Source organism: Rhineura floridana, chromosome 1 (genome assembly GCF_030035675.1).
Source record: "Rhineura floridana isolate rRhiFlo1 chromosome 1, rRhiFlo1.hap2, whole genome shotgun sequence".
NCBI classification, from domain to species: Eukaryota; Metazoa; Chordata; class Lepidosauria; order Squamata; family Rhineuridae; genus Rhineura; species Rhineura floridana.
In genome coordinates this window covers 260289583-260433761 of record NC_084480.1, presented here as the reverse complement: position 1 = coordinate 260433761, position 144179 = coordinate 260289583, and the positions used below count along the sequence as shown (strand labels likewise).

General features: G+C 40.8%; 3 protein-coding genes across 18 annotated transcripts; 2 read left to right on the top strand and 1 right to left on the bottom strand.

The window, feature by feature from the left end:
• The first annotated feature begins 30095 nt into the window (after positions 1–30095).
• LOC133371654 (epidermal retinol dehydrogenase 2-like) lies at positions 30096–61771 on the top strand. 5 transcript variants are annotated; one of them, XM_061599270.1, is made up of 7 exons: positions 30096–30393; positions 33129–33557; positions 36222–36353; positions 51421–51520; positions 57962–58106; positions 58457–58532; positions 61254–61771. In XM_061599270.1, the coding sequence occupies exons 2-7, from the start codon at positions 33237–33239 to the stop codon at positions 61317–61319; spliced, it is 840 nt and encodes a 279-aa protein (XP_061455254.1). In that variant the 5' UTR covers positions 30096–30393; positions 33129–33236; the 3' UTR covers positions 61320–61771. The 5 variants fall into 5 exon arrangements, with proteins under 5 accessions (XP_061455254.1, XP_061455264.1, XP_061455237.1 ...); XM_061599253.1 differs by having other exon boundaries at positions 30101–30361; positions 58457–58582; XM_061599244.1 differs by having other exon boundaries at positions 30101–30393; positions 58457–58582.
• Positions 61772–81105: 19334 nt separating this feature from the next.
• Positions 81106–94086, bottom strand: CHCHD7 (coiled-coil-helix-coiled-coil-helix domain containing 7). Of its 4 annotated transcripts, none has more exons than XM_061599231.1 (4): positions 93985–94086; positions 88866–88955; positions 85502–85600; positions 81106–84210 (listed from the first exon to the last, which is right to left on the bottom strand). In XM_061599231.1, the coding sequence occupies exons 2-4, from the start codon at positions 88917–88919 to the stop codon at positions 84106–84108; spliced, it is 258 nt and encodes an 85-aa protein (XP_061455215.1). In that variant the 5' UTR covers positions 88920–88955; positions 93985–94086; the 3' UTR covers positions 81106–84105. The 4 variants fall into 4 exon arrangements, with proteins under 4 accessions (XP_061455215.1, XP_061455206.1, XP_061455196.1 ...); XM_061599222.1 differs by lacking the exon at positions 93985–94086 and adding an exon at positions 93694–93971; XM_061599212.1 differs by lacking the exon at positions 93985–94086 and adding an exon at positions 93708–93971.
• Positions 93964–143947, top strand: PLAG1 (PLAG1 zinc finger). 9 transcript variants are annotated; one of them, XM_061599126.1, is made up of 5 exons: positions 93981–94543; positions 108494–108568; positions 132060–132163; positions 136869–137227; positions 137746–143947. In XM_061599126.1, the coding sequence occupies exons 4-5, from the start codon at positions 136986–136988 to the stop codon at positions 139007–139009; spliced, it is 1506 nt and encodes a 501-aa protein (XP_061455110.1). In that variant the 5' UTR covers positions 93981–94543; positions 108494–108568; positions 132060–132163; positions 136869–136985; the 3' UTR covers positions 139010–143947. The 9 variants fall into 9 exon arrangements, 8 of the variants coding, with proteins under 8 accessions (XP_061455110.1, XP_061455104.1, XP_061455103.1 ...); XM_061599120.1 differs by having other exon boundaries at positions 108494–108603; XM_061599146.1 differs by lacking the exons at positions 93981–94543; positions 108494–108568 and adding exons at positions 130198–130325; positions 131144–131217.
• Positions 143948–144179: the final 232 nt, after the last annotated feature.

The window sequence follows — 144179 nt, the reverse complement described above, 5'->3', positions numbered from 1 at the left end:
ACCAGTCCAGGGTTTGCACGGCCTTTCCTGATTCAGATAAATAGAGCTGGGTATCATAAGCATACTTTTGACACCTCACCCCAAATCTCCTCATGACCTCTCCCAAAGACTTCATATAGTTGAACAGCATCAGGGAGAAGATGGTACCCTGCAGCACCTCATGGCACAATTGCCAGGGGCCAAAATATAATCACCCAATGCTGTTCTCTGAAAATGACCCTGGAAGTAGGATAGGAACCACTGTAAAACAGTGCCACCGATACCCATCTCAGTAAGTCAGTTCAGAAGGATACCATGGTCAATAATATCAAAGACCTCCAACAGATCTAGCAAGACTAACAGGGTTGCATTCCCCCTTCTCCTGATAACGGACATCCATCAGGGCAACCAAGGCTGATTCAGTCCCATAACCAGACCTGAACCCAGACTGGAATGAGTCAAGATAATCTGTTTCATCCAAGAGTACTTGCAGTTGCTGCACCACAATCACCTTCCCTAAAAAGGAGTTGATAGTTGTCACAAACCAATGGGTTCAGGGTGGGCTTTTTCAGGAGTGGTCCACTCTGTCAACCCCCCCCCCAGCAAGCTTTAATAGGCAAAGAAGAGCAAGGATTGAGAGGACACATTGCTGGCTGCATCACTGCAAGCACCTTGTCCATGTCATCAGGCCACATCAACTTAAACCAATCCCAAGAAGTTGTAGCAGATGTTGCACCAGACACTTCACTAGGGACTTCAGTAGATGTAGAGCGGGCATCAAAATTGCTATGGAGGTGAGCAACTTTACCCTCAAAGTGTCTTGGAAACAATTCATAGTGGGCCTCTGAAGGGTCTAAAACGCCATTTCCTGGAGTTGATGTCAACAGACCCCTAACAATACGGAAAAGCTCCACTGGGCAGCTACTGGAGGATGTGATGGTGGCAGAAAAGTGAGCGCTGTTGTGATGTTTTACTGGTGCCCAATCAGCCTCACAGCACATCTTTTGCTACTTGCGCCCTAGTGGTCTTCTAGCCAGTTTCATTGCCCTTAGTTCACTGATTTACCTAGATGCAACTGGGCTCCACAATGCTGGAGAGGGCTGTGATGTTCCTATATTAATGTATATATGGTAAGTGTTGGTTGTTTAGAAGATACATGGTAAGTGGAGTGAAAGAGGAGGGGGAGTGAATGGGCGGTAGAATGCTAGATGATTGGCTGAGTGTTTAAAATGGGTGAACGTATAAAAGGAAGAGAGAGTGGAATCTGGAGGGTGGGGGTGGATGAGGTGAAACTGAGTGGGTTGCTTGGTGGGGTTTAGAGAGTTGTTTGCCAGGAGAGAGTGAAGAAGGAGGGGGGTGGAGTTTGGATTAGTATTGAGTAAAACCATATGCTTATGTGCCTTAAGAAGAAATCTTGTTAATCTTGTTAGCTTTGTTATCTTTAATAAATTATCTTTAATTTGGTTTACCAAAGGCCTGATCCTTGGCTGGGGTTTCACAGACCAGAAGGGAGGGTAAGGTAATGACCAAGGCTGAAGGGAAACTGTAACAAATGGTGGCAGCGGTGAAGAGAATAACAATACCAGTATTCAGAGTCTCTGGGAATACTAGTATGAGGACGTGACTGGTGGTTGCCTAGCAGGGGGATCTGTTGAGATCTGTGCTAGAGCGGGGAGAGAAACCATAAAAAGGACAGTCCGGACTGGTGGAGTCCCTGGTGGTGCCTAGTGACAGGCAGTAGCCACGCGCAGGTAGGAACCTGACAGGGAGAGCCAGGGAAGGGCGTCACAAGGGCACTCAGGAGCAACTGTGTTAAGAGCTCAATGCTCAAGTACTCACTCCCAGGGCAGGTTTTCTCCAGTCCCCCAGTACTGCAGCTATTCCCCTTGGTCTTAGACTATTGGTCTATTTCTTTGTCTTTATTTTGTTTATAGCAACAACTTATTATGAGGAGAGAGAGAGCAGGGGTTGTATACACCCTCTTAATGTGCAGGGTATTTTATTATGACAATAATAACCATCAAGTGAGGTAAGTCATTACTGTTCTATTCCTATTCTGAGTCTGAGACAGAAGCATCTACCCCAACAGCTTTAAAAAGGAAATGTTCTGAAGTGTTCTGGAAAAAAATTAGCTTTAGGTGACATTAATGTTAGCAGCAGAATACTAAACTTTTTTTAAAAAAAATAAGATATGCTCAACAGAATCATGTATATAATACAAAACATCTTGGACACCCTTGAATTTATAATCTTGGTAATCTATTACTACTTTGAAGCCTTCATTTTCATGTTCTTTTGTGTTCGTAAAAATGCTGCTGGGGAAATAGTGCTTATCACAGGATCAGCCAATGGAATTGAAAGAACGCTTGGCTTAAAGTTTGCCCGTCTTGATGGCATTTTCGTTCCTTGGAACATTGACGAAGAAGGTAATGCAGAGGCAGCTGAGCTTGCCAAAAGAAATTGAGCTCTAGCCGTTTATACCTGCAAGTGTGACTGTGGCAAAAGGGAAGAAATTTACACAGTCAGATCAGATTTTTAAAAAAAGAATATATGGATCTTCATTTATGAATAAAAAAATTACATAGAATTGTGATTTCTTTAACCAAGAATATATTTAGCAAACTGTGATCTTAACTGATGGCTTAAATATCAAGCAAATAAATAGAGTGCATTGTTAAAATTACCTAAAGATACCTTGCATGGGGACAAGGAGGAGGCAAGAAATACACACACAATAAATTTACAAGTAAGAATGCTGTGATTAAATGTATTTTAGGCTGTCATCATAGTCCTGTTTAATCAGAAGTACATTCAGTTGAAATCAGTGAAACCAGCTTTCAAGTAATGCACATAGCATCGAGGAGAAAACTCTACTGGATTATATATGTAGTCAATTCAGGTGTACAGAAAGAGAGAGAAAACTTTTCACAGTGCAGGAAATTTGATAGAAATTGGCTTGGACAAAAGTTGTCATCTAATTCTGCTTCAATAGTTTTTGGAATGAACTGTACATGGATACATTTTATTGGGCTAATGAAAAACTGTTTAAGACCATAATTGCAAACTGATTACACAGACATAATCCTCACCATACACCTCTGATGACTTTATGCTATTGACTATGTGTTTGTTTGATAATCATTTATTTTGAGTAAGAATGTAAGATCCCACAAGATCTACGGCACGCCTCTTCCCTAAATGTATTCCGTAAAGCCATAAAGACCTGGCTCTTTCAACAGGCCTTTGGGATTTCCGGGGAGGGTTAACTGTTGTGACTGAAATGCCTCTAGCCCTGTATTGATATTGTTCTTGCTGCTGTATTGTTTTTGCATTGCATTATTGTATTTATTGTATTCTGTTTTAATTGTTACATGTATGTCGCCTAGAGTGGCCAACGGCCAGATAGGCGACACATAAATTAAATTTTATTTTTTATTATTATTATTTGTATTTACTACTGAAAATGCACAAATATAAACTATAAAAAATAATTGACTTCCATATAAAAGATGTCTATATCATCTGACTGAAGTTGTAGTCTAAAGGTGAAACTACACTGTACATCAGCAAACATAGATTCCCAAACTTCAGCTTGTAAAGGCAAAATGACTGTGTGAGTACAGGAAACATTTTTGATGAAAAATTGCAGACAGGAACAATAGCCATGACTGTTTTTTCTATACCACAATTTCTGGTCTTGTAAGAGAACAATGGCCTGTGGTGGTGAAAAACCAGTGTTATTGTTAGGGTTGTCAGGTGTCCGGTTTTCACCTGGAGACCCTGGATTTTTGGGGTGCTCTCTGGGTCTGTGGGTGAGTCACCTTAAACTCCGGACTCTCTACTTTCATTAATAGAAGAATTTAGTTTCTATGTGGTCTGGTTCCTGAGATATACACCAAAACGTTAGCAGCCTTCCCTCAACCCCAGTTAAATAAGCTTGTAGCTGGCTGCTCTAATCCCACCATTTCAGGTTTGTAGCCAGTAAGTGATGTCAGGGTTGTGATTGACAAGGCAGTATCAAGCCCTTTGCAAGTCAGAAAACTTTTTTCCCCCTGCTTTTCTGAAAATCTCATCAATTGAGTAAGATATACCCTTTCAGCCTTTTGTGTGCAGGAGTCAAACAAGTTTAAATTTTCCTGGACTGTTGAAGATGGCACTGTTTTGAAAACCTTCCCAGTATGAAGCTTTAATCCAATACTTGATTTTCTAGGAGTAAAACTGCAAAGCTAATCCCACACACCCAGAGTAAACCCCATTGAATTCAATAGGACTCACTTTTGAGTAGACATAGTTAAGATTGTGCTTTTGAGTTAACATAGCAAAGAATTGTGTTTGTGTTATAAATCTTTCTCTCCCCCTCCAATCCAATTTTTAAAGCAATTAGCCAGGGCTTGCTTAGGTATCATTACTTTTATTATGTGGGAAACTAATACTGATTTTATTTTTTTGTGGGGGGGAAATGTTCTGCAATGACCAACTAGTTTTGACACTAAACTATTATATGGGTTGTATGTATTTTTACAACTCCACTGTGTGCGTGTCTATGGAGTCTTTCCAACAACCCTGTGAGGTAGGGATGCTGACTAGAAACCAAGGCAGGTCACAAGAAGAAATAAATCCCTTTAAAATCCAATAACCATAAAAACAAGTATAAACAGTGGCAAAACAGCTTAAAGTGGCATGATTCTGCATTTTAAGTTGGGTGAGTGAAGTTCCTTATCACTTGAGGTTGCAGTTGTGTACACACTTCCCTATTTGAGAAAGCCACATTGAATACATTGGGAATCGCTTCTGAGTAAATAAACATAGGATTGCACTATAAATTATACAGCCATGAGAGCGGCTTTTTCGAATTCAACAATGTTAAATTGAAAATACTCCCCCATGCCATTCTGATTCTTCCCATAAGCTCATTTCAAAACAAAACCTTACAAAACGTATAGTCCTGAACTCAGAAATGCTTGCTTAACAACCATCTAAATTTTCATAGCAATACACAAAACAGTCAGAGAGAATCGAGAGTTCAGAGTGTAAAGTTCAAAGTTCAAAGAGAGAGAAAAACCAGACCCCTTTTGGACTTTTTTCTGTCAGAGTTCTCATAATTTGCTGAAATTAATTAAAAATCAGCCATGTTCACAGAGTATCTGTAATCCTATTACTGACTTTGCCCCATGCTCTGACCTTCATCTTCTGCAGTTTAAAAGTTAAAAAAATGCCTGGCTGATTTTTAATTAATTTAAGAAATTTAGCATTGAAGAGAATGATAAACCGGAGCATGCTCAGTAAGAACCAACTGTTCTAAAAGCCAGACTCCCAGCTGTTTGGCATGCCTAATCAGGGGGCCACACACATACCAAGCCTTGATTTCACTTTAGACAGTCATGAATTCCACCAAAGAATCTTGAGAAGTGTAGTTTGTGAAGAGTGCTGAGAGGGGTCTCTTTTTCGCTTGACAGAGCTCCAGTGGCCAGAGTGGTTTAACAGTCCGCTGCTCTGATTGAAGCTCTGTGAGGGGAATACGGCATCTCCTAGCAACTCTCAGTACCCTTCGCTAAGTCTTTGGGAGATTCTTTGGGAGCAGCCGTGCCTGTCTAAAGTGAAACAAAGGTCTGGTGTGGATGTGGCCAGTGACAGCTTTGGTTTACATTTGGGTGGGAGACTACATGTGCCTGCTGTAGAATAAAAAGGTGAGGAAATGCTGAAAAAGAATGATACTGTTCACAACATTTTCTTTTTGGAAAGGGGCTTCACGTCTGCCCAGTACCCACCCACCCAATATCTTCCCCTTCCCCTTCCTTCCTTTCTCTCCCCTCCCTGCCCTCCTCCTTCGTGCCCCTCCCCCAGGTCACTTTCACCTATCCTAAGTGTGATTGTACAGGAGTAAATTCCACTGAACTCAAAAAGCATGCAAATGATCAAACCTGCCCTCTCCTCCTCCTATCCTCTCACTCTTGCCCTTTCCCTCCCCCTTCCTTTGCCCCTCCCTCCCATTCCCCTATCCCAATACTCTCCTCTTCCCTCCCCTCCCCCATGGTCAGTTTTACCTATCTTAAGCATGATTGCATGGGAGTAAATCCCATTAAATTCAATAAACATGCAAATGATCAGACCTGCCTTTCCCCTCCTTCCCCTCCTCTCCCTTCCTCCCCCTGCCCACTCCCTCCCTCCATCCCTCCCTCTGTCCCTCCCTCCCTCTTCTCCTCCTCCTCCCCCATTCATGATCAGTTGGACATGTCCTAAGCATGCAGGGGAGTAAATTTCACTGAACTCAATAAGCATACAAATGATCAATCCATTCTCAGCAAACTTGCACAGGATCCCATTTCTTACCTCCCAGTTTAAAAAGCAGAGAAATTCACTAATAGGCAAAAAACCTTGCGGTTTAAGAATATACTTATAGCCAACATATATTTCTATCCAACTTTAAAAAGCAGGGAAATTGGGCAGATGTAGTTTGATAGAAATATCTGTTGGCTATAGATATGCTCTTAAACCACAAGGTTTTTTGCCTATTAGTGAATATTTTTATAGGTTGTATAAATAATAAACATCTGTGACAATCATGCTTATATAAATATTTCTTCATACTAGGGCTCAATAAGTATCTGATTGCACATTATGGTTATACATGATTATTTCCTCTACATTTTAAATGTGCCCTTCTTCCTTAGGGTGGTCATGGTTCTCCTCTGTTGTTTTCACCCTGAGGGGCAGATTAGGCTGAAAGATGGTGAGTAGCACATGGTCACCCACTACAAATTTTAGCTCATTTCCATTTTAAAAAATTAATTAAAACGATTTATATGCAGGCAAAGTTTATTAAGTAGATCCACACAATACATTTAAAGCACATCCAGCTTGCACTTAGAATACATGACTCCCCCTAAAGAATCCTGGGAAATATAGTTTCCCCCTCACAATTATAGTTCCCACCACCCTTAACAAACGACAGTTCCCATGGTTCTGTGGTGGGATTCATGTGTTTCAAATGTGTGTTCAATGTGCTTCAAATTGGGTTTCTGTGCAGCATTGTTCTTCCTTCATGCTCTATGGGTGCTTAGGAGGTGACAAGGGAGGAGGTGGATAGCGAGACAGGGTGGAGAAAACAATTGTTTAAAAATTGACAGGAGTGGAAGGAGAAAAGAGCTGGAGGCAATATATATATACAAAAAATATGTGTGTTGGGGTATCATTGCTGGGGGTGGGGTGAGGGGATGTGAGATTCTGTTATGCCATTCTGTTAATCTTATGGATAAAAATATATATACTACTACCCTCTGTGTGTGTGTGTGTGCTTATTTTTAATGTTGTTTTAAGCTACTTAGATATGCAGCAGACAAGGCCAGCACCTTGTAGGCATTTTTTTAAAGTAACTAAAATGTAATTGTAGCAATTACTTCTGCGTAAAAGTAAAGTAATCAGTTACTTCAGAGCAATTGTAATTGTAACACTAATTACTACTTTTGGGGGGCCATGCAACTGTAATTTATTACTTTTTTAAAGTAATTTTCCAAGCTCTGAAGCTCATGATCACAACTTATCCCTGCCTCGGTTGCCCTCTGCCAGAGTTTCCCTCTCCACGACCACAGCATCTCCGTGCTTCAATTTCTCTCCCAAGACCACAATGTGTTCTTTTCCCCTCAGCTTCCAAAGCCACAACAAGATCTCAATATCTCTCCCCCCACCACCAGCTGACCGCCTTCTCTCCCACTCACAGCTTCCCACTAAAAAGAAATCAATCTGTGTCCTTCTCTTCCTCCAACTTATATTTCTTTCATCTGCCAGAAAAAGCTCTCCTCAGTGCCAGGGAAAAAGAGGAAGAAAATAGGGGGGGGGAACCCATCATGGCACATCCCTTCCTCGTCTTGCGATGACCCATTCTGGTTCTGAGCTAGATGCCTGAAACAGCCAGCTTCCAAGTCTCAGCTCAGTCCATATGCCTCTTTCGCCCCCTTGTGGCTAAGTCTGTCACAGTGTGACAGACCAGTATAAATATAGACCAAAGATATAATAATAACCAATGTTTGCTGATGTAATGTGTGTGCCACCTTTTAACTATAATCTCAAAAGTGAAGTATGAATGAGACGTATGGTCTGTGGAAATCAGTGCTTCAATCGCATACCAGAAATTTAGGTTTGTAGAATTACATTGGATTAAAGTGCTCTGTTACTCTGGTGCAACAAATCTACTTTAAGAACACATGGACTTTTTGTGGTTAGGAAAGTGATAGGAAAATGCACTAAGAAGTGTGGGATAAACATCTGATTAATGGGAAGGCATATAACCACTGCACAAGCAAAGCAGGATGAATGCTCATTGTCATACAATAATCTCCCTGCAAACAAATAAGAATGAATGCTTAATAAAGATTGGTCATAATCTAACCCCAATGTAAACTTTGTGCAAGCAAAACAAGGTGAAAGCTCAATAAACAGACCTTCTGGAGGAGTCTGAAGACTGCCGCTTAAAATGGCTGAAATTCAAGCATGCTTGACCTGTACACTGACTGCGTATATCTTCACTCTTTCCTGTCTCAATGCAATACAGTACATAGTCAGGAACTTTTCACAATTCACTTTGCCAAAGATAGTCTGGATTAAAGTAATTACTATCACATATTACAGTTATGATTCATAAACAAAATTCTGCAGGTTCTTTTCTCTTTTTTTAACCTGTTCTACTACTGTGGAAATTTTTTCCATCTTCCTGTAGTCACACTTGTAAGTATAAATGCCTAGAGCACCATTTCTTCTGGTAAGCTCAGTTGTCTCTGTGTTACCTTCTTTGGCCACATTCACACCAGACATTTATTCCACTATTATTCCACTTTAAATACTCATGGCTTCCCCCAAAGAATCCTGGGAAGTGTGATTTGTGAAGAGGGCTGAGAGTTGTTAGGAGGCTCCTATTTTCCTCAGAGAGCTACAATTCCCTGAGTGGTTTAACAGTCAATCCCTCTTCCCAGGGGACTCTGAGAATTGTAGCTCTGTGAGGAGATTAGAAGTCTCCTAACAACTCTCAGCACCCTCCACAAACTACACTTCCCAGGATTCTTTGGAGGAAGTCATGACTGTTTTAAAGTGGAATAATAGTGGAATAAATGTACAGTGTGAATGCAGCCTTCGTCAGTGCCCCAGAGAAAGAGAATGGCACCAAGATGGGCAAACTTTAAAGCATAACCACTGTGTTTACGTTGAGGGCAGACACTTCTCTCTCAGCTTCAGAATGGGAATAGTAGTGGCATCTCATGCTGTGCTAGATTTAGGGATGAACAAGCTAATCTTTCAAAGCCTTTTTCTTATTAGGAGCGCACGCACAACTCCTCTTTGTCTTTCTCCTTCCACCGGCAACCGTCAGTGGAAATAAAAGGAATGAATTAAGGAATTAATTTCATACACTTATCTTAGCAATGCGCATGATCAACATTCTTTTGACTTGTAAAAAGAAACTTTTTAAAAAATGTGCTATAGAAAATGTATTGCTTCCCAACTGCCTTACTGAAACAGATTTTCTTTCCCATTTACATAAATGGGGGCAAAAATAAATATACCAGCATGGTACATAACTGTTTGGCTGATTAGACCAAACCACCAAAGTTGAAAGGATGCTAATTGGTATTTGGAATCCAAGAAGTAGGGTGGGGGAGGCAATTGCCTTGATATTTCCGTATCAGAAATAGCCCTGAAGGCAATTTGGCATTAAAAAAAACCTGATTTCATTAAAAACAGCAAAGCATACTGCAGCTGCAAGGATGATACATCTCTGAACACCTTTACCACTCGAAACAAGCCAACAATTTTTAGTAGCCATCCTGCTATGAGAGTAAACCACAAATTCACCTGAGCAAAGTATCAGTGAATGGTAGGTTATTCAGTTTAATTTACATGCAATATGATCTTGTGTAAATTGACAAACTGAACATTTGGCCCGCCAGCAGCCCTTCGTAAGGGCCTAAGCAGCCAGTTATTAGTTATGCTTCTGGTAATTCTATTTTTAACAATGATTTCTATCTGTTTTCCTGGAACAGAAGTTAAGCTAACTGACCTGTAATTTCCAGGATCCCCCCTGATCCCTTTTTTAAAATTAGGTGTTACATTGGCCACTTTCTGATCTGAGGGACAAATCTTTATGAACTCTTGAGTCGATGCCATCCAGACCCAGTGATCTGTTACTTTTTAAGGCCAAAAATTGACAGAAAAAAACCCCTGGATCTTCCTTAGTTCCTGTTGGCTTTCCCTCCACAATCAGTTTAAAAACTGCTCTGCCTCCATTTTGATTTTAAGTGCCAGCCATCTGGTTCTATCCCGGTTCAAGTGGAGCCTATCACTTTGTTCAGGCCTAGCTTGTTCCAAAATGTTCCAGAGCACAACAAATCCAACCCCCCTCCTCCCAACACCACCATCTCATCCACAGATTGAGACTACACAGCCATACCTCTCTAGCTGGTCCTGTGTGGAACCAGTATTATTTCAAAAAAATCTACCACAATGTTCCTGGCTTTCAGCATCCTACCTAACAACCTAATTTTTGCTTCCATGACTTCACAAATGTATCTCTTCATGTCATTGGTGCCAGCATGCATCACAGCTACTGGCTCCTCCCCAGTACTATCTACCAAGCAACTTCTACAACCTTTTTTTCAGGCAGGGTATTTACCCTGTTGGAGTCCAGAAGATTGGAAACTTTAGGGGGCCATAACAAGGATCTTTGGGGAACTCTGGTTTGACATGAAAGAGTTAGTAAAACTCACCCCCTTAAGGAGGGAGGAGATTTGTACATGGAGTGGATGCAGGCACGATAGTAGGAGTGTAAGGTGACCCTCAGTATTACAATCCCTATAGCCACCACTACTGAAACCAAATACATAAGTACTTGGACTTATAGGCATAAGAACCAACAGACTAGATTCTATTGGTATCCTTCTGCTTCGAAGATCCCCCCCCCGAATATTTCAACAATCCTGCAGGCTGCATGCCATCCTGGGAGTGGGACACAGATATCACATTCCTGAAGGCCTCGTCCATCACCCTCTCTGCCTCTCTCAACTTCTCCAGGTCAATTACCTTGGCCTCAAAGGAATGAAACTGTTCCCTGAGAACCAGGAGTTCATTTCACAGAGCACAAACCTATGACTTCTGTCCAGCAAGCAACTAGTTTGTACATGCAACATTCTGTACAATACACTGGAAAGTCTCCACACCCTTCCTGACATTCTATCTGCATATTGTTTACTGAGGTATTTGTGACAGCTTGTGTGTTACACCCTCTTGTAATGTTCCTTTATGATGACCTAATTTAAGTCTCTTCGATCAAAACAAATTCATCACTATTCAGATTTTTTTTTCTCTGTAGCCACCATAAGAACTTACCCATTTTCTGGCTTTGTCTACTTTCACTCACACTTCCATGTATTCCATGTTCTCTCACAGTTTACCATTTAAGAGCTATACTTTTCTTGGGGATGTGGAAAACCGGTTTGGCATTTGGTTTCAGCTTTATTTGACACTGAGCTGGTACACTGCCTAGACTTGTAAACACACATCTTTTCCCCTTCCACTTGTTCCATTCTTAAGGCAACATATTCTGGGTTCGCTAGTCTTTAACAAGTGCAATAGCAGACATGCACAATATGCCAGAACTGCTTTTGCAGGAGTTTTCACTATGTTAAATTCTAAAGGGTGTGCTGTTTCATTGTATTCCAACTACAACTGCCAGCTATACCTGTTAAGGATGATATATCAGTAGTTTCCAGGTCTACCTCCTCTGCTAACATTCTGTAATACAGTTATGCTGGCATGCAATTGAATTCAGCTCCAGATACCATGAAGTATATCATTTTCTCATCTCTGCCTATTTGTATACCTTTTTGTTCCTTGTCTGGCCTCAGTACTGATGCCAGAAATGGATTACTTCCAGATGGTCACTCTTTTCAGGTGGAATTCAGTTACAAATGTGCAAATTCAGCCTGCACAATTATAGTTAAATGGGAGGTCTTGCACAACAAACCTGATTCCCAAAAAGATTGGTATAAAATACCTATTTCATCATATCAGAAAATGCACTGGTACCTGTGGGATAACACTTGCTTTGATGTGGCATCATCCAACTTTCCTGCAAACATATCAGGATGAATGCTCAACACATAAGTAGCCTGGAAACACCCACAGTGACCTTGTGCTGCCTCTTGATTGTGGAGAGTTCCTGCTCTCCTGTATTACTTTTCTCTGACTTTTATTATCTGCAGCACATTCTTGCACAAAATAGTTTATCCTTTTGCAGTTCTGACAGATATTTCCGTACTCTGGGCATTAATCTGCTATGCTTTTATAACAGGCTTAGCCAGCTGCAAAGCTTCCCCTTGAACTTCCTGACACAAGCGAAGCTGCCGAATATGGCATGAAACACCAAAATAGAGCATCCGTGCAGCAATTATATCTCCCCCTTTCTTAAAAAAGTTAAGCATAAGTTATTTGTGGTGTGACTCTGTGCCAGCACCATACTTTCACTTTGGCAGTTTTAATGTTCAGGTTGGGATTGCTATGGTAAGCCTCCATTTGGTTCCACAAAAAGGGTCTCAATAGAAGGTATGTGGGAGTGGCTATGTCACAAGGAAGCAACATCAATTCAGCATATTGCTATGGTGCCATGGTGCATCAAAGGCAGTAGTTAAAAGAAAAAACCCAGAACATTTATGGTACGAAAAGTTTCATATTTGCTGGAAGCTATGGGCCACACACTACTTATGCTGTGTGACCATTCCTAAAGTTTTGAGGGCACAAAGTAACTTGAATATGAGAGTGCATGTGACCACCTCAATACTGTAAAGAGAACAAATCGTCCGGAAACCACTATAAAAAGGATGTCTGGAAGGGCCCACTCTGATTGTGTTATCCCACACTTTCCGTTTTCCACAGTATGTTTCCTGTCACTTTCCCTTCTTGCAAAAAGTCCAGTCTTTGGGGGAAGCAGGTTTGTTGCGCAAGACCTCCAAGTCAACTTTAATTGTGCAACCTGCATTTGCTAGCATGTCACCGAAACTCACCTGAAAATAGTGACAGTCTGGGTGGCCCCAAGAGAGCTTTACAATTTGTTTAACTACTGAAATTGTATATTTGCTTGCCTGTAAAGGCTGCTGTTTCCTCAGATAGCTCAAACGTCCTTGATCAATAATGTAGAGATGACCCACTAATCTTAACTATGAAGAATTAACTATGAAGAGGTTCTGCTTGCCCCACATCCCTGAGTGGTGAGCTACTCAAAGGGTGAAGCAAATAAAATGTTTGGTTCCAACAAGAATCCCACTAAATATGCATCCTGCTCCAAAAGAAATCTTACAACTCATCAAATGGAACAGTCATTCTGCTCAGCCTTGCAGGACCAACTAGCGTAGGTGTTCTGCAGTTAAACTCTCTGGTGCATTTCTGGGCCATTTTAAGGAAACCATGGGGTATATCCAACAAAGTTCTGCTCAGAGTAGACCCAGTGACATTAACGGGCCTAAGTTAGTCATGTTCATTCATTTCAGCAGGACTAATCTGAGGAAGACTAATGTTCATAACAACCAAATGACATCTGCTCTAATGAGAAGTACCCATGTGCCACAACCATCACCTTGTTTTGAGACGTGGATGAAGAAGTGAAATTGTTAAGCAGCACTGCTTTAACATCCACAAATAAAAATAAAACTATTAATTTGTTTGATGTCCTAGACATTTACCATAAGTTCTAACCATTTCTTGTTGCCTGAGTGAGTGTGTGTGTATGTGCATGTACATGTGTGCATGCGCCAAAGATCTCAAATTGCCCAAAGGTTACAACAGGGGTAGGGAAACCTCTGGCCCTCAGGCCAAACTTCACTCACCAGAGGTTCACATTTGGCCCGCAAGGCCATTTCCCCCAAACCACAGCCACCTGTCCCACACCTTACTTACATCAGATGTGGCATCAGATGTGGGAGAAGTAGGGGCGTGGCTGCCAGTTGAGAGCCTTAGAGTGTGCATTGGCAATAGGAAAGCAGGCCACCCACTGATGACAGGTGGGCAACCCTACTCACCTGTCAAATTCGGCCTATGAGGCTGCATCTGATAATGATCTGGCCTGCAGAGCCAAAAAAAGTTCCCTATCCTGGGTTACAGCGTGGTATCATCCAGTTTTGGCATCCGCACATAAAAAAATATGAAAACTGCCTCAACAGGAGAAATGAGAAGCAGGGCTCATCTCATGCCATGCTGAAAGACCACCTCAATCAGGCACCTACCCTTGAACTGTTTCTATGGCAGCTGGTCATCATAAGAACTACTGTTTGTGCCTGAGTTTGCTTTTCTCCTCTTCTTTCTTTGTTCCATTTCCCTTGTGCTTTGTGTTTTTTAGATTGTCAGCTAGCTTTAATTTATTGCATATAAGCCACTCTAGGAGTGGGGTACAAATGCTCTAAATAAATAATAATTTTTTAAAAAAGGTTGGCACACCAAAATTCCAAGTTGACCTGAAGTACAGCATTTGGAACCCAGGCTCCTTTTAGGAGGAGGGTCGGGATATTAGTTAATATTGTAAAACTGTTTGTACATTGACATAGGAGCTTTCCCATGACAAACATATTTCATAGTAATATGAGTCTATCTGGATATTTTATAAAAGATTCATAGCAAAGAGTCTTGTAACTCCTTAAAAAAACACAAATTTATCGAGGCATATGCTTTCATGGACTAGAACCCTCTTCATCAGATACATTGTGTTATTTGAAGTTTAGTTTATTTATATGCTGCTTTTCCACAGTGAGCTGTGCCCAAAGCAGCTTACATCAACCACCCATTCATTATCCAAATGCAGAATAAGAGGGGCTGAGGGAGAAGCCAGTTTCCAAAACAGAGCAATAAATTCAAATAGGACAAAATCAATAATTCAATGAACATAGAATCAATTCAATATTACAAGGAAATAATGTAGACTTAATACATAAATACAGAGCAAAATGAAAGTTAACAAGCAATAAATAATTTATATAAACTAAACTGGAAAATGTATATATACATGGCTATGTTGAGGGCAGGGGGGACTGTAAGGAATGAGATTAGAGAGGAATGAAATGCAAAAAGTATAGACTTTGATAATTATGTTAAACATTAAATGCTTGTACGACTGTTACATATAATCTACAAACTAAGGATAACTCCCCATGCATCTCATGAAGTGAACTCTATAGACCACAAAAGCTTATGCCATCATAAATTTGTTTATCTTCATGGTGCTGCAAGATAATATCTCTGCTCTGAAATCTGCACTGGTTGTTGATCTGCTCCAGGCCAAGTTGAAGGTGTGCATTCCATGTTACAAGTTGTTCTGCTCTTATAAGAAATTGATCCTTTAATGTGGCACCGCCTATGCTTATTGACATTAGGCAGGGGCCTTAATGGTACTCTTTTCAACACCTGCTATAAATGTTTTTTGTTTAGGCAAGCCTACCCAGGCATGTAGAAGCTATTATGCTTTTTATCTGTTTTTAATTCATTGTTGGTTTTATTATTTTGAATACCTGTTTTTAACGGGTTTTGCTAATAATTTTATTGTTTTAATTCCTTCTGTAAACAGCTTTGAGGGTGTTTTTTTACATAAAGCAGTATATAAATGTTGTAAGTAAAATACATAAATTTCAGAGTCACTGTGGTCCTTGGGTCTCTTTAGGAACAAAGGAATCCACCTTATTCCAACTCAGGCCATTTGGTACCATTTAGCTCAGTACTGATGACATGAACTAGCATTGACTCTGCAGGATTCCAGGCAATAGTCTTTTCCATATATTGGATTTTGGACCTTCGCATGCAAAGCATGTGCCCTACCACTGAGCGAAAACCCTTCCCCTGTTTAAAAATTATCTTTGAAAATTGCTCTTTTCAATTTATTAATGAATGCACAATGTACCTAGGGCAAATCCACACCATGCATTTAAAGCACGTTCAACATACATTTGAAGCACATGAATCCCACCACAGAATCATGGGAACTGTAGTTTGTTAAGGGTGGTGGGAACTACAATTGTAAGGGGGAAGCTACACTTCCCAGGATTCTTTGGGGGAAGTTATGCACTTTAAATGCAAGTTGGATGTGCTATAAATGTATTGTGTGGACACTGCATAAACTTTGCCTGCATATACATCACTTTAATTATTTTTTTTTAATGGAAATCAGCTATGAGGTTCACTTGGTGACCATGAGTTACTCACCATCTCTCAGCCTAATCTGCCCCTCAGGGTGAAGACAACAGAGGGGGACCATGACCACTCCAAGCAAGAACGGCACACTTAAAATGTAGAGGAAAAAATAATGTACAACCATAGTGTGAAATCAAATACATATTGAGACATAGTATGAAGAAATATTTATATAAGCATGCATGTCAAAGATGTTAATTATTTATACAAACTGTAAAAATATTTATAGTGAAATTCTATGCTTTACTCAGAAGCAAGTCCCAAAGTATTCAAACAGGGAAGCGTGTACAAAACTGCAACTGCAAATAATAAGGAACTTTACTCACCCAACCCAAAATTCAGAATCATGCTACTGTAAGCTGTTTTGCAACTGTTTTATATTTGTTTTATGGTTATTGGATTTTTGTTGTTGCTATATGCCTTCAAGTCAATTACGACTTCTGACGACCCTATGAATAAGCAACCTCCAATAGCATCTGTTATAAACCACCCTGTTTAGATCTTATAGGTTCAGGTCTGTGGCTTCCTTTATGGAATCAATCCATCTCTTGTTTGGTCTTCCTCTTTTTCTACTCCCTTCTTAAATGGATTTATTTCTTGTAAGCTGCCTTGGTTTCCAACTGTACCTGACAAGGTTGTTGGAAAGATTCCATATACACACATACTGGAGATGTAAAAATACATACACCCTATATATAATAGTTTATTGTCAAAACCAGTTGGCCATTGCACTTTTTTTTAAAAAAAAAAAATCAGTATTAGTTTCCTACCAAATAAAAGCATTGACCTTTGGGTGAAGGGTAGGTAATAAATTCTAATAATAATAATTCTAAGTACGCCCTGCCAAGTTGTGTAAAAAGAAAAAGGACTGGAGGGGAGAGAAAGATTTACAACACAATCCTTTGCTATGTTCACTCGAAAGTCCCATTGATTTACAGCACAATCCTGACCATGTCTACTCAAAAGTAAGCCCTACTAAATTCAATGGGGTTTACTCCTAGGTACTTAGGATTAACATTGCAGCTTTACTCCCAGAAAAGTGGGTAATGGATTAAAATTTCATATTGGGAAGGTTTTCATAACGGGCTGTGAATTAGACAAATAAACTGCCCTCTTCAACAGCCCAATAAAATTTAAAGTTGTTTGACTCCTTATAATTAGAAAAGTATAACATATTAAACATTCACTCAACTTCTGATGTGCAGACAAACAGGGAAAGGAAACTGTTTTCAAGATTTGCAATGGGTTCTAGCTCTTGCCTGGAGGTTAGCAAATCTCTTGTCAATCACAACCCTGATTTCACTTATTGACTAAAAACCTCAAAGGGCAGGGATTAGAGCAGTTGGCTTCTAACAGAAGTTGTGGGGGAAGCTGACATTTTGGTGTATATCTTGTGAACCAGACCACCTAGAAACTTAATTTTTTTTAAAATGAAAGCTAAGAGTCTGGAGATTAAGGTGACTCACCCGAAGACCCAGAGAAGTGTTGAGCCCCAACTCCCCCAGGAGGAGCAGGGAGAGGAGTCAGAGGTGGATGAGGTTTTAGAGGGCATTGAGGGAGGGGGTGAAGTTGACAACCCACCAGTTCCCACAGACAGTCCTCCCGTCAACACAGAGCTCGCTCTACCTATAAGCGCCTCAACAGAGCCATTGGTGGATGACCACACGCGTGCGCCAACTCCACCCCCCCAGGACTCCCTGCCTGGCACTTCAAACACTTCTCTGCCAGTGAGTTTCCTGCCTCTTGAAGTCAAGCCAGCACCTAGTGAGCCTGCACTGTCAGATGAGCAGGCAGAGCCTCACCCCCCTCACCCTGCACAAGACACCACGAGAAGCGGGTCGGTCAGAAGGTGGAATTTTGAAGGAGTCAGAGATTACGGGTGAAGTCCTTTCCTATTTAAGGTGGCACCCCGCTGATTGGGGTGCTGAGTCAGCTTATTCCACATGCTGCAGAGCATGCTTAGGTAGTCTAGTTAGGGTCAGTAGTGAGTCAGCATAGAGAGGTCTATGAAGTGCACTGCTTTTCATGTAACCGTTACTCTAATAAAACAAGAATTAATTCCAGTCTCCATCTCATCTCTTGGACTCTGAGGAGCACAAGAAGACCCCCAAAAACGGGAGTCTCCAGGCGAACACTGGAGACCTGGCAACCCTCTTCTAAAGCAATGGTGGTGTGTTTTGTTCTTATTCAGAACTACTGTTTCATACATATACACACTAAGGCAAATAAAATCAACTAATTGATCAATTAAAACTCACAAAATAGTTAACATTTATTAATCTGAATAATAAAAATAGTGGTGGTTCACATCTTAAAGTCAGAGAAAATGGTGAATTTTTGTACTACTACATGTTGAAATTTACTGGATGTGTGTGTGTGTTAGTCTACAATATTCATCCAAAACAGACTTTGCTGTCTCCTTTATTGATTGATTGATTGATTGTATTTATATACCGCCCCATAGCCGAAGCTCTCTGGGTGGGTTACAGTACCTAAAAATATTAAAAACACATATACAAACTTAAAACACATATTTTAAAAACAATTTAAAACACAATTCAAACATTTAAAACAATTTAAAAACACATGCTAAAATGCCTGGGAGAAAAGGAAAGTCTTGACCTGGCGCCGAAAAGATAAGAGTGATGGCACCAGGTACACCTCGTCAGGAAGATAATTCCATAATTTGGGGGCCACCACTGACAAGGCCCTCTCCCTTGTTGCCACCCTCCGAGCTTCCCTCGGAGTAGGCACCCGGAGAAGGGCCTTAGATGTTGAGCGTAGTGTACGGGTTGGTTCATATCAGGAGAGGCATACCATCAGGTATTGTGGTCCCAAGCCATGTAAGGCTTTATAGGTTAAAACCAGCACCTTGAATCGAGCTCGGAAACATACAGGCAGCCAATGCAAGTGAGCCAGAATCGGGTTTATATGTTCCGACCATCTGGTCCCTGTTACCAATCTGGCTGCTGCATTTTGCACAAGCTGCAGTTTCTGAACCGTCTTCAAAAGCAGCCCCACGTAGAGTGCATTGCAGTAATCTAACTTGGAGGTTACTGTCAGCTCTACACTGCATCAGCAGTGCCAGGGGGGGCTGGAAATTCCTGGGTCTTTGGCAGGGAAGGAAAGTCCTTAGCCAGCAGTCGGGTTGTAAATCTGCCAGGCCTATCCGAAGCGTACTTGCCGAGTCAGAAGTCCAGAAGCGAGGTCAGTGGAGGCCCAGGATCAATTGCCAAGGAGGTCAGTCAAAGAGATGCTGCAGGGAAACTAGGTCTACACAAAGCCACGCCTGACGTTGCAGTCAGCAACAAGCTGCAGCCAAGGTGTGCCTTATAAAGAGCAGGATGGACAGCAGGTGTGAGCCCTCAGCGTTTGGGCCTTAAGGAGACAGGCCTGCCTCTCTTCTGCCTGACCTTCTGCTGTCTACGTTCTGCAGGTGAGGGGGGAGTATCCTGTTCACTGTCTGTGTCTGGCTGCAGGGCCTCTGCTGTCCCTGGGGTGCTCTGCAGCTGAGGGGCAGAAGGAGCTGGATTCTCAGGAGGCTCCTCCGTGTCTCCTGCTGCTCCTGGGTCCGCTGCTGTTACTCCCGAGTCGTCCTCATCTGAGGAGTCCTCTGACGGGGCCATAACAGTTACCAGAGCATGGACAACTGAAGCCAGGTTATCCCTGTCCAGATAGGGGCGCAGCTGGGCCACCAACCGAAGTTGGTAGAAGGCACTCCATGCCACCAAGGCTACCTGAGCCTCAAGTGACAGAGATGGTTCTAGGAGAACCCCCAAGCTACAAACCTGCTCCTTCAGGGGGAGTGCAACCCCATCCAGGACAGGTTGGACATCCACCATCTGGTCAGAAGAACCACCCACTAACAGCATCTCAGTCTTGTCTGGATTGAGCCTCAGTTTATTTGCACTGTCCCATTTTAATGCCTCTTGCCAAATTCTCTTTTTCTAGAGCTGTGACTCTAGCTAAGCTGGCATGCCCCATCCTTCTATGCCAGATATGCAAGCATTCAGAATTACAGGTTTCCTTGACCACATTTGCATGTATAGTTTCAATATATTCTAAGTGTAAAAGACCACCTCTCAATTTTGCAGTGCAACATATTTCTCCTTCATCTAGAACATCGCAAAATTCTCCACTCATATAATGTTCACCTCCTAATTTCATTATTTTTGTAGCACTTATTAAATTATCTTTAAAATCTGGAACATAAAGACAGTTCCTGAGTTCAAGCTCCCTTTGACTATCTGGCGTTTTGCACAGCAATTCAACTGTACCAATTCCTTCACAAAAGAATATTTGTCCAGACGCTGTAAGTATCTTTTGCTTGTGACTTTTAAAACTTTTAAATGGGTTTTTATCAATTACAAGATGTGAGGTGGATCCTGAATCAATTAAAAATCTGCATTTGCAATCATCCTTCGCTTCATGAGACACATAGTAACTTGAAGCCTTTGTTTTTGGCTTAAAGTCAGTTTGCCTAGGGGCATCCCTTACTTCGGCTTGCCTCTGTTTAAAGTCAGGCCTCACTGTTGTCTGCCACCTATAGCATTCATAGAATCATAGTCATAGAATCATAGAGTTGGAAGGGGCCTTGTAGGCCATCGAGTCCAACCCCCTGCTCATAGCAGGAAATCCACAGCTAGAGCATCTCCCGCAGACAGCCGTCCAGCCTCTGCTTGAAGACATCCAGCGAAGGGGATCCCACCACCTCCCTAGGCAGTCGGTTCCATTGCTGAACTGCCCTTACTGTCAGGAAGTTCCTTCTAATATCCAGTCTGAATCTACGCTCCTGCAACTTAAAACCATTAGACCTAGTCCTACCCTCTGGGGCAGCAGAGAACAAATCTGTACCCTCCTCTATGTGACAGCCCTTCAGGTACTTAAAGAGTGCAATCATATCACCCCTCAGCCTTCTCTTCACCAGACTGAACATGCCAAGTTCCTTCAACCTTTCCTCATAAGACTTGTTCTCCATACCGGCTATCATCCTCGTCGCCCTCTTCTGAACCCGCTCTAACTTGTCTATATCTTTCTTAAAATGAGGTGCCCAGAACTGAACGCAGTATTCCAGATGAGGCCTGACTAATGCAGAATATAGTGGGACTATTACTTCCCTCGACCTGGAAACTATAGCCCTGTTTATGCAGCCCAAAACCGTGCTTGCCTTTTTTGCCGCAGCATCACACTGCTGGGTCATGTTCAACCTGCGATCCACTACAATTCCAAGGTCCTTCTCACACGCACTACTGCTAAGCCAGGTATTTCCCATCCTGTACCCATGCATTTTGTTTTTGTGGCCTAAGTGCAGAATCTTGCATTTGTCTTTATTGAATTTCATTTTATTAATTTCAGCCCAATTTTCTAGTCTATCCAGGTCCCTTTGGATTTTATTCCTGTCTTCCATTGTGTTAGCTATCCCTCCCAGTTTCGTATCATCCGCAAACTTAATAAAGATTCCCTCCACCCCATCATCTAAGTCACTGATAAAAATGTTGAAGAGTATCGGCCCCAGGACAGAACCCTGTGGCACTCCACTCGAAACCTCCTTCCAGTCCGAAGCAGAGCCACCGACAACCACTCTTTGAGTACGGTCTTCCAACCATTTGTGAATCCACCTGACAGTATTTCCATCTAGTCCGCATTTGACCAGTTTGCTAATCAAAAGGTCGTGGGGGACTTTGTCAAACGCTTTGCTGAAATCTAGATAGATGACATCTACAGCATTTCCACCATCTACTAAGCTAGTGACCCGATCAAAAAAAGAGATGAGATTAGTTTGACAGGATTTTTTCTTGACAAACCCATGCTGGCTCCTTCTAATCACAGCATTGTCATCTAGATAGTTGCCAATGGACTCTTTTATTATCCGTTCTAATATCTTTCCCGGTATTGAAGTCAGACTGACCGGCCTGTAATTCCCCGGATCTTCTTTTTTACCCTTTTTAAAGAGCGGGGCGACGTTTGCCCGTCTCCAATCCTCCGGCACCTCTCCCGTTCTCCAGGATTTCTCAAAGATGATGGCAAGAGGTTCTGAGAGTCACTTTGAAGATGTTTTGGAGAGCCGCATTTAAAACAGAACTTTCGTCTGTGTTTGTCTGTGCCCTTTTGTGGATTCCGGCGATGACTCATCCCTTTGTCCCTTCCATCTCTGCCTCTAGCACAGTTTGCTTCTTGAGACATACCTTTTTCTTCCTGTCTTCACAGGCAGCAGAGTTAGCTTGTTCTGAGAAAAGAAGGCACATAGTTCAATTTTTTTGTATTATTGTTTGTTAACCACAAATGTAGCCCCTGCCTCCTGCAAGAACATAAGGGCAGCATTTATGGGGTCATCCATTTTTATCCTTGCCACAACTCTTGGTTGTGCTGACAAATAGTGACTGGGGGGAGATATATTTCACTGCCCTATTTCCTAGAAAAGCAAAGAATGAAATGACTTCCCTATAAGGAAGGTTGAAGCATTTGAAGCTTTTTAGTTTAGACAACAAGCGAGCAAGAGGTGACATAATAGAAGTGTATACATTTTGCATGGCATAGAGAGAGTAGATAGAGACGTTTTTATCTCTCTCATAACACTAGAACTCGTGGACATCCAATGTAGCTAAAAGCTGGAAAATTCAGGACAGATAAAAGAAAGTACTTCTTCACTCAGTGCATAGTGAAGCTATGGAACTTACTCCCAGAGCAGGCAGTGATGGCCATCATCTTGGAGGGCTTTAAAAGAGGCTTACACAAATTCATGGAGAATAAGGCTACTAGTAGTCAAATAGCTCCTTCAGTTCTAAAGATAGATGAGAATTCTCAGGCACTTTAATTGTCATTTGTGAAACTTTGCTTCCTTCAGTTAATCTGTATTACCACTATTCACAAGCTAAGCTTTTTCTCCTTTAAATATCACTTTACAATATCTATTTATTTAGAATATTTTAGCCTGTTCTTTATTGTAATTATCCCAGGGCATAAAATATCCATACATCCATAAAAACATAAAAACTCACTAAAATTCTACTGCCAATAAATGCGAGCAAGAAGTACATAAACAAAACCACAACCTGCATATGTGCTGTAAGTTATTATATAGCCACAAGAGTGGCTGTATACAATAGCCAGCATGGATTTTTCACATTCTGCAATGTTAAATTGAATATACACTCCATGCCATTTTGCTGCTTCCCATAAGCTCATTTCAAAACAAAACCTTACAATAATAACCTTCTAAATTTTCATGGCAATACACAAAACAGTAAGAGAGAATTGAGAGTTCAAAGTGTAAAACGAGGGGAAAAACAGACCCCTTTTGGACTTTTTTCTGGCAGAGTTCTCATAATTGGTTGAAATTAATTAAAAATCAGCCATATTCACAGAGTAACTGTAATCCTATTACTAACCTTGCCCCATACTCTGACCTTCATCTTCTGCAGTTTAAAAGTTAAAAAAATGCCTGGCCAATTTTTAATTAATTTAAGAAATGTAGCATTGGAATGAATGATAAGCCGGAGCATGTTCAGTGAGAACCAACTGTCAGTGTTCTTAAAGCCAGACTTACAGCTGCTTAGCTTGCCTAATAAGGTGGTCACACCTGCCTTCCCCTCCTCCTCCCTCCTATCCCCTCCATCTTGCCCCACGCCTCCCCCTCCCCTCCCCTCTCCCCTTCCTTCCTCCCTTCTCCCCCCTTCTCTCTTCCCCCATGGTCAGTTTCACTTATCCTAAGCATTATACACAGGAGTAAATCCCACTGAACTCAATAAGCATGCAAATGATCAAACCTACCCTTCCCTCCTATCCCCTCCCTCCTGCCCCCTCCTGCCCCCTCCTGCCCCTTCACCCCATCCCTTTCCAATCCCTTCCCCTCTCCCCTCCCTTCCTCCTTCCCTCCCCTCTTCTCCTCCTCCCCCATGGCCAGTTTCAGCTATCCTAAGCATGATTGCAGGGGAGTAAATCCCTTTGAACTCAATAAGCATGCAAATGATCAGACCTGCATTTCTCCTCCCCCTCTCCCCTCTCCTCTCCTCCTCCAGTTTTTACCCTTCAGATGTATTTGCAACCATGACAAATATTGCATACCTATAGCCACCAGATATTTGAATCTAACTTTAAAAAGCAGGGAAATTGGGCAGCTATAGTGAATGCACCAGAGGAGCAGGAGACCTGACCTCCTCTCTTAGATATTGGACTGCCCTACAAATTTGTCAAAATGCAAACACAAGTTGGGTTGGTCTTTCACAGTCCAATTCCTGTGTCGCTTGGAAGAATTTGTTAACATGTGCCTCTGAGGAAATGGTGAGTGATGGCAACACCTGCAATCTGCCCAAATAACAGAAACAAGAAATGTGCTGTGCTGATCTTGTTTTAGCAGGGAGGAAGCAACAATATTAAGACAGATGATATAGTACACATAGTCACTTTAAATATGTTTGATTAGTTTACAATTTTAGTGAAGCATTTTCTTTTGCTTCTGTTTCTGTGAATATGTGAAGTACAACAATACTTTGCAACACTAAAAAAAGCTCCAAAAACAATTGTGGAATAATGGCACTGACTGTTCTGCAGAATAGTTTCCAATGGACATGAGGACTGTCTGTTTGCACAAAGATAAAACAGTGGGAGGGGAAATATATTCTAGCAAAATTCCAGGTATGCTCTTTGTTTTCAATTAACCATGTCTACCCTTCATTAAGTGGAGTGGTTTAAATATAGCAGGCTGAACATGTGCATCCTGGGCAGGCCAAGTTTATTTTTTCCCCAACAGTTAGATTCATTGCTTAAGTAGCAACATGTTGTAATCAGTCTGATTTTACGTCAAACTGCAGTTTCAGATTCAACGTTAATGCACGCAAAATAGAAATAGAACATAACCTCCAGTTTGAAACACAGAGGCTGTCTTCACCTTCATATGACATTTAACAGTAAAAAGGCTTTGAAATTAATAAAAATAAATTTGACACAGATTTCTGGGATGAATAATGAGAGAAATACAGTTTTCTAGGTTAGATTCTCTGTAGAAACAGTAGTAACACAGGGAAGAAGCAAAGTAAGAAGAACCCCAACAAACATACATGATTCCCCATCTTTGGAGATGGCAGGTGTTGCCACCACTCACCATATGCTCAGAGGCATGTTACCAAATTCTTCCAAGCTACACAGGAAATGGATTGGACTGTGAAAGTCCAACCCAAATTGTGTTTTCATTTTTACAAATTTGTAGGGCAGTACAATGTCTCAGAAAGGAGGTCAAGTCTCCTGCTCCCCTGGTACATTCAGCTAGCTGCCCAATTTCCCTGCTTTTTAAGTTTGATAGAAATATATGTTGGCTATAGATACGTTCTTAAACCACAAGGGTTTGTTTTGCCTATTCGTGAATTATTTCAAAGACAGGGTTGCACCCTGACCCTGCCACCCAGCAGCTACACCCACTTGCAGAAGAATGAGAAGTGTCTTCTTTTTGGTGGCACCTCACCTGTTGAATTCCTTCCACTTGAGGTTGGGAACAGTGCTGTTGCTTTCTGGATTTTGGTGCCACTAAAAACACACCTCTTCACTACCCAGCTCTTTGGGGATAACAGATGTAGCAAAGCCAACAGTAAAGCATGTCATTGGTTTGCGGTATTTATTGTTATATGGGCATTTTATTGTTTTCATATCATTGCTGTAAGCTGTCCTAGGATTTTAATTAATGAAAAACAAAAATAAATGACTAAATAAATACATACATACATATTGGTGTTCTGGGCTAATAATGAGTAAATGAAAGACGAAAACTGAAAATGATAATATGAGAGAACAGAATGTTCCTACAATTATAGGGTTAGATTTATTATATCCTTCCCTGAGACTGAACAGATAATCAGAGCAGATGTTGTCCCAAGGAGGAGGCAAAGCAGAAAAAAACAGATTCAATAAAACAACTAAAACTGGAACACATTCAGTCATGGATATCATAATTTGTTACAAATGCTATCTCAGTATTACTTTTTTTAAAAACACGTTATTCAGTGAAACATGTATCAAAACTCATTTATAATGTTAGCTTTAGGATGACTGCTGTAATATTTGGGGGGGGGGCAATTATTTTCCTGTTTCGTAATTTCTTATTACAACTGCAGCAATAACTAAGCGAAAGCATTTTGGATATAAACTGGCCTCTAGTCTCTTCCACTGGGGTACAGCAGTATAATCATGTGCTGAGAGAAAACACAAAGAATTTGTCAAAATGTTTTTTTTTAAAGTTTCCTGTTATTAAAGGCAGCTTTCCCTAACCTGGTGTCCACCAGATGTTTTGGACTACCACTTCCATCAGTCCCAGTCACCACAACTATGCTGGCTGAGGCTGATGGGAGCTGCAATCAGAGGCTGAATCCTGATAAGACAGAAGTGCAGTGGATGGGTGGTTCCCATGCCCAGGAATTTGGTGTACGACCTGTTCTGGAAGAGTTTGTCCTCTCCTTAAAGGAAAAGGTTTGTATCCTGGCAGTCCCTCCTGGATCCCAATTTGTCACTAAAGTCCCAAGTGGCTTCTGTGGCTAGGAGTGCTTATGCCCAGCTGAAACTGAGTTGCCACCTATGGCTGTTCCTGGACCAGGATAGCCTAGTGTCAGTTGTTCATGCTCTGGTGATTTCTTGTCTGGACTACTATAATGCCCTGTATATGGGGCAGTCCTTGAAGATGGTCTGGAGGCTGCAGCTAGTGTAGAATGTGGCTGCTAGGCTGGTAAGTGGGGCAGCCCAATGGGACCATGTGTCACCAGTCCTAAAAGCATTACAATAGTTGTGAGGAGGTGAGAGCCCTGCCTGATCAGCCACTACAAGGGGTCGAGGGTGACCCAGGAGTCCAGCTGCAGAGCACCCAGATGGAGGTGGCTAAAGAGATCCAGAAAGTGGATGGGCAGCTGGAGAGAGTGGGCTGTAAGGAGTTGCAGTCAGTAGTGGAGGAAGAAGAAGTTTTGATTGTCCAGGAGCCTGCCAGGGGGGGAAACAGCAGAGAGCTGGAAGTGAAGCCCCAAGATTTGAAGAAGGACAGGCTGGAAAAAGAAGAGGAAGATGCCTTCGAAGAAAGTAAAATAGAGGCTGGAGAAGAGATGCTGCTGATAGATTTCTCTGCTCCCTGTGTGCCAGCTGTGGAAGAGAAAGTGCAGGAGGAAGAAAAAGCTTCAGACAAAGGTGAACTAGAGGCTGGAGAGGAGCTGCCAGCGCCTGGAGAAATGGCTGTGAAAGAAAAGGTGCAGCAGGAGAAACCTGAGAAGGGAGTTCAAGTCCAAGAGAAGCTCCCAGCGCCTGGAGAGATGGGTGAGATAAAATCCCCAAGTGACTTTGTCCCTTGGGTGCCCCATAATGGTCTTGTGGGGTGGGATGCAGCTCTTATGATGGGTGCAGTCCTTGGGCGAATTCCAGCAGTGAGAGGCACCCAGTACCCAGTGAGTTTGGAGGGTAAGAGACACTGGGAGGGTTTCCTGCCTCTGTTTGGGCCCATGTTTCATACTGGAGATTGTGAGGGAGGACAGAGAAGATTTCTTTCTGCCAGCCTGGGTGGACTAGGCCAGCTAATCTTTAAGAAGATCCCCCCGGATAAAGACTTGTGGCAGAACTTTGATTTGGCGTTTGGGGCAGGAGACCAAGTGGACTGGCTTGAAGACTTTTCCCAGAGCAGAGAGTGGCAAGAACATGGCTACAGCCTGCCATGTGCTGGGGAGGAAACAAATCTGTTACTGGAAAGGAGTCCCAACCCCCTGCAGGCAGCAGCAGGGATCAGCTTGGACTGGGAATGCCATGAAGCCCCAAGACAAAGGGCCATGTTGGCAACCGCATGGCTTCGGGATGGGGGTTGTGCTTATGGGACTGTGTAATGCTGTTGATTTGTGCCTTTCTGCATGCTGGTGGGGATATGAGCTGTTTAATGGGGTTTTTTTAGGAATCATGCTGATAGGGTTTTTTTGTGTGTAATAAGATTTTAATGTTTAGGATTTGTTATTCTGTGTCTTGGATTGTGGGTGTATGTACAACTGTTTGGGAGAGCAAGGAGTAAATGTACATGTGGTTGAGGGCATGCTTAAACATGTCAGGAACTCAGGCAACTGCCCAGTTATGAGGACTGGGTAAGCTGTTGGATGTAGAACTGTGACTGGGAGCTCCAAGAAAGAAGAGGAAGCCCAAAGAGAGAGTAATTAATGGGAAAAGGTGCTGTAAGGGAATGGACTGTTTTTGTACTTGTATGGAAATGAGACTGTAATATGACTATGCTTTTAATGACGTATATTGCAATGTCTTGCTAACCAGCATCTGTTATTTCTTTGTAGGAAAAGTTGTTATTCTGTTGTTTTTTTTGCAGGTCTGGGACAGACCTCTTTCAGAGAAGGGTGTAGTGTTATCAGCATGGGGGGGGGGCTGGAATGGATGATTTCTGTGGGTCACCTTTCCAGCCTCTGATTTGGAATCCTATGCCTGGGAGGCTGGCTCTGCTAGCCAGATGAATCTCCTTTGTTAATCAAATAGAGTGGCCAGGTAGTTAATGGGCCTGTTAATTGCCCCGGCAACTGGTGAAAGGGGCTGGGAAGATCCTTTTGTCATTTTAAACTCTACTGGAGGAGAGCCCCCCACTCCTGGGCGGGGAGAAGTGTGTTTGGAGTTGGCAGTGTGTGTTCTAGGGAACTAGGGCTGCAGGCATGCGGAGAGGCTGGCTCCCTGCATCGTGGCAATAGGATGCCCCTGCACCTAGATGGAAAAGCTGGATATTAGACTGCTGATGCCTTGAACCCCTCCACTCTAAGCTCAGGTTGGAATGTGTGTACATAAATAAACCATATTTCATAAAGACACCGCAGTCTCCGCTGACCTTCTTCCCAAAGGAAACCAAACCCTGGATGGGCGCAGGGACCCCCTGAAATCTCACCGCTCGGAGATTGGGGGAGGCGCGCAACAATATGCTTGAGCTGAGAAAATGAACGCTCAGGCGTGCAATTTGTGACCATTAATGTTAAAAATATACGCAAGGCAATGTCTACATTTGGAAACGCACACTCCATTTTGTCTTCTAAAATTATTTTATATTATAAATTATTATTTATATTATTATTATTTTATAAAGTTCAGCATGACTGAATCTAGTTTTTGTTCCACTGAACTTATGGCGCACATATGAGTGAAACTGCTGAAGCTCAGCAGAGAGATTAGTGTCCAAGTCCTCTGGGTAAGCATCAATTAGCTTTTGAGAACACTGAGTACCTTTCAGTTTCAGTAGATGAAGTGACATTATTTGGCACATCACTTTGAAAAGAAAATCTGTTCGCTATTTCTTTGTGCATCTCTCCTCATCTGAGTTTCTAGTTTGTCAACAATTGTGTAAAAGGTGGTGAGAGTTAAGGGCATGATAGCTTGGGGGAAAAACTCTGTGGTGCCCCCCTTCCCTTGGTGCCCTAAGCACGTGCTTATTTTGCTTAACAGTTAATCCAGTGCTGACCTCGGCAACAGCTGAACATAGGTGGGTTCGGTGGGACACCGCGTATCCTATCCTGTTAAAGACAGGGGCAGAAGGAGAGCCCTACTGGATCAGTCCTAAGACACATCTAGTCTGGCATTTTCTTCCCACGATGGCCAGCCAGATGCCTCCGGGAAGCTCACATGCGCCTATGCCGCCCCCCTTCTCTCCCGTTCCCCGGCAAAAAGCAGTCAACCTAAGCTTGCCTTCGCCGGCATTCTCCACATCGGAGGCAAGCCCGCTTCTTAAAAGCGAGGGCGGGATGGCTTGGTGGGTATCTTCAAGCGCTTCTGCCCTCTCTAGGCATAAAGGGGTCCATTTCTTCTTCCCATTTTTCACAATACAGGAAACGGGGCGACAGCGCAGGCGGAACATCTCCGCTCTCAGGCGGCGCCAACAGAACAACCGCTCAGACTCTCCGTACCCCTCCGAGGTAGCTTGGCTGACCCGATGCAGGGAGATGGGCTGAGGGCGGCTGCCTGCAGCGTCTCCATTTTACCTTCCCCAGTCCAGGAAAGCGATGCTCGTTGAGGGAGGTGCTGCTGCTCTGTCACATGCCAGGCACTGGGTCCACGCGCACCGAGCCAAGGGGAGGCGCCAGAGAGACGAGTGGATGGAACTTTCCCCCCCGCGGAGTACTAAAACGCTTGTGCTGGCTTTTATATCACAGGCCCGAAATTAGCTCTTGCTTTGTTCCGAGCCGAGGTAGTCCTTGCAGCCCAAACAACTTCCAAGCGGTATGGCCGAGTGGGGGGGCGACGGGGGGCGCGCATTGTGGGGGCGAGCGGTGGATTGTGGGTGGCAGGGAGAACTGAGCCGGCTTGGTGGTTCGAGGGACCTGAGTGGACTGGCGTTGTCGCCTCGCCGCGGCGGCTTCGGGCTCCTGTTTATCCACTCAGGGTTCTCTACTCAGTCTGGGGCACTAGAGAGGCGGCTGTGTACGCAACGCCGAAACGACGGCCTCGTCTTGTCTTCTACGCAGTGCTGCAGGCTGGGTGCCTAGACAGCCGTCCGGAAGCTATTCCAGCTCTCGTTGGCCGCAAGGTTGCCCTGTCTCTTGACGTCACCTTTTCCTCCCGTCTTGAAGTACACATGGAAAGCTGTGCTGAAATGGCTTGTCAGGGCACTTCTAGGGCATGGTGGCTACGGTCTTCCTGTCCGCCTGTCAAAGGACAGAATATTTAGGACGCAGGCATACTTGCACGGAAGCAAATCGCATTGAAATCTGTAGGGCTAAATTCTAGAGTAAACGTGGCAAGGGTGAGTTGGACATTTTGTCCAACGTGCCCGGGTGGATAGTGGTGAACTACTGGCATTCCAGGAATGTCTGGTTCAACACTCATGAATTACTTTTATGAGATAGATGAGCTTATCAACACTAGGGGGTCAGTCCGCAGAGGCAAAGTACTCTTTGTGCAAAGTAGGCTTTGATAAAACTTGACTGAACGAAGCCATATAATGTCTAAGGATACTCGGCTGGAATCCTTTTAAAGTGAAGCAGTTCCTTTGACTTCAGTGCATGCTTTAAGTCTTGGCTGCTTAAATCGATGGGATTGGGAATGCACTTCTATGCAGTGGAGTAATCTCCACTCTACTTGGTCGGACTTAAAGTAACTAAACAGGTCTAGGATTGTGCTGTAAAAGTGCTTCACGTTGAACCATATTCTGTACTTTCATAAGATTGAACATGTCTGTTGGTGACAAAAGTATGATCCTCAGATCTAACAGAAGGATAAGGAAACCTGTCTTTATAGTTCTGTAGATTTTTTTTTCCAGTTTGGGGAAATGACTACATGAGACTTATGCAGATGATGGTATGTCTTGAAAAGGAAGTGAGCTGTGGGTAGCTAGAAGATGCATAATGTGGTGTTAAAAAATGTAAATGTACTGCCTTCAAGTCAATTCCAACTTATGGTGACCCTATGAATATGGTTTTCATGAGGCTGAGAGCCAGTGACTGGCCCAAGGTCACCCAGTGCACTTCATGGCTATATGGGGATTCAAACCCAGGTCTCCCAGGTCGTAGTCCAACACCTTAACCACTACACCATACTGGCTCTCAATGTGGTTGTTAGACAGTCAGTTTTTCTCAACTTCTGGCATGCCATAGAAGGCAACAGTAATAACCGAAACAGTCTAATAAGACTTTCTCCCCAAAAATTGTGCCTAGGATTATGCTTGGATTGCAACTCTTAGACAGCTTGTACGGAACTGTACGAATACATTCTTGATTGTAGCAGCAGATATTGGTGGATGGGGAGTTTCTGTTCTCAAAACCCAGCCAGAACAGTACATAACTTTACTGCTGCAGGGGCAGAGGGCCCAGCTCTGGCTGTCTAAGTATGACTTCTTGGAAGTACATACCATTGAAACCAATGACATTTACATCTCCAAGTAGATATATTCAGGACTAAGGATGGGAGACTCCAGGCTAGAACAGCACATCAACATACCACAATTTGAGGCCCAGTCATGTGCCACTGCCAGTTCTTTGACTGGGCACACCTTGTATCTGAGCTAATCCAAATAGAAATAGGTGCAGAATGGAAGAAGGGAGAAGAGCATCACTCTGTCACATGTTCCTTTAGATGGGTGCCCTTTCTCCAGCTCACAATCCTTTGTACTAGAAGCCACACAGGGCTACCATCTCAAGCCTTTAAAAGCTGCTTGAGAGTCAGGAAAAAGGAGCAGCTGCAGCTTTTCTCTACATTTCTATGCTGGGAAAAGTCTTGGCTGTTAACATTCCTAACTTACCAAGTATTCTTTGCTGTCCAACACACACACTTGCTTCTGTCCTGTCTTCTGTTGTTCCTGCCAATAACAGCTTCTGCTGCGTTGGTTCTATGTGAGCTATTCCCCAGTCCCCATTGCACTGATCTCAGTTTTCCTTAGGTCCCTTTTTCTATGCCTACTCTTCTCTCTCACTGTCTTTCAGTGGACTACTGGCTGCCTTCTTTCTTTGACCACCCTGTATTTTAGATTCCTCGCCTCCTAGAACCAATGCCTACCTTGCCAACACAGCTTAGCCAATCTTGAGAGCCAGGGTGATGATTTTGTTTTTTTAACCAAAGTGACTGTTACCTTTATTCAGAGCAGATTGACAATGAGGATATAATGCTGTCTGTTTCATTCCCTTAGAATTGAGAATGTTTGTGAGAATTCTAAAACATATACCAGCTTTATCCAATGGGGAGGATTGGGAACCTCTGACCCTCCAGATGTTGCTGGACTTTAACTCCTATTAGCTCCAGCCATCATGGCCAATAGTCATGGATGATGGGTGTTATAGCCCAACATTTGGGGGTCCACAAGTCCCCCATCCCTACAATAGGGACCCAAAACTCTGCACATATTATAACTGAGATGCCAAAATAAATTGAACAGTGTTTATTCTAATTATATGAAATGTGCAATGTTTACTTAACTATCATGTCCTGATTACATGGAATGTTTTAATTTACCTCTTTTCCAGCTTTCCTAGACAGCTTCATCTCAAAAATCTGACATTGATTCTTGGCAGTTGGATCTAACTCATTTTTTGTACTAATTGCGCAGCTAGTTGGAAAAAATCTCGTCCAAGATGAACTTCTTCCTGGAAACACTCAGATTCATTGGGCTGTTAATATATTTGATGCTGGAGTCTCTCTTTTTATTATTTATCCCTGTGCGGAAGAAGAACGTAGCTGGTGAAATAGTGCTTATCACTGGAGCAGGAAGTGGAATTGGAAGGCTTATGGCTTTAAAATTTGCTCATCTTGGAGCCACTTTGGTTCTCTGGGATATTAACCAAGAAGGCAACAAAGAGACAGCAAGACTGGCAAGAAAAAATGGAACTGTGAGAGTACATGACTACACTTGTGACTGTAGCAAAAGGCAAGAGATCTATCGAGTTTCAGATCAGGTAAGTATACCTTGCAAATGGACATTGTATTGCACATAAATTTTAGTCTTATTTAGATAAAATTTAGATATGCTCTTGTAGCATGTTGCTATTTTGTGAGGTACAGCCATAAGTACAGCTTCATGCAAAGTTGTGCTTAGCTGAATTTGTATGAAATCACTGCGTCAACCTGATGCTGCCCAACCCTTTGATTAATTCAGATCTTGTATCTGCCTAGACCATTGATTTCTTTGAAAGTTCTTTGAAAGACATGGTGCAGCTTACTGAAGGTAAACAAAAATGAGATTCTTTCAGAGTTATTTTTCCAGATGCTTTAACTTTGGCAGGATGCCACATGTAATTGCCGCCCTTAAAAAAATTACTTACAGTTAAGGCCGAAAACATAGCAAGTGCAGCTCTATTCAGAATTGTGTTCAGCCACCTTTTTGGAAAGGCAGTCAACGTATCAGTCTTAATGCTACCAATGCTTTGATTTCTTGGGTGTTATAACCACCCTTATGATATAGGACAGAAGTTAGTGTTATGTTTCTTGTGGGTGTTCTACAAAAAATAGGTTCCATAGGATGAGAGAATATTTTCCCCTCTACAACCACATTGTGTTTGGAACTGTTAACCATATTAATCACTGTCATTGCATCAGAAGTGCCCCCATTCCAGCCAAGGATTGTATAGAAATTCATAAAGAGGTGACATTCGCAGGTGGAGAAAAGGGAGACTTCCCCTGGGCCTGTTGTCCTGGGAGCATCGGTGTGGGAGAGATTATCGTATCACTTTATCAAGAGTGCTAAGGGAGATTATCTTTGATATGGCATACCCTGATAAATGATCAAAAGTGTAATGAAGAAGTTGCTTTATATGAGGTCACGTAGCCAAGTAGTGACTATTGCAGCGGTTGCTAACATAGAACCCACAATGCCTTCCACTCACCAAAATTAGGCTTGAAGAAAGTATTATGTCATAGCCAATAGAACGGGCTGTGGTGTGTGCTTGATTGTGCTGTGTGTGGTGCCCACAACAGTTTCTCCAGTTTGCAGATGTGCCCATGAAGCCAGAAATTTTGGCACCCGCTGGTCTTTTCATAGAGCAGCATTTTGGTCTCTGGTAGAGGTGTGTAGCATCACCAGCTACCAGAACCTCTTAGCAAAGGCACCAAATACTGAACATTTTATAGTGCAATCCTATATATGTCTTCTTGGAAGTAAGCTCCACTGACTTCAGTGGGACTTACTCCCAGTAAGTGTGTATGGTATTTCAACCTAGCTGTTGTATTTCTACTGCTGAAGTTTAAGGGGAAATTCAAGTGGTCTTGATTGTTTTGATCAGAACTTTGTACACAGCCTTGAGAAAGGAATTGTGCCCAGGAAGGCAGTCTAGAAATCATGTAACAAATAAAATTGTGGGACCTAATGCATGCAAAGCATGTGCTCTGTCATTAAGTGATGTTTCTCAAGCTGCATAAAAATCGTCTGCTTTACTTGGGTACCTGTGAGAAGCTAGCTACAGATTTAGAACACCTGTCACTTTGACATTCTGTAAGTTCTTTAAAGCAAAGAAGTGATAGCTGTGAATGTGTTTGTGATAAATGCTTTTTCCTCTCTCAAAATGGAAACGGACTGCCTTCAAGTCGATCCCGACTTATGGAGATCCTATGAATAGGGTTTTCATGGTAAGCGGTATTCAGAGGGGGTTTACCATTGCCTTCCTCTAAGGCTGAAAGGCAGTGACTGGCCCAAGGTCACCCAGTGAGCTTCATGGCTGTGTGGGGATTCAAACCCTGGTCTCCCAGGTCGTAGTCGAGCACCTTAACCACTATAGCACACTGCCTCTCCCCTTTTTTCTTCCTTGGGACTCTGAGTTCAGAGGAAACCCTGCTGGAGAAAAGAGGTTGTGAGCTGTAAAAAGAGATGTGTGTGGGCGTAAGGATTCAGTCTCCACCATTTCTCTAATGCAAACCATCATGTACCCTGCTTAATACAGATCTCACATTAATCCTGCTTAATACAGATCTCACATAAAATCTAGCACTGCACTTTGCTATTGCCTTGCATGCTTAGCTCTTGTAGAACATTGTTTCACTGAATGCTGCCTCTGTCCACCAATTTCTTTATAGGCATAGGAGTGCTGATACACATTTTATTTATTTATAAAAGTATTTATATACTTTTATATATACCTGTCAGAAAACACCAGGGCACGTATAGCAACATGAAAGCATTTTAAAACAATAGAAAACAATCATGTGTGCTCATCATCTGCAAATAATTCCCTGTTTGCTAAAGTGGAGAAAGTGGATCTATGCACACACATTTTTGAAAAATGGTAAGTTATATACCAGTTTTATACCATCTCATAAAACAGCCATAGTGACAATAAAGTAACCACTTGAGTGATACTAATCCTGAGCGGGCAGAAGTTTTTACTGTAAGAAGCTTTTTGTTTTGTTCTTATTTTTAAAAAACTTATATATAAAGGCTGTTTAGGGGGGAAACATCTGAGAACACTGAGGCTTTCTTACAAAAACTGTTACACAAGAAAACAGTATACTGACAATATGAAGAATCATTCAAATTCCTTTATATGCAGAGTCATTTACTGACATTGATGCTGTCTTTTTAACTGTTAGGATTTGCTGAAACATACTCTAATAAGATGTGGTTGTTCTAGGTGAAAAAGGAAGTTGGTGATGTTAGCATCGTGATTAACAATGCTGGGATTGTAATAGGAAAGAAGTTCTTGGATTCTCCAGACCCACTGATAGAGAAGACTATGGAAGTGAACACAATGGCACACTTTTGGGTAATAAAACTTGTGATTTAAAATAAGTGATGTAACTATGAGAGTACATTTGAATTTGGATTGACTTTTGTTTAGTAAAATTTTGCCTTATAATAATATTGATAGATGTAGCATCCAGTGTTTGTCAGAATGTACACTGAGCATCCTCCTAACAGCCTTAATCACTCTAGATTAACAAGTTACCAGAACAGGAAGGCATTTTCTCAAGAAAATAATTTCAGATGTGACGTCCTGAAATCTGGAGGGGCGGGGAAGGCAACATTATTAAAATCCATCCTGTTACAAAGAATTGGAGAGTAGTCGCTGCAACACCAATCTGGGATCCCAGGAATCTGGAAAACTAGAGAGCTGTCAGTCTAACTCATTTTTCAGGTAATTGGTAGAAGCATTATTAAAGTCAACACATAGTGCATGAGGATTAATAAACATAGCTTTGGCAAAGGGAAGTGCTGCCTCACTAAGTTTTTTTGGAATTCAGCATCTAGGTATGGGTGATTCAGTATATGTTATATATGTTTTAGACTTCCAAAATGTTTAAACTGAGACCCTTGACAAGGCTTCTGAGTAAACCTGGTCACAGGTTAATAGAAGGGCTAATTAAATATTTCATTGTTTTTGTGTTGTGTTTTTGTAAGGCACTCCTGGTGCTTAGTGAACAGGAGAACACATAGAAATAATAAATAATTACAGATTGGGAACTGGGTTAAAGAATAGATAGCAAAAAATAGGTATAAATAGACAGTTTTCTCAATAGAAGGAGCAAAGCAATGGGGGTACCCCCAAAATCTGTAGTAGACTAGTGCTACTTAGCATATTGATTAATAATCTGGAGCAGGGGATAAGCAATAAAATGGTCAGGCTTGCAGATGAGTTCTTCATGATAATGAAGAACTAGGTGCAAGGGAAATAAAATGAGATTAGATGCAAGTATAAACTGCAGTAATCCACAAAAGTGCTTGGGAAGAATGCAGTGGCAATTGCTCCTCCCTGCTCTGGCAAAAGTCCATTATTCCTCAGTGATTCAAATGATTGCACTGATAAGGCTTGGGCAGGCTTTAAATGATCGGCCCAAAGTTTACAAGTGTGGAGCTATATAGGAAGTCAGGCACTTATGAGGGACGGTGGAACAAATTATCTTACCTTTACAAAGCAGGGACTCAGGAATCAAACTGCACGTTTTTTAAAAGGTGCACCTAACACTTCCACATGCAGTTTGAAGGAACTTTGAAGGAAAAGTAGCCAAGCAGCAGCCTCAAGTGGGCAGGTGGAAGCAGTTGATATTCCCTGGAGGAGTAACCACCACCACCTTTTGCTTGCTCTGAAGCTGCTTTAAAGGAAAAGCATACCTTTAAAGCACATTCAAAGCACATTTTCCTCCTTCCTGAAAGAATCCTGGGAACTGCTGTTTACCTCTCTGAGCTACAATTCTCAGCATGTTTAACAAACTACAGTTCCCAGAATGTTGGGGGAAGGGGAGAGAATGAGCTTTGAATGTGAAGAAGTGATGTGTATGCAACCACTCTCTGGATGGCCTGGCTGGACCAATGAGTTCCCATTGAACTGCTCAGAGGAAAGGCACAGGGACAACTGGAACCTATCAGAGGAAGAGGATAATGGCAATCATTCAGTTGCCCATTCTTTGCTGCTGAGAAAGAGAAAAGAAAAGAGCATCTTCTACCCTTTCTCACTCGCCCTCTTTCTCTAATAGGTAGAGGCCAGTCCATTCCACACAGGTGAGCAAATGAGAGGATGAAGTGGCTGATCCTTCTGTGATCAACCCTCTATGCTGTATCACTGAGAGAGGGAGGGTGAGTGAGCAGATAAAAGCACCTATTTGTGATTTCTTCCTAGATAGCATTATGGCCCTCTTACTTCCTGTTGCAGGTTCCAGAGAAGGTGAGCAAGAGACTATGTAGGAACAGCCACTGGCTTCTCTGCCTTGCGTGGCTCCCTTTCCAGAAGTGGCAGAGCTCAGAGGAGAAGGTGCTGCTGGGGTGGGAGTGCTTCAGGGGCTTCCTGGCTGAGAGAGGGGTCCCTGCCTGCCCAATTCTGCTGGGGAAAGGAAATTGCAATTTGCTGTTTACTTTTGGATCACCTCTCTTTGCTAGCAGCAGCTGCTTATAGCCTGCCTTTGCATCAAAATAAAAATGGCAGTCAAACACTATTTTCAAGTGGCCTTTATATAACTAAAAACAAAGAGGAGAGTAAGATTGTTCAGGCTTGGGCAGGCTAAGTTTGATTTTGTTCTTTGATCTGCAAGTCACAGGTCAGGTTTGACCAGATATTTCTAGTCCTAACATTTCCAACAGTTACCTGAACTGTGAGAGGCTACTAAAAACAAACAAAAGAGTGAATGAAGATAAGACTCAAATCTGGGCCAGGCTGTATGCTTCTCTCTTTTTCTTTGAAAGGATTTCTAGCACAGTTAAAAAATTAAAATAAAATAAACAAGCACTTTGAAATGGTGACAAAGATTATTTAGCTTGTCATGAGGCATGTAACATTTATATTAGCAAGAGAACATGCAATGCTCAATGTGTATTGCAGCCTAATTGTTTTCTCAGAAGTAGGTCCCACTGAGTTCAGTGGAGTTTAGTCCCATGTAAGTATGCATAGGATTGCAGCCTAACCGAGCAATCCTAATTATAAGAAGCAGGTTGGTGTAAGTTAACCCTGTTCCAAACTACATTCAGGAGCCTCTGGTGGGGACTACTGATAGCTGAGCCAGCAGGTGAGTCTGAGCGTGAGTTTTGAGAATTGGGCCCTAGGTGACATGACCAAGCTGAACAGAATTAGGAATAGGGTGTTCAGGAGACACATACACCTTTCTTGGGACTTTTGCTGGTGTAAGTTATGTTGGCATAAGGTCTATCAGATCAGCCAGAAGGGCCCTGGCTGAGCTGGGTTGAAGGACTTATACCAGCGTATCCCTGGCTGAACCAGGATGAGTGAGTTACAATGGTATAGTCCTGGCTGAGCCAGACAGTCCAAAATCCACCTTTTCCAAACTTCACTCATCCCAATGGATAGTGGGTTTGGATTGCACTGTTTGCATTATTAGTTGGAAATTAGGAAGCGTTGCAGTTGGTATACAGCACTCCTCACCCCACCACCCCTTCTTTCAAATTTTTCAAATCAAATCATTTATTTGCTTTAGCCTCAAGCCATTGCAATTGGAGGTTATTATTTATTGGACCTGCCAATGTCGCAATTAAGGGTAGATGACTACTTTCTACACTAGAACCTACCTCAAAGCGGATGACATACTTAAATACAAATCATGAGATAGCTATAAAATCAGTTACACTACCTCTAAATCTGGTGTAATAAGTATTCTCCGTACTTATCGCCATCTGCCATACCATTTAGTATTAGCAAGTCCCTCCGCCTTACTAGTTGGGCCAAACAGAGTGTGCATAATTGCATTTATGATCTTTGGAAAGTCGAGAGCTACCACAATCAGGATAGATCACAATCTATCACAATCTGATTCCAATATCTGATTATAGTAGGTTTATGAATTTACATCATCGACTCCCACTCGTGCACTAAAATCTCCTGCAATGATGAATACTGCGGTAGGATGTAGGGATTCCAAAGAATCTATATAATTGTCTAATTTTTCCCAAATGTTAGCCACTGTACATTTTCTTGAGCAGGGTGGTATATAAACATTAACCAATATTGGGCAGATTTCAGAAGGTACCGTAAAAACTGCAGCTGCAAAGAGATTACATGGAGTTAAAGCTGTTATTACTACCTTCATGTTAGCTGAAATAAAACAGGCTAACCCTCTGCTGGCCCTCCCACCCTTAACAGAAGGAGTGGCTGCCAGAGAACAACATCTATAACCATTAAGCAATATAGTTTCATTAGGCCATGTTTCTTGTACAAGTATAGCATCAAAACAGTTTATAAAATCCAAATATTGTTTGTCATGCTGTTTTGAATGCCATCCTGCTATGTTCCATGACAGCAGTATTTATCCTGGATCATTTAATGCCCGGCCTCTGGCTGCTCCACCTTGCTCAGAAATCCTGTCTTGTCTAAAAAAATCACATCCATTCTTTATAAAAGGAACTTTCCTTTCCAAGGTATCTATGCCATTTCCAGTTTCTAATGGAGGATTACCTAACTCTGATGGAGTTAGAGCTCGATAACTCAACCAGTGGTTAGAGGTCACACTGTCTAACTTGTGTCTGACTGAACTGTATTCCAAAGAAGGTTGAGTTTGCAAATCAGCATCTATAAGTCTGAATTTCCCAGGGTTAACTTCTTTTTTTAACTATGCATTTAAGTGAGATGACTTCAGCATGAGCAGCTTGAAAAGCAGCTGTTCCCCCTATATTTTGTGGACTGTGCTGCTGTATTTGGCACAGCTTTTGCTGTAGCTTAGCTAATTCATTTATAATTTTACATTGTTCCTTCTAGTGGAGTTTGGAGAAAGAGGATATCAGTTCATCTTCTGTTGGCTGAATCCAATGGATCCAAATCACAGCTCCTCAGGGCTGCCTTACTTGAGTGTTAAATCTGATTGGGCAGCCAACTTAGAATATTTCTAAGTGGCCTGTGCGCCTCCAATAGCTGCTGTAAGTGGTTCATCCCACTAAATGAGATCTTGAGTTCCATCTGAACAAGTGGTAGATTTGGGTAGAAAAATCTTCCCCATGGCCCCCTTTTTTAGAAAGAAGCAGAGCTCTTATTGCTGTAACCTCATAATGTTGGTAAGGGACCCCCCCTTTTTGGACTAATTGGCCTTTTTCATAAACAAAGCTGGGACTCATTTTGAGAACTAAAGTTAAAAGAATTCTCAGAAATTGTCCATTGGTAGAAAGTCTCTTGATTGATTTTAAGTTATATTTTCAGAGGAAAGGCTTAGTAATAATTTCAGATGTCGTTTTGCCCAGAAGGTGGAACCCCAGTCAGGGAGTGACCCACTATAAGGAAATAGATAAACCACTACATTGCACAGTCTCAATACCAAACTGCTAGATGGAGTGAAAGATCTTATTTCCTTAGTTTCCTTTGTTTTCTTTGAGCTAACAGGGGATACATGATTAATCTCTTCCTGCACTTCCCGTGATGGAATGTTGGGAGATGTAGGGTTACATAGCTGCCTGTCAGCCAAACTTTCCAATTTCTTAACAATATAGTCTAATTGATGTAAATGATTTGGAGTGTCATGTGATCATGAGGCACAGTTTCCCAAACAGTTCATCTTTCCCATCCAGTAGCCTCTGTTCAACAATTGGAGGGGGGGACGTATTGCCAATTGTCTCCTCTTCAGCTCCAGAGGATATGTGTTCGATCGCTTTTAAGCACAAAGGATCAAAGCAATTCTGAACTAGAACTGTAAATTCACCAGATCCTGACATAACTTCCATTGATGAAAAATATTTGTTCAGTCTGCTCTGCTTGCTGTTTGGTAACACAGCATTTTCATCTTTATTTGAGCTCCTAAGTCTTTAAGTTTCCTCATACTTCTGTTCCATTTACTGCTTCCAGATGCTGCTTTCTGTTTGGTTGGTTGGTTGGTTGGTTGTTATGTCAGCACAAATCAGGAGGGGTAAAAAAAAGCCACAAACAAACGAGAACATCTACTACTTTGGGCTAACAAAAACAAACACCCAAAACCATTAGCACACAAAATGCAAACAAAATGCTGAGAGAACTATAAAAGTATAAAAAGCAGGGGTGACTCCCACACAACTGTAAACTCCCGCCCTGCAGGTGTATCTTATAAAATCCCCAAACGCTTTCTTAGTCTAAGATAAGGAAACAAAAATAAAACAGAAGTGCTTGCTGGATAAGTTCTGCTGTTGGCAACAGACCAAAAAATTGCAACAATTTAGCACCCCTTCTTTATTAACATATATTTTAAAATATTGAATAATGGTATAACTGGATGGGCTGTTCTTGGAATCTTAAATGAAGGATCTTGCATGCTGAAAACTGTGTTCATAATAAATCCCAAATAAGAAATAAATCTCAGAGCATGACCTGAAAATCTGTGGGCAGAAGATCTAGTTTGGGGAAAAATGCATCTGAAGCAACTTCAAACTAAGGAAAACTCATGACACATACACAAAAGTATTAGTTTCAGGAAGCCATAGGATTGCTCCTGCTTCTTGAAAGCCTGATCAGTTGTTTTCACTTTTGCAATAAAATACTTTTGACAGGAAATAGACATCTTATTGGACTAAACTCGTATTCTTCCCACATCTTGGGTTTTGTACAAAAAAATGTAAATGTTTCATGTAACGTTTATTTGAGCCTTTAATAGAAACGTGTGCAAAAGGGAAAAATCAGCCTTTTTTATAAAATAGAATAGGAAATAAACAGTTAAAAGCTATGACATGAATGTAAGTTTAAATGAGGGCCACCTTCTCTGGTGTCTGCAGGTTCCCTTCCCCCACTGAAATTGGGGTTGAAAGAAGCATTCTAATGTATCTAAAAGGATAGTGTGTGGTATGTGCATGAGATGCCCACAGCAGTTTCTCATGTTTATAAATGTGCCCAAAGGCCCCAAAAGGTTTCTCTCTAATACATGCATGCACAGACACCATGTTTCACTTGTTCGTTAGCCTAGATAAAGCCTGAGTTGCATTACTTCAATCTGATTAAACAGGAAATGCATCAAATATTGTTACTCTTCACATATTGTTACTCCCAGCTGGCTTTAAAAAAAAAAAAAGATGGACTACCAAACCAGAATTTGTGGATCCCTGGTAGAATGATGTGCGCTGTGACAAAAGATAAAATAAAGATCTAACCATATAAACTGTTGGTAGTTCTATCTGGTTAAAACCCCAAGGAAAGAGAACTTGGAATGTAATTGACAGCTCTTTTAAAATGTAAACTGGGTAGTACAGCAGCAGTGGGGAAATAAACATGAACTGTTGGGATTTTTAAAGAAACCTTTTGAAAATAAAACTGCAGCTAGCATAGTGAAGCTGTCATCGTCCCAATGGATTGTTGTTGTGGTGTAATGGTTAAGAGTGTGAACCGTGACCTGGCTATGCTCTTCTTCCGTGGTCAGAGGCAGTAGCGTCAGTCCAGATACTTTCACCAGGTGGTGGTTGCTGCACCATTTAAAAATTTTCAAAAAGAGGTTAATTGAAAAATCTGACATTTTGCTCACAGAAATCCTCAGTCACTGCAAGCATCACCAACAATTTTTGTCATGGTGTTTTGTCCAATCTTTAAGAAGATTTTTTTTCCATTATCTATCAATGTAACACAAAATTAAAACAGACATTGAGCTCCACCTTGTGGTTGAAGAAAGAAAAAACATTTCTACCATTACAAATCAAAGAAAATGCCCATAGAGGAACTGAGAAGAAATGAACAGAAAGTTTACCACCCTTCTACAATGCCTCAGGCATCAGATATAAGCTTTTTTCAGTAACATTATTCACTCTCAGTGAATTTCTGTGCTTTTTAATCCGGGGGGTAAGAAATGGGTTCCCCCTCCTCTTCTCCCCATCCCCTGTGGTCAGTGTCACCTATCCTAAGCATAATTGCAGAGGAATAAACCCCACTGAACTCAATAAGCATGCAAATGATCAATCCATTCTCAGCAAACTTGCACAGGATCCCATTTCTTACCTCCCAGATTAAAAAGCAGAGAAATTCATGAATAGGCAAAAAATCTTGCGGTTTAAGAATGTGCCTATAGCCCAAATATATTTCTATCAAACTTTAAAAAGCAGGGAAATGGGACAGCTATAGTGAATGCACCAGGGGCACAGGAGACCTGACCTCCTTTCTGAGATATTGTACTGCCCTATGAATTTGTCAAAATGCAAACACCATTTGGGTTGGTCTTCACAGTCCAATGTACTTCCTGTGTATTTTGCAAAAATTTGGTAATGTGTGCCTCTGAGCATATGGTGAGTGGTGGCAACACCTGCAATCAGCCCAAATAATACCAAAGACATGTGCTGTGCTGATCTTGTTTTCACGGGGAGGAAGCAACATTATTAAGACAGTTGATATAGTTCAGATGGTCATTTTAAATACGTCTGATTTACTTTGCAATTTTAGTGAAGTTTCCTATAGGAAATCATTTTCTTTTGTTTCTATTTTTGTGAATATGTGAAGTATAGCAACACTTTGCAAAATTTACACTAAAAAAACTTCAAAAATAACTGTGGAATAATGGCACTGACTATTCTGCAGAAGAGTCTCCAGTGGACCTCAGGAGTGTCTCAATTTGCACAAGATAAAATAGTGGGAGGTGAAATATATTCTAGCAAAATTCTAGGTGTGCTCTGTGTTTTAATTGACCATGCCCACCTTGCCTTAAATGAAGTGGTTTAAACATAGCAGGGTAAAAACATGTATACTCTTTTTTCCAACAGTAGAGTCATTGCTGAAGTGGCAACATATTGTAATCAGTCTGATTTTACATCAAACTGCAGTTTCAGATTCAACAGTTAATACACCCAGTATAGAACATAACCTCCAATTTGAAACACAAAAGGCTGTCTTCATCATCATATGACATTGACCAATAAAAAGGCTTTGAAATTAATAAAAATAAATTTGACACAGATTTCTAGGATGAATAATGAGGGAAATAAAATTTTCTAGGTTAAATTCTCTGTAGAAACATTAGTGACACAGGAAAGAAGCAAAGTAAGAATCCCAACAAACATAAAGAAATATAATTCTCCATCTTTGGAAATGGCAGGTGTTGCCACCACTCACCATATGCTCAGAGGCACATTACCAAATTCTTCCAAGCTACACAGGAAGTGGATTGGACTGTGAAAGACCAACCCAAATGGTGTTTGCATTTTGACAAATTTGTAGGTTAGTACAATATCTCAGGTCTCCTGCTCCCCAGTTGAATTCACTGTAGCTGCCCAATTTCCCTGCTTTTTAAAGTTTGATAGAAATATCTGTGAGGTACAGGTACGTTCTTAAACTGCAAGTTTTTTTGCCTATTAAAGAATTATCATTGAGTTCAATGCAAAAATGTCTTAAATTAATTAAAAATCAGCCAGGCATTTTTTAAACTTTTAAACTGCAGAAGATGAAGGTCAGAGTATGGGGCAAGGTCAGTAACAGGATTACAGGTACTCTGTGAACATGGCTGAGTTTTAATTAATTTCAACAAATTATGAGAACTCTGCCAGGAAAAAAGTCCAAAAGGGGCCTGGTTTTTCTCTCTCTTTTTACACTTTGAATTCTCGATTGTCTCTGACTATTGTATATCACCATGAAAATTTAGAGGGTTGTTAAGCAAGTGTTTCTGAGTTCAGGACTATACTTTTGTTTTTGTTTTGAAATGAGCTTATGGGAAGCATCAGAATGGCATGCGGAGGGTATTTTCAGTTTTACATTGCGGATGCAAAAAATCCATGCTGGCTATAGTATACAGCCACTCTTGTGGCTGTATAATGATATACTCGCTGCAATAGCAAAATGTATAAAAAATGAAAGTTATTTTTCTTAAAATTTGGCAAAACGCCATGATGAAAGTAGGTGGTGATGCTTGCACTGACAGGCTTTCTGTGAGCAAAATGTCAGATTTTTCAATTAACCTCCTTTTGTGATACAAGGGCAAAAAACACAATTCTTTTTCTGTCTTTACTTGGTTTCTGCTCACCCTGTATTTAGTGTAAAGTAATTAATAAATATATGAAAATGAAGTACAGACTATGGTGAATAAAACCTTTCTTGTTAAAGTTGATATTTCTAGAAGCAGAGAAATTAAAGATAATGCAAACCTTGCAGCGACCGTTTTTATAATCTTCCCCCCCTTTCCAATCCCCGTATAAATCAGGGATGCCACATACATTTTTTCTAATTTTGTCTTTGGTGTCTCAATATGGGTAGGAATTGTGTGTGTGTATATATATACACATATACATATACATGCTTACAATATGAATTCTTTTTGTAAAAAATGGTGCAGCAACCACTTACATTCAAATCTGGTGAAATCTACTGGAATGATCCAGTATGCATCTGAATACCAGTTGCAGGAAACTGCAGGAGGGGAGAGTGCTTTTGGACTCATGTTCTGCTTTTGGGCTTTCTAGAGGCATCTGATTATTCACTGTGAGAACAGGATGCTGAACTCGATGGGCCATTGGCCTGATCCAGAAGAGCCGTCTTTATATTCTCACGTTTTAAAGGTTTTGTGTGTTTATAAGATTTTTTGCAATGGATATCTAGCTGTAAGCAATACATGAATTCAGAAATGTATGTCGTGTGATATGGCTTAATTTCTAAATAAGAGGCATGGAGTCAATCTTGTCTGAGAATCATACTTGGGCCCTCTTACACGGAAGCTCATCCTGTGTCTGTAGATGTACAGAGAATTGATATATATTTTTAGTAAAAAGACAGTAGCACTCTGCACATGTGTCATAGCACATTTTACTGAATAGGTGCTGTACAATTCCTGTAGTGATGGAAACAGCAAAGGAAATAGTTGCAGCCGTACCATGCCAAAATGTTACTAGATGCCACTGTCGGGTTGCAAATCTCAGCACTGCCATGAACTCAGTAGGCAGCCATGAGCAGGCTAATCTCTCTCTGCCTTGGTCCCTATAAGTAATATGGGGGATTATAACACTGGTATTCCTTACAGTTAGTGTAAGAATTGCTGAGAAAGCACGCACGCACGCACATGCACACAGAAGCGCTACTCCCTGTTCTTTAAAAGAAAAAGTCAACTTGGATAAAACGTCACTTCTTTGGATTCTGTGAAGCTTGCTTCTTTGCTTTTTTGATAGATAACAGCACAACAGGCTGGATTGATGGGAGTTGTAGTCCAGAACATCTGGAGGACAACAGGTTGGGGAAGGCTCGTTCATCTGTTACAGCTGTTCTTAAGTCAATTTGGTACCCTGTGTAATCCTGCAAACAGGAAACATCCCTGCACAGACAACTAGTGGGACTTTCTAGAAAGCTCCAGAAAACTTGGCATCCTCCCTTTCACACATGTGCAACAAAGTTCCTTGTATGACTTGAGAAGGTGGAAGGAGCACCTTTCTGCTCATTTCCTGCCTGCTTCCATATTTGGAGAAGTTCTAATTTCTGGGGGACAAATCATGATATTTAAAAGTCCCAGTAGGGTTGGTGAGCAAATATCCAGTAGAAAATGTAGCTAAGTGATGTAGTGGTTAAGGTACGACCTAGGAGACCAGGGTTTGAATCCCCACATAGCCATTAAGCTCACTGGGTGACCTTGGGCCAGTCACTGTCTCTCAGCCTCACGAAAACCCTATTCATAGGATCCCCATGAGTCGGAATCTACTTGAAAGCAGTAGTACATTTACATTTTCTTTGACATACTGTACTAGAAACAGTTGTCTGAAAAGTGTTCTGTGTTTGCAAGTAATAATAGAAAAATACAGCTTTTTGTTGCAATAAAAAGACTTCCCTATAAAATCTGTCTTTATTGTTTCTACTTCCCAGAAGTAGAAATGAGGCTATAGGTAAATGGTCATAAGTTTTTCAAAAGAACAGTCCATTTAAAAAAAAAATGAGATAACTATTGCTACTAGCAAGCTTTGTGTATTGATTAAAGGCTTAATTAGAGTCTATAACAGATATGTGAAACTTCACTCCTCCAGTTTGGCTGGTGGTGCCCCCTTGTGGAAAATTGAAGAAAAATAGAAAGGTGAGATGTGAAAGCCCATAGACTAAACTTTGTAGTTTCTCTGAGCTTGAAATAACAAACTTGAAATATTGAGATTCTTCAGTTGGACTGTCTGCATTGAAAAATGAACAGACATTCAGTGTGGCTAGGAGTACCTGTGCAAAGAACATCTATTCACAGGTTGACATCCATGGATGTCTGCAGGGGTGAAAGGGGTCATTGCCTCCCCCAGATGATCCATATTCTTTGGATCCTACCTTTCACTTAAAAAAAACTAGCTCATATAGAATCAGATATATGCTGCAAAATGTACAGGGTCTATTATGTTCATGGTAAGCAGCAGTAACACAGCCGAAGCTCTGCTCACGGCCGGAGTTCAATTCCAACGAAAGGAGGAAGTCGAATCTCCGGTAAAAGGGGTCAAGGTCCACTCAGCCTTCCATCCATCCGTTGTCGGTAAAATGAGTACCCGACATATGCTGGGGGGGTAAAGAAAGGCCCGGGACGGAACTGGCAATCCCACCCCATATATACGGTCTGCCTAGTAAAACGTCGCAAGACGTCACCCTAAGAGTCAGAAACGACTCGCACTACAAGTGCGGGGACACCTTTACCTTTTAGTCTGCTCCCACCTTTCAATTTTTTTGATATTTTAAGAAATTGAATCATAAAATAGTAGAGTTGGAAGGGGCCTATAAGGCCATCAAGTTCAATCCCCCTGCTCAGTGAAGGAATCCAAGTTAAAAGCATACCCAACAGGTGTCTTTCCAGCTGTCTCTTGAAAACCTCCAGAGTTGGAGAGCCCACCATCTCCCTGGGTAATTGATTCTATTGTTGTACCGCTCAAACAGTTAGGAAATTTTTCCTGATGTTCAGTCAAAATCTGGCTTCCTGTAATTTGAGCAGTCTCTCCCCATGGGTCTTGTTTCCAGGCCCATGATCATCCTTGTCGCCCTTCTCTGAACCTGTTCCAGTTTGTCTGCATCCTTCTTAAAGTGTGGTGTCCAGAACTGGGTGCAGTACTCAAGATGAGGCCTAATCAGTGCTGAACTAAGGGGTACTAGTACTTCATACAATTTAGAAACTATACTTCTGTTAATGCACCCTGAAATAGAATTTGTTATTCAGCTTGTGATCAACAATTCCTTCTTGCATGTAGTATTTCTGAGTCAAGTATCTTAGAACTGCATTTGGTTTCTTTTTCCTAGGCACTTATCCCTTTTAAATTCCATTCTGTTGTTTTCAGCCCAGTGCTCCAGCCTATCAAGATCTCTTTGAATTTTGTTTCTGTCTTCCAGGGTATTATCTATCCCTCCCAATTTTGTATCATCTGATAAGCATTTCCTGCACCTCATCCAACAATAAAAATGTTAAAGAGCCCTGGGCCCAAGACCAAGCCCTACAGTACCCCTCTCATTACCTCCACAGCGATCTAGGTATAGAAGGTGACAATGATGTACCCATTGTCTATAGAAAGAACTTCTTGATTCATTTTAAAGCCTTTTCTTCTAGTCATCCCTGGTGAAGAAGTAATTACTGCCCAATAGAAAACAATTCAGGTATGCAGAATTTTATCTTAGCTGTGACTGGGCAAGAAGTACAGCAAACAGGGAGTGTAACTTGGGTTTTATTTCATTCAAAAAAGTTATCCCCACAAAAAAAGTGTAAAAATTTATCTGTTGGTGCCCATGCAGAAAAAGTCCATCATTATTATACCTATACTGTAGGGAGTGGGGCTGCTGAGAGGGCATGGGTTTTGCCAGTCCTGTGTAGTCATCCCATATTGTACCCATTTTGCTGGGGGGGAGGGAAAGTTAAAAAGTAATTAGGCCAATCTTGAGGTGTAGTCCAGTGTTACGTATCCTGATGTGTGTGTGTGTGGTGGGTTTTTATAGGGAAATGCAAGGGAAGGGTATTGCATATTTGATGGTAGCAGCAGTGCAATTTAAGTCTAAAGGGGGCAAAATGAACCAGGGAAAGAATGGAAAGAAAAGACATAGTGTGGCTGCTAAATCTAGCTGCAGATGAACAGCAGGTCTACCCACTGAGAAGCAAAGGGGGAGACCTGGAATAATAGTTTCTCAGAGGCCAGGCCACATTGCTCAGTAACCAGGTCTATCAGAAATAGACCAATTATCTGATTATTTGTCTCCCCACGCCACCCTGGAAAAATCCTCGTAGACATGCTGGCATTTTGCATATTTTTGGTGATGCAAGTTCAAATGAAATATCACCATTCAAAATAAGCCGACAGCACTAAATATTATTTACCTTTGTACCTAGTCCTATAAAGCCAATGAAACTCCTATTGGTTTTCTGACAGCAGCAAAGGATCATTGCCAAAAACTGATGAACTAGTAACCCAAGTTACAGAATGGGTTACAAAAGTATTGCATGTTGCTCAAATGTCAGTTGGGTTAACTGTAAGGAAGACAAGCTTACAAATATATGGTAGTCTTGTGTTGAGAATTAGAAGGTGAATTATGGTATTAAAACTGATACTTAATTGTGTTTGGTTTTTGTACTGTATTGCTGTGAAATTTAAACATTATTAATAATACTAATATTATTCTATTATTATTTAAAACCATTTTTATTAAGCTTTTCAATATAATATAAAACACAATACAGGAACACGTGGAATGGAATATGCAATATCACATCATAAAAAAGAATATAAATTCAAATCAAGCGTTCTAAATGTCTTGGATAACTAATGGAAGTTGCTGTTGTAATTGATATTCTGTGACATATGAAATTAAGTCCCACCAAACAATATAAAATGCATGAGGTTCTTTTCTTCCTGTGAGTGAATGTAAAGAGAGTGTAATTTCTTCTAGGATAGCAATATTCCAAATGTTTTTATACCGCAAAGGGAGGTCCAGTTTCTCCAAAGCTTTCCATATTCTATTATTGAAACATTATCAATGCTTGATAATATTGGGAAAGTATTTTAGTAAAAAGTATACCTAAAGATACCTTTGGCATTGACTTCACGCTAGGATGCATCATGCCTTTATTATTTTCATATAGACAATTGGTACAGACACATTTCTTTGTCCAGCCTTTTGGACAGGGATGAAGTCCATGGCAATATTTTTGTGTTTGCTAACTTTGTTGTTTGTTTGCTGCTTACTATTCATTTTATTATGATTGTTGATTTATTTTGTATTGTTAATTGTTATTTTAATGTTACTGACTATCATCCCGGGACTCTTGAGTGAAGAGCTGACTATGGATGCCTCAAACAAAACTAGTATTGCTTATTACCTGATGCTAAAGTAGGATCAGCCAGGTGCCTAAGAACACCTGGTGAGGTCCTGGCTGGGGTAAAATTTTAAAAGAGAACTGGCTCACTTGCCGCTCACTGTCTTGATCGCTATGCCAGCACATACATGCATGCATGTTCATCTATTATAGCATGATTGGTTGTCTCTGTTTTTCTAGACTGTCAAAGCATTTGTTCCAGCCATGATAGCCTCTAATCATGGACATGTAGTGACTATTTCGAGCTCAGCTGGGTTAATTGGCGTCAATGGACTGGCAGGTAAGTAGTACACATCAGATGTGCTGAACAACAAACTTAAAGGCACAGGCTTCATCACCCTTCAGTTATTATAGGTGTGCTGTCCAGCACATGGTTTGGAACGGGTACATAAAAGCTCCTGTAATGCAGAGTTTAGTTCAAAGGCTTAGTTTGACCTGGAACTCATTAGTTGCCAACTCCTGACTCCTTCCTCAAGTGTTAAAGTCCCTTTTTAGGAGCACATAGTCACAGTCTGGGGCAGAGGATACATTTATGTGTAAATTGGGTGGGAAAATAGTTCCGTGGAATAACTTTGCTGCCTGGGTTTTGATTGGCTTTACTGTTGGTTTGGTGCTAGCAACAGATGGGTGTGAAATTTCTGGGGACTATACAATTGTAATGGCATTAAACTGCTTAGGGCACGTGCCACAGGAAATCGTCAGTGATGTAAAAATGATGCAGTCTGTCAAATATCATTAAACCATGGCAGTTGCCTGGCAAGTCTCCCCCAGCTTTCTGGAAGTAATTAAGGAAAGCTAAGAAAGCTACTCTTATAGATAGCATTGGTAATGAGGTCGTTGTTGTTGTTATGTGCCTCCAAGTCGACTACGACTTATGGCGACCCTATATAAATCAGTGACCTCCAAGAGCATCTGTCATGAACCACCCTGTTCAGATCTTGTAAGTTCAGGTCTATGGCTTCCTTTATGGAATCAATCCATCTCTTGTTTGGCCTTCCTCTTTTTCTACTTCCTTCTGTTTTTCCAAGCATTATTATCTTTTCTAATGAATCATGTCTTCTCATGATGTGTCCAAAGTATGATAACCTCAGTTTCATCATTTTAGCTTCTAGTGATAGTTCTGGTTTAATTTGTTCTAACACCCAATTATTTGTCTTTTTTGCAGTCCGTGGTATCCGCGAAGCTCTTCTCCAACACCACGTTTCAAATGAGTTGATTTTTCTCTTATCAGCTTTTTTCACTGTCCAACTTTCACATCCATACATAGAAATTGGGAATACCGTGGTCTGAATGATCCTGACTTTAGTGTTCAGTGATACATCTTTACATTTGAGGACCTTTTCTAGTTCTCTCACAGCTGCCCTCCCCAGTCCTAGCCGTCTTCTGATTTCTTGACTATTGTCTCCATTTTGGTTAATGATTGTGCCAAGGTATTGATAATCCTTGACAAGTTCAGTGTCTTCATTGTCTACTGCAAAGTTGCATAAATCTTCTGTTGTCATTACTTTAGTCTTTTTGATGTTCAGCTGTAGTCCTGCTTTTGTGCTTTCCTCTTTAACTTTCATCAGCATTTGTTTCAAATCATTACTGGTTTCTGTTAGCAGTATGGTATCATCTGCATATCTTAAATTATTGATATTTCTCCCTCCAATTTTCACACCTCCTTCTTCTTGGTCCAATCCTGCTTTCCGTATGATATGTTCTGAGTACAGATTAAATAAATAGGGTGATAAAATACACCCCATCTCACACCCTTTCCGATGGGGAACTAATCGGTTTCTCCATATTCTGTCCTTACAGTAGCCTCTTGTGCAGAGTATAGGTTGCACATCAGGACAATCAGATGCTGTGGCACCATCATTTCTTTTAAAGCATTCCATAGTATTTCATGATCTACACAGTCAAAGGCTTTGCTGTAATCTATAAAGCACAGGGTGATTTTCTTCTGAAGTTCGTTGGTCCATTCCATTATCCAACGTACGTTTGCGATATGATCTCTGGTGCCTCTTCCCTTTCTAAATCCAGCTTGGATGTCTGGCATTTCTCGCTCCATATATGGCAAGAGCCTTTGTTGTAGAATCTTGAGTATTACTTTACTTGCATGGGATATTACGGCAATAGTTCGATAATTACTGCATTCCCTGGGATCCCCTTTCTTTGGAATTGGGATGTATATGGAATGCTTGCAGTCTGTGGGCCATTGTTTAGTTTTCCATATTTCTTGACATATTTTAGTCAAAATTTGGACTGATTCAGTCTCAGTAGCTTGTAGCAACTCTATTGGTATGCCATCTATTCCTGGTGATTTGTTTCTTCCAAGTATTTTAAGAGGAGCTTTCACCTCGCATTCTAAAATTCCTGGTTCTTCATCATATGGTTCCTCTATGAATGAATCTGTCATCCTTGCATCTCTTTTATAGAGTTCTTCGGTGTATTGCTTCCATCTTCCTTTTATTTCATCTCAGTCAGTCAGTGTGTTCCCCTGTTGATTATTCAACATCCCTACTCTTGGTTTAAATTTCCCTTTCATTTCTCTAATCTTTTGGAACAGGGCTCTTGTTCTTCCCTTTTTGTTGTCCTCTTCTATTTCTATACAGTAACTATTGTAATAGTTCTCTTTGTCCCTACATACTAGTCGCTGTATTGTTGCATTTAGGGTTCTGACTGTGTTTCTATCTCCTTTTGCTTTTGTTTCCTTCTCTCTTTAACCATTTGAAGAGTTTCTTCAGTCATCCATTGGGGTCTTTCTCTCTTTTTAACTAGAGGTATTGTCTTTTTGCATTCTTCTCTGATAACGTCTCTGACTTAATTCCATAGTTCTTCTGGTTCTCTGTCAACTAAGTTTAAAGCCTCAAACCTGTTCCTTATTTGATCTTTATATGCTTCTGGGATGTTATTTAAATTGTATTTTGGCGTTATGATTGTTTTGTTGGTCTTCTTTAGCTTTACTCTGATTTTCGATACGACCAGTTCATGATCTGTACCGCTGTCTGCTCCTGGTCTTGTTTTTGCAGAAAGTATGGAACTTCTCCATCTTCTGCTACCAATTATATAATCAATTTGATTCCTATATTGACCATTTGGTGATGTCCACGTGTATAGTCTTTTCGGTTGTTGAAAATGCTCAAAAAATGTGTTTGCAAGAAACAAATTATTGGCTTCACAGAATTCCATAAGTCTTTCTCCTGATTCATTTCTGTCTCCTAGGCCCCATTTCCCCACAATTCCTAATTCTTCTCTGTTCCCTACTTTCGCATTCCAATCCCCCATGATTATCAGCCCATCTTGTTTTGGTGTGTGATCAATTTCTTCCTATACTTCCACGTAAAATCTCTCCAATTCCTCTTCTTCTGCATTTGCCGTCGGAGCATAGACTTGGATGATGGTTATGTTGATAGGTTTCCCATTTAATCTCATTGATATCACTCGCTCAGACCTTACGTTGTAGCTCCTAATTGCTCTTGCTACATCACTTCTCACTATTAAAGCAACCCTATTTCTTCTTAATTTCTCATTTCCTGCATAAAATATTTTGTAGTTGCCTGATTGGAAATGTCCCATTCCCATCCATTTTAGTTCGCTCACACCAAGTATTGTAATGTTGATGCGTTCCATTTCTTGCTTGACAATTTCTGACTTTCCCTGGTTCATGCTTCTCACATTCCATGTTCCTATTGTGTGCATCGTACAACTCCAGACTCTCCTTTCACATCTGTGCACATCAACCTCTGGGCTTCCTTTCGGCTTTGACCCAGCTGCATCATTAGTTACAGCGCTACTCGTACTTGTCCTTTGTTCTTCCCCAGTAGCTCGGTGAGTGCCTTCTGACCTGGGGGTCTCATCTTCCAGCACTGTCTCATGTTGCATTTTAGATACTCTGTTCATAGGGTTTTCGTGGTAAGAGATATTCAGAGGTGGTTTACCATTGCCTTCCTCTGAGTTTGGATGCATCTTAGTCTGGTGTTTCAGCTTTGACCATTCCACCTTGGGTGCCCCGCTAGGAGTCTAGCCTCTTGGTCTAGACTCCTGACGGCATTGCTCTCAGTTTCTTCAAGACACTCAAACCCCCTCACCACGTTAAGGTGTGCATCCGAAAAGGTCATAGAGTATTATTATTATTATTATTATTATTTACATTTTTATACCGCCCCATAGCTGAAGCTCCCTATAATGTAGGCTCAAGATAGTTAGTGGCAGAATCAGTTTCATTAAATACTTCTACGAAGGCTAGCATGCTAGAACATAGGCATGTATAGACCTCTGAGTCTTTAGATTCAGTATCTTGTGTTAGTGTTAAGCTATGATGGGTTGCTTTTAGCAAGAATAGAAATTAACTGGGAGATGGGAATCACTGGGAGGTGAAGTGTAGATTTAATAGGAATGGGAGAATGAAGAGTGTAAAGCAGGGATTGGCAACCCGTAGCCCTCCAGATGTTGCTGGATTCTTATCTCCCATCAGTTTCAGCTAGCATGGCCAATGGTGAGGGATAATGGAAGTTGTAATTCAGCAACATCTGATGGGCCATAAGTTCCCCGCTCTTCATGTAAATGCTTCAAGAAATAATTTGTATTGACAAGACTACAGTAAACAATCCAAGAATGTTGGTGTTACAAATAAGCATGGGCAGCACCTGTGCAGTCACTTGTGCATTTGGCTAGTGATGCTTGTATGTGAAAGGATCTGCATAGGAAAAATGCTGTTGCCTGTATATACAAGACAGGTGTAGCCAGCCAACTGCTGAAGAGACTGCACAGGTAGCTGGCACTGTGTGTTCATAATTTTCAAAGTCACTCCCAGTAATGGGGACAGAATAATAATAATAATAAACTTTAATTTATAGGCCGCCTATCTAGCCAGTGGCCACTCTAGGCGGCGTACAATAAAAACATGATAAAATACAATAAACAATAAACAATATAGCCTGTACAGTACAATGCAAAAATTACAGTATTTAGTAGATTGTTCAATTGAACTAGTGCACCTTGGAAGTCTCAAAGGTCGTAAAGGCCTGATGGAAAAGCCAAGTTTTCAGGCCCCGGCGAAATATATCTAGGGAAGGGGCATGTCAAAGATCCATTGGGAGGGAGTTCCAAATCGTGGGGTTGCCACAGAAAAAGCCCTCTCCCGAGTCCTCACCAACTTAGCCACTTTAGTCGGTGGGACTGAGAGAAGGCCCTGAGTGGCAGATCTTGTAGGGCGGCACACTTTATGACGTTGGAGGCGCTCCTTCAGGTATACTGGGCCGAAACCGTGTAGGGATTTAAAGGTTAATACCAACACGTTGAATTGAGCCCGGAAAATAACTGGAAGCCAGTGAAGATTGTATAACACTGGGGTGATATGATCATAACGGCGGCTATTCATAAGTAAACGAGCCGCCGTGTTTTGTACCAGTTGTAATTTCCGGACTGTTTTCAAGGGTAACCCCACGTAGAGCGCATTGCAGTAGTCTAAACGAGAGGTGACCAGAGCATGCACTACGAGTGGGATCTGGTAGACAGGAAGGTAGGGTTGCAGCCTTCGGATGAGACGCAATTGACCCCAAGCTGCCCGGCATACCGATGAAACCTGAGCCTCCATGGTCAGCCTGGAATCAAGGATCACCCCGAGGCTGCGGACCTGGTCCTGCAGGGGCAGTTTTACCCCATTAAACACCAGGTCAGTATTTCCCAACCCTCCTTTGTCTCCCACGAGCAGTACCTCCGTTTTATCAAGATTCAGCTTTAGCCTGTTTCTTCCCATCCATCCACTCACGGAGTCCAGGCACTTGGACATGGTCTCCACAGCCAACTCTGGTGAGGACTTAAATGAGAGGTAGAGCTGAGTGTCATCTGCATATTGGTGGCACTGCAGCCCAAACCTCCTGATGATAGCTCCCAGCAGTTTTACATAAATGTTAAATAGCATGGGAGAAAGGATAGAGCCCTGTGGCACACCGCAGTTGAGGGGCCAAGGGTCTGAAACCTCATCTCCCAATGCCACCTGCTGGTGTCTATCGGAGAGAAAGGAACGGAACCAGTTTAATACTGTGCCTCCTATTCCCAATCCCTCCAGACGATCCAGTAAGATACCGTGGTCGACGGTATCGAAAGCCGCTGAGAGATCAAGGAGGACCAGAAAGGTGAATTCTCCCCTATCTAGTGCCATCCTCATATCATCCACCAGAGCGACCAAGGCTGTTTCAGTTCCATGTCCAGTCCTGAAATCCGATTGGTATGGATCTAAATAATCCGTTTCATCCAAGTGCGCTGACAGCTGATTGGCCACCACTCGTTCAATGACCTTGCCCAAGAATGGTAAATTTGAAATTGGGTGAAAGTTGTTTAGATCTTGGGGATCCAAGGAGGGCTTTTTCAAGATGGGCTTTATAATTGCCTCCTTGAGGGCTAATGGCAATACACCCTCATTCAAGGATGCATTTACCACCGCCTTGATCCCTTCGCCCAATGTTACTTGTAGTTCTGTAGAAAGCAATTGTAGTGGATAGCATCAGACTTAGTTCAGGGAGCCACGGGTTCATATCCCTGCTTAGCTGTGAAGCTCACCATGTGACATTGGGCTAGTCAATCTCTCTTGACTGAACCTGTTCAAAAGATTTATCAAGGATTGTTAACTATTTTGCATGTAGACTGTGTCACAAAACCTCAAGTCTTTAACACTCTGCTTTGCCCAAATGTTGTACTACTACATTATTTCTAGATGTTCCTTCTCACTTTACAGATTACTGTGCAAGTAAATTTGCAGCTGTTGGCTTCGCTGAGTCTCTAGCTTTAGAGATGCTGGCATTGGGAAAGACTGGTATTAAATCTACAATTGTCTGCCCATATTTCATAAACACTGGAATGTTTGATGGCTGTCAAACCAAGTGAGTTAACTATTTGTATAAGAGAATTAATGAAGACTGATTGAAACATAGCAGCACTTGCTCTTGTACTTGGATTCTTAAACATATATGTGAGGAAGCAGGTTTGATTGGGAGATATATATGGATGGATTAATGTGTGCATGATAGGTTGATGCTTTCATAACATAATTTTTCCCTTTAAAAGTAGAGGAAAAAATCTTTCTGTTTTGCAGGAATAATAATGAGATTTTTTTCAGCTGTTTAAATATATGTTGAGAATGGTGCTGCTGTCACCTTTATATTTGAAATGAGTCATCACCATGGAAAACACTTGACCACTGAGAGGTGCTTTATCCTTTATCTCTTTTCAGGTGGCCTCTTCTCATGCCTGTTCTAGATGCAGAATATGCAGCTGAAAAAATTGTGTCTGGTATTCTGCGAGATCAGGTATATGTCTTCCTGCCGCGAAGTATGTTCTTTTTGCATGCACTGAAAGGGTAAGAATAACATTTTTCATTTTATATCCATTTGTTGTCCTTTTCTCTCTTCTTCTGAAGCCTGACAGCAGGTGAGGGAACTGTTAGGGCATGAAAATCTTTAAAACATTAACAGATTGAAAAGGCCTACCCAGTGACATAAGGAAAGCCAAGTAGTATATTCAGGGACACTAGCAAAGCAACAGACAGGCAATCAGAGATTAGTCCCAGGATCTTCTATGACATTCAGAGGCATCTCGGTATATGTATTTCTTGATTCATATGATGTCGCCTCTTGGGGCAGCTGAGTGACTTGGAGCAGACATGAACAAACCATTGGCTACTTTCACAAGGTTTGACCAAACAAGAGTTTTCAAAGGGTCAGCAGAAGTTTGAAAGAAAGCTAGGTGTGGTGCAAGGGAAAAATTGGTCTAGCAGTTCTGCTCTTTAAAATTTTGGGCCAACCAACTATCTCATGTGGCCCTGCCCAAAGGCCTCAGAGAAGGCTGAAGGAACAACTTGAGGACGAAGCTATAGGCAAAAGCCATGACCCACCCTATTCCTGTGGTTGTAATTTGATTTAATTGTTTTTAATACTGAATTTTAAACTGATATGACCTGCTGGTTAAGGGCAGATAGTAAAGATGATGATGATGATTGGGACTCCAAATACTTTTTAAATCAAATGCAGTATGCAGGGAGGGCATCAATTTGCTTGGGTAACATTGCGGGGGCTGTTAAGGCAACCCACTTTCCCTGTGCAGCAGTTTGCATGGCACTTTAGTTTGGTAAAAACAGCAGGGGGATGCGCGCTAGATAGACTGATACTCTGGCGGCTTCTGGCTGCATGTGAAGATCTCTGGATCATGAATATAGTGTGGGGAAATGTGGCATTCAATTTATTATCTGGAAAAGACACACGTGCCTGTTTTGGGGAGAAGAGGAGAGAATGTGCAGGTAATGAGATCATGAGCCAAACATAGGAAACAGACACATGGATTACTCTTCTTGTATTACCTTTACAGTCTTGTTCTCTTGCATGACTCCTGTGTCTTCAAAACTGCATGACATGCAGAAATGACCTGCAGAAACTGCCTTTATTTATTTTTATATATTTTATATATTTGTTTAAAATCATTTCTGAACTGCCTAGTATTTCAGAATTTGAGTAGTATACAAAATCCAGCATTTAAACAATAAAACAGTATCACAGAAACAGATACAAAACAGATAAACAGTGTTTTAAAAATGGGAATTAATAAATAAATACCTTGATAATGGTATTTCTATGCTGAGAGAAGCTATACTTGTTGAATATCTCAGTCGATATGTTACTCATAATAGCTGCTGTGTCCCTGCAGGAGAAAAAACAGGTGTCTGTATTTCTTTCCATGAGTTGTAACAGCACCTTTAGATGTGTAGGTGGGGGCTGGATTGAGGGAATGGTGTGGGAAATAGTGAGTTAAACATGCTGCGCTTGAGTAAAAGGGACTATTTCAGGAGACCTATTTTGTGCCATGTGTAGTTTGGCCCTAAGGTGCAAAAGCAAAGAAGGAGACATGACAAGTAAAAGCTGTTATCAAAGGAGCAGCAGAGGGAGAAGTTCTTAGGGATGTGTGTGGTCGGGGAAAGAGGTAGGGAAATGTATGGTAGGTACAGCTTTTTTTCCCCAAATGCTGGGCTGTGTATAGTGCTTGGGGGAGAGTGGAGGTGTGACAGTCTCTTGAATCTTGTTTTACTTCTTGATGTCCAGGGCAGCCGTGGCCAAGAAAGTCTTTGGCTAGCTTTGCTTAGTACACTAACTGCACCTGATTCTGGGAAGATCGTACTTAGCCCCAGAAACATGTGCGTTGATTGCACATGTTACATGGGGATGCCTTTGAAGCATCTCCAGAAACTTCATTTGCTCCAGAATGCAACCACAAGGAATTCACAGGAACTCAGGTGTCTATCCATAAATAGTAGCCCTTCTAGAACAGTCACACTGGTTACTAATAAGTTTCAGTGGACATTCAGAAATGCTAGATATTAAGTCCTAGATGGATTGGGTCTGGGGTACTTAAGGGACTATCATACTATCCTGCCTGCACTGTAATGGAGAAACCTTTCTCCAGTCCCAGCACAGGCTGATGCAAGGAAGGCTGGTGCAACCACAGGCTGATACAGAAGTGCCATAGTTCAGTGGTAGAGCATCTGCCTTGCATGCAGAAGAATCTACAGATAGACCTAGGATAGACTCCTGCTTGAAACCCTGGACAGCCTTTGCTAGTCATTGTAGGCAATATTGAGATAGATGGACCAATGGTCAGACTCTGTAAGGCAGCTTCCTAAGATTAGAAGTTAGCACACATAAAGGACTTTTCTAAGAGTAGAATCTGAATTGTGGAACTCTTCCATAGGAAGGCCCTCTGACACGTTAACTTTTATTTTGGCTCAGCTGGTGAAGATAGTTTTGTTTTAGGCACGTTCTTAATTAACTTAACCAGGTTATATGCTGATACCTGCCTCCTTAATTACCTGCATTTTGATTTTCCTGTGTTGCTGTGTGTGTGTGTTTTAATTTGTTTTTATGAACTTTTTGTTGGCCAGCTTACTATTAATAGAAAGGCAGGATAATAAATAAAAGAATGGTGCCAAAGCAGGAGAGAATCGTAAAGGCTGACATTTAGCTGCTTGTGTTCTTTCTTCACAGTATCATCCCTACAAAAATAGGTGTTCTTCTTGGAGATTATCTGGGGGCTTTCCATTATATGGATAAGTTCACTGGTCGAGCAAAGAAGACTGAAGACAATAAATCTCAGTAGCCAGCAATAAAAACTCCAGCTTCTCTTGAGTGACTTACATCCTGAAAAATCAGATATGTGGAACTTCTGTAGTGTCAATTTCTTATACTTAATATGTGCCTGAAACATCAGAGATGTGGTGGCTCATAAGTAAGAAATAAAATCTATTTTGGAACTAAATTACACTGATGATAGAATGTGATCGATTGTTTAAAATTACAGCTGTTTTTAGAATTGTTGCAGAGATCATGTTAAACCTAGCTTGTGAACTGATGTTTTATTAGAATAAAAATCATTAAATAATTAAATCTTAGAAACAAATGTTATTTGTAATTAAGGCTTTTTTAGCTTTCTCTTTTTACATACAAATGCAATGCAGCAGTGCTGAAATAGTTCTTTTCATAATAAATATGACTTGGATAAATCATCTCCCCTGTGCATGTGTTTTAGTGTTCATACCTGTTGTAATATTGGTGTATTAGCCCCAGCTGTAGGCTGCTTCAAACTTTAAGGATCGGGACCATGGAATCAAGGAGGCAGATTCAAAGGTTTCACTCACAAGGAGAAGTTTATTGAGTAATTTAGCAAGCACACAGGCATACCCAATAAATGGAACAGGCTGCAAGGTTCCCACATGGGCACCTGCAGTCTGTATGCTGAACTGGGCTACAACAGGCTTGCCTACCCAGTGGAACAGACCCAAGGTCTCTCGCAGAGAGGCGTTAAGGTCTGCACCCTGAGCTCACAGCACAGGCACCTTTTATAGAGAAAATTCTGGCAAAGGCACACACAGTGACGGAATGCAATCATTAGCTATATCTAACATCAAATCTGCATCTTGACAGAAGTACATCATTAATAAAGCGATATCAGTCTTAGACATCATAGCTACCCCATGCCTAACAGGCTATGGCTATCACAGTCCTTTGATCCAAGGTATCAAGGCACTTGATGGATTATCCTATTTACGTGCGAGGACATTGGTCTGGTGCCAAGGCACATCTTGACCTCTCTATGCTACTCTTTCCATGGCACATGCCCTACTATTAATCAGCACGTGCAGCCCATCCTTACCACATGCAGCTCATTAGAGCTAACTGGACCAGTGCCAACGCTACTGTCCTTATAGATGCATCAAATGGTCCTTTCCCTTCCCACCAGCCTCCTATCACATGTGCTACCGTTTCTCAGCACGTGCAGCTCGTTAGTGGCTATCTAGATGAGCTTCAAAGAGGTGTCCTCGAGGCTGCATCAAAAGAACAACTCTCAGCCCACTAGCCTCTCACGGATAAGACACAGCTGAGGGACATTGACTGTTCTGTGACCTAATCTCTACATCAAACTAGGTCTCTGGCAGGTGTCCAAGCTACAGAAGACAGCATTATGAGCTTAACTATTAAATCTTATCCTCCTAAAGGCACTTATACATATAAAAGCAGTAAGGCAGCCTTGCATAATGGTTATAGCAGTCACATACATGCCCCAGGGTATACAATTGGTGAAGGTAAGAACAATAATTGTAATAATAGAATATTTTAATATCATTGTTCTCCCATTTGTATTTATGTGCTTCTATCCCAAGGGCCTGAGGAAGGTGTATCACATTTTGTCTTCCAAGCAGCCTTGTGAGGTTGAATTGGCAAAATTGCCTAGTGAGTTTCATGACAGTGCAAGAACTTGATCTTGAGCCTTCTATGAACCAACTCTCCTCCCTGCCTATTACATACTAGATAATTTTAAGGATTGGTGAATATTTATTTTATTTGTAACAGTATTTATACACTGCCCTCTCACAAAACATCAGGACAGTGTACATCAACATAAATACATTTAAAAACAATACAAAATTATGGTTAATATGCTTAGTTATATATAAATTATGTACAGTAACAGCTGAAATTCTTTTAATGCTATTTTGAAACAATTCAATAACAGTAGAAATCTAAATTAAAGATATACTCCAGAAATCCTTACTCAGTATAATATAATCTGTGGAAAGGCAAAGTGGAACAGAATGCAGTTCCTAAGCATCCTGCCACTTGTTGCAGTTGCAATGGAAGTGAGCAAAGTGGAAGACAGGAGGGGGGACAAAGAATTGTTCTAGGGCAATGCCCTAGTTGCTTTATTTTCAAATCACCCCTGTGGGTAGATAACACTTTCAGCAAAACGGGCAGGTAAAGAGCAGGGAATCAAGATACCCACCATGAATGATGGATTTTCACCTAACATATAAATGTCATCAGGAAAGGGGCCAGCTGTGTACCCTGTAAGAAGAATGTGGTGTAACCAAGAAAGCTGTTGCCTTTGCATGCCCAACATGCTCTTGTTGGTGCTGGGCCACTTAATAAGGCAACTGCCTTAAGAACTATGGCAGTCCCATGCCATCTAAAGGCACTATGAGCTCAGAAACTCCCCATCTGTGCAGAAAAAAAGCATACAAAACTGCCTCTGCCTAGTTCTCCTTTATGTGAGTTCTCAATAGTTAGTTGTCAGTGTTCACAAACTGATCTTGTAAAGGGGCCAAAGTATAAATTAGGCTAAACAATGTATTAAAAGGAGTACATCTTCTACTGTTACATGTATTGCTACTTTTTCATCTTGACATTAAAGCCCCACCTATGGCTGTAATGAATGGTACAGTACAAAAACATTTTATTCTACCTCTCCTGGTGTAATGGTACAGGAATTTAAAACAAAACATAAAGACAAACTTGGGAGTGCTGCAGATGAGGCTCGCTTTTAAAAATACCTAACTATTTTAGAGTCAACCTTTTTTTAGAGTGAAAATCTGAAATATGTTTTCTACTCTATTTCATCCCCCCCCCAATTGGGTTTAATATGAAGATCATACACAAAGTTCAGAAAGGGCAACCTTTGAGTCTCCTACTAAAGGAGGGATTGTTTTCAAGGTGGTGATATATAAAAATCTCAGGCTCAGTTGTCTTGTGCATGAATAGCAAATAAAGATGATTAAATATATTCCACCCTGAATGTTTTGAGTCAAATTCCCGAGCCACTTAATAGAAAGATAGCAATTTTGGTGAGGTAGAAGTATAGATAAACATTTACATACGATTTTCCATATATAGCTTCAAACTTTTTCAGGTTATATCCAATTAGGGTGGTAGGATGATGGTAACTAGGATAAGAAAATTGAATTAACTTCACTTGCCTGTAACCAATTCTTTTTGAGGTGTGAAGTATCGTTTTACAATTCTCCACTCACATTGGATATAAAAGTCTCACTATTTTTGCTTAAAGACAAGTAAGAGGGTGTAGTATATGGGCTGTGACATACCATATCCTTTTCAGGTGGGCTTTCTGTGGTAGATCAATAGCTTGACCAATATGTAGAATATTCTGTATTGGTTTAATGCAGGCATGGGGATCCTATTGGACTCCACCTTCCATCAGCCCCAGTCTGCATGGCCAGTGGCCAGTGTGAAGGGAGCTGTAGTTCAACAACACCTGAAGGGCCATAGGTTGCCCGTCTCTAGTTTATTGAACCTAAAAGCCACAATCCCATGGTCACATACCTTTGAGTAAGCACCATTTAAATACAAGTGGGACTTTTGTCTAAGTAAATGTGCATAGGATCTGGTTGTTAACTTTATAGTCCATGGTAACATCTGTTCTTTATGCCTGAAATGTTGGGCAATATGACATTTTTTTTTAGTGAAAAGATAAAGCTGTGTTGTTTTCAAATGCATGCCACTACATTGATAGCAGAGTTTGTAACTTTTCTCAGGCTTGATAGGAGAATTAGTAACTTTTCTCAGACTGTCTCTTTTGGCTTTTGCGATTGAAGCAAAGAGAAAAATCCCTAGATCCATATTGTGTGCCAGTGGCCCAGTGCATATAGATAGTTTCCACTAAGAAACAACCACCACATGGCACTCCATATTATCATTTGCACTGTCTGATATATGAATCTGTTTTATATTTATCCGGAGATTACTAGTGTTTGAGCCTCCACTCTCCCACCCCTGTTTGCTACATATTAGTTACAGAGATTTCTTTCCAAAGCAGGAGTTGCTTCTTTATTTTCATTGTGGGGAGGTCTGGTTTGTGTTTTATATAAAAGTGGGTCTCTTCATCTTGATATGCTAATATCTAAAGACAGGGCTAAATATTTAACAGACGGTGCTGTAGCAGGCCTGTCTTTTAACAGTGTTTCCTATTTATATCCAAAACAGTTCACTGAAAGACACTACTCCAAAATCAATGATAAAATATGAAAAATTATCCTTCCAAACAATCCCAGACTGTTAGCAAAGAGACACATTTTAGTTATTTCTTAGCATCCCAAGTATCTGGCAGCCCACAATACCCCCCTCTTTTTTTTTTTACCCAAGACTTGCATATGAACATTGCACATATCTGTTGTTTTGTAATCCAAATCCCCTTTAGGCTGGGCTGGGGAATTGGATTGGATGGAGGTGTGCACGCGACCAGTCCTGCTGGCTTCCATCAGCCTCCTAGCCTGAAAAGGGACATCGGCATCATTCCACTAGTGCAGAGCTCTCCCGCCAGCCAAGTGTGCAGGTCAGTAGAAGTCCCTTTGGCAGGAAACCCTGAAATGGGGATTTCTGGGGGTAGGGCTGAGTTATCTCATGGACCTCATGCTGGCCCTGCTGCAGTCATATGACTGCATCAGACTGCATGGCTGTGTCAGCTCCAGGCTGGTACAATGAACTTCCACCCTGGTTGCTGTGTGCGGCACTCCATAAAAGTCCCTTCAGGCTGGGGGTGGGGGAGACTGAGGATTACTCTCTAATTTAATGAAGATTTAAGTTGGCCTTTGCCAAGCTGGTTGACATATTGCCATGTTGGCTGGGGCTGATGAGAGGTGCAGTAGCATCTATGCTTTGGAACTCATTGCCTTTCAACACAAGACAGCCTTACTATCCTGCAGGTTTGGGGAATCTTTTTGGCTCTGTGAGCCAGATTCTTATCAAGATTGGACTCGCAGTGCCACCCACCTGTCAATCATCTGATGTCACAATGATGTCAGGTGATTTAGTGCTTTGAAGTCCCAAAGCTGAGACTTCAAAGCAACTTACAAGCAGCAGGGTGTGCCTCCCACCCAGGCACATCAGAAACCAAAGATATCAGAATCCTGCTGCACAATAACTTGGAGCAGAGTGTTCAGGGTGGCTGCTCCTGTTCTGTGCAACATCATTTCTGTAAAAATGTGTCATGCACCCACAATCTCTACTTGCTGAAAACAACTGAAGATATGTTTCTTCTGACAAGCTTTCCCAGCTGGATAAATAGATTTCTGCTATGGGTGTCTTATCTTGTTTTTATTATTCAATATTATGTTATGGTGGTGTTTTTAATTTTTTTAAATTATATTTATGCATTGCCTTGAGATATGGAAGGCTATCTATCTATCTATCTATCTATCTATCTATCTATCTATCTATCAATAAATAAATAAATAAATAAATAAAAGAGCAGGCTTGGCTCTTCTGCCAAGAAAGACTGCTTTCTGATGGAGTGGGGGTGCACCTTTCTCTAGAAGGGGGAAGCAGTTTCTATTGAAGGTTCCGCTAAACAATTCTCCCCCCTCCATTTCAGCAGCATTTTCAATAAAAACTACTGCCCCCTTCTGGCAAAAAGGCATGCCCCCACCACCCGCCTGCTGATGTGTGGTGAGGCATGCCTTGCTCTGAGAGGGACAGTTGAAACCCAGCTAAAACAGCAGAAAGCCTGATCAGAAAGGGGTTTGCATAGAACCCCCAAGCAGGACTTCTCCTTACTCATCAGTTGATGTGCAGGGACTTCATTCCTGCTTTCTGCAGAAATCGGCAGCTGCATCTCCACCTGCCCCACACCTGATGTCATATACGATGTCACGTGTGGGGCAGGTGGGCACTATTTTGAGGAAATGGCCTATGGCCCAAATGGGAAAGCCTAGCAAACCAAATTTGGCCCACAGACCAGAGATTTTCCATCCCTACTATACTGTTTTAGACATCTGCTACAGACTTTTATTTCAGAAAGACTACCCAAACATATAATTTAGTCATATATATTATTGTTTTTAATTTTTTGCTGGTTCTATCAGTTTATTATATTTTATTTTATATTATATTCACTGCTTAATTTTTTTAATTAAGTGGTTCATAGATTTTTAAATAAATAAATAAAAATTTGGGGGACACCAGGTTGGCAAAGGCTGATTTAAATCAGTGGAAGGCTTATTTCAGTTAGATGGCTTCAGATTTTATCAAATGTAGGCTACAAGTATTTGCCTGACTCATATGCTCATTCTCTGTAATGAGGGATGTAGAACTTGTATAGTTCATCTTCCTCTGTGGAGAAATGTTGTGTATATTTCATGACAAGCCTTTAGAGGGCACCAATTTGCTTTCCTAAATAACTTGCTCAGTCCTCAAGTAAGCAACATGTCTTCCTGCCAAACTACTAGTTTCCTTGGAGCTATGTCAGTGTTTCTTGCCAGAATCCATACTTAACACTAGTGATAAAACTGAAAATGATGCAGAATGGTGATGGGTTGTAACTGTATTAAGATCTCACAGGTAAACCAGAGCCCTCTAGAGGTTTCACATGGAATTTTTACAAGATGTGCGAGCTCCAAAAGGTGGAGAGAACTTGCACTTTATACTGCAAGAGATCTCCTGCTCCCCTGGTGCATTCACTATAGCTGCCCAATTTCCCTGCTTTTTAAAGTTTGATAGAAATATATGTGGGCTATAGGTGCATTCTTAAACCACAAGGTTTTTTGCTTATTAGTTAATTTCTCTGCTTTTTAATCTGGGAGGTAAGAAATGGGATCCTGTGCAAGTTGGCTAAGAATGGATTGATCATTTGCATGCTTATTGAGTTAAGTGGGATTTACTCCCCTGCAATCATGCTTAGGATAGGTGAAACTGACCACAGGGGATGGGGGGGGAGGAGGGAGGGGAGGGAGGGCAGAGGGGAGGAGGAGGATGTGAATAGGCAGGATGGGGAGGGGAGGACAGGTTTGATCATTTGCATGTTTATTGAGTTCAGTGGGATTTACTCCCGTGCAATCATGCTTAGGATAGGTAAAACTGACCTGGGGGAGAGAGGGAGGGCTGCACTGGGCAGGGCAGGAGGCAGGAGGAGGGAAAAGGCAGGTCATCATTTGCATGCTTATTGAGTTTAATGGGATTTACTCCCATGCAATCAGGGTTAGGGTAGGTAAAAGTGACCACGGAGGAGGGGGGAGGGGGAAAAGGAGCAGATTGGAGGGGGGAAAGGAAGGGGGAGGGGAGGGCAGGTTTGATCATTTGCATGCTTATAGAGTTCAATGGTATCTCCTCCCGTGCAATCATGCTTAAGATAGGTAAAACTGACCAAGGGGATGAGGAAGGAGAGGGGAGGAGGGGGAAGGGGAAGGGATTGGAAGGATGGGGAGGGAGAGGGAAAGGAAGGGGAAGGGGCAAGAGGGAGGGGATAGAGGGAGGAGAAGGGAGGGTGGGTTTGAGCATTTGTATACTTTTTGAGTTCAGTGGGATTTATTTCTGTCCAATCATGTTTGAAAATGGAAATGGACTGCCTTCAAGTCGATCCCGACTTATGGCAACCCTATGAATAGGGTTTTCATGGTAAACGTTATTCAGAGGTGGTTTTACCATTGCCTTTCTCTGAGGCTGAGAGGCAGTGACTGGCCCAAGGTCACCCAGTGAGCTCCATGGCTGTGTGGGGATTCGAACCCTGGTCTCCCAGGTCATAGTCCAACACTGACCCATGGGAGGGGGAGGAGGAGAGGAGATTGGGTGGGTGGGCACTGAGCAGAAGGGAAGCCCCTTTTCTTTCCAAAAGGAAAACATTGTGAATAATATCATTGCTTTTCAGCATTTCCCCCACCATTTTATTCTACAGCAGGCCCACCCAATTTAAACCAAAGCTGTCCCTGGCCACATCCACACCAGGCCTTTATTTCACTTTGGACGGTCATGGCTTCTCTCTAAGAATCCTGGGAAGTGTAGTTAGTGAAGGGTGCTGAGAGGTACTAGGAGATGCCCTGTTCCCCTCACAGACCTTCAATTAGAGTAGCTGACTGTTAAACCAGTCTGGCCACTGGAGCTCTGTGAGTGGAACAGGAATCTCCTCTCAGCACCCTTCACAAACTGTGCTTCCCAGGATTCTCTGGGGGAAGCCATGACTGTCTCATGTGAAATCAAAGTCTGGTGTGGGTGTGGCCCCCTGATTAGTCAAGTGAGGCAGCTGTGAGTCTGGCTTTTAGAACACTGACAGTTGGTTCTTACTGAGCATGCCCGACACTATCATTCAGTTCAATGCAAAATTTATTAAATTAATTAAAAATCAGCCATGGAATTTTTTAAACTTTTAAACTGAAGATGATGAAGGTCAGAGTATGGGGCAAGGTCAGTAATAGGATTACAGATACTCTGTGAACATGGCTGAGTTTTAATTAATTTCAACACATTATGAGAATAATGAGAGAAATATAATTGTCTAGGTTAGATTCTCTGCAGAAACAGTAGTAACACAGAAAAGGAGCAAAGTAAGAACCCCAGCAAAAATACAAAAATGTAATTTTCCATCTTTGGAGATGGTAGGTGTTGCCACCACTCACCATATGCTCAGCGGCACGTTACCAAATTCTTCCAAGCTACACAGCAAGTGGATTGGACTGTGAAAGAACAACACAAATGGTGTTTGCATTTTGACAAATTTGTAGGGCAGTACAGCATCTCAGAGAGGAGGTCAGGTCTCCTGCTCCCCTGGTGCATTCATTACAGCTGCCCAATTTCCCTGCTTTTTAAAGTTTGATATAAATATCTGTTGGCTATAGGTACGTTCTTAAAATGCAACGTTTTTTGCCTATTAGTTAATTATCCTCTTCTATTTCTATACAATAACTATTGTAATAGTTGTCTTTGTCCCTATGTAATAGTCGTCTTATTATTGCATTTAGGGTTCTAATCTTGTTTTTATGTCTTTTTACTTTTGCTTTCTTTCTCTCTTTAACCATTTTAAGAGTTTCATCAGTCATCCACTGAGGTCTTTCCCTTTTTAACGAGAGGTATTGTCTTTTTGTATTCTTTCTTGATAATATCTCTGACTTCATAGTTCTTCTGGTTCTCTATCAGCTAAGTTTAAAGCCTCAAATCTGTTCCTGATTTGATGTTTATATTCTTCTGGGATGATATTTAAATTGTATTTTGGCATGATGATTGCTTTGTTCTTCTTTAGCTTTACTCTGATTTTCGATACAGTCTGTTCCTGGTCTTGTTTTCGCAGAAAGTATGGAACTTCTCCATCTTCTGTTACCAATTATATAATCAATTTGATTCTACATTTTGTAACTGTCCCTATCAGAGCTGCATGGGTCAGGAAGTGGGGCAGGGTGACTACTTTCCTTTGCTGCCTCCAAGGCTGATTATTTTCAGGGAAATTTCTTTTTTACTCCAGCTCTTGCAATTTCTCTCAAACCTGCTTTTATTTCAAAATTTCCAGCCTTTTTGGAAGTCTTCTGAACTGACAACAGTGACAGTAATTGAAGTACTGTTTAGGGCAAGAACAAATCCATATAGAATCTTTAATAGAAGGAATGCTTCTTGAGTCATGGAGAGGAATGGAACAGTCCCCATTTGCAAAAGTTCTTGCGTGAAAGTATGTGTATACATATACACACACAGGGTTCTGTGCCCCTGGATGGTGTGTACATTTGAAACTAACCTACTTGTTGTACCAAAATACTGAACAGCAAAGAATGTACAAATACAACTATGGGGTGCACCTCTCCACACTCTGCCCACCAACCCCCTCCCTACCTTAATCCTATAGAGCTTCCCCTTCCTACAGCATGCAACTACTAAGCTCCCTTTTCACTTTCCCAACCCCATTTCTGAAGCCACTTTTCTATCGTGCAGCCCTTTGCATGTTCCTTTGACCCCCATGTCCATGCCTCCTCCTCTTGTGCAACTCTCCCTTGCATACAGACCACCCCATAGTAACCTCCTGCATGTTCATCCCCCCATGCATTGTGTCGGAAAGTGTCGAAATGCTGCGCTGCGGAACGGAGAGTTTTGAGCAAGCTTGTGTGTGTGTGTTTGAATCTTTGCTAAGATTCTACCTTCCCTGCAAATTAGTCAGACAGAAACTTTAAGCTTTAAAATAAGAAAGAACTACTTTATTCTGGAAGTACATGCTTGATAGGAAAGAGTCCTTACATCTAGCTAACTAACTACGTTGGAGCAGCCTGCACTGGTCCCAGTGCAGCCCTCATGCTGGTTGAGAGGAGAGACAAAGGAAAGATGTCTGCTCCCCTCTCGAGAAAGAAGAAAGACTGTGGGAAGGCGGGAAGGAACTGAGATCAACATTCCTTGCATATCAGTAAAGCAGGAAGGGACAGCAGGAGATCAAAGGACAGGTGTAGCCTAGCAACCAAGAGGTCTCCTCTCTAGCTACGCCTTTAGCCCCATGCAGCCTCAACCCACAAGTTGGAGTTGAACCTCATACATTCCAACACATTGCAACTAAGCACCCTTGTCACCTTCAACATAATTATGAAGCCATTCTCTGTTATGCAAACCCTTACGCACCTCTGCTTTCATTTTCACCGTTCCCATGTCTTCTACGCCCTTTTTTTGCAAGGCCCTTCTGTATTCCATTTACCTTCACCCCTTTTTCCTTCCTTCCCCTTTTTCTCACCTCTCCCTTGCTCACAGATCACCCCCATTCCTATGCCTCCTCCTGTCTCTCCTATTCTCCAGCACCCCTTTGCACATCTACCCCATTTTCACCTTCAAGCCCTTTCCCTACCTCTTTCCCCTCCTTTTCTCAACCCCCCTTGGACACCACCCCCATTTCCAAGCCTTATCCCCCTCTTCTATTATGCAGCCCCCATGCATGCATGTGCGCACACCCTTGATATTTCTTGCTGTATCTTTAAGATGAATAGAATCTTAAGAACAAGCCTGTCATTTTGCTTGTTCTGTTAAAGAAGGCTAAATTAAGTTGTTGGATGTTGTACATACATGGATGTTTGCTTGTTAATAAAATATCTTTTCTGAATTACTACATTGAATCTGGAACTTCATGTTGAAGACAACACATGGTACCAGGAGTGAAATACATTGTGTGAAGGTACTATGGAATATTTGAGGGCTCCACATCCTTTCTCTCATGTGAAGCAACTGAGGAATGGAAGAGCAAGTACTGTGAGAAAGGAAGGACATTAAAAGGGGAAAGTGGTTGTTTAAAACAATGGAGGAGGTTTGAGGGAAGCAGGGATTGAGAGACACTGTGAGAAAGTGGCAATTTAAAAGAATGGCAGAGGCTTGAGTAAAGGGAACAGGAGTTTGAGTACAGTGAGAAGGTAGTTGGGAAAGGCTCTGTTGTGTTATCTTCTGTTGTACCACATCTCTGCTGTTTCTTGTTCAACTTTTTTAAAAAACACAGCCCCTCAATGTTCCTCCCTTGACAATCTATTCAGAACTCTCCTGTTTTATACCACCATTCGCCGTCAGTGTCCCACCCTTCTTGCTCCCATGCCACTGCCACTGCTGTTGTGCAACCTACCTTCTCCTGTGCTCCCCTATCCCACCCTGACTTCATGCAAATCCCAGGACTGTTATGAGGCACTCCAAATCCTCTAACAGGGGCTGAGTAATGACACTCTTAACATTTTTATTATATGTAAAATATAGATGGGAGTCAATGCATCTTGGCTATATTCACCTTGCATTCTTCATTTTTTTGCAGGCATATTGTTTGTAAACTCTGTTCATATAAGTGGGGCAGAGAGCTAATGTCTTTTGGTTCATTGTATTTAAAAAGATGAAAATTATTCAAGCAACATCTGTAGCAAACCGGTCATGTCCCTAACATTGTGAATGATGTTCCTGCTTCTGTCTTAAGGCACCCAGCTTCCATGGGGCAATGCCATAAAACCTCTGAAAACTGATTTGAAATTTTTTTTATAGAGAATTATATAAGATCAATTTTCTGAATTATGTATGGCCGTTGCTTCCCTTGATTCATATATTTACTTGTCCTGTGTTCTTTGGCTATAGAAAAAAACCGTATGACTAAAGATTCTAAAGTCCTCTCGGTTAATCAAATCCAGCATACTTGAAAATTACATACTGTACACACATTTGATTGCACATGTTCCAATGTCCACTTTGTTTACATTTCTAACCCCTCAGTGTGGGGAAAATTCTTTGACTAGATGCAACGTTTTTGTGTCACACTTATAGAAATGACAGACTAGCTTAATTCCAATCTCATCTAATTTTGAAAATAATCCATTCCTGAAATCAAGGTTGGATATAGTTAGCAGATTTAGGCTGTGTGATGCTCAGCATCTCCCATCCAAGTGCTTCGTTCTCTTTACTCTGTTATAGATTCTTCACCTCCAAAAACGTAAGAATCTCTTTTCAGCCCAAGTTCCACCTAGTCCATGTCCAAGAGTGATAGTCCAGATAGTAAAGGTCATAGTTCCTGGCCACCCTCTGGATTTGGAGATGTACCTTTTCCCAGGTTGCCAGGTAAAAGGCTCCAAAAATACTCCAAACATTTTTATTCAGTGCTTTGCAAAAGTAATCAGACCCCTGACCAATGCTCTTATGTTACTGAATTACAAATGTTACATTGTAATTTTGTTCTGTATATTTTATTTTGAAACACTGAAACTCAAAATCAATTATTGTAAGGTGACATTGGTTTTATGTTGGGAGATGTTTGGAAGAAACAAAAAAGTGAAACATGTTGCTTGCATAAGTATTCAACCCCGGTGCTGTGGAAGTTCCCAGTTTACACAGATGAAATTGCTCTACCGAGGACACAATTACCTTACCATTGGCTTCCACCTGTGAACCATTAAAGTTGCTGTCACATTGTCAGGATAAAAATCCCACTGTTGAAGGATCATTGGTCAGGTTGTGGATCTGAAGACTAAAGAGCATTCTCTGGTGCTCAATGGGGTACAACTGTCCCTAAAAGACCAGGTCCACAGCCTCAGGGTCATTCTTGACTAAAAACTGTCCATGGAAGCTCAGGTTTCGGCTGTGAGCCGGGCAGCACTGTATCAACTCCATCTGATACGGAGGCTACGCCCCTACCTTCCCAATCATCTGCTCCCGTTGGTGGTACATGCCCTGGTCTCCTCTCACCTTGACTACTGTAATGTGCTCTACGTGGGGTTACCCTTGAAAACGGTCCAGAAGCTGCAACTGGTTCAGAACACAGTGGTGCACCTGATTAAAGGCAGCAGCTGGCGAGATCACATAACTCCAGTGCTCAGAGATTTGCACTGGCTACCAGTTGCTTGCTGGGCCCAATTCAAGGTGTTGGTTTTGACCTTTAAATCCTTACACGGTTTTGGCCCAGTCTATCTGAAGGAGCACCTCCAGCATCATCAGCTATGCTGCCTAACAAGATCGGCCTCAAAAGACCTCTCTATCCCACCAGTCAAAACAGCTAGACTGGTGAGGACTACAGAGAGGGCTTTTTCAATTGTGGCCCCCACCCTATGGAACTCCCTTCCAAATGATCTCCACCAGGCCTCCTCTACAATGAGTTTCCACCGGGCCGTGAAGACCTGGCTCTTCAGGCAGGCCTTTGGGGTGGGTTAGATTTTATCATTATCGCTTTTAGATTTTAATCTTATTGTATTGGTGTGTCATTTTGTGTTATTTTGTTCATTTTGTACATCGCCCAGAGTGGCTGGATGGCCAGCCAGATGGGTGACTAAGAAATCCAATAAATTAAATTAAAATTAAATTACAGAAGTGAGAGATAATGTAATACAAATGCATAGATTAGGAAAAGGGTACAAACTAGTATCCAAATGTTTGGATAGCCCAGTGAGCACAGTTGGATCAATAATCAGGAAGTGGAAACTGCATCACACCACTCAGGCACTGTCAAGAAAAGGGCATCTTCAAAACTCAGCACTCGAACAAAATTTGTGACAGAAGCCACAGAGAGGCCAACAATCACTTGGAAGGAGCTACAGAGTTCAGTGGCTGGGAGTGGAGTAATGGTGCACCAGTCAACCATATCAAGAGCTCTGCATAACACTGGCCTGTATGGGAGGGTGGCAAGAAAGAAGCCGCTACTCAAAAAGTACTATCTGAAAGCACATCTGGAGTTTGCCAGAATGCATGAGTGTGCCCCAGCTGCGATGTGGGAAAAGGCTTTGTGATCAGATGAGACCAAGGTAGAATTTTTTGGGCCAAAACTCAAAGCTCTGTGTGTGGCACAAACCTAACACTGTCCATGCCTCAAGACACACCATCCCTACAGTGAAGTATGGCGGTGGCAGAATCATACTATAGGGATGGTTCTCATCAGCAGGGACTGGACATCTTATTAAACTTGAAGGAAGACTGGATGGAGCAAAATACAGGGAAATACTGCAAGAGAACCTGCTTCAGTCCACTAAAAAACTGAAGTTTGGGAGGAAATTCACTCTTCAGCAGGATAATGATCCCAAGCACAAGGCCAAAGCAACATTGGAATGGCTCAAGAACAAAAAAGGTGAATGTCCTACAGTGGCCCAGTCAAAGCCCTAATCTCAATCCCATTGAGAATCTGTGGCACTCTTTGAAAACTGCAGTCCACAAGTGACATCTAACCAACTTGAATGACCTGGAGTGAAAGTGCCAAGAAGAATGGGCCAAAATCCCTCCAACACTGTGTGCAAAACTGGTACGTACTTACCCCAGAAGACTTAAAGCTGTTATTACAGCAAAAGGTGGCTCTACCAAATATTAATGTGTAGGAGTTGAACACTTATGCAAGCAACATGTTTGTTTTTTGTTTTTTACAAACATTTCCCAACATAAAACCAATGTCGCCTTACAATAACTGATTTTGAGTTTCAGCGTTTCGAAATAAAATATCATACAGAACAAAATTACAATGTAACATTTGCAATACAGTAATATGAGAGCACTGGTCAGGGGTAGGGTTGCCAGGTTCCTGGCCTGAGACTGATCCTGTATCTTTAGGAGAAAAGAAAGTCAGCCAAGTGCAGGTGTTCTTGCAACCCTGTAATGAGAAAAACCACAAGGTGGAATTCTTCCTTCTCCCTGCACAACTTTTAAAGATACAGAAGACCTCGTGGAGGCCGGGCCTGGTTCTCTTGTTCAGCCCTGAGAAACACAGATGAAAGATTTGGGTACACCTTAAGGGCTAAGATTTGCCTTGAAACAGCAGAAAGGATTAACAAGAGTGCTAAACTACATATGCACACTCAGAAATCACTCCCAAAAGTGTGGGGTATGAGCATTATGTAAATTCTGTAGCATTATGTAGAGAGTATATGCTAATGCATACATATCTTTGCAAAAAGCTATTCCCATTTGTTACTAGGTGTAGTTCTGGGGTTAAATAGAAACCAAGCGTACAATCTGGAGTTGACATCTTTTCCCCCAGGCTTTTGTCTGTGATTTTAGCAGCCATTTGATATACAACTTTTTAGCAAAGAAAGCACTTCCTTGCACAGAAATAAGAAGTGGGGAAAACCTTCATTCATATGATACATTTCTGTGTTGGGCTACCGGTAAAAGCACAGGAATAAAAACAACAGTTTGGCTTCCACTTTAAATTGGAACTGCCTCATAGCCCAACTGTATTCCATCAGTCTTTCATCTCCAGCTTTTCCAAATCTTTGGGTCCCCAGATGTTGCTAGTTTCTATAATTCATTGCTGGCTGGGGCTGATGGGAGTTGTAGTCCAGCAATGTCTGGGGATCCAAAGGTTGGGAAAGGCTGTCTTCAGACCATTCCTCAACTCCCCCTCCCCATTTCATAATCTCTTTCTAGAGCTGCAGTTGTTCAGCCACTTGCTTTGCAGAGACATTTGAGGCAACAATGCACAAGCAAATTGAATGATGCAGTCAGGCAAGGACGCCTTATACAATGTGAAGTTTCATTAAAGTGGTTATTTTAAAGCACAGGAAAAATGATAAACTGAACTGGTTTCATTGTAGGAAAGTCTGTTTTCCCTCCTCTCTAGCAGCACCTTTAGATAGGAGGTAAAGTCTTCAAATACCTCTAATTTACTAAATGCATGTTTCTGCTTTTCGGAGAATAAAAATAAAAGCTCCCTCTTAATGAGAACCATGTGATTGGCAACAAAAGGAAGCTTTGTTCCAGCTTCAGTAACCAGGAATTGAAGGAAGAACCAGAGGAATGTATATATTTTCAAAAGTCCACTGCTGAACTTTGCATTCTAGTATCCACTTCTCACCCCAATGTGTATTTTACTTCTAGTGCTTGCTAATTATGAGTAGCTACCAATCCCAGTAAGATGGAAGCAGTCATAGTCATGAGAGAGTATGATTTCACCCTACAAACTCAATTTTATTGTTGGAAGGATTGAGAGAAAATATTGTTATAGGTATAGTAGGATAGCACACAAGTGGGCAGGAAGAAACATCTGAAGTTTACGACACAAGATCAATGTATGTGTTGTTTTCAGCAGGAGATTCCACTATCTGCACTTTGGAAAAACCGGCATAATTCTGAGCTAACTTTGGAATTCTGGATTCAGGTGACCTGTAAGCCATTCTAAGGAAATACCTTTATTAGGACCAATTAAAATGTCATGAAACAGTGAACAAGCTTTTGAGTTTTCTAGAATTCTTCTGTCAAGCATGCTGTTAAACAAAATACTATTTTGTAACATTTTAGTTTGCCCTAGATGTAAGGAGACAACTTGTTCTGGACTGGTTTGCACTCCTTTGGGAGCAACAGGTCTACAGCTTGGGGATACTCCTGGATCCAACATTGGTCTTGGTGGCTAGGAGCTCCTATTTCCAGCCTATCATCCATTTTAGCCAGATGACTCAGCCACTTTGATTATTGTCCTGTGCTCTGTGTGGGGCTGCCCTTGAGGATGCGGCTGGTGTTTGTGGCAGGAGATTCAGGGGGACTCCTGACTGAAGAATGCTTCCCCTCCCCACACAGTTGTATTTAAACCTCATGCCTGGCAAGAGCATGAGACCTTGAGCAAAGGGGCTTTCACAGTGCAGCTCTTGGGGTGAGCAACCCAAGTTCAAGATGCTGGCCAACAGGAGCACACTAACTCTGGTAAAGCCAGGGTTGGCTGCAATAAGCATTTGACTATTTAAACCTTGCACCTGTTTGAGGCAGGAAGAATAGCTCTCAGCTGGCAGATTATAGCCTTATTGGCTGGCCATGGACAAGCTTGGGAAGAACCTGGAGATGCCCTTATTAGGAACACACAGACCTCACAGACTTATCAATGTCAATGCACATAATTGAGTGCAAGGGTTCCACCCCTTTTGTTGTTTCTATTGGTGTGTGGGTAATTATTGTTGGTGCTACCTGGTCGGGGAAGGAAGCTCCAAGAGTGAGGAGTGTGTCATTTTGCCTTCCCTTTTGGTGTGAGCAGAAGAGGGAGTGCTGTTGCTACCACCTATAAATACATGCTTCTATATTTAGTTATGTCTGCTGCATTTTGGTTTGCCATTAGTTATGATCTCCATATGTTAATTGCTTTCATTTATAGTGATATTTTAAGAGAATCTTAACTGCTCTATGCCCCTTTGAAATGTGGACTTTCTATTTCTGTATTTATTTGTGATATCTTTACAATGTAAACTGCTTAGAGACTTCTTTGAAGTATGGACACTGTATAAATTCCCTAAATGACTCCGAAGGTTCACCTGATCTAAAATGCAGCAGCCAGATTACTGGCTGGGGTTCCATTTAGAGCTCATATAACCTGTTCGCCAGTGCTCACTCGTGTTTAAAGCCCTAAATATTTAGGCCACAAAGAGATGAAAGAATGCCTCCTTCCTTACATGCCATGTTAAAGTTAAGATCCACCAAGAGGAGTCCTCTTGGTAGTTCCACCATTCTCAGAGGTCTTTCTCTGTAGTGGCCTCTAAATTGTTAAATTCTTATCTCATAGGGGTGTGTCTATATGCAGTTGCTGTCATATGCTGAAGACAGACCACTTTACCCTGGCCTTTGGTACATGAGATACATACATAAATATCTTCCACCTATTCTGACTGTAAATTGTTTTAACTGATTTTTATATTCTTTATTACCACTATATTTTATATCACCTTATGATGAAGGGTGGGTAAGAAATCCAATAAGATATTCCCCAGTAATTTTTGATTTTCCCCCTAATGGACTAGCAAGATAGCCTATTCTTCCTGTGTGTCTTAGAAAATGTGGAATTCAGCCATCCAGCAGAGGGATCCTGAAACTAGAGGAAAATGTTATACCATCACCCAAAGAAAATTTTGAGGGGTTTACATACCCTTCATATACTAGATAGCACTATGTAATTTGGCTCTTATTTAACCTAAATAATATGAACACCACCACTCTTTTCTTTTTTGCTCAGTACCTCCCAAGCTTGCTTTTCTCTTTTTATACATGTATACAAACTTGTGTGCTTCCCGTGCACTTGTGGAAGTAGTTTTGGGGTATCTCTAATTTGCAGATCATTGTACACCACAGGTGCTATTGCATTAGGTCAATACCAATTTACCAATGCCAAAACATTCTTGCTTATGTGGAGGAATTAGCAAAAGATGAATGAACGTCTAGATAAAAAAACATTTGTTTATATTTGGTGGGGGACAGTGAATAAAATATATTGGAAACTTGATGTCCAATTGCACTGACACAAAATAGCAAGATGGTTAGTTGTTTCAATACACAGGCTACTTAAACCTATGCTGCTTGTATGAATAGATTGCCCCATGTTCATTAGTATGACAAAGTTGGCAATAAATAGAGGATAGTTACTGCATGGAGTGAAGAGCTAAGGCAGGACTGGGAAACCTGTGATGCTCCAGCTGCTGCCAGATCACAACTCCCATCATTCCTTAGCTTTGGCTATGCTGGCTGGGGCTGATGGGAATTGGAGTCCAACAACAGCTGGAGGACCAAAGATTCTCCAGTCCGGCACTAGAGATCCAGAATGGCTGCAATGGAGGCCAAAACATACCACAGGGATGCTTTAGTACAAATGACTAAGGTTTAGCCAATGTAAAGATAGAAAGACAATGAAAACAATGATGGTTCCCTGAGCTTCACTGCGACCTGTGAGTGCAAGGTCATGGCTGGATGGAAGTTAAGCATGAATTCTTTGGGTGGCCGTCCAGCTGAGTATTTTATTTATTAATTTATATCCTGACCTTCCTCCCAGAAGGAGCCCAGCGTGGCAAACAAAACACTTAGAAGGCATGCGAGCTGTCTAGAAATACCCAGGAAAAAGGCTTCAGACAGTAATGAGGTGATCAAAGATGAACAAGACTTCATAGGTCACCACCCATTGAGTCACACCACTCACCAACCCTGGGTTTCTTGCAACCTTCCTAATAAAGTTCAAAAACATAAAAAGTTTCCCTTAAAGATAACACTGGCTCATGCATCCATGAAGGGGTCCTGACCATGCCAAGGAAAATAATACAACACTAGCCAACACTAAAGAGAACTGCTGCAGGCATCAAAGTGTGAAACAACCTTATTATTATTATTTATTTTATTTTATTCAATTTTTATACCGCCCATAGCAACCTTCTGTTTTTTTTTTTTAAATGAACAATTTGGGAGTTACAGGAAAAAGTTTTCTGATGGGTGGTGGCTTCTGGCACAAAGGATAATTACATAAGGGACAAAGCTGAAATATTAAATAATTCTCTAATCAATCATAGCATCTGTCAAGGTAGAAGCAGCAGTGGCACTTTCCTAGGAAATGCATACTACTTATTCCAATTACTGGTGGAAGATGCTGTTCAGAAAAAAAAGACTTATTTTAATCAGGGTTAATTAATGGCCAAATATAAGTATATACTTGTATTAGATACAGCAAAGGTTCTGGTGGTTAATTAGGCATTCATATACCAGGCAGTCAATGCTCCTGTTCAATCCCACGCCCTGAGAGGCCAGTTAAAAAAGCCAAACATTGATTCAAGCTATTAGTTTGCAATGGTTTTATGCTCGTTGCACACAGATGAAAGCTAAAGTAATCACATAGTTCTGGGGCATATGCAGAGTTCCAGCTGAACAGAGCTCCTTAGTAACAGGGCACCAAATTATCTGTTCCCCTTTTAAGGGGGGAAGAATCCTATGGATCTTGCATTTGCACAATTGGGCATCATCATGAAGTACCAACCTTATGTATGACACATTATGGACCCCTGCTCAGGGTAACTATCTGAATCAGGCCAGAGAGTAGCATCAAATAAAGGATATGCCCAATGAGTAGAGAGTAATAGGAAACTTCATAGGAGATTTGCTACTGATAACTTAAGATACAAGTAATTCTATACTATTCTGTACCATTTTCTCCATTGTATTCCTACTTGAAAGCAGAATCTTTTTGTTTTCAATAAATATTTAATACTCAGTCTATGAACTAATTACAGCATGATAACTACATCAAAAACAATGAATTACGTTTTTCCCATGGTAAGATTTCTCTTTATCAAGTAGTCAGGCAGCCTACTACTTTCTAGCCAGTAACTAGTCAAGGAGAACTGACTGTCCAACATAGATTCGAAATTACACTCTGCCAGGCCAAAGACTTAATTTTGTCCCAATCCTTCCTTCACTTAATTTATAAGCTAATTTACAAAATGGGTGTTGCACCACAGCACCAGTAGCCCCACTGTGATCAGTGAATACAGGTAAGCTTCAGGAAAGAACAGATACAGGCTGAACACCAGTTTGCTAGCAACCGTATATAAGCAGGAAATGTGCATTGAGCACAACAGAACCACCATTGTTTGCAATGAAACCTCAACATCTACATAAGATCCCACCAGAGACACAGGAAGAAAAAACTATACTACAGGCAGTCTCACTGCTGTGGACAATCAGCCTACACGCTGCCAAAGCTGGTTTGTCACACTACTGCACTATTATTCCCAGCAAAAGCACAGTGAAAATTCAGCAGCTGATCCAGAAAACAAAGGAAAAAAGCTTCAGTAGAAAGAAACCACCCATGGCACATACTGCACCTTCTCCCCATCTGTTCTCCGAGTCTCAGAGGGAGACAGTCATTTTAAGTTGTCGCTCCTCATCTGTGGAATGCTCTCTCTAGTTAAGTCCACCTGATGCCTTTGCTCACATTTTTTCAGCACTAGGTAAAAACTTACCTTTCCCCTAAAGCTTTTGATGGGCTATGTTTTTGCCATTAGGGTGCTGCAAAAGCTTCCTGAGACTGTTATCGGTGGAGTGTTTAATATTTAAGAATTGCATGTGGTTTTGCATGAATGTGCTATTATAATGTATTCATTTTTAAATACGCTGCAAGTCACTTGGAGACCTCTGTGTAACAAGTGACTAACTAGTTTAATTAATAATATCTGCTGATATTAGCACTGTAAATTAATGGTTTTGCAAAGAAATAAAACTAAGTCCATGTGTTGGAGAGTAGGTGGATTAACAAGCATTCAAGAAACACAGGGACTGAAATAAACTCATGCTTAACAGTTAAAGAAACACTAGAAGGAAAACATTGCATTGACTTGTTCCTTCAGCCCTAAAAGGGGATAGGGACCATTTAAGACAATTTAGAATGTTTATTAATAAGTCATAAATGCAGGTGTTGAACCACGTAACCTCACCTATGGAACTCACAACAGGCTATAAAGAAGGGTTTCATACGAAATCCTATTAGGTTTACCGCATTGGCTTTTCCTAATACCTTCAGACAGTTCTTCCTTTCCTACCTTCAACCGCTGCCCTTATACTCTGGATCTCTAGATTACAGAAAAGTTTCACAACATCATCGATATCTGTTAGTCTTTTTTTAAAAGGTAGCACTTGAAGCCTGAACAGGAACAGAGAAGTGGGCTGGGAGACCAGAGTTTGAATCTCCACCTAGCCATGAAGCTCACTGGGTGACTTTGGGCCAGTCACTGTATCTCAGCCTAACATATCTCACAGGGTTGTTGTGAGGATAAAATAGAGAGGGAGAGAACCATGTTTGTAAACCACCCTGAGACACGGGGGAAGCAAATTTAGCAAGTGAACTATTAAAGACTTAAGAATTAAATGCTAAGTATGTATTATCAGTGATTACAGTCTGAAAATTGGTTATAATTTGCAACTGATGACAGAGATGTGGTGAATTCTATCTCAATTTTTACGTACTTCCAGAATTGTGCTGTAATAACTTGTGAAAGCACTGGTTTATATTAAGTTCTGGAATACAGTTTATCAGAAGGCCCAATTGCTAATGTATTATCTCAACAGAACTATGATGAAAGGCAATATTGAAGAATAGATAGGTTACTATGGTGAGACTATCCATAGCATTGTATTGAAGAATAGCACAGCACCAATTAGTATTCCATTTTCAGGATCTGCAATGCTGACTTACTATATACAAAATGAAAAATCCCCAATGATGCAAAGTAAATCTATTTAAGAAGTGGTTTTCCTTCTTTTGGAACAATAAAGTCAGTAACATTCAACCCTATTCACTATTTTCCTTAATATGGTATATCCAAATCTTTTTCTATCAACTGAAAATATATGATGCTGTTTGCAATCCTATCAGATTCGACTTTGTTACTGAAAGTTTCTCATACATGCTATGAGAAGCTTACATTTTACTCTTCTAATAGTCATCAAGGTTTCAGGTTTCTGCTTTGGTTGCAGTAAAAACCAGCTTATAGATGCCATATCCTAAATTACAGTTCAGGATATTGCACAAAAGTGTTTAATAAGGTAGTAACAATCACCACCTAGTCTCTAACAGCTTGTTTACAGTAACACCGCATGATCAGTATGGTATTCTTCCCATTGATGCCAGGATTCTCTCTCTTTCTTCTGCTGTAGGCATATCTGGTTTTATTCCATCATTTCTTCTCTGCATCATGATCCCATTCTAGAAATACAAAGAATTAATGAAAAACTCATTTAAATTATTATCATAATTACCAAATAAGTACTTTAAAATATTTAGATAACTGGTTTGGTTATCTTCAGCAATTCAAAGACTTGCTATATTGACATCTTTCCTCTACTTGTTTCAAGAAACTGCACTACATTGTCATCATGTCACAGTACACTGTTACAAAGGCATAACCTACCAAAACCAATTTGCACATAAAATGCAATGTACAGTATTTATTTGCTAATTAAAAAGCAGCCATTTCTCTGCTGAAAATATTCAGCTTAATTAGAATCTACAGCTGGAGAAGTCATATTACCTCAAAAAAGAAGTGCACTCCCTACATAGCTATGCCCATTAAGATGGCAAAGACTGATTCAAAGTAAAGCAGGTTAAAGGAGAATTGTATCAGATATCTAAAGTGAAATTCAACCAAGTGAACTGTTAATGATCCACATCAGCAATGACGAAGCAGTTTAGAGATGGAGTGTGAATTATTTCTTACACAAATCTGAATGAGGACTGTTTGCACTTCCTAGAACTTCCTAGAGAGCACTGCGCTTTAAGTATCCCTAATAGGGATAGTCCCCTAACAGAGAAGAGGCAGAGAAGCATCTGGGACCTAGAGGGTCCAATTTTAGTAGTCTCTCACAGCTGTAGCAAGGATGTCACCCAGATGAGCTACTACCTGGCAAAGATGGAAATAGTGCTGCTGCAGTTAGCTAAGTGATGAGTAACAGCATCCAGCCAGCTCCACACTGCTAGTCTGTTTTCTCACATGGAGTCAGTGTCATCTAGTTTTGATCCATTTCCCAAGTTGATGGCTGCAAAAGCAGTTTCTTAAGGCTTAGGTTAAGACAACCCTCTGATAACTGTTGCTCTACCCTACTGGAACTAGGTCCACATCAAATTCTAATATTGGAAATAGTTTAATCTTATTTTAATGTAGACTTTGTATGTTTTTAATTATATGTATTTTTTATCTGGAAGCCGCCATGAGTTCCAGTTTTGGAAAAATGGCGGGGTATAAATAAAGATAATAATAACAATAATAATAATTCTAGAAACTTGATTTTCTGAGTCCAATCATCATAATTTTGTGTTCATATACCCACAGTGGTTTAAAATAGCTTGCTTCATGAATATTGCCACATTTTTCCAAGATCAATAGTTAACTGAATCGCTAAACCCATTTCTATGATCTGGCAAGTTTAGATAAAAATACTTCAGATGACCATGAACATTCTGATTACAGTACAATTAACAATATTTCAAGTCTACTTACCCAAAATCTTCTGCAGTTTTTGTATCTTAAAAAGTAAGCGCTGCATGCACCCTTATTGTAGTTACTCTTATCCATACATTTTCTAGAGTCATCTGCTTCCTTCAATATAAAACAAGATACACTTGAAGAGCCAATAGAGAACAAATATTAACTTTCCATATTTCTGAAGTGGTACATGCACTGGTTGAGATGCTGCTGAACACTAAGGCTGCAATCCTAGTCTATTCACATGTGGAAAATCCTACTGAACTCAGTGGTACTCATAACTGCTTCCTCAGACAATTGGTCCAAAACTGCAATCCTAAGCATACTTGTTTTTTAATCAATGAGCAAGTCAGAGCTCTGACTGAGAAGTCAATTGTTTGAAGACCAGGATACAGAAATTCCTGGGTCCTAAAAAGCAGATATTTCTTCCTTCCGTTTAGTTTTTGTTTCCTAGCTTATCTCTGTAGTTTGCCCAGGCCCGGCAGCAGCAGTCAGTCAAGTAAAAAAACACTATAAAAACATTAATGTAGTACAATGGTGAAAGATGTGTTGAAAGAAGATGGCTAATTTTAAAAACATTTTATTACTGATGATGATTTGTCTTATTACTTATCTTTATAAGCCACTCTGGAAGCCTTTTGGGGATGAAGAGTGGGGTAAAAATGTTTCATTGTTTTTTTCTGTCAGTAGGATAACATGCAAAATAAAAATATTGCTTCTTCAGAACAGTGGAGCTTGGGTTCTTGTAGCAGTGAGGTGTGTCCACAGGTTAGTAAAAAAATAGAATCAACAAACCAGTACCAATTTTTTTTTAAAAGGCGGGGGGGGTGAATATAAGAACAACCAGACTGGATGAAACCAAAGGTCCACTAGTCTAGCATCCTGCTGCCCACAATGGCAGCTAAATGTCTCAGGAAGCCCCTAAGAAGGGTTTGAGGCCGATTATCTTTTTCTGTTATTTGTCTGTCCTCCCTGAGCATACAACTACCTTTGAACCTGGAGAAGGAAAAGTGTCCACCAATGGATATTTAGAGCAGATTTCTGTATGGAAACTCCATGTTCAGAGCCAGTCTACCTGTGAATAAGCTGAAGTTGTGGAGGCTAACAACAGAAAAGGGCTCTTGGTCTCACACCCTGCTTTGTCTAATAATCTTTAAAAGGATGGGTAAGGCACTGGCCCACAACACATAACATGCTGTGTGAAGAAGTCCTATCATTATAAATTGAAAACTATTTTTTTTTGTCTTGACCTATAAACAGTGCATTTAAGTTCAGTGGGACTTACTCCTGTAGTGGGTATAGGGATGTAGCCTTGATTTTATCTTTGCTCCACACAGCTCAGAAGGGATTAGAAAGATACACTGCCTTCACTTCCAGTTCCCATTTGAGAGCTGCCATTTGGGTAGCAGGACTATGACAGATGTGGAAATCAACCGTCTCTCCCTATCTGTATGGGATAGGCCCCATCTGCTTGACACTGGTTATAATGTTTCATTTGGAATCAGGGAGAGCTAAATGATTGTAACTGAAATCCTTTGTTCTTTCCCTTCCTTTTGTCCACAACTGACTGTGCTTTAAAAGGTAGGGTGTTAACAAGAGTACCCACTGTCTCACTAATGTGGCAGATAGGGCTTTGTAACTTACCGGCCACAAAGGCTTGGAACACAAGGGATATGCATATTCATTGTCTACCAGAGTATCTGACAAAGCGCATCTCAGTATTTGCTAGAAAAGCTGGGGGTATGCTCAAGATAGTGTACACAGTTCTACCCCCTCCATTTTATTCTCATAACAATCCTGTGAAGGAGGTTGGGTTGAAAGACAATAACTGGCGCAAGGTCACTCAGTGAACTTCATGGTTAAGTGGTTATTTGAATCTTGTCTCCTGGGTTCTAGTCCCACACTCTAAACCTATATCACATTACAGTACTTCTAAAAAACCACTAATAAAACAGTTTTTATAATTGTACACCATTCAGATAAGAGAATGCATGTGTTACAGTATACTAATACATCTAATAAAATATGCAAACATTAATTCAATAAGGTGTTTGTTTGTTTTTTTAAATGAATGTATTCCTTTCTGGGAGGTGGGCTCTTTTGAGGAACTGCCCCAGGGCCCCCAACCATCTTAATCCGGTATTGGTTGGAATGCACGTTTTTCCCCCTTTGGATAAAGGTAGAGTGATGGTTTTTTTACTTAAAAAATCCACCAAAGCTTGTTTACCCAATAGATATAGTAAATGCCAACTACATACACAAGGAACCAGCTGTAATTCCTTACTTTAGACCACACAGTATTAAAATGCCTTAAGCTAAGTGGTTATGTAATTTAACATGATCCTACTCTAAAACTGGATTAAAATTAATAGAAAATAAAGAAAAAATACATCTACAACTGAATTACATTTTTTCCTCAAGTGTAGAGTATGTGTTTGGAGGTGGGATGGCAGGAAAAAGTTTGGGTCAGAGAGTTTCACTCATTTGCCAAACTGAAGCATCTCTGGGATCTTCCCTCCTAAAACTAATAGCAGCTTAGGGGTGTGATTTTGAATGGGACCGCAGAAGTGATATCTTTCTCTCACACACACATGTGCACACACCACACTATTTCAACTTTTGAAAGACTCATGGAATCTGAAGTGACATGTTTTAACATCACAAGGTGCAATATCAAAGTATTGAAGGAGTTACAGATACTGACTCAGGTTTACATAAATTAAAAAAACTGAAATTTTAAACAAAAAAGGGTTAGATCTTCCAGTACTTTGACTTTTCTCGATAATGTACAATTAAGGGCAGATGTAGTAGTTAATTACAACAAATCCTATTCTGTCATGAACTATGTTATGATTTAAAGTTGTCAGATTAAATTAGTACTCTGAACTACAATACAGAAAAATATATCCTATCAGGAGTCTTGTGGCTTGAATATAATAGAAGAGCTCAATTCTTTATGCATGTATCCCTTGTTCTCCAGTTGGCGCATATTTTTGCTAACAAATCTGAAACACAATATTAATGAAAAGAAAATATAGATACCGACAACCAATTTCAAACTAGTTTTGTACTTAATAGGGCATTCTAGTGTATGGTAATGCATTTGTATTGTTGACTAATGGCAATAAATTGATTTCTGTATTCTTGAGAAAGTATACAAATAAAAACTAATTTAATGTTTTAAAATGCCTTGTGGTTTATAATTATATAGACACCTGAAATAGTTGCAAGCATCAAACCACATAGTCCAGAAAAATCCCATAAACTTTCTCTTTGGAGTGTGTCATGAAAGTACTGCAGCTATATTTGTTTCAAAGAGAAAACATGTTTATGGTACAAAGTTACATAATAAAAAAATGATGTTTATTCAATTTCTTACTGGTAGACAAGGATTTATGTCATGGTCCCGAAGACGTTGCAGTTTTCTGGACATAAAAATGGTGGGCTGTGGTTGTTTAAAGATAGACACCTGGAAGAAAGAAGGAAGTTTTAAGACAAAACAGCATCACCCTTAATTAGGATTTAAGGTATTTTCCAAGGGCATTGCATATGTTAATGATGACTTTTTATTTTTCGAGTGGGGGGAGTAGAGCACATAGGTTCTCAGCCATCCCAAAATTTAACACTTAATAATTTTCTCCCCATATGCCTCTTCCAAAGGTTTTCATTCCCAGGTCACATCCAGTCTTCCCATGTGTTATTACAGAGTAATGCAAGCAGGTAAATGGATCACTAAGGTGGACAAGGTAATACAGGTTCCAACTATGTCACTTGTATTATGTAGAGTCATGAGGGCATGTGAACAAACTGGAGAGAAATCCTATTTTTCCAAGGCTTGAAGTATAAAAATTAAAACTGAATAGTCTTTTACAAATGTTCCTTTTCATGATGTTGAATTAAACATTTTAAGCAATGTTTTAAAATATTGTTACAAAGCCAATTTATACTTCTGCCAATCTCTTAGAATTCAACAGAAATAATACTAGCAATTAAAGTGTTACAACTGGCTCAATTCAGATACGTTTAATACATGTTGTGTGCTAACCGTGGTTTGTGCTTCCAAACATACAATTGGAAATGTTGGTTTAACATAGGTTTAAGATTTATAACCATAGTTTAACACTGCTTGTCTGCTTTCACTTTTCATCTGCTTAGCGTTCATAAGTTCATTCCAATCTTCAAGGTCTAGGAGCTTCTTGAGAGGGAGCAACTATAACTGATTTGTGAATGCTGATATAATGGCTAGCTAGTTAGTGCAAACTGTGGTTTGCATATCAGCTTCCAACCATGGTCTGAATTATATCCTGCTCGTTGGCTCCTTGTAGGTTTGTGAGCTGACAGGTTCACAAACCATGGCTTAGCACCATGTCTTTATGTAGCTAAATGTTTGACCATGTTACTGAATGAGCAATACCTTTAAAAAGAACTCATCTTAGAAAAGTGCTGTAAAATGCCAAAAAATGTCTTTGGGTATTGGTCAAGGAATGAAATTAGGGAAGTCTACAAAGCATATTTCTCCTGCAATATGGTGGCAACACTTCAGTACAACAGAGGCTTGATACCTCTCGCTTCTCACGGGTCTCCATTTCTGCCTTCTGCATTCAGTGAAAATCTGATAACATTTCAAAGTGTAGTACAGCAGCATCAGGAAGGCCACAGGTTCTTTGCCTCTGCCCTAAACCACATTAATATCAGTCCAAGCTATCCTTTAAAGAGAAATTTGGATATATGTAATTTGCAACTCATAGACTTTAGATTGGCTAGAGCAGGAATTCTATGTACCAGCAGCATGCGTACAAACATCAGCACTTCAAATGTTCCTATCCATATCAAAAGTATCATCTGAAAATACACTGCTTAGTATGCTTTAAAAGAAAACTAAATACACTTTCATAGACAATCTTGAACACCACTTTTTAAAACCTGCTCGCTTTTATAATATTACCAGCAATAATAATTTGTAAGCCATCTAAGCAGCAGTATGGTCACAGACAATTTCAATAATTTATTTGGCCAACATGACTAGACCAAGTCACACCACTAAGGAGGCCTAAGTATTCTGATGAGAACTATTTCAGTCCTTTGGCTAAACGTTCACCAACAAATAATAAGTATTCAGATTAGGTAAATTTGTATCTCACTTTTTCATCAATGGTGCTCTCTAAGCTTTGGTTCACCTTTCATTTAATAAAATGTGTGTTAGTTTAAAATTATGGGACCAAATCTACTTGCTTACAAGTTCTTAAGCATGTTAATATTTGATGTGTTAACATATCCAAATGTACGCAGACATCATACATTTATTCTTACATTTGTTAGACCTCAGGGTTTGTTTGTTTTTGAACCACCCGAATATTTTCTGCTTCTCTCATGTGACAACCATTAATTATAAGTATTAGTTGAGTATTATCAGTGAACCCACAAGGCTGTTTTTGTGAAATCGGCAAACCCTTATACATAAAAGTTTAAGCAGCTTCCCCAGTTGGAGATTCTTGTCCATGAAGAATAAACACTACACATAGCTCCATCTATCTTTCCACACTCCAGGAGGGAGGAATGGATCCTCTGCTACACCAGCTCCCTAAAGTGGACAGGCAGCAAGTTGTTTATTTTCAGCTACCATACCTGCCAACCACACCTCTAAAGTGAGAACTCAAGCACCACAACGTACCCTTCAAAAGGCAGCTCTTCAGCTCTACATCAGGTGTGACAACCTTAAAAAATTATTTTCTAGGCCTTCAAATCCAGATTTGAATCCCAATAAATTGTAATTATTCCACAAAAAGAGATAAGGCTCTTGAAGGGGGAACAGTGGCTTCAATCAGATACAACCCTAAATGATAGTTTACTGCTATGGGAATGGACCAGCATGATCAGGATTATATGCTCTCTCCAGTGAGCGTAACCCTGACGTCAGAATAATTTGCTTCCTTTTTTAACTGATCATAGATTGTTGTGTCCATACCAAGGCTAGTTTCAACTGTGCTTTATCCAAATCCAAACAAACCAGGATTGCAAAGCCTCAGTCTGAAGTTAAAATGAATCGCAGGGTACCCCAGTGCATACAGTACTGACAAATCTTGGTTAGTTTAAAACAGGAAGCAAATGCTTTCAATCTCCTTCTCAAGGCTGCAATGGAGAAGAGAGCAGAGGGAAGTGTGCTTAAGCCCAAAGCTGGCACAGGCTCATTCCTGGAGTGCTAAGCTTTAGTTTAAATGAGCATGTGGTCAGTCTATTTCTCTAGCAAGCCTCCTTTTCCTTTTCAACTGGGTCTGATACACCCCTTAATTTTGCCAAATTACACTGAAGATATCTATTTCTCATAAGGATGGGGGAAAGCTTAAAAATAATGTGCCAGAGAACAAAAGAATGCCAAATGCAAAGTGTTCAAACTCAGTGAGTTCTCCGGTCCTCTTGTGATTTTAACAGGTTTAGCAGGTTGCAGAGGAGAGTCCGCAACACTTGAACATAAAATAGATTGTTTCCTGGAAGTAAAAGGTCACCAAAAAACCCAAAGAACAGATGAATTAAGTCAGTGTTTCCCAAACTTTTTTTCCCCATGGACCACTTGAAAATTGCTTGATGGACCACTTGACGATTTTTCTGCCTGTTGCAGTATTTGTAATGTGCTGTGCTAGATGCTGTATAATTTTAAGTGTTTTTATTGCTTCTTTTATTTCTTATATTCTATTCTATTACAATTTGCATTCCATAAAATTCAACTTGTAATACAATAAAGTACAATATAAGAAATAAAAAAGCAATGAAGATACAATTAAAAATCAATATGACTATATAACACAGACATGCCATGGGCCACCTGAATTAAGTTCTTGGACCACAGTTTGAGAACCCCTGGCTTAAATAATGTAAGAGAAGCTCAAAATGTCCAACTAGCTTATAGATACATACAGCTATATACTACAGGTGTGCAAATGTCATGATAAGCTTATTATTTATTTAAATTATTTATTACATTTATACCCACCCTTCCTTTCCATGATAGAAACCCAAGGTGGCTTACATATGGTTCCCAAGCAGTCTCCCATCCAGGCACTGACCAGACCTGACCCTGCTTAAGCTTCAGCAGGGAGCTGGCCTTATGTGCCTTCAGACCATAGCTTGTGCATTTAACATTTACATGGCACTTCATAAGATGAACCCTGCTAGACAAGGTCAAAGGTTCCCTCAGTTGTTTTTTTTTATTGTGCATTCATGATGATTTGAGCTCATAATGTCACCAGGTGGTCATATGCGATCCAGCTTTGGGGCAGCCTTATTACTTCAATTCTAGTAACTTCCTGCTGAAATCCTGCACCTTCTCACATCACAAACATTCTGGGGTTGGGATTTTCTTTCTCTCTGTCTTTTTTATGTTGGTCCTGCTTTTGTCGCACTATAGCCCCTGCGCACAGCAATCAAGTGCTAGTATTGTTGAAGCATCGCAGAACTAATAACAAAGAATAAATCCACCACTAATGCCCTATTATTGTGTCAAAAACTTGTCGTAAAATACACCCGCAACAAAGCACCAGCCTGGAGGGAGCCCCTAGTGTAACGTTTTGCCTGTTTCCAAACAAATGCTTCGGGAAAGCCTACCAAATGAAGGCAGCAGCTGTCCCCAAGCTTGGCAAGCTGCTTTTCCATAGTTCACTGAAGCAGAGCGAAAACCTAAGGCAGTCTTTTAGATCTTTAAGAGTTAGAATAGAAAAGGGTCAATGTTGAGGCGTCAACTCTAATCACAGAATTAGGCAAAAAAAGGCAAAGGGAAGGGGGACAGGAGGATTTAATGTCGACTCTCCCACCCCTTCAATCCTGGTCTAAGGCTGCAATCCAAAACATATCTCCTCAGAAGTAAACTCCATTGGGCTCAATAGGACTTACTCCCAATTAAGTGTGTACTGGATTGCAGCCTAAACCAGCGGATGGGATCGAGGGTGTGGATGCTAAAGCCAGCGAAAATGCACCTATGCCAGCCCTCACTGTCCCAAACACCGAACAGCGACAATAACGGAAGCGAGCCACAACAAACCGGGGGGAGGCGCAAGGAGAAAAGCGGGGAGCTCCCCCGCAGGTCCCCACCTCCCATTTCGGCTGCCATGCCAGGAATCACCGAGCCGGGAAGGGCGAAAAGGAGGAACAGGACGTTCTTCCTGACCAAACCACAGAAACGGCAGCAAACGGAAGGGAAGCCTCAGAAGACACACCTGGACGCACCTACCGGCGCCTTTCGCAGGCCCGCAGCCTCCTCCGAACTGGTTCCTCAGTCTCTGCCCATGCAGCCCTGCAGAGACTCACAGATGCTCCCTCTGCACAACGCCGGGCCTGCTGCTATGAAGCCTACCCCCGCCACTCCCACCTCGCACGCAAGGCAAAAAAACAAGCAAAGGATGGCGGGGGCGGGAGACGTTGTTATTGACAGGAAAAACTATTTAAACGAGGTTGACGAGCCGCCACATGAGCGCGCGCAAAGCAACTCCTCAGGAGGCGACACTCACCTCAGCCACCGCGAGGAAAGCCGACTCGCGCGCTAAAGACTCGTCTCCAATTCGAAAGACGTCAGCACCTTGGGCAGCCGCCTTATAAATGGCGCAGCCTACCCCGTTTCTGGTCCCGCAGCCCGGTCGAAACTGACAACCACAGCGTCCAATCACTCTCTCCTGAGTTCTTTGAAGGACAGTTGTGAGCCCGCCACCATCCGGCCAATCCGCGCTCGGTTACTCCCGGTCATTCCTGGAGCGGCATTTCCTCCTACCAACAGGGCAAGCCGGGAGCACCGAAGGTACCGCCTCTAGGGTGCGGCTAGAGGACTGAGTGACAGGGGGAGGTGTCCAACCCGCGGCGCGTGTGGGCGGCAGGCCGTGTGGGCGCGGCGTGTGCGGCAGGCTGAGCTGCACCGCAGCGCATACACTACAATGGCTGCTGGAAAGAGGGGAAAGCAAACAATTTCCAGGCCCGCCGCGTCCAGCCCGAAATATGGGGAAAAAATTACAGAAAAATCGGTGAACCCTGTAAAAGGCGGGAAGAAGGCGCTGAGGGGATGCTGAGGCTCCCGCGGTGAGTCTGCTATGGGTTTGGGGGTCAGGAGCCGGGGTTCAGCAGAGAAATATTAGGGTTATTTAAATTCTGAAGGGGGAGGAGGAGGAGGAGGAGAGAAGGAGGGGGACGAGGAGAGCGGAGCAGCAGCGGCAGCAGCAGCGATGAGGGAAAGTTTGTGCGGCTCCATCTCTCTCCTTAGCACTTCTGGGCTCTGCCGCCCTTCTTGCGGGGGTCCCGAGGCGCAACCCGGCAGAGCCCCCTAAAAATAAGCCTTACTTTCTTTAGCTTTCTGGCTAAAGTTTTTCTTTCTCTCCTTCTTTCTCTTCTTCCTCCCTTCAATTAGGTTTTCCCGAGAGACTGCAAAGAGAGTCTCCCCCCCACACATATCTTCTCTCTTCCTCGGTCCTTGTTTTAGAAACTGGGGGGGGGGTTGCAGAAACTTTGCGAAAAGCTCCCCCCTTCTTCTCTCCCCCCTTCCCTGAGCTACAGAGTCTGTGCTGTGAATATAGTGACAGCAGCAGTAGCAGTGAGAAGGGAGCGGAAGACATTAGAGCCCGCGGTGCCCAAAAATGAGAGAAAATTAATATAAATTCTGCTGTAGCGCCAAACCAGCCACATTTTGCGCAAAAACGTTCCAGGCGGGGTGTACTCTCTGGACCGGGCGCTAGGGTCCCCGCGGTTAAAGCTTTGGGGGCGCTGGAGTCACTTTGCGGCATGCAGTGCCCTTCTCCCTCTTTTTATTGGACAAAAGTTTTTTTTCTTCTTTCCTCACCCCCCCCCACCCCATAAAGAAACGAAATCGCCTCCTGTCTTGATTTCGACCGGCCAGAGAGGCTTTCCTTTCCCTTCTTGCGTGGGTTTGAGAGAGAAGTTTGCTAAGGCAAGCATGTTGGGGGGGTGGGTTGCTTTGGGGAATGGGGGTACGTTAGCTGGAAGCAGGAGAGATCTGGAGAGAGAGCAGGGACAGCTTGTTGTCAGTATCATAAACAACCAAAATGGAGGGAGAACTGAGGCATATAAGAAAATTAAAAATAACCAAAAAAATCCTAAAAATTGCCCCAAATCGTATCCGTTCCCCGATTTCTCTCTAAGAGATCAGATTGAGCCCCGCGTCCTCTCACGTCGGTTTTTCAGCTCTCAGAGAACAAGGAGTTAAAATTGATGCCTATTTTTGTTGTTGACTGCTTTGGAAAGGCAAAAAGCAGCTCGTTCCCGACAATGCGAGAACATGAAAATCCCCTTTCTCCCTTTAATGGCGGTGGGAGGGGGGAATGCACGAACTGCACAACTTTGGGGCAATAAGGAGCGATTGCAAAGTAGATAAATGCTACCATTTGCCAACTTTGTACCTTGGTTTTCTTGCCTTTTGTTTGTTGGGGGGGCACATGTGGAAGAAGGGGGAGTTGGCGCGAAATGCAATACCTATGTATTGCCTTTCTCCCGATCTAATTATGATATGTAATCCACAAGAGCAAATCTTTCCGGTTTATGGAGTACCTTTTCGTTGCCTATGGATCTCCGTGTTTGTGTCTACTGTCTGTAAAGTGCATTCTGTTAGCGTAATATGGGCTAGCAGCAGCGTGCCATAGGGAAATTAAAAAATACACATAGTATTTGGAAGAGAACTGGTGACTTTCTCTAACCTGCTATTTCACCTATTCAGTGTCCCGGGAATAATGTAATCTGCAGTTTTCTCGTTTTATTGATAAAAATGCTGCCTCAACTTGCATCACATGAATTAAACACGAAAGTGCTGCTGATGTAGGTTTCCACGTGGGATCAGGGACAGAGCAGGGTATCTTAAAGAGACAGCTCCTCTTTCCTTCTAGCTATCCTCACCTATGAAGAATCTCTGGCTACAGTCGTCTTGGATTTGTAAAAGTGTAAAGCCATAAATCAAACTCAGAAGGCAAATTAGTGACTCCTTTCACTGGTGGGATTGCATTAACTCCAATGGGGCTCTTGTGGTGTAGATAGTGATTGGCTTATCCCTTTGTACGAAAAATTGATAGATACTGTTTAGACCTAGCAGATTTTACCTGTGATGTAACTCATAAGTGTGGTGTGGTGGTTGAATTTTAATTCCATTGTTATGTTTTGGAAATAGATTTTGGAATGGTGTGTGTAGAAGTAACCTGAATTATAGTATTGTTCTGCTAGTTTTCAGTTCCCTGAAGGGATACCTGAAATCTAATGGCCTTTACCGTATAATTTCAAAGCCATTTTGTACATAGATACGTTGATAACTTGTGTTTGAATATCTTCAGTTTTATTGCATTGGTTAAAAATGCAAACCTGTTTGTTTCAAGCCTGCAGACAGTGTTCAAAGGGTTTGAATATATGCCATATTCTAAATTGCTATATTACAAATTTGTGAAACATCCATACATTTGGTTTTATTGAAATATGAACTAACATTGAGGCAGATCTTGATTAGGTGTGCTTTTATTATTTGTTTCTTGAGAATAAATTTGGGAGGGGGGCAAATTCCAAGAAAGGATCAATGATAAATACTGCTACTCATTTTTATACATGTGCAGCTTCTGTGATGTGAAACTTTGTCTATATAGACTTGACTTAAATGTTTGAAAAGCTCTTGGACAGTAGAATAGCTTTTCAAAAATCTCTTGTTACCAGATTTTGTGTTTCTCATGCACAATTACATTTTCTTTAAAGTGATGTGCTCTTTCACTATCTAGATGTAAATCTAAATTCAACTCCGTTAGGAGGTATTCTAACCAAAGAGATGGACTGAACTTTGAGAGAAATTTCATCAGTTATATTTCCTTGTTCTGTATATAGCAAATTAATTTTCTGTTAGATGTGTAACATGTTTCTATGCATTTTTACATGAGTCTCATTGAGTTGAGGAGGCTTGATGCTGCAATATACATAGGATCGCAGTTGTAATGATAGATGTCCTGTGTCTCTTTTGTATTGTGCAGTAGTTTATTATTGGCTTGGATAATCGTATGGCTTCAGATTTTTGCATGAAAGCACCAAGTATTTCAGTAGCTCAATCTCAAAAATTAAATCTCATCAATTTTTTTTAGAGAATGGATAGATTCATTAGGGGGAAGATTAATCTGTTAAATTAATTATAGGCACATTTCTTTTTACAGAAGATTTCTCTATTTTTACCATAAGCTTTACCATTTAATTAAAATAGAAAAGATCTGAAAGCAAACAAACTTGGCAAATGGCTGACACATGCTATATGTTTAAAGAATGCCACTTAAATAACTAGTGTTTGTAGATAAGTAATGTTAATGTACCAGTTAGACATCAAGCTCATAAGTGCATCTAGGATAAGTTGGAAATGAACCTGTATTCAGTTCTTATCCTGAATACATTTTATACACTATTGGTGAACACACACATTTCATAATGGGCAATAACAGTAAGTGTGTGCCATACATAAATAGATAAGTCCAAAACTTGTATTTTAATATCTTGAGATGTATTGTCTTAGTTGTACCTGCTGTACAAATACCAAGTATCATAGTAAAGACACTGTCAAAGAAATTCATAGTTCCGAACCCTCCAATTTGAATTTTATTTTCCTCCCTCTCATGAAAGCTCTCCATAAATAGAGAACCTTTAATGCCTTTAATTTTGAATGCCTGTTTCAGCAATACATTTAATAGTAAGGAGACTGAGAAAAGTAACTATTGGTAGAACACATCTGAGCTCTTACCATTTTGTTGAGAATTAAAATAGCCTGAAACGCTTTCTCTTTAAAACAAATGAATTTATGGTTGCTGGTAAAGCTGTATTGATTTTTGAGAACATTTAAGTTTGTTAAAACTATTGAGCATTTGTATCAAACTTTTGGTTGGTTAGTTAAATGTTTTTAATTGAAATGTTTTAGAATTCATATAATGTGAAAATCCATATTCTTACATACTGCACGTTGTAAGGGTTCTTCAGTGAATCTTAATGACCAGACTTCTCTGTCATACTATTTGTCTTAAGCAAAACCTTTGAAGTCTAAATTAGCTTTTCAATTTTTTGTTGTAGGTTTTAAATGTTTGGTGTGTATAAATTTTAACTACATTTAATAGTCATCCTCTTACTAACCTTTTTTTGTTAAAATGGTGCCTTGCCTCACCAATTCTACTCTGTTAGAACAGATATTTGAAGCTGCTCACTTTAATGAATTCATCTAATTCCTTTCTGTTGTAAGTTTGCCTTCTAGTTTGAATAGTCATAGAAAAGCACCTTATAGTGGTGTAATCATCTGTCCTTAATAGTGAAACGTTAATATTTTTATGCACTTAATGATATACTATAAAAGCATTTTGAAAAATTATTTTGATTATACAGAACTTACATTTTTATATATAGTGTTCATACCCTTCATGAGATGCCCTGTAGTGGTCTAAATAGATGATGATAATGATATGGTTCTGTAAGCAAATATCTGCTGATACCATTCATTTGATTTGATAGAAAGATGTATTATCTGTCCATATGAAATATTGACCATATTTAACGGATTACTGTTTAAAAAGCCTTGTAGAACAATGTAAAATAATTCAAATATGTGGATAATCTAATATTTTGTACTGATCTAACATTAAATATGTGTTTGAAATCTTAACACATGATGGATGGTTACTGCATTAAGCAAGTAAAAACATATCAATAATGGAGAATGTCTGTATTAGGAAGAAAACATAAGAAGCAATTGTAGTCTAGCTCTTGGTTTGTAGATGGGATGGATTTGTAGATAGAATTTGAATAGGCGGAATATGTGACCTTTTCCCTGGAAATATTAGTATAATTTTTCTTCTAATGGTGTATGAATTTTGTTTGCTATTGTATAAGTAAAAATTAATTTTTTTCTGTAAGGCATTATTGTCTGAACTTCTGTAGCTATTGCTGTAGCTGTACAACAGACATATGAAAACTCAGCACTGAGTAAGCCGTAAAAAATGTTAAGTGTTTGGTTTTGTACATAACTGCTTGATTGGAATCTTATATTTTAGCTACCTATACTTGGCATATATATTTTTCAATATGTCTTAAGATATGACAGAAATAACTTTTAGAATCTCATTTCTAAGAATTTACTTTTCAAAATTTTTGTCTTAATTGAAAGTCCTGGGTTCTTTGAGCACTCATGATCAATACAATTGTTGGAATTTACACTGCCTATGTTTTGTATTTTAAATTACTACAGAATTGTTACGGGATTTTTTGATGGCAGCATATGAATTTATAGCAAATTTGAAAGGAAATATGATGCAGTCATGTTAATATTAGTTTATAAAACAAGCTTGCTTACTCTTCTCAATACATTCTAACATATTTTCTGTATTAAGGAATATACATATTAGAATGTTGCATGTGTATGCATACCTCTTGCCAGCTCCACAACCCATATAATCTTAAAATGTGTAAATGAATATAGAGTGACCTAGTATAATTTGCAAGAAGAAAATAAAACAGATTATTTGCAAAACAAATAATGTCTCTTTAAAATGAATGTGAGCTAACAAGTCATACTATTCAGAATAGAATTCATACTCCATTAGTTAAAATGTTAAGAGTTTAAGAAGAAAAGTGAGGGAGAATTAAGAAAAAAACATACTTTTATGGAAAAATTAAGACAAGCAGCATGGGGAGAAAGTGTCTTGCAAGAAGCTGTTATAATCGTATTTGCACTTGTTGTGCCAAATGTGTCGCTTTGTGGAGAATATCCCTAGAAATCAGATTAGAAAGTGTTTAATGGGAATTAGTTGTCACCTTTTTTATACAAATGCTATTTTTTTAAAAGCTAAGATCTGATTCATATGTAGACAAGGTGAACTGGTTTCTGATTCATATGTAGACAAGGTGAACTGGTTTCTGATTCATATGTAGACAAGGTGAACTGGTTTCATTAATTTTCAACAGACCTTAATTTGTGTGTTGTGATAACATCATAAACTCAAATTACTGTGGATATAGATGGGTATATTGAATTTCTGCCATTAAGCAGCTTTTAAGCATAGATCTTTGATTTTAATTACAAATGATGTTACTGATTTGTAGCCAGTAGTTAATTTTTTTAAGTGCTGGTCAAGTCACTAATATACTGTCTTACAAAAAAAAATTTAATGTGTAATAATGATATTCCATGTTCGTTTAAAAGTGTTCTTGAATTGTTTGTTGCTTGAATATGTTTGGTTAATGAGAGATTGCTGCAACATTCTGCAATTACATTGTGAGAAGTGGAAGGAACTGGTTTTGTTACCTCATATTGTATGAGGTATATTATCATACGTAATAAAGCAATCCTGGTAGCATGTAATGAAAATTGAATATACTATGCTACTGTTAACATATGACTCTTTTAGATATCTTAGTTACATACTGGTGATCAAGATTTGTTTAGAATTAACAGCCAGGAGAAATTCAGATATGTGTTTGAAAAGAATTATAGAAAATATTTTTGTTCTAGAAAAGTGGGAATATTTTTATACTTAATATTAAATGTCAATTGTAAACTTGATAACTGGCAAATCATGTTATAAGAATTATCTGTAGCTTAATATGTAAAATATGCATTAGGGTATTAAATAGTGGTGTATATTTTGATACTAAAAGTTTTCTTCAAAATACCAATATTTTTGCTTGAGGCTTTATCTTGGAAAGCTCAATATAAGTTCTAGTTCCACAACAAATTATTTAGTACTCTTAGCTAGCACAGGACTATTATTTGCCTGGTCAGAAAAGCTAGGTCAATGTTTAAAGCAATAGTAATGTTACTAAGTACAAATTTTTAAAAAACTTCTGGAATTAAACTTTCCTGTCACATCAAGCAGACTGTTAAATCTGATTTTGCTTGTTGGAAGAGAGCATAGTTGATGCAGGTTTAATTGCTTTCCTCTAGGGGACTTTTAAGAAACCATGAACCATGTATCTAAAGAACAGCTCCAGCATTGCATGCTTATAGAAAATGCCAATTCAGTTAGATCTGGTGTATTTTATTCAGTGTCCATACCTGAAGTATGTATAGATTAAAGTATAAAAACTTTTCTCCCTCTAGATAATTTGACATGCATTTCAATCCACTGAAAGACAATATTGCCAAGTACATCTGTGCTTGCTATTACAGCAAACAAACTTAATACTACAGTAGGGCCCCGCTTATACGGCGGGTTAGGGACCAGGCCCCCGCCGTAAAGCGGAACCCATTGACTATAATGGGTCGCGTCATGCAAAAATGCCCCAAAAGCGCAAAATCAGCTTTAAAATGGGGAATTTCCCCTAATTGAAAGTCACCGCATCAGCGGAACGCCGGAAAACGGAACACCGTAAAGCGGGGCCCTACTGTATCAGTAGTATATACTGTGATTTTTATAGCCTGCTCTGTTCCTAATATTTGGGAAGGAGAAAAAATAATTTTAATTCTCATGCAAAACCAAAGAAGGCGAAATGTTTCCCTACAACTGCTCTATGACTTTGTGACTGGACTGATTGCTATTATAGTCCAGTTCCATTAACAACTGACCACACCAGACCCAATGGCATTAAGAGGAAGGCTAGTTTGAAACAAGAATATTATGTGGCTTTTTAATGAAATGGCCAACCATATCCACCATGCTTACTGATTTGTTTTAGTAACCTAATTTGTTTAAACACCTGCCCACTCCAGAACCCAACAACCTTCAACATTTGCTTGATTGAGACTATCTGCTGAGTAGCAATACTTGCTGGAGAACCACTAGGCAGAGGTGGTGACAGTGAAATCCGGCTACTTGGGACCTTCAGGACCCATGAAGATATAAGTGGCACTGCTGTAAAGCAGTGGGTTGCTGCTAGTGGGCTACTTGAGAAGGGGTAGCCCCAAAGAGGGTGACACTAAAGGGGAGTTTCTCCTTTAGAGATATGTGAGGACACTCCCCTTTTAATTTTAGTGGTTGTACGTGGTGTGCATGGGAAGGGTTCCTGGATTAGAATAGGAATCACGTGGTGGTTGGAAATCTTCAACTAGGGTGAGACAAGCTGGGCTCTTTTTAATGAATGGTGAGTGATTGAGGATATGTGTTATGGTAATGAAAACTGAATGGGCTGGGAATAGATTTGTTGTAATGGCTGCTAGGTAGAGCTGGTATCCTTTGGAGGGTTATGAGCTGGTAGTGGTTGGATGAGATTTTTGTTGAGTGCTTTTATGTGTGTGACTAGATACTGAGAATTAATATTGTGAGGATGGGTGGAGTAGAATGGTGATTGTGTTCTAGGATGTGTCTGTGGGAATATGGTAGTGAAGAGGTTCCCTGATTCCGGTGATTATAGGCAAAGGAAGGTGTCATGTTAGGTAGAGAAGAGGGTCATTTGCATAGAAGGGGACATGGCCATATAAAGGCTGTGTTGTTTTCTGATCCTCCCCCTATCATTGTCATATTGTAGCTTTGCTGTTGGGTCTTCTGCTATGATGGTGATGATGCTATTTAGCACCAGATTGGTTCATAATAAGACTACTCATGAAGGAGCCAACCTGGCATGTATTTCTGAGACTTAAGCAGGATAGATCTTATTCAAGTTTGCTCCTCTAGTTTCTTGACACAGAACCAGCCCAAATTGGAGGAACACATGTCTGCAAGGTTCCTGTAGTCCATAAAATTAATTTCTCTGGCTAGGTAACTTTCCTATTCTGGAACAGGCTTTGAGAGTCTGGTGTAGGATCATCAAGACAGACTAGGAGTGTTGCTGGTATGCCAACCACCCTATTGTCCAGCAGGCTCCCTGACCGAGATTGCCAAGGTAGTCTCCAAGGTGGTGTTGGAGTTGCTCTGGGACATCCTTGCTCACTTGGGACTTCATGGCCTCCATGAAAACCATGGGGCTGTTTCAGTGTGTCATTGACCTGACACACACTCAATCTCATCTTTGCTCCAAAGTTGGTCTTGCAGCACCATCCCCCCCCCCTTGCAGGGGTGAGGGTGCCATTAAAATCCATACTGCAGCTAAGAGCTGGACCTTGGGACTGAACCCCAGGGCACTTCGGCCCATAAGTCTCTCAGATGCATGGATCATATTCACCAGGAGCTGTACGCGGGCATAGTTTTATGGAACTGCCTCCCAGTTGGGGTCAGGCAGTCTTCCTATCTGTTGAACTTCCATTGCCTATTGAAGATTTTTTTTATTCCAACAAGCATTTTAACTGAATTCTGATTTTATAGTTTTAACATATTTTTATTTTCATTGTATTGAGTTACTTGTACACTACTTAGAGACTGTTATCATTAAGCAGTATATAAATTGTCAAAACAAATAAATATGACTAACCAGAGTGGTAGATAGGAGCAGCAGCAAACAGGTGTTGCATCAGCATTCTTTTTTTCTTATTTTCAAAAGCCTTTTATAGATGATTGGCAGCTAGCTGGGCATGTACATTGTTACAGGTGCTCATTTTATTATTTTTGCTGTTAAAATATATTATTCTTTTCTACAACAAAAAGCTGCTCATTCCCAAGTAAATGTATTTAGCATCAGGGCAGCAGAAGCAAACTCAATCTTATTCTGGTATCTTAGATGTTACTATTATTTTCAGTTCTCTCCTGGAGGAACCTGATTATCTGTTCACATGCCAGTCTAGGCTTAGGCTTTGTGTGGGGACCAATTTGGCTTAGCTTGCCCTGATGATTGACCTTTGTTGAGAGAGCGACAGAGGACTGTAACCCTATTACTGTTATTCAGTCTCATGGTGGCTTTTCATACCGGCCATGGGGTTCTCCTGAGCTGTTTGTGGGTTTAGGGTGAATGAACAATATTGTGGTAGTTCTGTTCCTACTTAAGGGGCCAGTGTCAAATAATTATATTGGGTAACTATAACTTTTCCCCTTCGCAATTTTGCTGTGGAGTGCTGCAGGGTACCATATTGTCTCCAGCACTGTGTAACCTCTACAGTAGGGCCCCACTCATACGGCGGGTTATGTTCCGGACCCCCGCCGAAAAGCAGAACTCATTGAATAGAATGGCGTGTGATGCCCCCAAACTGCCGTAAAAGTGGAACAAGCGCCGTATGAGTGGGGCTTTAGTCTAATTGCGTCTAATTGAGACCACCGCATTAGTGAATCCCCATAAAGCGGGGCCCTACTATATATGAAATTGTCAAGTCTTGGAGCATGGTGTTGTCTAGCATGATGTCTAGTTCCATTTCTCTGTTAAATCTGAATTGGGTGTAGCCTTGCGTGTTCTGAATTGGTGTCAGGTTTTGATGAGTGGTTTTGGGGTTTGTAAACTGAATGGTCTGCCTATTCTAGATGGGGTTGAATTCCTGTTAGTTTGGAGGTGCTTCTTGATCAATCTTTATCCCTGGAGGCTCAGGTGACCTTGGTGACTTGGATTGCTTTTCACAGCTGGTGTGCCAATTATACCCTTTCATGGATGAGCTGATTTGGCCACAGTTACTCATGCTTTAGGAACCTCTAGATTAGATTATTGCACTGCACTCTATGTGGAGCTACTCTTTAGGGTTGATTCAGAAGTTGCAGCTGATATTGCTATTTATTAAATGTGTATTCCACCCTTTCTGTCTAAGGAGCAAACAGCGAAAAGTTAAAACAGTACAACTTAAAATCAAAGAAGAACACATTTAAAACAATTAAAAATCATCTAAATCATTTAAAACAAGCACCTACCCTCACAGTTACTGGCCATGGCAACTGTGAAATTAGTATCTGTCAACCATCATCAGGGATGTTTTTAACTTTCTGCTGAAAATCAGTAATAGGGGAGACAGGTGTACCTCACAGGGAGGGCATTCCACAAAGAGGGAACCACCACCAAAATGCCCTGTCTCAGTTGGATATCAGCTGGGCAGCAACCAGAGGTGGCACAACCAGTAAGGCCTCCTCTCTCCATCTAGGGCCTGAGATGGTTGCTATTGAGGGAGTTGCTCCTTTAGGTACTTGGATCCCAAGACATTTAGAGCTTTGTATGCTAGTACTGACACACTGAATTGGGCTCAGTAGCTCACTGGCCGTCAGTACAGTGCTTTCAGGACCAGGGACACATGGTCCCATCAGGCTGTCCAACTTATCAATCTAGCAGCCGCATTCTGCACTAGCTGCAGCCTTTGGACCATCTTCAAAGGCAGCCCCACATAGAGCGCATTATAGTAGTACAAGTGGAAGATCACTAGAGTGTGAACAACAGAGACGAAGCTGTCATAGTCCAGGACAGCTGTAACTGGCAAACCAGCCTAACCTGGGCATAAGCGCTCCTAGCCACAGAAGCTGCTTGGGACTCCATTGACAGGTTGGAATCGAGCTCATGCAAAAATGCTGTGGGTAGGATGTTTAGTGGACATATTACACTTACGCTGAAGGAATTGCAGTGGCTGCCTGTTCACTACGGAGCAGAGTTTTAAGGCTTTGTTAGGACCAGGCCCTGAATAGCTTAGGGCTAGGCTATCTGAAAGAGTGCCTCCTTCCATACACTGCATACATTCCTAGTCACTGCAATCATCGTCTGAGGTTAGAGATTTGAAGGCCCAGGAAAAAATGGGGGAACCATTTTTTTCTGAATGTTTCTGTTTTTTCCCTGGGCCTTCACATCTCTGTCTGAGGCCCTTATTGTGCCATATCTAGCAGAGATGTGACTCAAAGGCCACCCCTTAGAGATATGACAGGTACCTATTATTATTATTATTATTATTTATACCCTGCCCTTTTTCCACACTGGAACTCAAGGCGGCTTCCAGATGAAAGTAAGTACATATCATTAAGAACATATAAAACATATAAACATATAAAGATCAGCATTAAAACAATTAAACTATTAAGATGTTAAAACCAGTTAGACACATACTTCAAATACTGCAACCCAGTTTAAGAGCATACAAGTAAAACAATAACATACAGCACCCTCTTCAATCACTACCCTTAAAGCCTTCAGTTCCAAAGGCCTGCCGGAAGAAAAAAGTCTTTAGCTATCGGCAGTGCAAGTGTTCTGCTGGTTGATAGAAACGTATCTATTCATGAGCGTATACCTAGACCCTGATCATTATAACTGGCTTTACTGAACTCTGGATAGTCTGGTTTATATTTTATTGTTCTATTGTACTAGCTTTACTTTACACAATGAAAGGCAATCTATAAATTTTAAATACAGTAAATAGTTTGGTATGAAATTTGGATCTGCACATAGTAGAAGTAGCATCAGATGTTCTATAAATATTTGATACGGTACAGTGCATGGTTATTCAAACCCCAACTTCATTGGAACTAATGTGTTTTTTTAATGCACAATAGCTCTACGTGCAATTATGGCCATTTATATTCTACAGATCTTAAAAAGATTGAGTTGAATCCAACAAAATCATTGCACAAATGAAATGATTTCTGCAAGCTCAACAGAACTCCTCCTTTCTTTTACATCTGCAGTGCCTTCACATCTGCTCTTCAAGGGCTGGGGGAACCAAGAAAGCAGATTTAGAGGAATGTGGTGGAAGGGGGGGGAGTTCCATTGGACTTGCAGAGGTTGTTCCACTTGCTCCATGATTTTGTTGGATTAAATCCATAGGGTGGAATCCAGTTGGTGCCCCTCTCTCACACATTATAGAGATCAGGTTCTGCTTGTGATCACAAACATTACTCACAGTAGTAAGTGGCCTTTGATTAAAGAACCATTATATGTTCATTTTGATCAAAGAAATTTGTATATTTTTGACTGGTATGGTGTAGTAAATGAATAAAGTGACTTTGCCTTGGGAAATGTGGGTTTGAAACCCCTGCAAAATCATGACAGTTGCTTAAGTGAACTTAAGCAGGTTTTTCCTCTCAACCTATGTCAAGGGTTTCTGTAAGGATAAATGATTTTGGAGCCCTGCATGCTAAAATTAAGTTGCAAAACTGAATTGGGTTGACATTCCCACTTATCAAGCAGCTCATTACATAGCAGTTTTATTGTTAGATTATTCAGTTATGCCACACTGTTTCAAATGTGTACTTTTTAATTAAGAACAGTGATAACATCATGTAATACATGCAAAAACTGAAATCATAGAAGTCTTGCAACAGGAATGGGAATTACATATAAGAAAATTTCAATATTTGTCACCAAATTAACTAAATAAGCTGAAACCTGTTGCTTCAACAAGGAAAAAAAATATTTTTATCCAAATTTGATCAAGCCTCAGCAAAAATTTAAAGGAAACGGGTCAACATAGTCCTTCTAAAAGTTTAAATGTGTCCATACATTTATAAAAATATAATTCTAGGTGTTGGATACAAGAGAGAGCAGTCAGATATTCATGCAACCCTTTCCATGGTTATCTGTTCAGATGTCCTTGTCCTTTTTACTAAGTTTTAATACCAGAATTAAATTTAGTTGACCACTTAGTTCTGTGAACCCATTCTTAGAAAAGATATATATGTTGATATTTCTGTCCCATATGTACTATTTCATATGAAGGTTGAGTTCTAGACTTGGTTATAAAACTGTGATTTCTAACAGTAGATTCCATAGCACAATCTCCATAGCACAATATCTGAATGCCGAATACCAAGCTATACTGAGAATATATAATTTAAGTAAGACAGTTGTTGGGAGGTTTGCAGAGCCATTGAAGCCCAGCTTAAGCTTTACCATTTGAATACACGGGAATTGAATTTGTTCCTTATAGTTAGTTAATGGACTAATCCAAGATGGACTAATTCAAGACCAATCTAACACAATGTCTTTTCAATCACAAAGTGTGCTATTTCACAAATGTTCAGATTGTGCTATGTTAGATTCTAGTCTGGTATGATGTTGGTACCTGATGAAAGTAGCTGCCAATCTGTGATTAACATAGTCCACAAATTAGTGTGTGCCAACTGACCAGATGTTCAGCCTTCTAGAGCAGCTCCCAAGATAGTGTGCTATTTTGTTGCTTCAATAAGCTTGTACTGTTTAAGCAGAATACACACTTGAAATTTGCTGATATGAATAACATGTGCTAAAAGCACCTCCATGCCCTGTCTTTTACAGATGTGAGTGCTGCAAGGGCATGAGGCTTCACCTTCTTCATAGTGATGCCCACGTTGTGGAACTTTGCCAGACAAGGTAGACCTGGCCTCATCTCAACTAGATTTCTCTTGGTGGGTTAAAATGTTATTGAGAGCATTTACTGCTGGCTGATAACTGCTGTCTGTTGATTTTACCATATGCTTTTTTCCCTTGGTGTGTTTCTTATTGTAAAATCTCTTGTTTTTAGATTGCATTGTTTTTATTTATGCCCACTTTTACTTTTTTTTGTAGCAGAAAATGTAGGATGTAAATAAAAGCCAGCACCAAGGTTTTTTCCTCTTGCTCACATTTCACCACTTACCGTGAAAAGTAACAAAAAAGCTCCTTGACTAGTGACTATATGTGGGTAATAGAAAGATGATACTATAGCAGATTTGTAGATCAAAGGACCCTGCAGACCAGGTGCCTTGTTTGGTATGTAGGCCACCATAACTCCAGTATACACCTTACAGAGGCTACAGCTATCTAGAAACAGAAGGCAGCTCAAATAAATGAAAATCAACTCATTTATTGTAATACTTGGTGGATTACTACGCAGTTCCTTATAGAAAAGTTGCAGTAGTCATCTGGGACCATAGAAATGATCAAATGCCTGGTGTCAACATCTAATGCTTTAACTCTAGAAAGCTATCGGCCACTGCTGATTGTCCTCCTTCCAAGTGCAACTGTCTAGTATTTATTTATTAAAGCATTTTTACCACAATATTCAGTCAAAAAGGCTCCTAGAGCCTACACATTAATTAAAAAGAAAAACAGGCTTGCAGTCTAAAAGATGCAGCACACAAGGAAAAAATAAGTATCCTTCCTGAGAATGGAGTGGGGGAGCAAATTAAGGCACAAGAGATCTTCCAAAAGTAGCTGGAATAGAAATAGTTTAGGAAAAGGAGGAGCAGTAAGGATCTGGGTTCCCCACAGAGCTGATGGAATAGTAGGTGATGTTGCTTACCATGTGTGATTGTCAGGTGGGAGAAACAGAGGATATCAGACTAAATCATACTTGGAGCAGACCCATTGAAATGAATGAATTTAAGTTCATTACTAAAACTAATTTATTTCATTGAGTCTGCTCTGGGTATGAGTTAGTCTGATACGCCCCATAGTGATTAAATATAACATAAGAGACTAAAGGCCCAGCAGGTCCAGTGTCCTGTGGTCAGAGAGGTGTCTATGCTCACCACTTGTGTTCCCCACCAGCTGGTATTCAGGAGCATACTTCCTCTAACACTGGAAATAGTACTTAAGCATCATTACTAGTATCCTTCATGAATTCATCTAATCTTCTTTTAAAATCATCCAAGTTGGTGGCCATCATCTTCTTAACAGAAACCAGACGTGATTACACTTGCAGCAAGTGCAGATTGGTGGCGCTCCTAGAAGAAATGGTTAGGGGGCTGCAGCAACGCATAGACACCCTGCGACTTATCAGAGAAGATGAGGACTTCCTCGATAGAACACAAGAGGAATTAAGGGAGCGACACAAAGTACAGAAAGAAAGTGACAAGGAAGAACAGGACTGCAACAGCTACAAATCCCCGTGGAGGACTGTCACTGTAAGGGCAAGGAAAAACAGGAGGGATTCAGAACTGATGCAACTAACAAATCGCTTTCAGTGTCTGTCGGCAGACAGCACCTCTGAAGAGCCTCAACAAACTCACCTGCATCAAGAGACACTGACTGCAAAGGAAGACTCCACACCCCGGAAGAAGGAAGCTGATGCTACCACTGCTCGCGGCAAAAAGAGGAGGGTGCTGGTTGTTGGAGACTCGTTGCTCAGGGGGGTAGAGGCACTGGTATGCCAGCCGGACAAAATGAATCGAGAAGTCTGTTGTCTCTCTGGGGCGCGCATCCGGGACGTCGCTGACAACCTGCCGAGGCTCATTGGGAAACAAGATAGGTACCCCTTTCTCCTCATCCATGTGGGCACGAACGACATGGCCAGAAACACCTTGGAACAGATCACCTCGGACTATGAGGCTCTGGGTAGGAAGGTCAAGCATTTGGGGCGCAGGTGGTCTTCTTGTCAATTCTTCCCATGAAGGATAGAGGACTACAAAGGGAAAGGAAGATACTGCAGGTCAACGACTGGTTACGCAGATGGTGTCGACGGGGGAGGTTTGGATTCTGGGACCATGGTCTAAGCTTCTTGGAGGGGGGACTGTTGGCAAGAGATGGGCTGCACCTCACGAGGACTGGGAGGAATCTCTTTGGCAGAAGTATGGCAAAACTTATCAAGAGGGCTTTAAACTAAAGCCTCTGGGGGATGGAGATGATAGCTTAAAGACCGATCCAAAAACAGCAGGTTGTAAACGCAGCGATTTGAAGGGTACAGGAGACACTGGGAGAGAGAAAGGGATGCATGGCAAAGCTCACGGTACATTAACGGAGGAATCCAATCGGGACAAAAGAGACTTCTGCTGTCTATATACCAACGCGCGGAGCTTGGGAAACAAGCAAGGGGAGCTTGAAGTCTTAGTGCATCAAGGCAAATATGACTTCATAGGGATAACAGAAACTTGATGGGATGACTCCCATGATTGGAATATAGCCATTCAAGGATATAAACTCTACAGAAAGAATAGAAGCAACAGAAAAGGAAGGGGAGTAGCGTTATACATCAAAGACAAATACACCTCTATGGAAATCCAAGAGAGTGAACAAAGTGGTCCGATAGAGACCATTTGGGTAAAAGTAAATGGAGAAACAAATAAAACCGACATGGTAGTAGGTGTCTACTACAGACCCCCTGGCCAAGAAGAGGTGGTAGACAAGGCCTTTCTCAAACAAATCTCTGAAATCTCAAGGAGGCAAGAAGTAGTAGTGATGGGGGACTTCAACTATCCAGATATCTGCTGGGAGACAAACTCTGCGAAGCACCAAGCCTCCAACAAATTCCTGATGGGCCTTGCTGATAATTTCCTCTTTCAAAAAGTAGAAGAAGGAACAAGGGGATCGGCAATCCTGGACCTGATCTTAACTAACACGGGCGAATTGTTCACGGGAATTAAAGTGGTCGGTACCTTGGGGGAAAGTGACCACGTAATGCTGGAATTCGGGATTCTGGGGAAAGCCAAAGAAGAATATAGTCAACATGGACCTTGGATTTCAGGAAAGCCGATTTTAGCAAGCTCAGGGAAATGATGGGTAGGATCCCATGGCTAGATAGACTAAAGAAAAAAGGAGCCCAAGAAGTGTGGGAGTTCATGAAGAACGTATTACAAAAAGTGCAATCACAAACAATTCCAAAGAGGAAGAAAAATGGAAGACATCGGAAAAAGCCAATGTGGCTGCTGGCAAGGGAAGCGAGGAACAACAAAAAGGGGTTTTTCAGATATGTTTGAAGCAAGAGAAAGACCAAGCAAACGGTGGGACTGCTGCTCAATGAGGATGGCAAAATGTTGACAGATAACAAGGAAAAGGCAGAACTGCTCAACACCTATTTTGCCTCTGTTTTCTCCCAAAAAGGGAACAGTGTGCAACCTTGCATCGGTAGCAATCTCAGTAAGGGGTCGGGACTGCAGTTCGAGATTGATAAGGAGATAGTCAGGAAATACCTAGTTAACCTAAATGAGTTCAAATCTCCAGGGCCTGATGAACTGCATCCCAGAGTATTGAAGGAACTTGCGCATGTACTCTCGGAACCTCTTGCCATCATCTTGGAGAAATCCTGGAGAACGGGAGAGGTGCCGGAGGATTGGAGATGGGCAAACGTCGTCCCGCTCTTTAAAAAGGGTAAAAAAGAAGATCCGGGGAATTACAGGCCGGTCAGTCTGACTTCAATACCGGGAAAGATATTAGAGCGGATAATAAAAGAGTCCATTGGCAACTATCTAGATGACAATGCTGTGATTAGAAGGAGCCAGCATGGGTTTGTCAAGAAAAAATCCTGTCAAACTAATCTCATCTCTTTTTTTGATCGGGTCACTAGCTTAGTAGATGGTGGAAATGCTGTAGATGTCATCTATCTAGATTTCAGCAAGGTGTTTGACAAAGTCCCCCACGACCTTTTGATTAGCAAACTGGTCAAATGCGGACTAGATGGAAATACTGTCAGGTGGATTCACAACTGGTTGGAAAACCATACTCAAAGAGTGGTCGTCGGTGGCTCTGCTTCGGACTGGAAGGAGGTTTCGAGTGGAGTGCCACAGGGTTCCGTCCTGGGGCCGATACTCTTCAACATTTTTATCAATGACTTAGATGATGGGGTGGAGGGAAGCCTTATGAAGTTTGCGGATGATACGAAACTGGGAGGGATAGCTAACACAATGGAAGACAGGAATAAAATCCAAAGGGACCTGGATAGACTAGAAAATTGGGCTGAAATTAATAAAATGACATTCAATAAAGACAAATGCAGGATTCTGCATTTAGGCCACAAAAACAAAATGCACGGGTACAGGATGGGAAATACCCGGCTTAGCAGTAGTGCATGTGAGAAGGACCTTGGAATTGTAGTGGATCGCAAGTTGAACATGACCCAGCAGTGTGATGCTGCGGCAAAAAAGGCAAACGCAGTTTTTGGCTGCATAAACAGAGCTATAGTTTCCAGGTTGAGGGAAATAATAGTCCCACTATATTCTGCATTAGTCAGGCCTCATTTTAAGAAAGATAGAGACAAGTTAGAGCAGGTTCAGAAGAGGGCGACGAGGATGATAGCCGGTATGGAGAACAAGTCTTATGAGGAAAGGTTGAAGGAACTTGGCATGTTCAGTCTGGTGAAGAGAAGGCTGAGGGGTGACATGATTGCACTCTTTCAGTACCTGAAGGGCTGTCACATAGAGGAGGGTACAGATTTGTTCTCTGCTGCCCCAGAGGGTAGGACTAGGTCTAATGGTTTTAAGTTGCAGGAGTGTAGATTCAGATTGGACATTAGAAGGAACTTCTTGACAGTAAGGGCAGTTCGGCAATGGAACCGATGCCTAGGGAGGTGGTGGGATCCCCTTCGCTGGATGTCTTCAAGCAGAGGCTGGACAGCTATCTGCAGGAGATGCTCTAGCTGTGGATTTCCTGCTGTGAGCAGGGGGTTGGACTCGATGGCCTACAAGGCCCCTTCCAACTCTATGATTCTATGATTCATCTTGTGGAAGCAAATTCCATAGTTTCACTGTGTGAAGAAGCGAGACCTTTTTCCTGTCCTGAATCTAACATTCAACTTCATTGGATGGCCCCAGGTTCTAGTATTATGAAAGAGGTAAAACTTTTATCCCAGTCTACTTTCTTCACACCATACATAATTCTGTACACTTCTATCATGTCCCCTGTTGTTCACCTTTTTTAAAGCCTCAAATGATATAACCTTTCCTCATAGAGGAGTTACTCTAGCCCCTCCTAGTTGACTTTATCTGAACCTTTTCCAGCTCTACAATATGCTTTTTCAGGTGAAGTGACTAGTATTCGAAGTGTGGTTGTACCATAGATTTGTATAACAGCATTATTGGCAGTCTTACATTCTTTCCCTTTTCCAATCATCCCTAATGTGGAATTCACCCTTTTTCACAACTGCTGCACACTGGATTGACATCTTCATTATACACACTATTAGCCCAAGGTCTCATTCCTGGTCAGTCACCACCAGTTGAGATGTCATTATCATATATGTGAAGTTAGGATTTTTGCATCACTTTATGCTGCTTACATTGAGTTGCATTTGCCATTTTAATGCCCATTCACTCAGTTTGGAGAGAACCTTTTAGAGCCCCTTCCAATCCCTTCTTGTTTTAACCAAATTATTAGTGGATGCCTCTGCTGGGACACCAACTGGATTTTACCCTATGTTTTTAAGATCTGTTGGACAAATATAAGTATCATAATCCAACATAGACCTATTGTGTGCTAAAACAAATAAGTGTAAACATAAGTATTTCCAACACTAGCTGACCAGATGCCTATGGCAAGCCCACAAGCCAAGACATGAGTCCTCTCCTACTGCTACTGCTCAGCTACTGGTATTCAGATGCATGGTGTCTCCTATTCTGCATGTAGCAGCTGTTGTTAGACTTATCCTTCAAGAATATGTCTGATCCCCATTTTAAAGCTTGTAAAGTTGGTGCCATCATCCAACAGTTTCCCACCCTCTCGGATTCTAGTTTTTGTCTGAGAGGTTAAAGAGAGGATATTGAGATACTGGCTTGGATCCAAAGGTGGTGTAGCATGGGTGGTAAGGACTCCCATTCATGTTGGGGCTTCTTCAGTGTTCAGAGATTCCTGTTTCTTGTTAGCGTCTTTCTGTGCTCAAGGGTCCCCAACCCTCAGGAGCAGATTTGTTTTGGAGAAGATTGATAATGGTATATAGGAAAGCTCTGTTTGACATATAGAATTCTGATCTATTCATGGAATGAAAGCTGTGATTCAGACCACTTACGTATATTTCATTCTGTGGATTTTAAAGTGTTTTCTATGCATTGGGGTGTTGAAAGTTTGGATTTTATTGGCTTGAATTTCTAAACCTTTAAGAAACAAATCTTCTCTGCCACTTCCCTATCAATGGTATAACTTCATATTTTTATGTAAATAATGCTCCCAGGTTGAATGATGAATGAAAATATCATTTTTGGCAGCTCTTTTGGCACTGTCGGTGTGTCTTCTAAAAGAAAAGCACTATACTTTTCTACACTGTAGTATTTTCAGATAATTAGCACCTGTGCAAATTTTGGGATTAATTTTTTTAACTAATTCCCACAAGATTTCAATAAAGTTTTCTTTTAATGTGTTTTCTGTGTGTGTGTATATATATGAGAGAGAGAGAGAGAGAGAGAGAGAGATCAGGGTGTATAGGGCAGGAGATGTTATAACTTCTCTTGATTTGCAGTCTTTGGATTAGGTCATCACAGATCAAGGAAAAATGTGGATGCATGGAGGCCAAGTTGTAAGTAAGCCCAATGTGATTCTGTAGAATACTTCCATACCATGTAAGCAGTAAAGGCAGGTGTCATAACTATTTCCATGCTTTTTGGTGCATGAAGGATGTGTAAGCATCTTGGCTCTTTTCTCAAATTGAAGCCTTTATTTATCCTAGCATAACTGACCCTGAACTGTGGATGCAAGTATTAAGTAAACATCAGTACCTTTTAAAAATGTATTTCAACCTGCATTTTACGGGCAAGTATAAAACATTGGGAGTAGCATAAAACCTTATACCTTTATGCTGATTAATTACAAATTATTTGAGAGTTGTCCTAGAAAACATGGGATAGACACCATATTCACCTTTCTACCTATCATATATCATGAGATGGAGTTTTTGAAATTGAGCTGTACAACTTCCCTGCAAATCTAACATGTTGTGGGATTTTTGAGAGGAAGCCTATTCATTGAGGACAATTTACCTGCCAAAAGTCATCTATCAACATTCTTACTAAACATACTAAACCACTATATTTATTATTTGGTTGGCCAACTAAAAACACAGCTGGAAATCACATTATGTTTTCCGCTTACTTTATGTTATGCTGTGGCCCAAAGCATGGAGGAGTGTGACATCTTGCAGCAAAACATGACTTTGCAAGTAACTGAAAGTTGTGTGACGAGTGCAGGAAAGAAGTTGGAGCCAGATCAGAGGCTGGTGGGGAGATCACCTAATGGCCAGAGAAACAGGCAGAGGGTACCTCCCTAGCATGTTCTTATCTTTCCTGTTCCTGATGGTGTGTCTCAGGAGAACATAAGGGAAGGATAAAGCAGCAGGCAGCACCGGCTTCAGCCCAGAATTCCTTCCAGTGTGCCAGCGCTTGTGGAAATTGAGAGAGCTCCGCCACCTCTACCCATGGACTTCCCTCACATCATCACCAGCAATCCATGATCCTGATAACCCTATCACACTGATCCTGCCAGGTCTCAAAACTATATTCAATGGAATAGTGCTGACTTTCCACACTGACTTCATCTGGACCTCTCCTTAGCCAGAACCTGATATGCAAATACTGCTTCTTCCTCCCATAACTGGCCCCCTTCTAGATGTGCTTTCAACCATACAATTCAACCAAAATTAAGTTTGCAATTTTGGGGAGCACCTGGTGCAAAAGAGAGCTGTCCCTTCTGACAAGCGTGTGGCCACCACCTCATCCAGACTAGGATATGTTTGCCGCTCTGCAAATAGTTTGCTGAGTCCTTAGGGTATTGTAGTGCCCTTTCCCTCTTACTCCCCAGCTCCTCCCCCCCCCCACTACCACTGAGTTTCTTCCAGCCAATGGCCAAATCCTCAAGTGGAACAATAGGTGACATAATGGGCAGTGGAACTTGCTGTAGGGCATTTCCTCCTGGCCTGTGTCCCCACTAGGCTGGTGAGAGTGGGTAGTCATACATTAGGATGAAGCTGATGTAGATGAGTGAGGCCAGCATTGCATCCAGGCACCTCAACTGGCCCTGTGAGAGAGGACGTAAATCAGCCCAAGTAGTAGTATAGCCTGTCAGTCTGTTGCACGATGCCAACCCCCTCCCCAGATCCTAGCACATGAGTTAATCAGCTATACACTAGAAGCCACAGCACTCTCCTGGTTCTGACATGAGTATAAATGTTGGGATATAGGGCTGCTTCTATACAGGGTGACAGCTTGGCCACATGATTGCTGTGTTCTACACTGGCCTCACCAAGTCTGCTGAAATTGGTGCCATGCTACAGGGCAACACAGTGTCCCTTGAGATCATCTTCTGGTTCATGTTGGGTCCTACAGAGGCTACTTCAGCTAACTTGTATTCTGGCAAGAACCCTTTGGTGGTGACAAGGGATGTGGAATAATTGTCCTGTACCATAGGAGGTGGTTTGGGTCTGTAAAGAATGAGAGCTAGAGGTCAGCTGGCAGCAAAATGAGATGCCTAATGTATGCCTGGCCCTTCACCAAGGAACTGGCTCCAGGGTTTTGTAGCCATACCCTTTTACCATCCCTCAAGTTATGATCCCTTGGAAACCCATCTCTCTAACAGGAGAACAAAGTACAGGCCATGCTGAAGCTCTCCTTTTCACAAGTTCGCTTTCAAATGCATACCTTGATGTCTCAGAATGAATTGGCTCATCTTTTATGAGTCATAGGGCCAAAGTGCTGGTGATAGTTCAACACTCAGTTCTTAGCTGTGCCTTGCTTCAACCACTCTTCTTTCTACACCTTAAATTAAGAGCATGAATATGTGTCAAGAACAAATTGCAGACAAGCTCATTCTCATACCGGCAGACTTCTCCTACGTATTCCATTTGGAATCCTATTTTCTCCTCTCCTCAGTTTGTCTTGGAGGATACGTGACCATCCCTGCCAGCAAAGGTTCAAATACACCAGAGACCATGGCCTCTGAAAGAGTCCAGACAGAAAAGATGGGAAATTATTATGAGATGAAACTGAAGAGCTGAACAGATGTTGGCTAGTGAGACATAGCTGAGGGCAATGGGATCAACTCAGTCAAACAACTCCTCCATGTCCCCAGATGTCTTGGGAGGTACAGTTGTGTCTTTAAGGCCAGCCCAGCTGTCCTATAGAGATAAAGTATGCATTAGAATGCATGCCCAGCAACAGCCAGCACCAAAAGCAACTTGACAAGGCTGGGAATGGAGGTCCTATGTAATTGCGAGTCGGTGAGTCAAAGCCACACACATATGTGGGCAAGAGGCAGCTTGAATGGAGTGGGCACCATAGAATCCCCACCTCTTATTCGCTGCAGTCTGCTCAGTACAGTATATGTCCATTACCCAGAGGTAGTTCACAGACCCACAAGTGTGAGCCTAGCATGGCCCCTTAACAACACACCTAGCTGGTCAAGGATACAAGGGATTAGCAACCTTAGTAGAGCAGGACAGAGAGAGGTACACTGGTTCAAGTCATTGACAAGGGCACCACCCACCCCTGTGATGCTTCCCATCAGGGAAGATCTATCTTTCAGTAAGGTGTGGCAACCTGATTGGTTGCAGTTCTTTCAACTGCTGCCCCTATTCGTTCAAACTGAATTATTTCCTTGCTGGAAATCTACATAATGAATCAATAGGAGTGGTAGTTGATATTTAGAGGCAGGGCACCCTGGGTCAGGGCCCTCATGCTAATGGATCTAAAATGTTTGCAAAATGCTTGCCATTGAACTATGCATGCACTTGACAACCCACCTCTTTCAGGCTCAATATCCTTGTGCTCAGAAGTGCTTCTGGGCTTCCATGGAAAATGTTCAGTGATACCTTGGGAGTCCTCAGCCAGCAGCCTCTGAGGGTGATGCTCCATCGCTATTGGGAATTCATTATATTTCCCACAATGGAGAAGTTTCTCAGGAAAATCAGGAAGGAATTTATCCTATAACTGACTTCCCTGGCAGTTGAGGTAATTTGGATGAGACTTTTGTTCTGATTCTGGCCCCCAGGTCCACCCTCCTCAATACACATCATCAGGATTTATTTCAATATGCTTGCTGCCTGTGACACACAGGGCTTCTTCAATATGTGCATGCTAAGCTCCTTCAAAGTGTGCATGACTCCCAGGGGCCAGCATTTTCATGCCTGCTAACTGTATACGTGATCCCTCTACCATTACCTATATGCTGCCCCATTACCTAATGGTCTGTGCTTTCCCCAACAGGTGACAGAAGATATTTCTGGAACATTACCACCTGACACCGTAGAAAGATTCGCTTCCTCCCTCATAATAATAGAATTGGAATCATCAAATGAAGCTGATTTTTGGAATATGGAATATTCGGAACAGAGAGAAGGCAGTACATAATTAATCTGTAAAATTCACAACCCCAAGATGGTGATGGCTATCAATATCAGCAGGGCTCTTATTCTTACCCACAGGATCTACTTGCCATCATGGCTAGCTACAATTAAGCACACAGGGTGACACGGATGGTCACCGAGTATGCTTTTTGGAAGCTGATGATGATCTTCCAATGTCTGCACTACGTGTTAGTGTGCATGGGGGGTGGATGTTTTGAGTATACCTGAGAAAACCTCCACAGTGGTCTTAGCGTGTGCAGTGCCCTGCAACTGCATGCCAAACAGGAGGATGCTAATAGTTCCTGCTGGCTTTAGTCAAGATGATGATAATTGTCTTCCATATATACATATATCAAGGTGATGCACAAATATAATAAAAACAAAAGGTTAAACACAACACAAAATGGACACCCATTAAGTAGGGCATTGGCTGTCTGTTCTTACATGTTCCTGGAACATCGGCCTCTGCTTCACTAGGATGGGGTATTGTCAACCAAGGCTCACCCGTAGTGTTAGAAGTGCTTTCTGTTCAAATTACCATACAGCACGAGGTGTGGTCTGACAAGTGCATCATGGATACCGTGTACACCATGATTTCTTCCACCCCTGTCGCATTTGCTTGTCCTTGGCCCTCCCACACAGTGGAGTAGCTCTTCACCAAGGTACTTTGTTTTTGCTTCCCCTGCCTAATCCCACTACTGCCCGACAGGCTCTCATGAACTTGGCAGTATTATCCACCCTACTTGTGTGCTCCAAGAGGCCAGCCCCATTGTAATCTGATGGACTTAAGAGCGCGATGAAAAGTGGTCCTTTGTCCATCTCCCTTAGAATCACTTGCTGTGGTCCCCTGAGATCCAGTTGATTCCCAGCTACCTCTCCTTGGAAACAAACATACGTGGCAAAGTAGTGGCGTCCATTTAGGCACCAGCAACATGAGGTCTGCACTTCTGGCTTAACTATCTGTCATGGGGAGCCAGTGTGTTGGGTGTATTCTTGATTCTGCTAGTGGTCATGGGGTGGGGTGGGGTTCCACCATGATATATATATGGAATTGGGTCTGAAGTGGGCCTTGCATTTGTAGGACAGCAACCTGTGGAGAACAAAGGAAGATGCAAGGAGAGAACTAGTAGTAGAGTAGCTTACACAGTTGGAATTTGTGAGGCACTGAAATGCTCAGCTAGTATGCTTAGCCAATTGGGGAGAGAGTGAAGTTCTCAGTCAGTGTGTATACCAGGGTGAGGAGGGCAAAACTGCAGTGACTGAGAGTGTGCTTGCACCTCCTTTCTATTGGAGGTGTGTGTGCTGTGGGCAGCCCAACCATGACTCTGGGTGGATGTCAGCCAGAAAAGAGGAGTGAGGGACTGGAGAGCCTGAAGACCTCGATGTCACAGTAGAACAGCCCAAGCTACCAGTCTCAAGGAAATTGCCAGCTTCCCCAGTAACACAGCACAACTGAACCCTAGACTCCTCCTTCACTCCCAGCCTCAAGTAGATGAGATAGTGTTGGGCTTGGCAGGAAGTCCAGAACTGACAGTGGAGTGCTCATCTGGCAGCCAGAGGGACTTCACTGTTGGAGAGTCTTCCTGGGAGGAGAGAGAAGTTGGGAAAAGACCAGGAATGAATTGGCACACAGCAGGTAACCACGAAGGGGGAGGAGCTGAGATTATATAAACCTTCTAGTTTCTCTTGGACCTCTGCTGGGATAATAGTTCCCTATTGGGCTCTTGTATACAGCTCCAGTTCATCCTAGCTCCAGTTCCAAGGTACTCTTACTTCAGCTGTATCTCTAGTTTGTCCCCCTCTGGTGTACAGGGATAGTAGACACAAAGCTTGATCAAGGAGCCCCCACCGCCGAGCTACAAACCTGCTCACTTAACAGATTAAATAAAAATTCCCTGAACCTGAGAACCATCTACCTACACTTTCGCCATCTTGTAAGGATTCAATTTCAGTTAGTTGGCACTGATTCGGCACCTTCAGTACTTGACATGAGCCAGATGACAGAAATAGAGCTGAGTGTACATCAGCATACTGATGGAACTTTACTCACTGTGTGCTAATATCTGGAGGTGCTCATATATCTTTAAGTTTTAAACGTATCTCAAAATCTGAACATTTGTAACGTAGATTGTGAACTTGGAAGACACAGGTGGTGCTTCTTGCTCCATTACTGTTGACAGTTATAAGAAGCAACATTTCCAAAACTTTTGTCTTTCTGATGCGCTGCTGTAGCATCCATTTGATTGTGTTCACCATTATGCTTTAAAAACATAGCAGCCACCATTTCAGGGTAGCTGTGGCAAGAAAGTGGTAAAGAGAGGACTTCCCAGGATTGAGGCTTATAGATCATATTTGTATTGCTTTTCAAAAATATATAGCTCACCCCATCTGTACCAAGCCATTAAAAGGCTGTTCAAGTAGAAAAGACCGCTAGAATTCAGCTTTAATAGGTCTGTGTGACCTTGTTGTCCTGATGGTAGAGGGCATTTTTAGTCAGTCTTCCATCAGTATTCCACCAAAACAAGGGGTAGGTGAGGTCTTTTGATCTGCTGAGCTCAGGTAACTTTGAAGTTTATAGTTCATCACATTGCGTTGCTCAGTAAACTAGTCAGCCCTAACTCTCATACCTGTTCTTTGCTATATGTATAGATGAAATTCAAATACTTAGTTCCTAACATTATATTAGATGATGATTACACTAGAAAATTATTGAATTATGCCCCATTATTGCTTGTTATCTATTGCACATTGTTTGCTAAAAAATTATATAGGTTTGCAGGAATTTGTCATTCAGTTTGTGCAAGATGGGTGGATTGATTTTATATCTAAAGCCATTTGATCAAATGGGTCTTGTGGGGTTGGGAAAACCTACTGTCACATTTTAAAAATAACTTAAATTAGCCAAATCAGTCATTTGACTTGAAAGTTTGCCATAACACTTGTGTCTCAACCAAATGTGTATTTAAAGTAGAGTACATAGCATACTTTTTGCTGAATAGCACTCGGGTGTAGTCTGGGGTCTCAGGAGCAAGCAAATCAGCATGAAAGGGGAGTGTGTTAGCCATTGAGAAGAGTCTTGTAACCTGCTTCCTTGCCCTTTGCTGCTGACTGGACCCAATAAGAGCGAAAGGAGGTGAGTGAGCCACTGAGAAGACTCGTTCTCGGTAGCTAACACTTTCCCCTTCCATGCTGATTGGCTCCTTGGGGTGTCTGTCGTCGTGAGAGAAGGCGTTAACAAGGATCTCATTCTCAACCAGTAGCAAAAAAAAGGGGTGTATATGGCTGTGATTAACATGAAGGGACCCTTCACTTCTGAATTTGCCACTATGCTACTGATCGCACTAGTTGCTGTTAGAATTTGTTTTAACCTAGGGAATATTATGAGAGCCAGTGTGGTGTAGTGGTTAAGGTGCTGGACTACGACCTGGGAGACCAGGGTTCAAATCCCCACACAGCCATGAAGCTCACTGGGTGACCTTGGGCCAGTCACTGCCTCTCAGAGGAAGGGAATGGTAAACCCCCTCTGAATACCGCTTACCATGAAAACCCTATTCATAGGGTCGCCATAAGTCGGGATCGACTTGAAGGCAGTCCAGGTAATATTATGCCAGCATTACAAGCACTGACTGACATGGGTGCTTAAGATTGGGTGTTCTAAAGAGACACAACGTGCATGGGACAAAATGTGCGTGTAGATTTGTGTCATGCACTAGAGCTGCCAGTTCATTTCAGTATTGGAAGTCTGTACATTTCCCAAACAGGATTCTCACATGTTAACTTCCTAAATATCTTAACACTAGGTAATTGCTGAAGTAATTTTTATCTGTGAACAGTTATGCATAAGACTTTGTAGCCAAAAAGGTGTTATCACAGGCTGCTGTAAACAGGGCTTGCCAATACCTCACCATCATTGTTATGCATCAGTCAAGGATATACCTCTACTCAGCTTACTGATTTTGCATAAAATCTTTATTTACACATTCCTTTTATGTTCCGTAACATTTTAAATACATGTTACACTTCTGTGGTCAATTACTAGGTGTGAGTTTAAAAAATACAAAGGTCGGTGCTGTTTGCAAAACAAAGTAGGAGACTTCTTGTGTGCTAATAGCTGGAAACAGAAGTTTATTCAGTTTTATGTGATGGAATTTTATTTTTAAAGAGCTAGACACATTCAAAGGATGCACTGCAAATTGAGAGTTCTCAGTTCACAGGCAAGTGATTATTTACGTGTCTGGCTTAAAAGGCAGGTGAAGGATTTCTTTCTTATTTACTTACTTACTTACTTACATTTGCATTCCCATGTTCCTTGGGATGATTCCATTTATCCTTGCAACAATAGAGTGAGAAATAGTAATGGGCACAAGATTTCTTTCTTCAAATGCAGTTTAGAACTGAAATAGGATGCTACAACTCCTGAATATGGATTTTGCCCTCTTGTGGCCCATAATTACCCCTGAATGGGTTCAGATATATAGTTTGTTTTTCCTTATGCTTGGAATGAGCATACTCTTTTCCTCCTTTTCATGGTATATTTGCAGTACTTTGTTACCTATAAAAAGAAAATGAATATATATATATATTTAAAGCTGATCTAGGATTTGAACTCTGATCTCCCTAATCCAAATATGACTTTATATTATGCTGCGTTTTAGTTAAGTTCTACTTTTTTAATTCAAATTTATAATTAGTCATGCATTATAAGTCCTATGTTTACAAGCAGAGATGGCTGATGTTTCCCAGAAGTAGGAATGCTCTAAGCACCATCAATCCTGTCAAGCTACTCCCAACCACACCTTTCACTGGTTCTTTTTAACTGCTTTACCTGAGCTCTCCAGATTGAAGGGCCCTCTTATCAGTCATAAAATGTAATCTCAACCAGCACGTTCAGAGACAGTATAACTCTCTATGGTGGACACATGGAACAAGTTCACGGAAAGGATATCATATTCATGTCTTGCCTTGAACAGAACCATTTGGCTATCCACTATTGAAAATAGGAAGCTGAACTAGATTTAATATCCAGAAAGTCTGTTAGTTCTGTTGCATGCAGCATTGTGGGTTGCTTTGGAAAGTTTTGAACTGGAAAACTTTCTAGAAAAGCTTCCAGTTCTATAAACTAACTGGCATCTGATTTCATCTGTAACCAAAACTGAAGCAATATGCCTTGTTAACTTTATATGCTTAAATAAGAACATAAGAAGAGCCTGCTGGATCAGGCCAGTGGCCCATCTAGTCCAGCATCCTGTTCTCACAGTGGCCAACCAGGTGCCTGGGGGAAGCCTGCAAGCAGGACCCGAGTGCAAGAACACTCTCCCCTCCTGAGGCTTCCAGCAAATAAATAAAAAAGGGTTTGATCTGAAATATTTGATTAGGAAGCAACTTCAGTAATGTAGTTTAAATGTATCCAAACAAAATCCAAGTTTCATTTTGGGGAAGAATATTTTTAAAAGAAATTACACCTTGACGGCATATACTGTGTTACACATTGGTTAAGTTTTAAGAGAAAAACAAGGGCATTGGGTTGAATCTTATTTATTTATTTATTAAATTTATATACCGCCCGACTAGCAATAGCTCTCTGGGCGGTGAACATATCTCTGGGCGGATAACGATTCACTAATAGGCAAAAAACCTTGCGGTTTAAGAACATACCTATAGCCCACAGATATTTCTATCAAACTTTAAAAAGCAGGGAAATAGGGCAGCTATAGTGAATGCACCAGGGAAACAGGAGACCTGACCTCCTCTCTGAGATATTGTACTGCCCTACAAATTTGTCAAAATACAAACACAGAGGCAATGTTACCCAGTTCTTTCAAGCTACACAGGAAGTGGATTGGACTGTGAAAGACCAACCCAAATTGTGTGTGCCTGTTACTGAATTTCTCTGCTTTTTAATCTGGGAGGTAAGAAATGGGATCCTGTGCAAGTTGGCTGAGAATGGATAGATCATTGCATGCTTATTGAGTTCAGTGGGATTTACTCCCCTGCAGTCATGCTTAGGATAGGTGAAACTGACCACGGGATGGGGAGGGGAGGAGGGGGAGGGGAGCAGGCAGGAGGAGAGGGGAGGAGAAGGGCAGGTTTGATCATTTGCATGTTTATTGAGTTCAGTGGGATTTACTCCCATGCAGTCATGCTTAGGATAGGTAAAACTGATCAGCAGGGAGGGAGGAACGTGTGGAGTGGGCAGGGGAGGAGGAAGGGAGAGGAGAAGGGAAGGAGGAGAAAGGCAGGTCTGATCATTTGCATACTTATTGAGTTCAATGGAATTTACTCCCATGCAATCATGGTTAGGATAGGTAAAACTGACCATGGGGGAGAAGGGAGGGGCAAAAGGGAGGTGATGGGAGGAAGGAGGAGGAGAGGGCAGGGTTGATCATTTGAATGCTTATTGAAAACTGACCATGGGGAAGGAGGAGAAAGGCAGGTCTGATCATTTGCATATTTTGAGATAACACTTTCAAGCATCTCATTTTCCCATTCAGTTGTTGTGGTTGGAAGAGATAATGTTCTCTAATATTGTGCATAACTTATTCTTGTCTTTATCACACAAAAAATCAATGTACAACTGTTGAGCAGTATTTCCTTTATGTAAAGTGGACTAGATAGATAATCCAATAGTAACTCTATCTTCTTGATTTGCTATCTTGATTGTATTCCAAAATGTCATAGTTACTGAACAGCCTATCACTAGTGGAAATAAATACCTTCTGCCTTTTGGTACTTCTAACATTACCTGGCATTTCAATTGTTTAGTCTATCCTATTTTCTGTTACTGCCTCCTAAAACTTTTTGTAATGGTTTTTTATTTTCCGTTTGTATCTATGGTGGCATGACTGTTTTCAGTCTAATTGTACACCATCCTTATGAAGGGTGGTTTTAAAAGCTTGCTTGCTTGCTTGCTTGCTTGCTTGCTTGCTTGCTTGCTTGCTTGCTTGCTTGCTTGAATAAATAAATAAATAAATAAATAAATAAATAAATAAAAAGAAGCCATATTCCCAATAATCCCATATATCAAAACTAATATGTTTCTAAAGATGTTTTGTTTTAATATATTTGAAAGTCTGTTTTTAAGATGTTTTGAAGTGTTTTTAATGTTTTTGTTTGCTGCCCTGGGCTCCTACTGGGAGGAATGATAGGATATAAATTCAATAAATAAATAAATAACCTAACTGAATTCAATAGTACTTACTTATGAATAGGTATACATAGAATTGCGCTCCAGTTGTGACAGCCCACTTGTGAAAATAGGACTTCTTCTCCTCTCCCCTACAAATTACTGTGTGCTGCCAAAATCTGTTCCATAGAGTTGGGAAACCCTCCAGATCTGATTGCGGGGAGGCCCAGGGGTTGTATAAAGAAGCAGAAATCCTGTTGTGTCATCTGGTGTGATGTTAGATCTCACCCCAAGTCCCTTAAGAGTTTTCCCCAGCTAATCATTTTCTTGGTCTAGTACATCTAAAAGGATCTTAAATGTTTTAGATTTGAAGTGCTTCTGATCTTTTCAAACCATTTTTCTATGATTTCCTAAACTTCCTTCTAATCACTTGTATGTTCAGGTTTGATTTTGACTGAACAGGTTTTCACGTATAGGTATACTCTTTCAATAATCTGAAGAGCCTACTCCCCATTAGGACTAAAATTAGGAGCTGATATTACAGCAGCAATAAGTGATTTGTGCATTGAATTGTGTTTATGATATGTTTTGTAGTTCTCAGATGCCTTGAGGTGTAGAGTTTAAATGCTTGCTATTCCCCTGAATGCAGTTTAAGTAGAAAGGCAGGTTATAAAGTCTTAAAGAGACAACTAATTGGCTTTCATGGTATAGCTACTAATTTTTCATGTAATTCATCTAGTCCAGTTGTCATTGCAAGCCTTGTGAATATGGACCTCTTAATGCCACACACCCTCCGCAGGGGACAAGGACCTATTAGGATGGTCCGTCCCAGATGCCTGATGGATCCTAAAGGATTCCTGAATGCGCTGGGAGATTTGGAGCCAGCTGAAGGACGCCCAGTCGAAACCCTGGTGATGGAGTGGAATAGGGAGATCACTAGGGCAGTAGACCGGGTGGCTCCGAAACGTCCTCTCCCCCTGAATAGAACTCAGATAGCACCCTGGTATACACCATGGTTGCGGGGTCTGAGGCAGGAGGTGAGACGACTAGAGTGCCTGTGGCGGAAATCTCGCTCTGAAGACGATCGGACACTGGTTAGAGCAGCAATAGCTGCCTACCAGGTGGCAACAAAGGCAACAAAGAGGGAATTCTTTGCTGCCTCTATTGCGTCCGCAGAGTGCTGCCCCAGGAGGTTGTTCCAAGTGGTCCGAAGCCTGGTCGGTCCAGTTGCTCAGGAACCCATGGAGCATTCTAAAGTCTCCTGTGACACATTTGCTAAACACTTTGCCGATAAAATCGAGCGCCTGAAGAGCATGACTCCGTACGCCATGGATACAGGAAGTGAGCCAGAGTCGGCCAGTTGCATTCCGGTTAAACGATGGGATCGGTTTCAGCCTCTTCCCTCTGAGGAAGTGGACAAGGTGCTCTCTACTGTGAAGCCAACCACCTGTCTGTTTGACCCTTGCCCTTCATGGCTCGTTATGAGCTGTAAAGAGAAGCTGAGTGAAGGGATCAAGGCAGTGGTAAATGCATCCTTGGAAGAGGGTGCAATGCCATCAGCCCTCAAGGTGGCAGTAATAAAGCCTATCTTGAAAAAGCCCTCCTTGGATCCCCAAGAGTTGAATAACTTCCGCCCAGTCTCTAATCTACCATTCTTGGGCAAGGTGATTGAGCGAGTGGTGGCCAAACAGTTACAGACACACTTGGATGAAGCAGATTATTTCGATCCATTCCAGTCGGGCTTCAGGACTGGACATGGAACTGAAACAGCCTTGGTCGCTCTGGTGGATGATATGAGGAGGGCGTTGGATAGGAGAGAATATACCTTCCTCGTCCTCCTGGACCTCTCAGCGGCGTTCGATACCATTGACCACGGTATCCTTTTAGATCGCCTGGAGGGATTAGGAATAGGGGGCATTGTTTTACAGTGGCTCCATTCCTGTCTTTCAGACAGGCACCAACAGGTGGCATTGGGGGATGAGGTTTCAGACCCTTGGCCTCTTAATTGTGGAGTCCCACAGGGTTCTATCCTCTCCCCCATGCTATTCAACATCTATGTAAAGCCGCTGGGGGCCATCATCAGGAGATTTGGGCTGCAGTGTCACCAATATGCGGAAGACACTCAGCTCTATCTCTCATTTAAATCTTCACCAGAGTTGGCTGTGAACACCGTGTCCAAGTGCCTGGGAGCTGTAAGTGGATGGATGGGAAGGAATAGGCTGAAACTAAACCCCGGTAAGACCGAGGTGTTACTCGTGGGAGACAAGAGAAGGTTAGGAGATATTGACCTGGTGTTCAATGGAGTAAGACTACCCCTGAAAGACCAGGTACGCAGCCTTGGGGTCATTCTTGTCTCCCAGCTGTCCATGGAGGCTCAGATTTCGGCAGTGAGCCGGGCAGCTTGGTATCAATTACATCTAATACGGAGGCTGCAACCCTACCTTCCTATCCACCTGATCCCACGGGTGATACATGCCCTGGTCTCCTCCCGCTTAGACTACTGTAATGCGCTCTATGTGGGGTTACCCTTGAAAACGGTCCGGAAACTACAGTTGATACAGAATGCAGCTGCACGTTTGATTAAAAACAGCTGTCACCGTGATCATATTACTCCGGTGTTAATAGATCTACACTGGCTGCCAGTTGTTTACCGGGCCCAATTTAAGGTGTTGGTGTTGACCTTTAAAGCCCTATACGGTTTCGGCCCAGTTTATCTGAAGGAGCGCCTCCAGCGTCACCAATTATGCCGCCCAACGAGATCAGCCATGCAAGACCTTCTCTCGGTCCCACCAGTTAAAATAGCTAGGCTGGTGCGGACCAGAGAGAGGGCATTTTCGATTGTGGCCCCCACCCTCTGGAATTCCCTTCCTTTCGATCTTCGCCATGCCCCCTCCCTGATAGGTTTCCGCCGGGCCTTGAAGACCTGGCTGTTCAGGCAGGCATACGGGATCTCTGGGGTAGATTAGTTTTTAATGCTGTTATTAACTGGAAGGGTGGTGTTTAGATTAATTATTGATTGTGGTCCTCATTGGTTTTATATTGTATTTTACTGTGTTATGTACGTTGCCTAGAGTGGCCGTTCATTCGGCCAGATAGGCGACTCATAAATAAAATTTTATTATTATTATTATTGTGGTGCTGAGCTTAATAGGTTGGTTTTTATGTTGTAAGAAGTATGGCTTCAAAGCTTATGTTTTTCTGGATACTTTGAAAGGACTTTTATCAGTTCATTCCCTTCTTACTAGTGATTACTTAAACTTCTATCATATACTCTGTCTTTTTTTCCACAATATAGTGTCAAAAATCAATGAGGTTTCTCCTATTGACTCTAAGATCTAAGATCAATAGATGTGAGCAGTTATGTCCCGGTGTGCATTATACAGCATTTACTTTCAGTGTTCTGTTATTTTCTTGCCCAGGTACCCAGTTTGGAGAGAGATTTCCATAGTTTTCCTGGACTCACCAATCTATTTTACTATATTATATTGTTTAACCTGGCCACCCCATTGACCTTCCAGATGTTTAAGGGTTTTTTTAAAAAGTCAATGTGGCTGTTTGTTGCTATCTTTTAGTTTCCAATCTTTAAAGGGTCTCGTGTAGTAAAATTGTATGTAGTTACTACCCTGCACTGTCATCTGAATCAAGTATTTCCCTTCTAGCCTTTGGGTGTCAAAAGTAACAATTACAAGTGAACCTAGGCTGCTTGTTCGTAGGTTTTTCCACAGAGCCATTGCAACCTGCTTATTTATTAATATATACAGCTTACATGCCAAAATGGCTTCTGTTGTTATTGTTAAAAAACAATTTCAGCTAAGAGATTGTGTGTTGGACATGATATCTGCTGTAGAACAAGACTGTCATCATACAAATCTTTCGTTTCTCTGTTTTCATATATATAGAAAAAGAATTATGTTCAGCAAAAGGTACATAACCTCATCTACTGTGCATAACAAGTGTGGATTATAAAATCATTGCAGTACTAAAGAACATTTGTATGTATCAGAGCTACTTTGTGTTTAGCAAACGTTTAATTGTGAAAAGTCGGGGGAAAGGGGCATCACATGTAACACCAATCCAAACTGTGGTTTAGTGGGAACGAGTAAGCATGCAGGGGGACTCAAAGCAAAAATCATGGCTGTTTTGCTCTTTTCTTGGCCCTGTCGCTGCTATGCTACTCAGAGCTAAGTCATTGCTTGGCTTGTTATTGTATGTGAACCTGTTGGCTTGTGCTATGTTTCTCCCAGACAAACCACAAATGTAAACCAAGAACAAACCCTGGCTTCAATGGCTTGTTTGGAGTGAGTCAAACTACAAGCCCAGGTTTGGAGTAGACACTGAAACGTAAGCCAGACCATGACTAGCTTAGTCTCTCAGACAAGCGAACAACCAACAGCTTGTTTCTCCAACAGTTCATATTCCAGCTGCTCTTGCCTTGTGCCTCTGTAACTTGGTGAGATTTTGAAGTGGGGTGACAAAAAAACCATGGTTAAGCAAAAGTGTTATATTCTAATGTAATGCCAGACCATAGTTAAAATAAGCCAAGATTCATATGCCAACGATCAATCATAATTAGTCTCCTGGGCTGGCTTTGTATGCTCAAACAAATCACACTTTGGCTAAATAAACCATGGCTTAGCATTATATGCGGACAGGCCATTAAAAGTAATGTGATCAGCTTCTCAGGTTCCTTTTGAAGCAAATAGATAGTTGTCTAGAATATCAAAAATAGCATTGCTTGTATTGTGATTTTTGTATTTATCATTTGTTTTGTATTTAATCAGAAACTTTTGAATTCTGTTTTATGTTGAAGGTCAAAATTTGAACATGATCCAGGCATAGTTGCGGTTCATATTCACAGGCTAGGAACCAGAGTATATGTTACATGTAAGCACATGTGATGGCTGCCCATCATCCCTTTTTGGAGACTGGAAGCTCCACTTCAGGAGCATGTGTGATTGGTGAAGAGACAAGAAGAGGGGGAGTGCTTAACCTTTTCCCTGACTGCTGCTTCCCTATTTCAGATTAGCCATACGAACTCACACACCAAAGTAGAATCTCAAACATCTTTGCCCTCAACTTTGGAGTTATATAGTTTATGGTATTACTGTTGTATTACAAAACCATCTTTTATGATTAATCATTCCCAATTATAAGTAATAATATAATTTAGTAATAGTAAGCTTTTATGCATTGACCATTGTCCAGCTTCTTTGAATTCATGTTGATTCCATGTGCAAAGGACTGGAAACCAGTGAGTGAAATAAAAGGTGAGGGGCAGAAAAGAAGGGACTGAAGAATTAAATGAGAAGGGTAGTGAAGAGTGAACCATCTGACCTGGCCTCCCTCTTGGCTGTCAACTAATGGCACCACCTCACAGAACATTTTTCCTCTGGGCTCATTCAGTGACTTAGGCTTCTGTGCAGAGCTGCTTCTGGTGTCGTCTGCTGAAGACTAGAAGATTGGATGAGGAGTGTACTGTTGAGCACCAAGAGTGGGAGAAGACTAAATTAACCTTCTAACTAATCTCCTCTCTTGGCTTGTTAGGTTCTAGTCCTGTCTAGAGACATTATATGTTCTCTGTATGCAGAAAATCTGGAAAATGATTATTGTTAACTACTGTTGTACCATAAAAAGTATGAGCATGGGTTATTTCCCCCCCTTTGGCATCTAGCCCTCTGAAGTTGACCTCTTCACTAATGTCTAGCCCCTTCTCCTTTGTTTTTCAGATCAGCAAAAATGGGAAGCACTGGATTCTGGTTTACTCCTAGACATGTCAGTGGAACTGGTTAAGACCAAATTCTGAAGGTTTTTCTTCGTTATCCATCACCAGGTGTGCACTGAACAGAGGCTACCATAAATCTGTTTTGAGTATGAACACCTTTTAAAATGGTATAAAATATATAAAAGTATTGTTCTGTAATGTAGAATTTAAATAGTCTCAAATAACTGTATCATTCATCCTATAGTTCTGAAAGAACCAATATGAATAAGTAGTAATATACTGAAGCTGGAAATAGGCATTGTTGCTCAATTTTTTTTTCAGCTGGTCTTTGATAAGTGTAATATTTGAATTTGCATTGCTCAGCCTGTACATCCACAATTGAATTAGCTATTCTTGATAGCTAGAAGTAATAAGCTAGTGAGAGGTTTAATTATTTAGAAATTCATTCCAGGACTGTCATAACAAGCTGCTTCTTACTGTTAGGGCACCCTCTGGAGAACATTCAGTGTTGCACAGTTGTAAGGAAAGATCAGTTTCCCCATCCTACTTACCCCTGGTGCTCACAGAAGCACTTTATGTGCATGCGCAGGACTTGGGAACCTGGCCATTGGAACTATTTTTATAAGAGGACCTATCTGTGCTTAAATTTGCATCAGCATAATAAATGCAATAGTTAGTTTTCAGAGGAATAAAGATCTTGCTAATTCAGCACATAATTTGAAACATTCCTTTTAAAAACTGTTAGAAAACTTAAGATCCTTAGTAATGCAACTATAGTAAATTGACTGAATTTGTTCAGATATTTCCAAGCCAGATAAAACTTGACTCTTGACTAATGGATCAGATTACCTAAAAGCAAAATGCAGGGAAAACCTAGGATTACAGTTCAACTCTTTAAAACAAAATGCTTTCTTGATCATCTGAAATAACTAGATGAAATAGCAGTAGACTTGTGCATTAGAACATAGGTCTGTTGCACAACTCTAAATCACAATGTAAATTTAAAGTGAAGAACAAGTAGTGAAAGAAGAGTGCATTATGTCCAGGTGAGCTTGCAGACCAGAAGTAAACCTGGCCCAGAGAAATGTGACTGGAGGGAGGTGGTTTTGTTTGCAAAACCAGAAAAAAGGTGGAGAAAAAATCCCAAAAGACTGTAAGCAGATTTGTTTCTTGAACCAGCCCAATGACTAAAAAGTTTTTTCTAAAGCATTTTTGCGATTAGAGTTCTCTATGGAGAGTTTTAATTTCATCCCTTGACGAAGACCAAACACAGTAGAGGCCAAAATGCATTGGGATTGTTCAAGAAATAAATTTGTTCACAGCATTTTGGGATTTTTTTTCTCCTTTTTTCTGGTTTTTTGAATGTATGCTTTAATTTGGATTCCTACATTGAGCAGGGGGTTGGACTCAATGTCCTTGTAGGCCCCTTCCACCTCTATGATTCCATGATTCTATGAATGCTGACCCCTTTTTGTAATCTCCTTTGTTTGCAGAACAATGGTGGCTAAGGCAAGGGTTCAGCATTTCTCACACTGGTTTTCCGTTTCAGTTACAGTATACTCCTCTCCTGCTATACAACTCAGCACCACAAGTGTGCTAAGGTGCTGATAGGGCCTTAGATAGTTTTGCCTAATTTTCCCCTGGATCTTAGTAAAATTGGGTTATAGCACTTAGCAAAAAATACTTTTACAGCTTATCAAACATAGTAGATAGAACACATTACTTACTGCTTCATGATAGGAAAAGGCAGTAGTTCTAGTTCTATTCCAAGGTTCTTCTAAAGGCTTACAGTTTGTTCAATGTTGTGACTGTATTAAGCGACAAATTCTTGAAGATATTACTGCTAAACTCACGTGATGAGATAAAACTGCAGTTTCTTATTTAGGCTTGAGGATAGCTAAGAAGTTATAATGAAGCAATCAGCACCATAAGATATTAAGTTATGCATTCTTCCTGATTCAGTAAGCATTTCTGTAAACAACTCTTGCATTTTATTATTTTTTCTTTCTATACTAACTCAAGTTTTGCATTGCGTTCTTTTAAGAATTACAGGGACCCACAATTGAATCTTGGGATATATGTTCTGCTTCCCAGTTCCCACTTTATCATACTTTCTTAATTAAGTAAGCATTATTGGTAGCAATAAGGAAAGGTTAGAAAGATGGGAGGCAAATACTTAAACATGCTTTATTTTTCACTCATAGTTGATTTGCAGTTGTTTGCTTTTGTTGTTAATTAGTGGAACCAATTTGTCAGTGGAACAGCTTCCATTCCTGTTCACCCAGGACCTTTACAGACTATCAGTCTCTGGCACAAGAAGTATACACATTACTTAGTTTGTTGTGGAGGATTCATTAAAAGGTAGCCTAGTCAGATTTTTAATCACAAAAAATGCACACACACTCCAAGATAGCGTGCCAGTTGTGACATTCATAGTTGCCAGTTGTGATGGTTTAAAATATGGTCATGTCAAATTATTCATCTATTGAATTGTATGTGTGGTACAACCAATTATGAACAATCCAGTCACCCTTCCTTCTCTGCCTTGCTTTGAATTGATAGTCTGAATAAGCCCTTTCAGTGCATACAGTTGAATTTGAAGCTCCTAACAAAGGAGTCTGTGTATGAGTTCTAATATATGTTAACTTAAGGTTGATCATGGAAGGCATCTTCATCTTCCCCCCTGCTCTCTGCCTCCTAAAAAGCCCTGGGGGGTGTCTTGAAGAATATGGAATGGATTGCAGGGAGTGTTGCCTCAAATTAGGTGGAGGTCTGCAGAATTTTGGGCATTTCTTCCCTCTCCCAGCAGCCCCTCCATATTGTTGAAGAGGAACCTCTGACCCTCTGGGAGGCACAGGTGGCTGCAAGGGTGACAAAGGGACAGGAAACATTCGTTCTGTGTACTTCGTTAAGTTATAGTAAAATCCAAGCCTATGAATCTGGAATTTAATGTCTACAGAGGGTATTTTCCCAAATGACCAACTGAATTTGCTACTAATAGGTTTGAGCACATGGATAAAACAGCATCTTGGATATAATTATCACTTTTCCCAAGGGAAGGGAATTTTTTTATATCAGTAATTTATCCAGTTCATCTAGAAAGAAATTGGCATCAAATGTGAAAACCAAAATATTCCACTGAAGTGGATACATCGGGAAAATAAAAAAAACATATTCAGCTAATCTATAGATTTTACAAGAACCTAGTTTTCCCCCCAGGAAATAGGATTAATTTTTTATTCTGATGGCAGTTTCTAAGATTTTTTTAGAAGCTGATTTACAAATTAAATATTGTGACTGAAACTAGGTGTTTATGAGAATACAGGATTTATTTGAAAACACCAAAGATTTTAGGAACAATTATTCAGTTAAGAGAGACTGGCCTAGTTTGCAAATCATGGTAAGCCAAACTGTGGCTCATCAGGACTGTAAGAACCTGCTGGCTCCTAGAGAGGAGCTGACACAGCTTTGCTGCTTTTAGCACAGAGTGGCACGGCAGCTAAGTCAAGGTATTGCTTAGTGTGTCATCTGAACCTGGGATCGTGGACCATGATCTGTAGCCAAGAATTATGGTTACAGATCGTGGTTAAGGAGGAGAGACTACAAACCTGGTTTAAGATTATATGCTAAACCAAACCTTGGCTTTAGCTACCATGCCACACTTTGCTAAAAGGACTGGGGAGCAGCAAAGAAGGTTTGAGCTCTTCTCCAGAAGCTATTTTTCATTAAGCCACACTTTGGTTTACCATGACATGTGAATAAGGCTACAGATAAAACTTGTTATGGCACATTCTATGCTTATGCTTGTCTTTCCTCACAAACTTTTCGTATCTGTCAATTACATATCTAGCCTCCAATCTATTGCTTTAATAGTTTCTTGGCCTTGCTATTTATGATCTCAACTTAATTTTAATATTTGAAATACTGCAGTGTTAAGAAAAGAGGGTTACACAGTACTCATGGTTACTAACACTGAGGATTAGATAACTCTTGTTAGATTGTTGACACACATATGCCCATATAATCCCTGAGCACAAGAATTTTAAACTAAAACACCACTGCTTGTCAGTCAGATCCTAATGTAGCTAATATTAGGGCCATCTACACATTATGATAAATTGCACTGAGGACTATAGCACTTTAGAATGCAATTTGAGGATTTGCATGTTAAAATATTCTTGCCACTTTATTAAAAAAGTCCCTGCACATAGATAACTAGTATGTCAGAGAAGGCTTAGTCAGTCTAGTAGCCTTTTCCTTGGTATGTTGTATTCCACAGGCAAGACGAATTTTTATGTGGGGCTATTTAAGCATGCAATTCCCCCATGGTTCTACAGTATTATAATCCTGGGAGTGCTGCATCATGTACCATTGGTTTTTAGTGCTGTTTACAGTGCTTCAGACTACAATCCTTATGAAATGTGTGGGTTTTTTTCCATAGTAGATAACACTTACTTAGCCATATCACTTTTGATTTTAATACAGAATAAGATCCTTGGAAGCTGCTGAAACAGTTTTCTACAAAAGTATATGCACAGTTACTTTAATTTTATAGGCTTAGATAAAGTTCTGCTGCACTGCTGTATTGCCTCAAGAACCTAAAAAAAGTGAAAGATGTGGTTTCAGCACACATGTGGACCTGTCCATCCTGAGCAGTGAATTTTGAGCTGTAAATAGCTTAAATGAGCCTACATATATTACATTAGACCAGCTGAACCTAACTTTATATAAGCTTTATTCAAAAACATCACATAGCAAGTAAACTTCAAAATTAAGTGTAGTTACAAATAGTTCTTTCTTATTTTTTTTCCAGTCCCCTTTTGCTTTCTTTAACGACCACATGAAACTTGAGAAGCCATCTAAAGCTAAATCATTTAGTGGAGTTGGGCAATTCCCAAGTGTCCAACAAGAAGGCCTGGTTTAGGCTGCGATGGCCACTGTCATTCCTGGTGATTTGTCAGAAGTAAGAGATACCCAGAAAGTCCCTTCAGGGAAACGTAAGCGTGGTGAATCCAAACCAAGAAAAAACTTTCCTTGCCAACTGTGTGACAAGGCCTTTAACAGTGTTGAGAAATTAAAGGTTCACTCATACTCTCACACAGGAGAGAGGCCCTACAAGTGCACACAACAAGACTGCACCAAGGCCTTTGTTTCTAAGTACAAATTACTAAGGTATTAAACTCTATTTATTTTTCAGATTATTATCATTTGTTGGCCATTTTAAGCTTTGTAAACGTATATATCTATGTACACTTCAGCTGATTTGCAGGGAGGAAATGTTAGTTAATTTAGTCATCAGATTGTAGAAGTATAAAGTGCAGTGCATAGTTTTGCAAGCTAATATCTAAGTTTTTTGTGTGTATTTTCAAAGAGGAGAGGTTAAAACTTTTCAGTTGCATAAACATTGCAAAGAAGTGTATGGATTGAACATTTTTGCTATGGACATAATTGAAGTATTCATACATTATGAAATATATTAAAATAACTTAAATATCAAGCTAAAATGTCAATTGAAATGAAATTCCTTGTAATGTGTGATTTGTTATATTTAAGTATGATATTTAATGTATGTAGTGATATGTCTTCTGCAAAATATTTTTAAAAATTAGCTTAGAATTTAGCTGCCATTAAGTGAACACATGTACTTTTTGATCAAAATAATTACTTACAGAATATATCTGTGTTTCAAGGCATATGGCTACTCATTCTCCTGAGAAAACCCACAAGTGTAATTATTGTGAGAAAATGTTTCATCGAAAAGATCACCTAAAGAATCACCTGCATACACATAATCCCAATAAAGAGGCCTTTAAGTGTGAAGAATGTGGAAAGAACTACAACACAAAACTTGGGTTTAAGCGTCACCTGGCTTTGCATGCTGCAACAAGTGGTGACCTCACCTGTAAAGTATGTTTGCAGACATTTGAAAGCACAGGGGTGTTGCTGGAGCACTTAAAAACTCATGCAGGCAAATCATCGGGTGGAGTGAAGGAGAAAAAGCATCAGTGTGAACATTGTGATCGTCGGTTTTACACCCGAAAGGATGTACGAAGACACATGGTAGTGCACACTGGAAGAAAGGACTTCCTCTGTCAGTATTGCGCACAGAGATTTGGCCGGAAGGATCACCTAACACGGCATATGAAGAAAAGTCACAACCAAGAACTTCTGAAGGTCAAAACAGAGCCAATGGATCTTTTAGACCCATTTACTTGTAATGTTTCTGTGCCTATAAAGGATGAACTACTTCCAGTGATGTCTTTATCTTCCAGTGAACTGACATCGAAGCAATTTACAAACACTTTGCAATTAAATCTCTACAATACTCAAATTCAGTCCATGCAGAGTTCAGCATCTGCACACCAAATGGTTGCCACATCACTACCTTTAGGAATGCCTTGTCCAATAGATATTGAATCTGTCCATCCTTCTCACCAACTCTCTCTAAAATACCCACTCAGTTCTACCTCATATACAGTTTCTATGACTGATAAAGAACAGCCATTGAAAGGGGAAATTGAAAGTTACTTAATGGAACTGCAAAGTGGTATGCCTTCTTTATCCCAAGATTCTCAAGCATCTTCATCTAAATTGGGGTTGGATCCTCAAGTAGGGCCACTAGATGATGGATCTGAGGACGTTTCCCTTTCCAAAAGTTCTGTTTCTATTAGTGAACCTCTAAGCACCCCATCACTGGACTTTTCTCAGTTATTCAATTTTATACCAGTAAATGGACCTCCTTTTAATCCTTCTGTTTCTGTGGGAAATCTTGGAATGAGTTACACACAAGAGGAAGCACATTCATCTATGACTCAGCTTCCTCAACAGGCACAAGATCCCCATGACCCTGGTAATGGTATAAGTCTTGGGTCTTTACATTCATTGTCAGCAGCTTTCACAAGCAGTTTAAACACAACCACAACCTTACCACGTTTTCATCAAGCTTTCCAGTAGGATGAAAAACGCCTTGTGACAAGTTTATTTGTAGAAATGCCTTAGATTACTTTTATTAATGTAGTGCCTACTTTGTCATTTGTAAATCTACTTTTGTACAGTACAAATCTCATTAAGCCAGTATGAAATTCAAATTAACTCTTAAAATATTTTGAATGGGTTCATGCACAGTTGTTTACTTTTGTTTTTTAAAGTCTCTGTATTAATTCTCACTGCCAATAGACCCACAGTTAAAAAGAAAGAAAACCATTCCCACTAAAAGTTATATATTCTTTGTTGAAAATTTCATTAAGATTTGATAATTCTCTTTGTCAATGACATGGTGGCTATTTTAATAGTTTCAAGAATAGAAACAAAGCATTAATGTTAATAACTGCTAAGTTTGTGAAAAAATCAGAAAACCTTTGCCTTGTTCATGACCTGAAAATAATGATTTATAAATAAGGAAATGTTTAACTCTTTTATATGGAAAAGGGTACAGCTTTTACGTGTAGTCTTCTTAAAAGATCTGAAGGACCTACCACTTTTGCTTAAATAACTTCACAAGTATAGAGAGGAAGAAACCTCCCACTTAAGTGCAATTACAAAATTGTATAATTTGGCAAGAAAAGTATGCCTATTGGCAAGTTTTGAAAGACACAGAATTTAAGAGCTGGCCTTGAAATAGATATATTGGGTTGTATCCTATGCTTTCTACTCACTGACAAAAGAAATCCATCAGCACAATAGGGAAGGGTGGCAATTCCCCCTCCCTCTGCATTCCCCCAGCCCCCCTGAAACCTGCTCTGGATCTTGCAGAGCAGATTTAAGGGGAATATGGGGGCCGTAGGGAAAGAAGGAATGGCTAAATAAGTCTCCCTCCCCTGTTCTGCTAATTCTTTCAGTAAGCAGGCAGAAAGCATTGAATAAATCCCATTTTAACTTCACCTTTTCTATATATATCCTTCTTTTTTAGATGTCTCATCAAAAAGATGGGGTCAAGTCCAGCCAGAAAGGTGCATATGTTGTCAATTTGATGTTTAGTTTGCAGTCAGAAAATGAATGTAAACTCAAATACATTTTTTCATATTTTCTTTGGAGCGAAACTCTTGAGTTGTATTTTATGGTGTGTCATGTCACCTTAAGTAACAACGTAGATGGTAATCACACTTACCACACCTGAGTATTTGGCTAGTGATTTTTCTCACTGCCAAGAATTAATAACAGGACTCTTAGGAGTGAAGTAAAAGCATATTGCTTATGCCACTTTTACCTAATATACAAGGGGGGTTAGGAAAATTAACATCAAAATGGCTACTCATGCTGTATGTCAACTTGCTGTTCATTTTCAAAATGCCCTCATATTCCTTACCCCTTATAACCAAAAGAGGGGAAAACTGTGATATATACATGCAAAATGTAGTTTTGCTATAACTTGGTAACATTCTGTTCCTTTGTCATTTGTAGGAGAATTTTTCAAAATGCATATCTATCTCCAATCATTTCTGTAGATGAATCCAAGGTTTTAAGTGGTTGATACAAATATACTTCACAGAAACAAAAGTTGCTCCCATTAAGGAGCTTTGGCTCCCAATATTTGTATCATTAGTTCCTACTTTTTTATCGTAGGAACAATATGCAGGTGTGATTTTACTATTTTATACTGATGTATTTAAATTTTATTACTGAATGATAACTTTTTATAAATGTTTATGTTCCAAAGGCATTAAAAAGGAGTGTATTAATAAGGAAAATACCGTTTCAAAATACTGCAAGCTGCTCCAATATGCTGGGAGAAGACTTTCTCAAAGTAGATTTTAGCTCTGCTGCATGATTGCTTCCTTTAGTTTCTGTGAAACAGATTGCTTAAATATATCTTTAGTGGAATGACTTTTTCAATATTGCTTTCCAGCCTTTTAGCACCATCATTTTAAGGGGGAAAAACATATCAAAAGAAAATTGGAAATAAAGTTACTTCATGTGCAAATTGCAAAAGAAGTAGAAATTTCCTTGATTTTTTTTTAATAGAAAGGACAGAAATGCTCCCTCTTCAAAGGAGGTCTTTTTGTGCTGTTTTGGTATTTTCAACATCTCTCCAAATGACACCTGAGGGCATGGCCTTGTCTGTCCTCACCCCCCCATACACACACACACAGCAGTTTTGTGTATTACTGGGAAACACCAGTAGATGACTATTTGGAAAAAAGCTGTTCACTCATTTCAAAAGTGAGTTGAATTAGTTTTAACTTTTCATTTTCTAATAGAGGTGTACCACTACATTGCTTATGGTGTTTGATCGGGTTGGTATGTACAAAGCATGCTACAACAATGTTATCTGTTTTCATTGTTAGTTGCTGGTTAACTTGATTTTTTATTTTTTTTAAAAAACTAGTTTTTCCAGTACTCCTTAGTATATATGAAGGCTCCATGTTGTTATGGCAGTTCCTTCAGTTGTAAGCTGGGTTTAATTAGAGAGACAGGTGCACTTCAAATTGTAGTAGTAGGGACCTTGGACAAGATATTGAACGTCATTCAGTTAGTACTTTAGCAGATGACTACACTTTGTGCTTATGTTACTGAAGTAAGATGTATGAGTATATGGAAGCAGAATGACAGTGTAGGCAATATTTACACATTAGTGCTTTATGACTATCATTTAGGCAAAGTCATTGTTGGCAACTTTAAAATGTCAAATTTAAAGCCTATTTTGTAGTTACCAGGTTAATTCTTAAGAGTGGAGTATGGTGTGTGCTGGCTGATCATGCACCATACTTTGTACAACTTTTAAACTTCTGCTATGGATTTTAAAAATACTATATATATATAATTTGCTTGTGTTTTATTAGTAGTGAATTGTGGAATAGAGTGATTTATTCATTTGGCAGTAAAGGTTTTCAGAAACCATATACTGACTAAAACATGAGCCAGACCTGATTGCTTTATTAAGCTAATAATGAATGTTAAGAGTACATATTTTCAGGATCCTTTGCCTAGTGAGCGCTATGTATTGTAGGCTGTTTTGTTGTTGTTTTTTAACTAAAGCTCGAACAACTTCTGTTACACATAATACAAGATATAGCACTTTCAAAAAGAAAACCTAAACCTTATAAAAGAGATTTTCTTACAGGTTATACTTTCTATTATAAAAAACTTTTATTATAATTTTTCAAGTGCCATTAGATGACATATGTGGGCCTTTGGTATAATGCTTTGGGTACAAAATAGTAAACATTGTAACTTTTAACAGGTACATCTTGAAGTGTTTTCGTATCAATTTGCTATATTGCACAGAACCAATGTGTCTTTTTAAAGGGTTTTTACAGTGGATTCCTAGGTTTACATGTTTCTAACTATGCCGTCTTCTACTGCCATTTAATACAAGCCCAAATATTGAATAGTCAACAACAGTTAAGTGTATACTCTGAAATCCTAGAGATTGCAGTTGTGTGCCTATTAATGCTAAGTCCCATACATTTCAATGGGAATTGCATGTGTAAATTAGGCACAGGAGCACAGATTTACAGCTCAGTCCTATGTGTGTTTTACTCGGAAGACCCACTGAATTCAATGGAATTTACTTCTAAGTAAGTGTGAAGGTTACAATCTTACACACAACATTTAATATGCAGTATTTTAAAGATAGGATGTCCTACCATAGCTATGCTGCTGTTGGAATTCAACATAGGGTTGATCCTGTGCCTGTTAATATAAAGAGAAGGATTAAGCTCTTAATTATTTGTCTCATACACTGGTTTAGCAGCTTAAAATGACGTGCCTCTTAGTAATAAAATCTATACATTGTTTGCTATGAAGTATACCATGTAGGTTCAGCTGCCTATCTGCAGCAAACAATGAAAACAGCCACCTATTTGACATTATTGAGGAAGACAATTTAAAGTGATCTTTTAGTGGTCAAAAAAGAGTGTTTATGGTCCCTTAACTCTGAAAGGGTGGTGGTGTGTTGAAAGGCCATGTTTTTTTAGAAGTATTTAACCCTAAAATTGACACAACTATTGCTAACTGCATGCAAACACTCTTCAATATCAGCTTCAGTGGTACAGTTGAACCAGAATGAATGTTCATCTTCTCAGAAACACTTCTGCAAATATATTGTAATGGATCATGCTGCTAATATAACTTGGGATTCAACTCTTCTCATGGTGCTACAGATCTCCCTGTCTCATTCAGACTGATGTATTTTTATCCATAGAGAAAGGCCTATACTAGATTTATAGATGTATGATATATTTTTATACTGTGACAATTTGTCATTAATGAATTTTGTACACCACCATGTATTCATATGCACTTGCAAAAGGAGAAACTTGGACATGCAAATTTATACCCAAATAAGCCTATTCTCAAAAATAAAAGATGATAAATGAAAGGGGGCTTTTGATGTGGTGTGAAGTGAAGAATGTGCTTGTTTTTAAGAGCCCTTTGAATATTAACAAACTGGGAAACAATATAAAAAGAATGACACCCAAACCTGACTTGGATTTCTGAAACTTATATTTTTAGATAGTGAGAAATGTTTGGACTTGTGTGCTAAAATGTTTTAATGAGACAGATTTTGAGTCAAAATAGAAAAATGCATTCCAGATTGAATTTGTGTACTTCATTTAAAATTACTATCCTGCGATATGGGAAATTGAGTTGCTTATCATGTATATGTACTTTAAAATGTATTCACAAACTACTGTTGTATTTGTATAAAATATAGACAAAAGATTACATATATATTTTTGTGTATAAGCTCTGTAAAATAGCTATCACATTATGAAGCTGCAGCAGAAATTCATTTTAGACATTCATATCCAAAGAAACAGACTATTTATTGTCCACATACCCTGATAAAAATATAACTTGCTGCTATTAAACAATAGAGCTGCAGCTTCTTGTGGCCTACAGTGTTATGTTTGCTGTACAAAAATATGTGAACTTCACAAAATATCAATAAAACAGAATGGTTTTAGTTATGTACAAAACATGCCTGGAATTATGTATGGCGTGTGTGTTTGTGAGATTATAGACAAGGTTACAAACTAGATTTCAGATGTTAATGCATTCTAACAAATTGTTCTATTTGTGCATAGTAAAATGACAGCCAATTGAAGATGATTAGGGGGACCTTGAATCCATACCTTGATCAAATTCCAAGTGTCAAAAATGACTCTAGCAAAGTAGTAAC

Coding starts and splice junctions, on each gene's coding strand:
- CHCHD7 (XM_061599203.1), bottom strand. CDS start 90,087: ATGCAGAAGGCAGAAATGGAGACCCGTGAGAAGCGAGAG. Junction 85,601..88,865: donor ACATAAATCCTTGTCTACCA/GTAAGAAATTGA, acceptor TTTATATTGAAG/GAAGCAGATGACTCTAGAAA. Junction 84,211..85,501: donor AAAACTGCAGAAGATTTTGG/GTAAGTAGACTT, acceptor TTGTATTTCTAG/AATGGGATCATGATGCAGAG.
- PLAG1 (XM_061599119.1), top strand. CDS start 136,986: ATGGCCACTGTCATTCCTGGTGATTTGTCAGAAGTAAGAGATACCCAG. Junction 137,228..137,745: donor TCTAAGTACAAATTACTAAG/GTATTAAACTCT, acceptor CTGTGTTTCAAG/GCATATGGCTACTCATTCTC.
- LOC133371654 (XM_061599253.1), top strand. CDS start 33,237: ATGAACTTCTTCCTGGAAACACTCAGATTCATTGGGCTGTTAATATAT. Junction 51,521..57,961: donor TGGCGTCAATGGACTGGCAG/GTAAGTAGTACA, acceptor CTCACTTTACAG/ATTACTGTGCAAGTAAATTT. Junction 58,583..61,253: donor TTTTTGCATGCACTGAAAGG/GTAAGAATAACA, acceptor CTTTCTTCACAG/TATCATCCCTACAAAAATAG.